Source organism: Vipera ursinii (genome assembly GCF_947247035.1).
Source record: "Vipera ursinii genome assembly, chromosome: 2".
NCBI classification, from domain to species: domain Eukaryota; kingdom Metazoa; phylum Chordata; class Lepidosauria; order Squamata; family Viperidae; genus Vipera; species Vipera ursinii.
Window position 1 is genome coordinate 81,422,205 of NC_139513.1, and position 144,179 is coordinate 81,566,383.

The following is a 144,179-nucleotide window of genomic DNA, read 5'->3' on the forward strand; positions in this document are numbered from 1 at the left end:
TGTAGCTGGGAAGACAATGGCACAGAAAATCTGACTTGCCTATTTCCTAACAAATACAGATATTTTTTCCTTGAAATTGCCTATTTTCTTTATGTATTTTCTTTGAAATAGAGATAAGAAAGCACATATTCTTCTTTGATTAGGTGATTTATAAACAAGTAATGAGCAGGTAGGAGCAGCTCAGGAAAGCATGGATCTGCCCTATTTTTGTCTTTCCAAGCCTCGACTCCTGCCTGGATATGAATGTCTGAGAATTAATTTCGTACAGAATTTTCTAAATTAAAGATGCTTCCAGGCTAGGCTTTGTACCCCCCCTCCCCATGTGTTTGTGTGAGTGTGTGTGTGTGTGTGTGTGTGTGTGTGTGTATGAGTGTGCAATTAGCTTCCATGATTCCTGACATCTTAAGGAAGATCAAAGTGAGACCATCTTCAATTTTTATTCCTTCTATATGTTCCCACTGCTTCTGCTTCTTCTTCTTCTTTTTGGTTACCACATAAAATCTTCTTGGAAGAAAATTTATTTTGATTAGTCCAACTGGAAACTGTCCATCTGGGAAAAAAACCCCACACTTTGAAAAATGCATACAGTTTTATTCACTGCTTTGGAACAGATTGCCAGCATATGTTTTTACACCCTTCTCTTTGGAGATAATAACTATGAGATTGCACCAAACACATTTGATTATTATTTTGTGCCAAAAGTGAATGTGGGAAAGAAAAGCCTTCAGCTGTTGTGAAGGAAGAAGAGGCTTGCATAAGGATTAGAGATAAACGGAGAGCGCGTCTTTGGGCTACATTCTCTGCTAGTCTCATCACATGTTTGAACCCAGCAGATCTGTTCTCCATTCTCTTCATAAGATTGATGTGGCTTCCGATCCTTAATCAGAAGCATTTGTACTATGCACTGTCAAAGTTGGTGCAGAATTACACAGTGAAAGCATTTAGCTATTTATTATCTGAGTGAAATTCTGTAGGCCAGGGTTTCTCAACCTTAGCAATGTTGAGATGCATGGACTTCAACTCCCAGAATCCCTCAGAGAGCTTGAAATTCCACACAACTCAAAATTACTAAAGTTGATAAACTCTGCTGTATGATTAATGTAATCATGGCTTATTGGTTTCAATTGCTGGAATTCCACAGTTCATTATAAAGTGAGTGTACAGACTAGTTTTGTAGAACTCAGTGCTTTCAAATGCCATTTGTCAATTGTGGGTCAATGTGTTATGTAAATACCACAACAGTGGTATAAATTTTACCACAATAGTGATATAAATTTTAAATCACATTTTTTCCAAGCTATTTTAAAACATCTATTAGGAATTGTTTTCAAATCCAGGTTAATTCCAGAGAAAGAAGAAAGAAAAAATACATGAAAACCAGCTAGATTCCATTTGGGAGTGGGGTGGACCAGGGGTAGGGTCACTTTTCAAATTCCTGTGATAGTTCTATAGTAAAAAAATACATTAAAAATATCCAATTTTTTCTGGGGATTAGACTGAATGTTTTTCCAACACCTCTTATTTCTGCCAAATAGTGAAAAGGAAATACAGAATATGCAAAGTATTTCAGACTGATTGATTGACAGCTCAAGCTCATTCCAAAGCCAATCCTATCTCTCCTGTTTTTTCTAGGTCTTGTTCTATAATGGATGCATTTTGGCATGCAGATTGATTTTGTTACTGCTGCTATTTGCATTATATATTGCTTTCAGGAAGAGGTTTGGGGGGCAGATTATAATTACCCACCACAAATACCAATTTAAAAAATGCAAACAAACAGCAACAGGAAAAAAACCATCAGCAGAAACAATAGAACATCTCTGTTTCTTAGCCGAGGGAGCCAGCATTATCTGAAAACTTTTCCGTGGTCGTGTGGCCAGCATGACTATGTGCCAAGGTGCACGGAACACTGTTGTTACCTTCCCACTGAAGTGGTACCTATTTATCTACTTGCATTTACATGCTTTAGAACTGCTAGGTTGGCAGGAGCTGGGCCAAGGATGGGAGCTCACCCTGTCGCATGGTACTTGAGTCTCAAACTGCTAACCTTCCAATTGATAAGCCCTCTCGTCCAAAAAAGCAGCCCAAATGCCTGGTCAGTGGTAGGATGAAGGGTTTGCAGGGAACAGTGGGAGAGCTCTTTCTCTCACCACCTGGGCAGCCTGTTAGTTAGCCATGAGTTGAAGCAGAAGGGAGTAATCAACAAGAGCTGAGAGCAAGCGGTGACACTGGCAAGAAGCCAATAGCACCCAGAAGTAGCCCATTGAGATCTCAAAAAGGATATAGGAGTAGGAGACATGGCACTTGTCTTGCCGTACAAACAGGAGAAAATATGGCCACAAGATAATCTCCTGGATAGCAGAAACAGTAGAAAACCTGTCACACATTAATTTGGGATGGGCTCAGGGACAAAATGCTAGAAGAATCTAGCTTTCATTTCTTGTAATTGCCACATGGTAAATAAATAAAATTAATTCTAATATCAGGGGTTGTTTTTTTTAGATAGGTGTATTGTTCTTTTAAGGGACGCGGTGGCTCAGTGGGTTAGGACACTGAGCTTGTCGATCAGAAGATTGGCAGTTTGGCGGGTCGAATCCCGAGTGCTGCGTAACAGAGTGAGCACCTGTTACTCGTCCCAGCTTCTGCCAACCTAGCAGTTCGAAAGCATGTAAAAATTCAAGTAGAAAAATAGGGACCACTACGGTGGGAAGGTAACAGCGTTCCGTGCACCTTTGGCGTCTAGTCATGCCGGCCACATGACCACAGAGACGTCCTCGGACAAGCACTGGCTCTTTCGCTTTGTAACGGACATGAGCACTGGCCCCTAGAGTCGGAAACGATTAGCACGCATGTGCGGGGAAACCTTTACCTTTACCTTTATTGTTCTTTTAAAAAATCTGCTAAAGATGGATTTTAAAACTGTATTTCAAAAGAGCTCTACGTTTGTGTCTAAAAAGAGCTCATGTAATGCTACTTTCAGTTTTCTGAAGCTTCAGCTAAAAATTACATGGGCAGATGGGTGGAAGTTTGAAACAATCAAGTTTTTATGTTGAGCTCTACTTTACCTTAGTAAAAGCACATAATAGCTAATGCTGATTATTATTTTTATTTCATTACAGGGAATGATGATATTATAGGAAGTATGCAGAGGCAAAAAAGAAACAACCACGTTTCCATTTTAGTGTTGTTTTAGTAGTGCAAGAAAATAGCAAGTGTAATATAAATAGAGAAATATTATCCTGTTTTATATATTATTTAGCTTAGTTTCTCATGATGAGTGGTGACTGCACTGTCTTCTCCTGTGCTAAAATAATTATTGCCCAGTTAGTTTTTAAACAAACTGAAGAGGGTTTTTGTGATCTTGTTTGTTCTGTTGAAGGAAGGCAACATCTTAGAAAAGTTTTGATACATTTAGTTTGGCAACAAAAGTAATAAAAAATGGAGGTCCTCTTGTCACTGGTAGGTCCGCAAGAGAAGATGTTTAATTAGTGTGTTTTTTCTCATTTGTATTTCCTTTCCCATAATTAGGACTCTTTCCTCTTTCCATTCCTGTTACTCCTTGCAAATATGCAGCTATGGGTTATGTATTGCCTAGGGTAGATGCCTCATTACTCAAACCAGTACAAAGAAAATTATTTCTCAAAAGAGAAAGTACACATATAGACAATGCATACACACATTTAAAATTGTGATAATTTAAATAGAAGCTCAACACAACTTACCCTAGGGGGGAAAAACCAGGCCAAGATGATCGGTATGTGTGCTCTGTTGTTGTTTAAAGGCTAATTGCAGTTGATGGATGATTTCAAAGGTTCTGTTCTTTCCCCTGGTCTAGGCAATTCTTCAAAACCTTCTTGATCTTGGAATGGACAGCCTTTCAAGTGAGATTCTTTTTCCAATAATGAGTGTCCTTTTCAAAGACAGGGTTGTCCTCTGTAAGGTTGAATCCAGGGAATCACAGTGATATCTATTGACATCTTATACATTCTATTCATCTATAGTAGACAAAAGATGAATAGCCAGTCCTAAAAGATGACTATTAGACCCCATAGCTACAGATCCTGACTAAAGTACCAGTTCTGGCATTGTTTGCCTACCCCACCTTTTAAGGTGTGTGTGTGTGTGTGTGTGTGTGTGTGTACAAAGTTATGCAAGAATGCAAGTAAACCTCATAGTAGAAATATCCAGATAGAGTAGAGTAGAGTAGAGTAGCATATAATAGAATAACAGAGTTGGAAGGAACCTTATAGGTCATCTAGTCCAATCCCCTGCCCAAGCAGGAGTCCCTACACCATTTCTGACAGATGTCAGTCCAGTCTCTTCTTGGAAGCCTCCAGTGATGAAGCACCAACATCTGAAGGCAGTCTGTTCCATTGGTTGATTGTTCTCACTGTCAGAAAATTTCTCCTTACTTCTAGGTTGAATCTTACCTTGATCAGTTTCCATCTGTTATTCCTTGTCTGGCCTTTGGGTGCTTTGGAAAAAGGTTGACCCCCTCCTCTCTGTGACAGCCCCTCAAATATTGGAACACTGCTATCATGTCTCCCCTGGTCCTTCTCTTTACTAGACTAGGCATGCCCAGTTCCTTAAACTGTTTTTCATATGTTTTAGCCTCCAGTCCCCTAATCATTTTGTTGCTCTTATCTGCACTTTTTTAGAGTCTCAACATCTTTTTTATAGTGTGGAGACCAAAACTGGTTGCAGTATTTTAGGTGTGGTCTTACTAGGGCTTTAAGAGTGGTATTAGTACCTCATGTAATCTTGATTGAATCCCGTTGTTAATGCAACTTAGAATTGCATTGGCTTTTTTGGCTGCCTCTGCGCACTGTTGGCTCATATTTAATTGATTGTCCACTAAGACTCCAATATCCCTCTCACAGTTACTGTTATTAAGCCAGGTTTCACCCAATCTATATGTGTACTTTTGGCTTTTCTTGCCTAAGTGTAAGACTTTACTTTTCTCTACATTGAATTTCATTTTGTTAGATAGGGCCCAAAGTTCAAGTCTATCAAGATCCATCTGGATCTTGAGCCTATCATCTAGGGTGTTGGCTATTCGTGCCAGCTTAGTGTCATCAGCAAATTTGATAAGTTGCCTTTCTATTCCCTCATCTAGATTGTTTATGAAGATATTGAAGACTACTGGGCCTAGGACAGAACCTTGTGTGCCCCACTGCTTACTTCCTTCCATGTAGACATAGTACCATTAAGGCTTATTTTGTTGAGTGCAGTTTGTCAGCCAGTTAAGAATGTATTTGATGGTGATGCTGTCTATCCCACCTTTTTATGCTTTCCAAGAAGTAGGTTGTGGTCTACTTTGTTAAATGCCTTGTTCAAGTCTAAGTATACTATGTCCACAGCATTCCCCTGGTCTACTAATTTTGGTTACTTGATCAAAGAATGAAATAAGATTGGTTTGGCATGATCTATTTTTAACAAACCCGTGCTGACTTCTAGTTATAACTTTCTTTGTTTCTAGTTGTTCGCAGATCTGTTTTTTAATCTTTTCCAGTATCTTTCCAGGTATTGATGTTAGGCTGATTGGTCTGTAGTTTCTTGGATCTGTTTTATTCCTTTTTTGAGGATGGGAACCACATCAGCTCTTTTCCAATCTTCTGGTAGTTCCCCAGTGCTCCAGGATTTTTGAAAGACATGGTACAGTGGTTCTGAGATGACATGTGCCAGCTGTTTCAGAATTCTGGGATGTAATCCATCAGGTCCCAGTGATTTATGTTTATCAAGATCAGACAGGTGTTCTTTTACCATTTTCTTTGTTTATTTTAACTTTTATTTCTAGTCTGTCTTTTTCAGTGATGTTTTTGGTGGGTTCGGCTATAATTTCTTTTTGTGTGAAAAATCAGTGTTTTGATAATGAAAGTTCAATCTTTTTATCTGATTTTAAGTGGGCTAGAAAATACATACAGCACAACCACAATGCAATGCAATATTTCACTTGCAGACTAAAATATTGGGGAATATTCAGAGTATTCTTATGTATTTCATGTCCAAACTCAATTACCACCTCCATTGGAGGACCAGAAGTAAAGTTATTCATTCATTTAGAACTGCTAACCTTTTGTGCTCATTCTTTTTCACTGGAGTTTCAGAGACTAGGATAAAACCTACTAATTGGCATTTTCAACCCATTTTGATTGATCTGAACTTAAACAATTCTCCCACACGGAATTCTGTTGATGAATTGTACCTGCCAATTCATGTCTCAGATAATAAAACTATTTGACAAATATTAAGCTTGGTAGATGCTACCCTCCATCCCCTTTCATCTGTCCCAGTGTATTTTCCTTGTATACAATTGTTGCATTGTGGTACTATATGAATAAATGTTGTGTAGTGTTCACTGTATTTATACCACTATCAAATGCCATTCCCTCAGTGTTGAAACTGTGGGTGAAATTGGAGGTGTTTGAAAGATCACTTGTGTTTATGATGTTTGCATGAGCCAAATGCCTAGTGGGAAGCCATATAAACCTGTTCAGCTATTAAAATTAAATGTTTGTTGGTGATTCATTGCTCAGCTGTGTATGTGCATTGAAAATTAAGCAGCTCTGAACAGAATATCTCATTATTTTCCCCTCTGGTCAGGGATGTCAAGGGAGTAAAAAAAAAGTTAAGATGGTGGCTACAGTTGTGCAATCAAAGCATGGTCCTCTTTTTTAAAATCTGCATCACCTCTGCCTGTGGTCAAAAAAGATGAATTGCAGGATAATCACAAATGTCCTGCTTTCTTTCTCCTATTATGTCAAGTGAGGTTGACAGAAAATCTTTGAGAAATTGGCTGTATGAATTCAGGGATGCTGCCTCTAGACTAATTGTGCCACTGCTGGATTGGAGCACACATAAAAAAACAATAATAGAAAAAATATATTAATGGAGAAAAAGGTTGCAGATTGTTTTACGGTCATATGAGCAAATAATAGGACACTCAGGCCCCTTCCCAGGCTTATGTGGCTCCTAGAATGGAAGATGTTCCATCAAGAGTTTACTTCTTCTTACAGATGAAGGCTATCGGCACGTCCTAAAGCCCATTTCTTGAATATCTTTGATTACAAAGTTTGTTGTAATTATACTTTCCTTAACAGCCAAAGGCAATGATATAAACACATGATAAAAAAGCAGTGTGGCTGTCAGCTCTTCAAGGTAATCCAGGTCATGAAATAGGTTCTACAGTGATTACTGGAATTTTATAGCAGTAGCAATAGCACTTAGATTTGTATACCATTCCATAATGCTTTACAGCACTCTCTAAGAGGTTTACATATTGGCCCCAACAATCTGGGCCCTCATTTTAATGACCTGGGAAGGATGGAAGGCTGTGTCAACCTTGAGTCCTCAGGATCAAACTCCTGGCTGGGGGCAGAGTTAGTCTAAAATACTGCATTCTAACCCCTGTGCCATCATGGCTCCTTTATTTTGTTGTTGCAGGCTTTATTTACAGAATTTGGAAAGCCTGACAGAGATTTCCCCTCCTTCCCCATTTAAACCAAGGAGAATCCAGCTGAGGCAATTCTGAGTTTCTTTCTCACGCCTTCTCTCTTTCCAGAACTAAGCTGGTGTTTACGTAAGAATACCTGTAGAATACCTTCTTTAAAGCCATCTCCCTACACTTCTACATTGTGCTGTATACGCTCTACAGAGATTATCACTAGCCACTGGATGGCATTGGAGTACAACACTGGACTAGATGCATCTTCTGTCTGATCCATCGGGACTCTTCTTCTATTCTTATGTGTACCATTATGATTTTACTGAGGGTTGGAAGATGGAAAGACACAAAGAAAACTCCTTAGTGAATAATTTTGATTCACTGCATTGAAAGGTCTCTAAACTGGACTTTATGTTTCAAACATAAACCAGTAAAGGGATGTACAGGGTTATTTCCCCCCCCCAGAAAAACACATGTGATTGTTACAATAACACAAGTTGCACCTGATTTTTATTCCGTTTTTTTTTCTGGTGACAGAAGAATTTGCTTTGGTACCAACTTTGGGATGGAAATGTAATTTATTCAAATAAACGAATTTAAGCATGAACATAAAGCTTGCTTGTGTGGAATCTTCTTGTCATGTATGGACAAAGTTCCTGTAATGGGTTCCTGTAACTGCTTTGATTTCTTCCTTTCTTGCTTTTCTTGCCTTCAAATCGATTTTGACTCCTGGCAATTGCCTAGAGAAGTCCATGCTATTTTCTTGACAGGATGTTTCAGAAGTGGTTTGCCACTGCCTCCTTCCTAGGAATGAGAGACAGTAACTAGACACCCAACTGTGCCTAAGGCAGGACTAAAGCTCCTGGTCTCTCAGTTTCTAACCTGGTGTCTTACCACTACATTAGATTGGCTGTCTTATTTAGGACGGAGTGTTTGGCCTGCAAATCCCCAGATCATGCCTAGACGGCAGCAAAGCAACATAGAGACTTCTAATTCATCCTGATTTTTGCAGTCTGTAATATGTATTACTATCTCATTACTATTCCTGGCTTCCAGATGTTTAGCTGAATGACTGCCATTTAAAAAGTTTCATTCTTGCCTTTCCTCCATGGTTTCTATGAGTATGTGGACAAACCCACAAAGACCCCCCAAGTGGACATAACAAAAGGTGGGTGTATTTCAGCATAACAAAGTGTTTAATTCCATAATAATGTATGATTGACAACCAGGCTATATGGGCTATTGTCTGATTTATTTTGGAGCTTTTATATAGCTGTATGGCATGGTGAGGATGCAAACAGTATCAGGTGAAGGGATACAGCAAGCCGTACATTTTCTCAGTGATACATTCAGAAATAAGATGACTCACAAGTCAAAAAAGCTGTAAATTGCCCCCAAGGCTCCTACATGCATTATTGTCAATATTTGTAGTACAATTTCACATTGTCTCCTTGCACTTAGTCCTTTGGTTTTCAAAGGGTCTTACTCCCAGCAAAGTATATTCAAGTATATACATACCACAATTAGGACTGGCAACTTGGCCGTTAGGCTAAGTGGACAGTAAGTGGAACTATGCTTACAGTCTTACTTTCATTTTATTTCACTTTACAGATCTGCAAAGGTCATCAATGCAAGGACTAATCATAAAGTTACTTTTTCATCACTGTCATACTTGCGAACGGTGGCTAAACAAGACAGTTGCTAACTGAGGACTACCTATGCAGAATTACAGCCTTAGTTAACTTACATTTTCCCAACTGCTCATTTCTTCTGTGATTCTGAGGAATTTAGCAGATCAACGTGTTAGTGTAAGGATAAAAATTCGCCCATCCTTTGGTGCATTGTTTTGTGGAATATAACCCCGGAAAAACTGTGGCATGAACTGAAACTGCACCTTTGCTGTATAGACAGATCTAAATCAAGAAACAATATTGTTCATGAAAACACAGCAGTAAATCCTGCCCTAGGGAATTTCTAACAGCAGAAAATGAGTTCAGGTAGGTGCAAGTAGGTATGGCCTTTCCTTTAGTCACAGGGCAATAGTGGATGAATATTGCAGAATGGAATCTTATATACCTATATGGGGGGGGGCTTCTCAGATAATATGCAAATAGGATTGCACTATAAGTTAGCAGGGAAGGGAACATACAAATATTCAATGTGCCCTTAACTTGCTTTGTAACGTATATGTGGAATATATTTCTGTGAAATAAGGCACGTCTGATAAATGAGCTGGTCCCATAATAGAAAATAACCAAAGGGGTAAAGGTATCATAATATACTATCAAACTGCATCCATTAACTTAACAATTTGGAAGTAGTTATGGATATGCATTCTGTTGCAGATTCGTCGAGCAGAAGTCTCAGTTGCTATTTACACACAGAATCTGAAGACACAGAGAAAATTTTTACACTGTCACTATTTAGAAGCCTCGTGGCTGCCTTTTTACCAATCCCTCACTTAAGGAAAAATGGGGCTTTAATCCTGGGATAAAATAGGAAGATAGAATTCTTGAGGCTAGTTTCATGCTTTTCGTTTCCTGGACCAAGCTTGGCTTTTTCCTTCCATAAGCTGTGCACAGCCGCAGCAATTTCATAGGTCAGGGAGAAAAACTGCCTGTATAGGTTCTTGATATCTCTTTTGAACACCTTGTCTTACTCTTACTCTCACACTTGACATGCAGCATTTCCTTCGTCTTAACTAACCAAGATCTTCCCAAATGACTGAGACAGAGCCTTCTCTCTGCCACAAGAGGTATGAAAACAAAGCTCAACTGTTTTGCTTTTATGCTTTGTATTCTCAGTGGCAGATTTATTTTCCTTTTGCTCTTAGGACAAAACTTTGCAATTGGCACCCTAGAGGGTGCCATTGGCCTTTTTTCTTGTCATCTTCCCTTCCCCCCACTCCTCTCTCTCCCTCCCCCCTTTCTGTTTCTCTAAAAGAACATGTTGGCCGATCTCCTAATGCTATCTGAGAATGACACCTTGATGTTCCGCGTGCTCCCTGCCTTCTGCATGAAATAGATCACTTTGGCTCGACCATCATGGCAGTGTCCTGGTGGCAGGGTTCAGTGTGCAGTTCTCTCCTCTCCCTTGCCATTTCTCAGGAGAAAGTGCAGCAGCAGCAAAGTAAAAGAAACAAGCAGTGACTATTTTGTAGCGCGGAGTGCTTTTGGATCTTTCTTTGAATTCTTCTACTCTACTTAGTCAAGGGTCTTGACTAAACAGCACAATGGGTCTTTCCAGCAACAGGAGAACCTGTATTTTGCTCTGTGACCAATGCATCTGTTCTCTTGCCAACAGTAATCTAAAAGATGGTTAGGAGGAAGTCTAGATGGGAGTTGGCTGGCTGCTTCTACCATGGTTTGAGAAGAGAAAGGGCACTAGGACTGAATGGCTTATATTTTTTTAATTTTAATTTTAATTCCATTTATTCTCCGAAGACTCAGGGCGGCTTACAAGCTTAGCAGTAGCCTTCATTCTATGTATATGCCTGCTTATTAGGGCTTTCACACACACACCCCAAGCGGCATTATTACAAAGTCAGCTTAATTGCCCCCAACAATCTGGGTCCTCAATTTACCTACCTCGGAAGGATGGAAGGCTGAGTCAACCTTGAGCCTGGTGGGATGCGAACCTGCACTAATTGCAGGCAGCTGGTGTTACTTAAGGAGGCATTAGCCCACTGCTCCACAAGGCTCTTATATAAGTCTTCCATGCAAAAATGTCCCCTTGATATGTGCACATAGGAACCACAGCCTGGCCAAACCCACGATTATTTACAAAAACCTTCCTCAACCATGTCCCTTTTAACATGAGATGGCTGGGAATTGAAAGAGTTGAGGTCCAGCACGTCAGAAGCCAATATGCTGGGAAAGAACCTCTAGAACTTCAGACTGGTCTCTTTTACAGCCTGACCTGGAGATGCCAGGACTGAATTTACTGTAAGCCAAGCATTTCTACTCTATCAATAATTCCTTCTCTTACATATTCATATTCCTTATTTCTGAAAATGTCTAGCACAGCAATCCCATTTTTTTTCCTGCTTCTTTTACTCTGTATATGATATAAACTTGAGGGCCTTGAGTTTCAGAACACTTGAACAGCATGGCTAGGCCAGCTCAGGCCCAGTGCCTCACTTCTCCTCATCCCTAAAAGGAATACATCAAAATCTTCCTGTGGAGACGTTATACTGCTGAAGCAGATGTAATATAAGGGCTATTTGGTAAGCTTGACTAAGTTTATGCTGGTATGTTTCCAAGGTACCCACAGCCTGGAGCCTCCTCCATCTGATCTCCTACATAAGCTATGTATGATCAGAAGAAAACAAAGATGGGGGTGGCCCCGATTATTCATTTCTGGCTCAGTTTAAATTAATACCAAATAAATGTTCTCATCTTTAAAGGTTACAGGATAAAAATAGAGGGCAACTGCTGAATCAAGGGCAAGCAGGGAAACACCTGATACGACCTAATCCACGCCAAGATCCTCTGATGTATTAGCTAGATGACACCGTATCACTCAGCAGAGAAGCAAGAGAAAAATGGGCAAGACACAGAGGGCCAGAACTGAGAGGGGAGGGGGAACCTTTTGCACACAGGACTCACTTTACTCTCATTGCCTGGACTCCAGACCACAGAACACATTGCCTGGAATTCTTGAAGTTAACTCCATCTGAGACTATGGACACAAATACTGCAGACCTATTCTATTCCTATGACTGGAGAGGGCAGGATAAGCATGGGACAATCAGGCGGTAAAATCTATCTGAATTATTCTCTTCTCTGTCTTTTCTATTGGCTTGTCCAAATTACTTTGCTCAATGGGAAGAGATCTATTTCCCCAGTCACCCTGCTCCAGTCAGCTACTTCCATCCACACAAGGATGGATGCTTCTACTCTGCAGGATTATGGCAAGGTGCAGCACTGAATAAATTATTGTGCACTCAAACTGGGCTTGCACATCACACAACCACAGACACTGCTTTGTGGCTTAAAGTAATGAAGAAATCCAGTTATAGAGATCAATTGTAACTCTGAAACAGAAACGTGCATGTATATGCATGTCTTACACTTCAAGAAGTCCTTCATTCTGGATGCCGAACAATAAAGGCAATGATGATATGAGGTGTGTTTTTCTTTGCTGCTCAGCAGAGGTAGATCAGAAGTTTCCTAGGGTCATACAGAGGGTGTAAATAGATAAGTGTTACTACCAGACACAGTACTATGCCTTGTAGATGTTGCTACGAGGCACAGTAGTGGGGGATAAGGCAAAGAGGAAACTTGGAAGGGAATTTAGCCTATAGGGTTTGTCTGCTATTTACTCTGATAGGCAGACCTCCTTGGTAGATTGCAAGGATAGGGGCCTGAGCTAGTTGATCCATATAGAATCATCCACTTGACTGGCTTATATATCTTGGTACCTTGGTATGTTTTAGATAATGACTCCTCACTTTTCCTTTCCTAGTGTGGAATGTTATTCTGAATGCAAATCTGTCTCACCTGGTTAGGGATACAACTTCAGCCTTTTTGCCCTGACCTGTATAGGGTCTCAGATAGATACAGGTGAAAATCCAAGTGACCCATGAAGTTGCTGATAGGTGGCTGTGTTAGGGAACAGCTCTGTTGAGCTTCCCTACTCTTGGATATAACCAACTTTGCTGGGATATTGCTCCTGACCCTTGTAGAGGTGGAGCTCTCTTCTCCATCTGCTGTTTTCCAGCCCTTATGCAAGAAGCACCTGGAGGCAGCTTCCTCCAGGTGCTGAAGGAAGAGTTGCCAGAAGGGGCATTATTTTGGGCTTACTAACCAAGAAATGTTTGAATCTCCTGCCCAGAGGGACATCTTGGATAGCATTGCCTCCCAGATATCTGGTAAACTACAAAGCAATGGAAGAGATTGGAAGACCTCTCTCCTAGTGACTGGCAGTACCAGAAGCATTGCTCACTGGGCACTGAGTCCCTGAAATCATGGCAACAGTTCTGAGGTCATTTGGGTACATTCTGGGAACAGGCCTCCATTGCTGCATGTTAACTGGAAACCCATGTGCATCCTTACTGTCACAATCCCAGACTGGCTGGCTTTGGTGGCATTTCCAGAAAGCTTGGAAGTGCTTCCATTTCATATTCCTATGTGGTGTCTTGTAATGAGTACTTGGACTGTAGCTTGAATAGGTCTTTCATCCTCTTGTGATTCAGCTCCAATAGTCAAGAGAACAAAAACATTCTTCTTTCACTTCATTTGGTTTACTATATATAAAGTCAAGCTTTGTATTTGGAGGAAAAGTATGCTATGCAGATGAAGCATCAACAATAACTTGTTGATTTCTTCTGCTTCCCTCAGGATGGTGCAATGGAGGCCAACTGATAATTAGCTCTCTCAAAGTAGAGCTAAAACAATGGCAGTTGCTTCATGGAAGTGAAATGGGGGCTTAAGGTTGGTTTTTCTCTCCTACTGTAACCCTCATTGAAACTACACCAGGTTCTGTCGTGAGCTCTGTGTCCTCCTGTGGGATATTTCTCAAAGGGACAGAAAGCAATCAGATGCTTCTTAATCTCCCCACAAGCAAGGCAGTCATTGTGTCTCCAGTCCAACTGAGAAAGGAGAAAGCAAAATCTGGGAAAGTCAAGCATGTTCCCCAAGAGAGAGAGGGAGGAGGAAGATCCTGTGGAAATGGATGTCCTGCAGGAATAGAAGCTGAAACACACTTATTCTTTGTGTGAGAAATGTTTCTCATAAATAGGCTATTTTCTTCTTCAAAGTCCCCAGGAAGTGGCAAGCTTGGAGAGAAGGTGTTAGGCATCTTTGCAGATGAACTTCCTCCGCCTAAGACGTAATTAGGTTGGCAGGATTATGCATGTATGGACCTGCATAATTTTTTTGGCAACAGTTTTCACAACTGTTTTTTCGATTCACACCTCTTGGCCCATGTTTAAGAGGTACAGGATGCTTCCGATGGGAGGCTACCCCTTTTCAGCCTCAGACTGCCATTCCAGCCTCGTGGACAAATATTGAAGCTGCGGATGCTAGGTGACTTGACCCCAGAGCAATCAGAGTCCACGGATGCCTCTGAATTGGTGGGGGACATGGAAGTGGAGCGCTTCACCGGGGAACATGTTGTCATCTTGGGAGACATCAGGGGGCTTTGGAAAGTGGGAGAACAAGCACCCAGGTTTTTTGGGCTGGTATATGATATCCCACTGGTGTTTGCTGGCAATGTGAAGACCTTGTGGCTATCCACGAATGTGGTTTTTTGAAGTGGCTCTGGATTCTTGTGTGATTCAGAATGAGTGCCCATTATACTTGAGCCATTATGGTTTGTTGATGCAATGAACTGGGAAGCTCCAGTTCTAGCAGGCAGCATGAAGCATTTGTTTCCATTCATCCTCCCTGCTTTTGGTGATTGTAGTGGGCTGGGAGATTTGATGCCTAGCAACCTGGGGCTGTTGTTTGATGATGCACTAGCCTGGGGTTGGGCAGCTGAGACGGGGAGGGAGGCACGTCTGTAGCCATCCATTCCTGTTGGCTTGGGTGATTGAAGTGGGCTTGGAGAAAGAGTACCCCTGTTCATAGGACTTCCACCAGTGGATGACACATTGGGGCAAGGGACAGGGGGGGTGAAGGGCCTGAAGTTTTCTACTCCAGTGAGTTTGGGAGAAGAGCTCTTTCTCCGGGCAGCATTAATGATATTTCTTGCCAACAGCACCTGCATCTGTCGGCTGGACTTCGGGTCAATCTCCTGTCGAAATGGGGACAGAGACCTTTCACTCCAGGATGGAGACATGGGAGGAGGTGGAGTCATAACATGGGCTGCTCGAAAGACTTCAACAAGTCCATCCTCAGATTCTGGAGTTTGGGCTGGGCTCATCCAGCCCTCTATGCTGCTGGACTGTCGCCTTATCAGCTGTGGGGTCCATGTCGGGGAGGCAGGCAGGGATGCTTTTCTTTCCTGCAACAGGAAGAGGAATAAATTTTTAGCATTCTGTTCCTCTAGACCCTTCAGATTGTGCTTACCTGCAGAAGGCAATGTCTGGCTGGGTACCGTAAGAGGAATCAAGGTGCAGAGAACAGCTTGCTCCCTACATTTCCTTTCTGGCTATATCCATTCTTCCTCAGATGACTTATACTTCCCTTACTCCATGAGTTCAGTAGGAAAATATCCTGGTACTACTCTAAGGGCGCTTTTTATCTGGGAATTGTATAATTGGAAAAGATTTGAAAAGACAACACGGAGAGAAGGACTTCCAACTTCCTGCCGGCTTCCCCATTGACTTTGCTTGTGGGAAGCTGGCAGGGAAGGTTGTGAATAGTGATTTTCTGACAGCAGGATTGTGCAAAGGCCATGCGTACAACATCGGGTAGTAGCTACCACTTGTTCAGGGCTGTCATAAGTTCAGACATGATTTAATGTGACCACTTGTATTTTATTTTATTTATTATTTTTTTATCCTGCCCCATCTGCCCTGTAAGGTGACTCTGGGTGGTAGTGCTTTGGAGGGGAGTCTGGGGATGCAGGATAGGGATCACAGCAATGGGGACAGCTAATGTCATGCTGATGCAGTTTTCTGCCAATGGATGATGTTCAACGTAGGAGCCCTTCCTCTCTTTCTACATGTTTCCTCTCACTTGTCCTTTCTCCCTTATATTTGTACACCTTTCACACGCATCTAGAGGGTCTGCAGGCAGGAAAATCTCTTAACTTTGATAAGAGGCACTCATGGAAAATAAAGCCTCTTCACTGGAATCCAGCTAAAAAGAGGCCCATTAAGATTTATGGAAGTGTTAGAAAGCCTAATGGGTAGGGACAATGGTGGCAATAGGACATAGGAATTGTTGTGGCAAGATTTTTCTGGAAGAAAGACCACCTTAGCCCTTCCTCAAGAACTGCCACTTACTCTCCTCCCCTCTGGGAAACAATGTCTCTACTGGAACAAGATTTTAAGAGTTTCTATGGGCACCAGCACAAAGCCACAAAAAAGTTCATCGCCGTTCCAAACTGATCCCTTATCCAGTTAAAATGTACAGTTTCCTGATAGAATTTGTAAGAGGTGTTTGGTGAACAGGCAAAGCTGCATCCTGAATTCAAATCTGGGATTCCTTGCATAAAATTAAATAGAAAACCCTTGCCACTCAATTTATTGATATGGGAACTAACAGAAGGCAGGGATGGTGTTCATTTACTGAAGGAGCTAGGAGTCCCCCGGTGTTGTTGGGCTTGTAGGAACATCTGAGATGTTGAAAAAATATTATAGGCAGATTTGCTAAGGGCTGCTTTGTTGGCATTGTCAGTCACAATGTGGTTGTCCTGGGGGACATATATTTCAAAAGTTTGGGTTTATCAGCAATCCACTTGTCACCAGCTGTACTATCTCTTCTGCAAGGATGCTCCCTTTTTCTCCATGTATTTTTGCTCTTTTCTCGGGATGAATGGGCACAGTTCCAAAGACAGATCTGAGCTGAAATTATCACAGTTTTATTTTCTACGACGCCTCGTGAGATCAAGGTGGGGGATCAAACTGCATTGAAGCATGTTGTCCCTCCACTTTTTTTTTTTAAAAAAAAAAACCAATGCAGAAAATCAGCAGGGGCAGCTCCTGGTGGATAGTAAGGGAGATACCTATAGGATCACTGGTGCTCTCAGATATTGTTCTTTAGGGCATACAGTAGATCTACTTCTGGAATTTAATCTGCCAATCCCTGTAAAGAGTTTCAGGGTTTTTCTGGGGGTTTTCTGCTTTCATGTCAGACTTGTCTGCTGGCCACTGCCTGGACAAGTCCCTACAATATTCTTGGCAATGTTTTTCAGAAGGGCTTTGCTATTGCCTTTGAGTGAGAAAGACTAGCCCAAGGTCACCCAGCTGGCATTGTGCCTAAACCAAAACTAGAATTCACAATCCCCCAGTTTCTAGTCCAGTGTCTTGAAGTGCTACACCAAATTGATTCCATTCTGCAAGAACAGAGCTAAATCGCTAAGTAGCAACATGTAACATGGCTATGAAAACAAGAGGGCCCGTGCAAAAAAACTGAACATAGAAAGCAGGTGGAAGCAAGGAAACGAAGCAGAAGAACCTCTGCAAAACACAGAATGAATAGATAAATCCAGGAGCTTCCACTCATTGCTTGAAATTTCTGAGAAAAGTGAGATTCCTCTATCGACAAAACAAGGTGCTAAGTGGGATAGCAGGATGTAAAAGGGGAAAGGAATCTCAAAACCTGACGTTGAAAACATGCCTCACTCACTCCTATGCTGTGGTTTTCTAGCATTATTTCCTTCCTTTACAGTACCTTTCAACTCACGTTTTAGGACACGTAAGGGAAAAAAAACATGCCAACACAGGAATATATCCTGATGGCTTTCCTGACTTACATGTTTCATTGATTTCCTGCCTTTCTCCCAAATGTGTATCTCATTGCTGAAATAGGCTTGATAATAAAGACCTTAATGCATGTATTAAAGGGAGGGCTTAGCATAACAGCATTTTAGAGAAAGGAGGGGAAGCTGTCAGAAACAGCAGTAATTGAGATCCATTGGTGCATCCAAGCACAGGGGTCTGCAGCTCTCATAAAGAAGAAGAAAAATGTGCAGTACAGCACAACACGAATCCCACTGCTCTGTAGTTGCAATCCAGTTTCTGGCAAAATGACTAGAAGTCTTAGTATCTACATGTGACATGCTGCATTTTTTTAATCATTCTTTCACCCCCACTGACTGCATTCAGGTTAGCATGAGCGGAAGTGCTTCTTGTTATCATTGGGTTAGAGATGTTAAGCCAAGAGCCAGAAGGCATGTTGCTGCAGACATTAATGCACAAAGGTAACTATTCACATACAACTTGTCTGAGAACAATTTATCCAGCTGTATTTGTATTGGAATCCTGAAGTTGAAATTATTTCAGATGAACTGAGGTTTCTCAGTTTGTATGACTAGTTGAACAATTTGGATTGCCTGGGGAATGAATATCTCTTGCATTAACTTCCTTCCTTCCTTCCTTCCTTCCTTCCTTCCTTCCTTCCTTCCTTCCTTCCTTCCTTCCTTCCTTCCTTCCTTCCTTCTTCCCTCCCTCCCTCCCTCCCTCCCTCCCTCCCTCCCTCCCTTCCTTCCTTCCTTCCTTCCTTCCTTCCTTCCTTCCTTCCTTCCTTCCTTCCTTCCTTCCTTCCTTCCTTCCTTCTCTCATTCAGCTGTCCAAATTTTGCAACATCCCTCCTGCTCTTCATAGCTGTCAAATGGCTTCTTGTTAGTGGGAATGCTGACATGGAAATATCAATGGCTTGTTAATTCTTTTGTGCCATGGATTACTGAACTTTAGTCCACTATTTGTACACCCACCCACACATATAGACATGCACACAACCACACCCCAGAAAATAAGCATTAGGGGTGAATGCTGCTGTTTCCCTTGCTTCCAGCATCCTATCGTCTAGGAATCAGGCCTCTCTCTTCTCTGCCTCTCTCTCAACTGCTGCTGCAAGTTTCAGGAGAGAAGAGGAAATTCAGTCCTTCGTTAAATGGAACATCTAGATAGGAAGCACCTGCCTCACTGAAAACATGCCTCGGTCAGCTTTCAGCAAAATATTTCATGTATTTTCAATGTTCAATAGTATGTGAAATTCCTAAGCATTGATTAAACATGTAATATCACCCCATTAAAATCGTTCTTTCCATAGGATGCCTTTGACAGTAATTAAATCGCAGTGAACTATGGGAGTTGTAGTTTAAAACACATGTGGAGGGCTCCCAGTTGAAGAAGACACCCATGTTGTTCTCAGCAGTACTGGCGATGTATATTTTGTGTGCAGTTTTTAAGGCATACCTTGAACTCTATAATGAAAGAAACCAAATGTTGACCAAATTTGATACTACACAGGTAGACTGTGAGAAACCGGTGTCTATCCCTGAGACCCAAGCACAACTATGATGTGATATTTGACACAATGGGCACACTTTGAGTGGATCTATAACAGTTCTTCATGAAATAGTTTTCCATACTCAGACTTAATCTTAATTATACTTGATACTATCCTTAACCTTCCTGTTTATTATGCGTGAAGGTTATACACAAGAACCTGCACTTTGTTCATTTATATTAAACTACGTAGCCTTATAGGATATACCTTTTAAAGAATATTTGAGAATCTGTGACCTTTTGGGTTCTGCTGAACTGCAACTCCCAGAAGCCCCAACGTCAGTAAGTGTAATGAAATATGTTGGATGATCTTGTGGGATTAGGAGGAGAGATGCCGTCTAGGAAACAATCAGAAGAGAGGCCCAAACCTCCAGTGGATTAATGGTCATAGGAAGGAAGGACCTGCATTAATTGTTCAGGAAGTTAAAAGTGGTGGTGGTGAGTTTGTACCTTCAGACTTGCAAGATTCTGTTAATGCAGCCTTATAATAAAGTAGATTTATTTCTTCTGTGTGGTTTACCTGAGAGAACTGATAGTAGTTCAGCAATATTTGCATTCTCCAACCAGTCTGTGATTTGACATATGCTCTAACTCCTCATTTGCCCTTCCATCTTTCTCTGACTCTAGATTGGAAATCTGTCCCTCCTTTCTTCCTTGAAGATGTCTTGCTGACTGAAGCAAAGAAGAACTGGTGCCCATTTCTCCCCAATGCTTGAAGAATGCTTCAGGTGGATGGGCTTCCTCTGCAACCGTCTCCCTACTTTCTCTTCCATGACTTACCTAAAGTAAGCAATTTACCCTGTTGTATCCCTCTCCTTAGTCTTTCATGGTTCTCTCCTTCCCTTGCTGCCTCTTTTGAAGGCAATAGCACTGGTGGGATTATTTAACCTGGCTTTCCTGAGCTTAGGCACCCTCAAGATAAGTGGACTTCAACCGAAATAATTTTCAACAGTGGCCAGGCTGGCTGGGAATTTGGGAAATTGTCAATACATCTGGGCTGAGACTGAAACTGAAACTGTCAAAGTGAGCCAAAGCACTTGAGTTTCCCAAGCATTACTCTAGACCTGTGTTTGTCAGTCTCAGCAGCTTTGCAATGCAAGTATGCTAGCTGGGGAATTCTGTAAATTAAATTCCATACCTATTGAAGCTGCTGAGGTTGGGAAACATTGCTCTAGGCCTACCTTCATGGGCTGAACTGTACTTTCCACATTCCTAGATAACTGTGGGCAAAATCCGTAAGGCACAAGCTTGAGGAAAACTACTGGACTTTATGGCCTGGGGAGGATGGGAACGACAGTCCAACATTTTGGGAGGATTCATAATTGGTATTCAGTTATATTCTAGGCAACCGTCCTACATTCCCTAGATAACTTTTCTCAATTCAACCTTTGTTCCACTACTTAAGTCAATAAGGTCATGAAGAAGATTAAAAAAAAACCTTCCTGGGTAAAGTGTTCACTTTAGAATTGTTTGCCAAGTTTTTTCCCTTTGGTAGAAAGCTTTCATCCAACTTTCTTTAAATTTCAGTGAAGTGGGGAATACAACAAGTTTAATGCTCTCTCATTTTGAAATCTTCTTTAGCTGTGATGGAAAAAACTTCATTTTCTCTTTCCTTTTCTTTCCTTCTCTTTCCTCTCCCCTCCCCTCCTCTCCTCTCCTCTCCTCTCCTCTCCTCTCCTCTCCTCTCCTCTCCTCTCCTTTCCTTTCCTTTCCTTTCCTCAAAGAAATGTCAAGTCATCTAAGTTCTACTCTCCTGGGGTCTGTTTAACCTATCTCTTCTTTGACTTTCAGATTTGAAGAAGAGAAAGTGCAGTTGCCACATTTCAGGCTTTCTTAGTCCTTTGATACTATTTCTCTAATATATGGCATATCAATGTTATTCATATATAGATGGCTTTTATCAGCTCGCCCTGCATTAGCGCTTTACCAAGGCAGATGCTTTTATTGGATTAATGAAGAAAAGGGAGAAAACCTCTTGCTGCTTCTTGATTAGCCAGCAGGTATATGGTATTCAGTCAGGAATGTTTGCAGGAGAGGGTTGAAAAGGTCAAGACAGCAGCCATACCCACACAATCACATCCCGACCCTTTTATGTGTACATTGTGATACACATAAAAAGGACCAGGGCTGCAATAGCACTTAGACTTATATACCACTTCACAGTGCTTTACAGCCCTCTTTAAGTGGTTTACAGAGTCAGCATATCGCCCCCAACAATCTGGTTCCTCATTTTACCGACCTTGGAAGGATGGAAGGCTGAGTCAACCTTGAGCCAGCGAGACTCGAACTGCTGGCAGCCGGGAGTCAGCCTGCAGTATTGCATTCTAACCACTGTGCCACCTCAACTCAGCAATCATATGGTCATGGCTGTATTTTGACTTATTTAACCTCCTTTTGCCCACCCCCTGATAGACCCCCCCCAGGGCTCAGCATAGCTATTTAAATAATATATCAGAACTGAAAGAAACCATTGTCCTGCAACACCTAGCTATTCCACAGCCCTTCCCACAGTAATTCTCCTTCTACCTTTGGAATTATTCCAACTCTGAACATATAGCATGGAAGAGAACAGAAAATGCACTCAATAATATTAGTTTCACATTTGGTACTGCCAACCAGCAGAAGCTTTCTGTCTGATAAGACCCTTCCTTCATTGATCTTGCTTGCTTTACAGGCAGTCCTCAACTTACGACCACAACTGAGCCTCAAATTTCCATTGCTAAGCAGGACAATCGTTAAGTGACTTTTGCCCCATTTTACAACCTGTCTTGTCACTGTCGTTAAGTGAGTCATTGCAGTTGTTAAGTGCATCTGGCTTCCCCATTGACTTTACCTGTCAGAAGTTCATGACAGGTGATCACCTGACCCCGGGACACTGTAAAAATACATGACAGTTACCAAGCGTCTGAATTTTGATCATATTTGATCTTGGAGTTGAAGTATTGTTTGTAAGTGAGAAAATTTCCCGTAAGTCACTTTTCCGGTGCTATTGTAACTTCAAACAGTCACTAAACGAATGGTGCTAAGTCGAGGACTACCTGTATTAGTCTTCTGCTAGAATTTGTCAAGCAGGAGAAAGCAGGAAAGAGGAAAAGCCAGAGGCAGAGAATGAACTAGATTGGGAATCTCTGTAGAAGAAAGAGAGCCAGCGTGGCAGTGGGGCTGAGGTCTTGGACCAGGTTCTCGTCTACCTTCAGCCACAAAAGTGTGATTTTGGGCAGGTCTTCTTTCTTCATGTCAGCCTACCTGACAGGACTGAAGTTATGGAGCAAAAAGGGAGGAAGGACGCAACAGCATATGTTGCTTTGTGCTCCTGACCAAAACGTAGGATAGGAATGTAAGAATGGCTAGTGTGACTGAGTGTTTTGTGTCTAAGCCTTGCGGTTTGCAACTTAATAAATCACGGGAGGAGGCCGATGGCAGAAATGAATTCTCAGTGCTGGATTTGCTTAGAGACAGCTCACTCTGCAGGGTAACCCACCACCTGTTCTGTAGAGTCAGCCTGAAGGTCAACCTGCAGTCAGCTTACTTTAAAGATGACCTTTTTTTTATTGCAAGCAAATGTATAAACGAAGCCTCGCTCCACATAATTGCATAGAAATTTGAAGTTGTATATCCTAAAGAAAGATTGCCCCACTTTGAAAAGATTTCAGGAGCTCACTTTGGACCTGTTGCACTGGTCTACAGACCTGGTCTGAAGATTTCCCACTGTGAGGAAAATGAAGGAAGGGCTGTGATGATGGCTGGAATTAACATTAGTTCCTTACTTAACACAAGGGATCTCTTACTTCTAAATACCAGAGGCATAACTTGATCATGTTGTTCTGTGGTCTATGTATCATCTCAGTGATACTTTTAGTCCCAAATATTCAACATTCAATTCAAATCCATAAAAAAGATTAACGTGGATGTTAAATAAGAGATTAAGTGTGGAAAATGTGAAAATCTTTTTATTTGCCTTCTGTTTCAATCTTTTTTAGGGAACAGCATGATGTTCCTTTTTCCCTTCACTCCACAACAAAAAGGAAAATCAATCCTAATGACCAGAAAAACATGTCAGCATTGAAATCCCTTCCCCCCCAAAAGACCTTAGTATTATCAAGAAATACTGTAGCACTGGGACAGTATAGAAGAAATACTGTACCACAGAGACTATATTTTACACATCCCTGATTTCCGTTAATAGTCACTGGTGCTGAAAAAGGTTCTTCTGTGAGATAACTGCACTGTCAGTGGATTCTGCCAGTATAAAATGTTTGAAACCAATTTATGAAACCTCACTGTAGTTCCCAGAGTCTAAATCATGGTACTTGGCTGTATGTATCTCAGCAGTTTAACTGGTTTGAGGCCCTTTGGGTCAATGATAACAATCTCTGTGTTCTCCTGAATCCCAGTATAAGGAGGATAGAATTGTCATAATATTACTTATTGTAAGCTAATTGCAGAACATCTGCAGCTATTCCCTGATGGCAGAAAAAGGATTTGGGGTGCATGCGAGGAGGGCAGTGTGTGACTTTTGAGGTTTGCAAGCTGGCTTAGTCCAACAAGCACTTCTGTGCATTAAAAGTTGTTATTAAATTAAATGTGTATTAGGATGCTAAGAAATTAAGATGAAGTTTGTGTTCTGGATTATGTTTACGATACATGTATTCACCCAAAGGTATTCAGTTTCCTGCCATCTAAGAGAGACAATAAAATTAGAGAGGAGAAATAAATGAAACACAATGGTAGCAGAGACAGGAACAGGCATCAGCTAGAATTGTCTTTTGGCATCAGCAAAGAACAGAGAAGGTGAGCATGTCATATTGGAGGCTCTTGATGCAGAGAAGACAGAGGAGAAACACCTTTCAGAGCAAAGAATCAAAAAAAAAGGTAAGGCAGAGAAGAAGCCAGAGATTGGATGTTCATAAGAGTTTCTGGGCATGAGAAAAAAGAAAACATTTCTTTTTGCTTCAGTCAAGCTTCAGCTAATAATCTTCTAAGGACTCACTCCTATGCTTTGACTATTTTTACATTTTTTTTGTAGGCTAAATTCACACACTGCTGAACACTCTTTGGAACTTGTATAGCACAAATCCAATCGCACAAGTTCTATTGGGACTGGCTTAGCCGAGATACGCTGGCATTAGGCTAAATTGGTTTTTCCAAAAAAAAAAAAAGCCTGCTCAGTTTTGTTAGTGGAAAATGTAACTTAGCTTATTATGGTTTGAGAGGTGGCACTTTTATGCAAGATTATTTGCGCTCACAACTCATTAAGCTGTCTTCATTTTGCTTTTTTTGCTTTTCTTTGCACACCACCAATCAGAAGCTAATGACGATGTAGGTCTTTTGCCTGAACCCTTGCACACTCTTTAAAATCTATTATTTATAGTAAAAAGAAGGTTTCCACACCTGAGGCTCAATCCCTGCATTCTTGGTGGAGTAAGATGGTCTTGGAGCTTGGAATACTCCTTTAGCTCTTGGAGACAAAATTTTAGAAGAGTAATCAAAAGATCCTTCCGGTGATGTTTCAGCATTTGCTCTGATCTTCTGTAATGGAAACACGTTTCCAGGTAATGGAGCAGAGAGGCCAGGCAATGTTCTGCTTGGGCTGGACTGGGCAGGTGCTTTCAATAGAGGAGAAGGTGCCAAGGATGAAGTAAAGGAAGAAGCCTGTGTCATATAACCCCCTTCAGGGACTACAGGTCTCATGGGCTCTTTGACTGGGGAATGAACAAACAAGGAAGAGTGAAGTTGGTAAGGTTGTTGCTTGGAGATTTCCAACTCTTTTTTGGAGAGCTCGCTTTCTGACAAATTTCTGTTGTAGGAAGATGCAGGAGGACCTTTCGGAGATCTTGATGGACTTTTGAGTGTTGGTTGGAATGCCACAGGGGAGAGATGAGTTTCTGAAGTATACTTCCAGGATGGAGGAAGAGACATAGTAGGTGAAGGTGATCTTGCTATATCTGGATGTGATGGGGCTTCAATGATGTACTTCTGCATTCTTGATTGCCTCTTGGCAAACAGTTCTGCCCCCTTTCCTTTTGCTTCTGAAAGGCTTTGGTTAGAGCTTATTTTAGGTTTAGGCTGTATTTTTGGTGATCTTAAACATGAAGACCATTCTGGTGGAGGATCTCCAAGGGACTGAGTGGGTACATCTAATGATCTACCTTCAGTTAGAAAGTTAGAGGCATCTGCACCCAATGCAAATGATTCATCTTCAGGAAATGCTCCTCCTTGTCCTTTCTGCTTCTTTTTATTATCTGCTGTCTGTACTAAATTCAAAAGATCTGGATTAGGACCCATTTTGGGCTTCTCAACAAAGGTGAACATGGACTTCTTAGCTGTTCTGCGGGCTGCAGATTCCTCTAGAATGCCTGTTTTATCTGGAGACGGCGCTTTGTTCTCTCTGAATTGAGGTCCTGGGCTGCTGTCTTTAGACCTAGCTTCAGATGGAACCAGGATCTTCTGTTCTTGACTAGGATACAGTGCTGAGTAAGCAGGAGGTGACCTGACCCTAGTCACCGGAGGAGGGCTGGAAAATGTTTCTGCATAGGTGGGTGGTGGAAGAATCTCCACCACTGGGCTCTTCTCTGCTGGGGAGAGGATTTTAGTTAGCGACTGAGTGCCAAAAGGTCTTGCAGTTCGGTTCTTCACTGGTTGTGGCTTGGACAAAGTCAGGCGCACTTCACAGTACTGCCTATGATTTTGTGGGCTGATTTCATTAGAACATACATCGGTGGCTTTTCCAGTGTCAGCAGTGGGAAAAATGTTCTCATTTTCAGTGACCAACTCATCCTGTTCCATGCAGGGCAACTCTCCGTTTTCCTTTCTGTCAATAATTGGTTCACTTGGTGTCTTGTTGAGGACATTATTATTCTCCCTATCAATAACAGCTGTGTACAGATCTTTGTCAGGGATGTTGTTGTTTTTCTCACTACCTATGGGTAGATACGGTTCTTTATCGAGAATATTATTTTCCTCATCCATATGCAGAAGATACAGTTCTTTTTCAAGAATGGTATCTTTTTTCTCAATGTTAGGGGTAGCCTCATCCTCAGTCTTAGCTGAGATGTTTTCTATATTGCCCATAATTGGTCCTTGCTCGACAACAGGCACTTTTCCAAACTCAGTGAGAGGTTCATGTATTCCATTGGTTGAAGCTGTCCCTGTATTTTCTTTAAGGTATACACTGAGAGGGATCTGCTGAAATTCTTCCTCTGGAATATCTTTAGAGGATGTTGGGTTTGTTGAATAAAGAATTGTCTCACTCTTTTCCTTATTCCACAGAAGGCCCTGAGCGTTATCTAGAGGATGTTCCACACCCAGTTCCTCCTCATATCTTTCCATGGTGACTTTTTGCCCCCAGCGTCCAAAATTATTGACGCAGAATGAAGTGTTCAGCTCCTTGTTTTGTTTCGGGGTCTGTTTCAGATGTGATTCCTCCCCATGGCTCAGAGTGCAAGGGTGAGTGACAGCTTTGAGGTCGTTCTCCGCAGCTACTCGATCTGGGTTGGTTGGCTTTGGGGCTCCTAAGGTGAATGCATTCACTCGCTGCTTACGTCTGTGAAACAACAGGACCCCTTTGGAATTGGAACTTGGTGGATTTGTCAGCTGAGCAACAATTCTTTGGCTCCTTGCTTTTGCTTCCTTCAGCTCTGTTTCAGACAAGCTTGCACTTCTTGAGAAATCTGGAGAAGAAGAAACATACAGAGTACCAAGTTATACATGGATATGGAATCCCGGAAGTGCATACCCATCACACTTTCCATCTATTTTTAAAAGAAAAAAAAACTCTAATGGGATTAATTCTGTAGTTCCTCCTATCTGTGTGCTGCACTAGACTTATTTGTAATTCATTCAAAACACTGAACCATCTAAGAAGTCAGAAAACAAACCAATGAAATCAGTAGGCAAGAGAACTTACTGTATGTGGAGATGCTGAACCAGAGAAACATAGGTTTAAATCCTAACCCTGCCAGGGTTTGCATATTACGCTGTGACAACTTACTGGTGCTGATGCTACCTTATCATATATGAATTATCTAGTTAGCAGCAAAGCTATCCAGAAGTATTGTTTTGTATCCTTCAAAAACCAACCAGTTACAAGCAAACTGGTAGTGTCCTCATGCACTGTCTTTAAAGGTCCTTCTAGATTGATTCAAGTCCAGATTTCCCCAAATTTGCACCCTTGTGGGCAGTAGGATTTGTAATAGGTTGTTATAATTCCAACACATCTGCAGTGTATTAATTCAGAAAGGTAATTTTAGCTCTGCTGAATATATTACCTAGCCTGACAACAAAATGTTCAGAAACCAACCACAAGCTTGGAGAACAAACCTTCACCTTCATCCCATACCTGAACTACAGGTATTCAGCACTATTACAAAGGTAATTTTAATTCAGGAGGAATTAAAGGTACCTTTAATTCAAAAAGAAAGCAGAGATAGTTGGATTCAGAAGCCTGGTTTCCATGGTCAACCAGAATTTAATGTGGAGTTTTGTCTATCAAGGAGTATGAAGGAAATTAGATCACCCTCAATTTTGTTAACAAGCTTTAGATAGTTTTTCTATGAACTGTGTCTTATTCCAACAGTAGGTTGTTTTATTTCCTATTGTTTATATGGTATTTACTATTTCAGAGAAATGGATTGAGTAAATAGATATACTTGAAGTTAGGTCTTCTATAAATTTAATAAAAACTGATCATATGAACATTTCTCTCTTACACCTCCTACCTAAATATCCATTTATATTTTAGCGTGGTATATTACATACTGAAAGCGTTTACAAATCATAAGGATAATCTAAATAAAAATGCACCGTATCTCTCTGCTCAGTTTATTATATACGAACTAATACTGAATGGGCAATGGCAAACTTCTCTTCATCTATAGACTTGACACTGGAGAGTCCTTCAAATAATGGAGCGAAATAGTCACCCTAATGCTGATGTAGTAATCCTTCCTCAAACAGGTGCTGGGGCTACATATCTCATGACTTTGGATGACAAAGCCTTCTTGGCTAGAGGTAAAGGAAGTTGATGCTCAATACAAGCAGAGGTCACCTAGTTGAAGGGAACTGATGTAGGTTGGAATGGAAACAATATTGCTCTCCTCCACCACCCTTTTAGTAAACAAATGCCAAACTGTTAGTAGAAATAGGGCCAATAGAAATAAAAATGTTGATCAAATAGTTGGGCATATCCCTATCCTTGGGTGAAGATGTGAATTGCTAACAACAGGAAGCAACAGAGTAAATAAGCAATGAGAAAACAATTAAAAAGGGGGCAAGTCGTCTTCTCTCCTCCCTCCCATTTCCACGGGGATTAACTTAAAAACAGGGTACTGCACATGTTTCACAGATTCCTGAAATATTTCATGACATAAATCCTATAAACTGTAATTAGAACCATTATATAAACATATCTTGTAAGACCTGAATAAATTGCCTGAAATAAAATAAAATAAAATAAAACCAAAGTACACTAGTCTTCCTCACTGATGGTGTTTATCACAATCAAAGCAAATTGACAGCAGCGTGGAGCTGAGATATGAATCTATATCAGCGTTTTTTTCAGCCTCAGCAATTTTAAGATGTGTGATCTTGAACTGCCAGAATTCCCCAGCCAACCTGCTGATCTATATCAATCACATCCCTACAGATGGTAAATTATACCGAACTGGAAGAATTTGAAACCTGTATGGCACCTTTTCAGTTTGTCACCTGTACGGCACCTAATTTCATTTTCCACAACAGTTTTTACATGGGCTTTAGTGCTCCTACTCTAATGGAAAGTGTATGCGGTTGCTGTTAAAGGTTTTATAACACATCGCTTTAGAACAGAAAAAAAAATCTAGACTTTCTATTCTTCTCTATACAAGACCTGTTTTTTTTGCAAACCCAATACATAGAAATGTCACAAGAGGAGGTTGCAGCTTTCTTTGTACGAAGTTTTGCTTTGCAATTGTAAATGATTGCATGCAAAAGGAATTCATTGAAAGACTTCAAAGTTTCAAGTTGCAGTTCATTGGGTTTCAAACACCCTGTACAAACACGCTCTAAGCAGGAAGTTGGCCAGCTCTAAACTGTCTCACAGAACTCCCTGAGCAGAGGGCAAACGAAGTACAAAGTGCCTGGTTATCATAAAAAAATAGGAAAATAAACCATTGCCTCTACGTTGCTAGAGGCTCACTTTTAATACAACCGATGCACGGTGCCGATCTAATAATTTTGCTTGAATTTAACACAAGATGGCAGCGCCTGAAAACAAATCTGTAAAGATTGGGGCCTTTTAATGTGGTTTCCTACGCACTGATTGAAAACCAATTAGTCAAGCCACTTCCTAGAATAGAGCCTACTTAGCATGTCATAAAACCATGATGCTTAGGCCATTTGCCTGCCTCCCCTAAGCCACCTGGCCCTAGGGGAAGTGGGAAGTTGACAAGCTTTTCAAAAGATCTGCTCATGGGTCATGGCAAAAGTTGCTATTAGCAAAGGATGTGAAAGGACACTGAATGCCTTTTCTGTGGGTGAGCCATTTCCTTTGAGCCATTTTCCCAAAATGGCCATGATTTAGCACCTCTGGCAAGAGGAAATATCAGAAACAACTAATGGTTATTAAAAAAACTTACCACCAAACTGCTGACATTCTTACTGGGGAAGATGGTCTCTGAAGCACATAGTTCTCTAAGTTCCTCGTTCTGATCTCAGTTTCTCAAATGGATCAGGACCAGATCACCTCTTACTGAAGTTGTTTTTAAAAATCATTATTAAGGACCCAATGAAGGCTCTTTGTACAAATCAAAAGGAGGCATGTTCAGTTACTCTAACTATTCGCCGTACTTAGGAAACCCATGTTGCAACCTGCCTTCAGCAATGATACTTAATTAAATGATTCTGCTTGTGGTTATGATAGTCCTAAACCTGAAGACTTAATAACAAGCCTTCTTAGCCAAACGATACTCCAACCTTTTCCCCACGGCTCCATGTATATGAGTACATCTTATGTTCAGTTTTCTACTTGGACATACTAGAACAATAAGATGAAAGAACCCAACTAAGAAACCATGAAAGATGATTTTAAAAAATCAGTCAGAAAAGATGATAAAAAGGAGAAAAGAACTAAAGAGGTGAGGAAGTAGGTGTGGTAGCAGAAGTAGGGTGAATAAAGAGGAATTCAAAGGCCAGTGAAAAAAAGGAAGCAGAGAAGGATCCTGGGAAGAAATTCAGGTGAGTATCAAATCCCAGCTACTTATAGTTATAAATCATTGATAGCCTGCTGGCACCTTTCCTTCTTTTTCTGTACTGCAGAATAACCAGCAGCTGCAGAGCAAACAGGAAGGAGAGCGCTAGGAGTCAAAACAATTCATCATCATCATCATCACCATCATCATCACCATCATCATCATTATCATTATCATCCTTGTAGCTCTTTCTACTACTGCAGACAGGGCTGGGTTCTACTAAGTTTCCTTACTGAGGAAAAGCTCCTCTTTTTCCAACATTAGAGCTCCAAAAACTGAAAGTGGTTGCCAAGTCCATTATGTTCAGCCTTGGAAATATTTCTGGTCCTTCCTCAAGCCTTTCTGTGGCATCCCACACTCTCACTTTGGCCATGCAAGGTGCGTCTTTCGTAGGGAAAATAAATATGCAGCTATTGAATGCAAACCAAAACAGAATTCCCAGAATTCAATGTTTTTCATATGGACAGCTTGTTCTATTTATTATAAAAGACCAACTTTCATGAAAATATATTTTATTAAATGTCTGTGGAGATTCTCAATAATCCAGGTGAAGAAACTCCAATTGTCTTTTGAAAAGCACATTTAGGATATATTTTAGTAATAAGAACACTCCTCCAAAAGTACTTTTGAGTCTGTCTGTCGCTAAATAGCCTAAAGATATTCTTTCAGTGTGTAAGAAAATAAGCAGGACTTAACTGTACACACCAAGGATATGTATGCATTTTCTCACTACTCTTTTTACAGTTAATGTATGTAAATTAGAGGTACTCATTATGTGTGAAGGGGTTGTAGTGTGGTGGGAAAGCAAAAAATAACAATAATGCAGTTTGACCTGAGGCCATAATAATTGTGAGACATGTATTACTAGGAAGCATCACTGTTTCTACAGATATTAAGATAAGAATCTAAAATTATGGCTTTCCCATCAGAATTATTGCTCTGAAGAATGCTCAGTTACAAAACTCAGTATTAGTTCTATTAAATCTGAGAATTCTTCAATACCATATGGAGGACCACAGATTCCCAATCTCTGCAGGAGGGAAAATATTTATCTGGACTAGAAAACTAAGACAGGAGGTTTAATCCCTTCTTTTCTAACCGTGTACTGAAAGCTGGGGTCTTTCAGCTTAAGGCAGTCTTCTTCCCAACCGTATTACTTATAAATACATTTGACTGATCTGTGAGCAGCAGACTTTCCTATTAGAGTGCTATGTCAGTCTCTGCATGTTCTTAACATGGATATCTGTAAATAAACAGTCAGCAATATTTTATGTTCTAATCATTTCTTCCTAGAATAATTTAATTTAATTTAATAATATTTATATACCGCCCTTCTCCCTGAGGACTCAGGGCGGTTCACAGGGCAGAATAAAATACTAAAATACAAACGTTAAAACAAGATTAAATAATTGCCCATATTAAAACAGTTGGAATCAAATTCTAAAGCACCAAGTTAAAATTAAAACACAAGAATAAAAACCCCACCAATCCCCATCAGGCTAGGCCGGCTTGAACAAACAGAAACGTCTTGAGATCGCGACGAAAGGAGCGAAGATCGGGCGCCATCCGGAGCTCTACCGGTAGCTGATTCCACAGCTCCGGAGCGCCCACAGAGAAGGATCTCCCCCTGGGGACCACCAATCGACATTCTCTGATCGGTGGCACCCTGAGGAGGCCCTCTCTGTGGGAACGCACAGGGCGCAGGGAGCTTGATGCCGGCAGCAGATGTTCCCTAAGGTACTCCGGCCCCATGCCATGAAGGGCTTTAAACACTGTTACCAGTACCTTGAATCTCACCCGGAAGACAACTGGCAACCAATGCAGCTCACGGAGCAGCGGTGTAACGTGGGAGTATCGGGAGACTCCCAACACAACTCTCGCGGCTGCATTCTGTACCAGTTGGAGCTTCCGGGTGGTCCTCAAGGGCAGCCCCATGTAGAGAGCGTTGCAGTAGTCTAGACGAGAGGACATGAGCGCATGAGTGACCGTGCACAAATCATCCCGGCTAAGATAGGGCCGCAACTGGCGCACCAGGCGAACCTGGGCGAAGGCCCCCCTAGTCACAGCTCCTATATGGTCTTCCAGGGTGAGCCGTGAATCTAGGAGGACACCCAAGTTGCGAGCCCTATCTACGGGGGGTAATAGTTCACCCCCCATAGCCAAAGGTGGAACATCCGAATAAACACGGGATGAAGGTATGCAAAGCCACTCAGTCTTGTCGGGGTTGAGCTGGAGTCTGTTCCTCCCCATCCAGACCCGAACCGCCTCCAGGCACCGGGACATCACGTTGAGGGCATCACTGGGGTGGTTTGGGGTCGAAAGGAAAAGTTGGGTATCATCAGCGTACTGATGATACCCAACTCCAAAGCCACGAATGATCTCACCCAGCGGTTTCATGTAGATGTTGAACAGGAGAGGCGAGAGGACCGACCCCTGAGGAACTCCACAAATGAGAGACCTCGCGGTCGACCTCTGTCCTCCTGCCAACACCGACTGCGAACGTCCCCGGAGATAGGAGGAGAACCACTGTAAAACCGTGCCTCCCACTCCCAATCCCCTGAGACGCCGCAGCAAGATACCATGGTCGATGGTATCGAAAGCCGCCGAGAGGTCTAATAGGACTAGAACAGAGGAATATCCCCTGTCCCGAGCCCTCCAGAGATCATTCACCAGCGTGACCAATGCCGTCTCCGTGCTGTGCCCGGGCCTGAAACCCGATTGGTACGGGTCTAGATAATCCGCTTCATCCAGGACCAGAGGGAGCTGATGCGCCACCACACTCTCAACAACCTTCGCAAGAAAGCGAAGGTTGGAGACAGGACGAAAGTTGTTTAATACAGCTGGGTCCAAGGCAGGCTTCTTGAGGAGGGGCCTCACCACCGCCTCTTTCAAGACAGCAGGGAAGCAACCCTCACTCAGAGAAGCCGATATAACTGCCTGGAACCAGCTGCGTGTCCTCTCCCGGGCTGCATAGACCAGCCAGGAAGGGCACGGGTCCAATAAACATGTGGTGGTGCTCAGCCTCCCCATGATCCTGTCCACTTCCTCCGGAGTCACAGAATCAAACTCCTCCCAGATGATATCGACAAGACCGCCAGTGTCCTGATCGTCAGACTCTGCCCAGTCAGAGTCCAGACCGGTCCGAATCCGAGCGATTTTGTCCGACAGATGTTGGTTAAACTCCTCGGCACGACCCTGCAAGGGATCCTCCCTCACCTCCTGATTTAGGAGGGAGCGAGTCACCCTAAACAGGGCGGCCGGGCGATTATCTGCGGACGCGATAAGGGTGGCGAAGTGGTTAGACCTTGCCTCCCTTATCGCAGCGAGATAAGACCTAATATAGGCTCTTAGTCGCAATCGATCGGATTCGGATCGGCTGGACCTCCAACCGCTCTCTAGGCCCCGTCTCCGACGCTTCATCTCCCGAAGCTCCGCAGAGAACCATGGAGCTCGACGGGATCTGCACCGGGTCAGGGGCCGCAGGGGTACAACTCGGTCAAGAGCCTCAGTGGCCGTCCTTTCCCAGGCTTCCACTAAGGCATCTGCCGAGCTGTGAGCAAGGGAGGCAGGTGGGGACCCCAGCGCTGCCTGGAACCTCTGGGGATCCATTAAGCGTCTGGGGCGGTACCATTTAATTGGTTCCAAACACCCACGGCGGGGGGTGGCAAAACGGAAGACCAGCCGCAGGAGATTATGATCGGTCCATGACAGGGGCATAATAATTGGAGAGCCCCCACCAAGATCATCTAACCACCGTCCAGATAAAAAAACTAGGTCAAGGGTGTGGCCTCCCTCATGAGTCGGTCCCGAAATTACTTGCGTCAGGTCCATGGCCGTCATGGAAGCCATGAACTCCCGAGCCAACTCAGATGACCCTCCCAGCGATGGTAGATTGAAGTCCCCCAAAACTATAAGTTTCGGGAACTCAACCACCAGCCCAGAGAGGGCATCGAGCAGCTCAGGCAGGGCTGCTGCTGCGTGACTAGGCGAAAGGTACACCAGCAGCAAGCCCAACTGCGCACCAGGGCCGCATCTCAAAAAGAGAGACTCACACCCGACTATCTGAGGAACAGTGGCCTCCCGCGGACACAAGGTCTCCCTCATAACAACAGCCACACCCCCACCCCTACCCTGAGCCCGAGGCCGGTGCAGCACCCGGAAACCTGGTGGGCAAAGGTCAACCAGAGGAATCCCGCCCTCTGGGCCCAACCAAGTCTCCGTGATGCAAGCCAGGTCCGCCTGCTCACCCTCGACCAGATCACGAACGAGAGGAGCCTTATTAGAGACGGACCTGGCATTCAAATACACCAGCCGGAGCTCAGGGGGCTGCACACCCTCACTCCCGGGACCTTGGGGTAGAGCCAGAGGGTCGGAGTGCCTCACCGCTTGTAAGCAGCGGAGAGGCCTTCCCTGAAATCGATACGGCCCTCTGCTCCTACATCTGCTGCCATTCCCTGATGTCGTGGGAATAGGTAGCCCCACGACCAGCCCTGGAGCCCCGGAGGTGACCGACCCCCGCTCCTCCCCCCTGCGATCTCCATCGGCCCTAGCCAGAACAGCGGTAGTTGGATAGCCCCCCTTATCCAAACAACCAAAAGAACCCTCCCGCCTCCCTAACCCCCTAAAAAATTTTGAAAGAAAAATAATCAGGGGCCTCTTATTAGGTCTACGTCGAAGGCCCCTACCCGTGCCCAGCCAACTCTCAGGGTCCCAATAAATGGGCCCTTCCTCGAGGTTATAATCGGCTGGCAAGGCGGGTCGCACCCAGGAGGGGGGAGCACCCCTGAGGGCGCACAAGTCCGTGGAAGAATATTTAAAGGAAGGCATAAATAGCAGTCCGGATCGCAGGCAGTCCATAGATAATAGTCCATAAGGAGGATCTATTCAGAGAGGGAGTCCCAGGCCTCCGTCCAGCCGCTGCCACTCAGCTGGATAAACCCCCCGGGCAGGCCTGCCACCGTCCTCTCACTACGGCCACAGAGCCAGTTCTCGGGGGGGATGGAAGTCTGGAGCAACCGCACTGGGTATGGCCTGCCCCATAGAGCTCTCACCTCTAGGGGCAGCAGATGTAAATTCGGCCATCCTCTCACAATGGCTAATACCCAGAGTTCTCTGTCCTTTGGGGTATAAGGGGCAATGCGCAATCGATTGTGAAAACAAAAACAAGCCATCATAGTCAATTCTGGTAAAAGCCAAGTCCCCCGTTGTCCCGTCATTCCTAGAGGTTGTAACTGACCACCAGTCCATAGGCCCTCAGTTCCATAATTATTGGGGCCTTCCAGACTGTGGTCAACAAAGATTGGCTCCCCCAGGTCCATTAAATTCCCCGCCGGTCTTCCAAAGTCCTTCAAAATGGCCCAAGTCCACAAGGCTCCGCTGGGCTCCACCGGAATCCACCGGCTAGCCCAGGAACCTTCAGGGCCATCAGAAGCCGTGGGGGTGCCAACCCATCTGGGATATGCAGAACCAACCGGGGGGCTGGCAAACCGGCCATAACGCCATCGCTGAATCATCGAAGCTGCTGCCGCTGGGCCGCTATGGACACCGCCGCCGCCATCACCGTAGCCACCGTAGCCACCGGAACGCCACCAAGGTCGGAAACAATCCGGGGAAAGCCACCGCCTCCGCCGATGAAAAACGGGCCAAAAAGGCCCAGGGGGCAGCGGGACAAACGGTTCGGTGAAAGCAGGCCAGACCACAATAGTCGATGGTAAAGTGGCCCGCAAACGGCCCGGGAACAACGCCGTCGCTGCCGCCGCCGCCGCCGCCGCCATTAGGATATCCCAAAGCGTCGTTGATGCAAGCAAAAAGCAGGCAGAAGGCAGAGGCAGACCGGTTAAAAGGAAAACGATAGAAAAGGCGGGCCAAGCAGCTCGCAAACAGCTCCGTCGCCGCCGCCGCCGCCGCCGCCGCAGCACCGCCGCCGCCAGCCGCCGGGAACTCCAAACGCCGCCGAAGAAGCCAAGACCGCTCGACATAGCCGGAAACTCCCGACGACCAGCTGAGCAGCTGAGCAGCTGAGCAGATAACAAAACCGGCAGCCCTGCGAAACGCTGGTAAAAAAAACCCTAGAATATCACCTCTCTGCTAAGTGACACATGCCAATTTTGTATTATTAAAGCATTTTCTATTTTAAATGGTGAAAAACAATTTGAAATACAACAGAAAATGGCCCAGTGTTCTTTGAGAGCGTTTGGTGTGGTAATTAAGGCGTCAGACTAGAAAATGGGAAACGGTGAATTTTAGTGTCATCTTAGGCGTGAAGCCAATCACTCTTTCGCAGCCCTGAGGAGGAGGAATGTGGTAAACCACATTCAAAAACTGCAGGGACTTGTCCATACAGTCACCAAAAGTCAACACTGACTCAAAAGAACCAAAATAGTAATAATAATAATAAAGAAATAATGGTGTTCTTGCATAGCAAACACATGCAGGACAGTGACAGGGTCATTTTGGCTTTGGCTTAGGTAGTCAAACAGGAATGGAAACACATTATCTTCAAACTCCTGTAAGAAATATAAGAAAAATTGATTGCTTTAGAATGAACACAGGGAATCCCAAACTTCATGCAGCAGCATAGCATTACAAAGGAAACAGTTGACTCCTAACAACAAGGCAGAAATAATATGGACAGTATTAACTGATTGATTGATTTTATAAACAATTTTTCCAGTTAAATTGGGATTAAATGTTTGTGGCATTTCGTGTATTATTTGATTCCAACTCATACCCCTGCTAATTAGCATGGTTAATGATCAGATGGGAGGGTCCTGCAACATCTGGGGAGCCACTGTATTTCTGTGATGAACAATAAACACTTCTTACCATGAGCAAATTTGAAAGGTAGGAGTGGCGCCTCCTGCCCCCTAAAGGATGGGGGCATTCAGCAAAACCCAAGTATATGACAAAGCAAAAGATGAAAATCAACCAAGATTAAAGAGATTTTCTCTATTATATTTTGTTATTTCTTACTTGCTATTGTTATTATTTGCCTACTTCGTATATGTTCATATCACACCAGTCTGAAGCCGAGGATGCTTCAGTACTGAAAGGCAACAAGTAAGTTGCAGGTCAGTTGCACAAACTGATGCCATGACCTCCGCCTAAGCCTTAGCTTCTGGGGTAGAGGAAATGTGGGTCAAGGACACAGATTTCAAGTTGCATTTTCCATCCTAAAGGAGTATCTCCTTGCTTTTCAGATGCTTAAACTAGTAATTGCTTCTATAGCTTTTGGCATGATTTTGATTTCTGCGATCTTGTTATTCTGATAGTAGGTTGGCTTTAGATTCAATTTCAGTTGCCTGTGCAAGAAATTAAAAACAAAAAGAACAGGCTAAAAGTATGTTGAGATGTAAGGTGTTAGTTACCCAGCAACCATGAAAAGAAAAAAAAATATATGAGTTAAATATGTGTGTGGGTGAATTTGGCCTTTGCATTTCTTTTCCCAGAGCCTTTTTATCTATCTCTATCTCTATCATCTCTATCTTTATCAAACTAGAGCAAAATACAAAATGGCCAGGTTTTAGGGGGAATATACAAAATTCACAAAGGAACAATTGTTCAACTCCAGATTCAAAACACCCTCCAATCACTGCATAAAAATAAGCAATAGTGTGAAAAAATAAAGTTACTAAAGCAATTTAACTCCCTTCTTCTTGCCAAAGACATTGCCCTTAACCCAATACTACCAAGTATTCATGGATGTCATTAAACTACATTCCAGAAAATAAAAATCTTTTTTCCAGTCGATAAAGAACAACGATCCATATTATAACCATTCAATATTAAAAGGTTGTCAGACTCTATGTTTTCCCTCCCCTTATCTTAAACTATTTTCTTCCCTATCCCTCACATTAATTAAAAGGATGATCCTGATGCTTCCACTATCAAGCTTGAATGTCACACTCCTATAAATTAATACAGCCAGATTCCCAGTTTAAAATTTAAAACACTCGGTTTTCTTATGTTAGTCCGGAAATTAGCTAATTCCTTTATGACTGTTTTTAACAGCCTTTCTCTCAACAAGTGAGTTTGCTGAAAGATAAGCCCTCAAAGAGGAATAAGAAATAAAGGTGCAATAGAAGACTTCTAGTCTAAAATCAGGATTACACAGAATTAGTCTCCATCTCCTGAAATTCCAATGCAACTAGATGCGAAATTATATTTGCTGAAGGCAATTGATTTTTTCCCCCAAGCATTGTAAGTAGATAGCCTTGGACAAGCCATTCCCTATGAATCATTTACAAGCTAATAACCACATTATAGCCAAAGTAATGTTAAAACAATATAAAATATCTTTATAGTAGCAGTAACAACAAAATCCCCAACACGAAGGCCCAAACAATGTAGTTAAACATTCACGTTCAGAAAGGAAGAAGACAGATATCCCAAAGGCTGCTGACCAACCCAGATGTTACTGCTGTTTGCAACACTCAGAAATATTAGGTCACCTACAAAGGCCTGCCCTGACTTGCACTTTATTGTGGATCTTCATTCCCTGACAACACCAAACTTCCCCCTTGGTTGTCCAATATTATCTCCATCTTGCCCACAGCTCCTGAATATCACACCTTTGGAATTATTACAACTTTATAATAATTATGTCCTGGAGCACGAGGACTATTTTCCCTCTTAAACCAATAGTGAAGTATTTTTTTTTAAAATTCCATTTATATCCCGCCCTTCTCCAAAGACTCAGGGCGGCTTACAAGCTTAGCAGTAGCCTTCATTCTATGTATATGCCTGCTTATTAGGGCTTTCACACCCCTCCCAAGCGGCATTATTACAAAGTCAGCTTAATTGCCCCCAACAACACCATATTTAATTAATTGCCCCCAACAACACCATATCTTCAAGGTGTACAAAATCTAGTGCATTTTGTCATCCATTATCTTAGAAGTAGGATAATGACAACTGTTATGGGTGAGACCAGAGATGCTATTTGAGAAGGTTGAGAAACCCAAGAACACATTCTCCCCTCTAGCCACTAGCCAGTCTCAGCCACAGCCTTTACCCACCCCACCCCCACTTCCTCCCTTTGTTTCTTTTTTTGCTGTTCATTCTCTACGTCATGACCACAAGGACCATAGCATGTCACCGCCTGTCCCCATCCTCCACTTCGTTCTGGAGTTTGCCCAAATTCATGTTCATTGCTTCAATGACACTGTCAACCTATTCTCCAAACCACCTGAAGGCAAGACAAGAAGCAATGGATGGAAACTAATCAAAGAGGAAAGCAACCTAGAACTAAGGAGAAATTTCCTGATAGAACAATTAATCAATGGAACAACCTGCCTCCAGAAGTTGTGAATGCTCCAACACTGGAAGTTTTTAAGAAGAGACTGGACAGCCATTTGTCTGAAATGGTACAGCGCAGGGGTCACTAACCCCCGGTCCATCGACCGGTACCAGGCCACTGCATACCAGCAACCAGTCTGCAGAAAAAAGCAAAGCCTCATCCATGGGATGCAGGCAGCACACAAAACCACACACTCTCTGGTTCATGGAAAAACCTTTCTCCATGGAACTTGTCCCTGGTGCCCAAAAGGTTGGGGACCTCTGGTATAGGGTTTCCTGCCTGAGCAGGGGGTTGGACTAGAAGACCTCCAAGATCCCTTCCAACTCTGTTGTTGTTGTTGTTGTTGTTGTTAGAGAGTAGATTAGCACAATTCCATATTTACAGTATTCTGGAATGGTGTCCCTGTGGTTCTTTAGGCACTTTCATAGGCAAAAACAGTTATTGCCATTTTTGCAGCAACCAGAAAATGCAAGTGATGTTTTTGTTGTTCAGTTACCAGTTCCCATATACTGGTCAGTTTTAATCAGTTCTTCCCCAGCTTCTGGTATTTTCATATGCTTGCTCAGATACTAGTCAGTTTTGGCTATCCCTCTCTAGAGGAACTAGTAAATTGCACAATCGTGGCAGTTTCTCTGCCTCACTCTCTCTGGAGTTCTTTGTACCTGGAATCCTCCCATTGGTTTCCATTTATTTTCACATGTGAGATGCCCACAGGGGGCATAGGAGGAGGGAATGAAAACTCAATCTGGAAAAGTCCAGGCAGGGCATTAAAGTCAAATCTGCTTCATTTTTGTTGTAGTGAACATCCATGGGTGGGATGTTCTCCCCACTGGCTGGAGATATGCTGATGAAAGACAGAAGCAGCAAAGGCAGAGGAGAAATCAGAGACCTAGTCTGCACTCACTTCTTTAAGTTGCGTGCACAGCTCTGGAGACTTAATACAGTTTCTTCAGTGGGAAAGTTCCTTGCAAGAGAAGAGCACTCCAGCTGTACCACTCATTTTGTTTGATATGAGGACAAATGGTTTTTGTTATGTTTTAGGAGGGAGAGGTACAATACTGGAGGGGGGAGTGTGTACACATCCATTGTCACTTTCTTTCCCCCTGCAGAGAGGAGAGGCAAAAAGAAAGTGTGTAGGACGTTCTCGGGAGCTGGCAGGGGTATCTGCCACCCTTGGTTCCACCCACTCGGAGCATGTCTAATGTTAACTTTGATTCATTTCATGTGTTTTTCATTTTCTTGCCTTCTGTGCTGCTTGGACTGTTTCCAGGGTATTTTAAACAGCGGTTCATTCCCCCTGAGTGTACTAGCAAGAGAAAAATGGAAAATGAGAAATGAAATGAAATGGAAGTAAGAAGAAGGCAGAAAATTTCCTGGGAGAAATCTGACTCTGATCTGTAAATCTCATTCCTGACCCTCTTCTGGGAAGACCTTCTACAGCAGAATATAAAATCAAAATACAATATGGCCACACACAAAAATTCAGAGAAGGATTCCCTTTCTCAGCAGATCAAGTGGTTCAAAGTGGAGACAATCAACCGTCACCGTCAATCCAGAGACAGGTTCAGTAAGGATTGAAATATTTAGCTTTGCACAGAATATGATTGATTATCACTCCTTTGGTACTGAATTACAGCATTTGCCATGATATCGCAATGTTTCACAAACAGATACTAGTTCTAATAGGTACCATCCACTCTGAGTTTGATATGGTTTATTTAATCAACTTATACGGCCTCCCATCTTGCAATAGAGGCTCTGATATTTAGGTGCCCTACACCTATAGGAGCAGTTAACTTTTCTTATGCAAATTAATAATAAAAATATTACTTTTTATGCAATTTTCATTTATTTTTTAAATGAGTCTGAGTCACATGGCCTTGCTTTTGCTGTACAAAATTAGCTGGTTTAATGGCTTCCAGGAGAAGAATGGCGAACTGAAGATGGCTCTGCAAAGAATTTCCAATGAACTCAGCAGGCACCAGGGACTCAGTGAGTAGACAGGTTCCTTGGAACCTCTCTGCATAAGGGGAGGATGGGAGATCACCCACAGGTGCTCCAGATTTGAATGCTGAGAGACACAGAGATTAAACATCCTATCATAACTTGCAAGCTGTCTTCTTTCTCCTGCTCCATCTCCTGCTCAGAGATGTGGCAGAGCCTTTTAAATGATGCCAAGTTCACCAACCTTATTTTCTAATCATGTTTGGAAATTACCTATTAGCTATTCTAAAGCTATTAGAGACCTTGGGAATGACTGGTTTGAAAAGTCTTTATTGGGTGAATTTATCTTCAGCTCTGAAAAAAAGAAAACAATAATTACAAGTTTATGAACTCAATGAATTTGAAATAAAGAGCAAAAAGCTAAATAAGATTTTAATCTAAGAAAGTTATAAATGGATTAAGGATCCAAATAAATTTGGAACATTGACTTTTACTACAAGGGTTGGAATTAACTATAAAAAATAAACAACCTCATTGGAAACAGACTTATTTTGGTTATTCTGGCAATTGAATAATAAAAGACAAATGATGATTTTAGAAACTGGACACTAGAGAAGATTAATGAAGGAGAATACAAATTTGATGTCATAATGTTATAACATTACAGAATGATACATAATGTTATAATAAATTATTATTATTATTATTATTATTATTATTATTATTATTATTATTATTATTATTATTATTATTATTATTATTATTATTATTAGGCATTGTTTAAAAAATATGACTTGCCTGTGTCCAAAAAGTCATGGGAACATAGGGTGGAAACAGTTGAAGAGAATGAGAGGGTGAAGATCTTGTGGGACTTCCAAATACAGACAGATCGCCACTTGGAACACAACACACCAGATATCACAGTTGTAGAGAACTGAAGCATACAGCTGATTGATATCACTGTACCAGGAGATGCCAGAGTCGAAGAAAAAACAACTGAAAATAATTACAAAATACTGCGACCTCGCCATCGAAACTGCACGATTATGGATGAAACACGTAACAGTGATACCCATTGTCATCAGGGCACTGGGAACTATGTCCAAAAACTTTACAAAACACATCAAGAAATTTCAACTTCCTGCAATAACTCCAGCAAAGCTACAAAAAACTGCGCTACTCGGAACATCTTACATTTTAAGGAGATACCTGGTTGATACCTACTGTAGGATGCTGGCAGCAGCCCGTGTCAACCATTAATGCCAGTCAATTTGAGTGTTCAGTTGACTGAGTTTCATGTTTTATGAATAAAAGTTTTATAATAATAATAATAGCCTTGGGTGCAATCCCAAAACAACTGGAGCACCACTTGAACACCGTTGGCATTGACAAATTCGCCATTACTCAATTACAAAAGGTGGCCTTACTAGGAACTGCTTCCATCCTGCAACGGCATCTGTAATACCATCAAACATCCACATCTGCCTATCCCTTTGTCGATAGACAAAAATACCAAATCCAGTCTGAACATCTGGCTCACTGTATGATTAATAATAATAATAATAATAATAATAATAATAATAATAATAATAATAATATTCACATGATCTTGATTCGATCCCTCTATTAATGCAGCCTGTGTTTGCTTTTTTGGCAGCTGTAACACACTGCTGGCTCATATTTAAGTAATTTGTCCACTAACAACTCTGAGATCCTCTCACAGTTACTACTATTGAGCAAAGAACCACCTATTCTGTACTTGTGCATTTGGTTTTTCTTGCCTAAATGTAGAACCTTGCTTTTTTCACCATTGAATTTCATTTTATTAGATAGTGCCCAATGTTCAAGTCTGTCAAGATCCTTCTGTATTTTAAGCCTGTCTTCTGGAGTGTTGGCTATTCCTGCCAGCTTGGTGTCGTCTGCAAATTTGATGAGTCCCCCATTTATTCCCTCACTCAAATAATTGAATATTAAAATATTAAAGGAGAACTTTGAAGAATGGAGTCAGAAGTTAGTAACCAGACTATTTACATCATCAGTAATGATTTAATTATTGGATCTACAAAATAGGCTTGTTAAAACCCTGAAGAGATGTGTAATGGGATAAAGAATAATTGAAGAGAAATCCAATGGATTTATGGAACACCCTCCCTTCCAAGGTCTGAGAGGCCCCAACACTTCTATCCTTCCGCAGAGCACTTAAAAGCTTCCCTCAGGCATTAAGGTGGGATGAGAATATAGATGGCATCAGGGAAGTGGTGCCAGTTTGTTTTTATCCCTGTTGATTTGTATTGTTTTACTGGCTCTTTTACTGCCCAGAATTGTTTTAGATGGGTGGCTGTACAAATGTCTTAAATGTATAATTAAATTTACCTCTTAATCATTAAAAGGGTATCAAGAAGAGAATGCAGTAGAGATTGCCTGAAAAATGATGACATCTGTCCCAAGAAACTTGTCATTGATGAAAAACATAGGGTATGAAAGATGAGGATTCAAATGCAAGGAAAAAGGGAGAATTAAGAAAGCCATTCTAGACCCTATCGAATGGAAGGACTAGAACAGTTTGGGGTTTATTAGTTTGATTTCCAAGAGCAAATCTGCAGAGATATTTCAAAGGGCTAGAGTGTAATAATTAGGAATATTCATAACACAAAATGAACCTAACAAGGATGTGAATGTGTTGTTGAGAGTATAAAACTTTTCATATTGTTTTCATATGATTTTGTGAATTTACTGAATAAGATGCCAAAGCCAAGTGGTCTTGAATAACATGCCTCTTGCTTAACAACCCTATGATGGAGGGGCATGGAACTTGGTGAGCCTTGGTGGAGCAGTGGGCTGATGCTTCCTTAAGTAACACCAGCTGCCTGCAATTAGTGCAGGTTTGAGTCCCACCAGGCTCAAGGTTGACTCAGCCTTCCATCCTTCCAAAGTAGGTAAAATGAGGACCCAGATTGTTGGGGGCAATAAGCTGACTTTGTAATAATGCTGCTTGGGGGGGCGGGGGCGAAAGCCCTAATAAGCAGGCATATACATAGAATGAAGGCTATTGCTAAGCACATTGATTTGTGCTTAGATTGTAAGCCGCCCTGAGTCTTCAGAGAAGGGCAGGATATAAATGGGATTAAAAAAAAACTAGCTGTCTAAAATGAGAAATTCTTCTGTGGCTGCTTTCCAAAGGCTTTTCCTGTTAGAATCGTCTTCCTCTTGTCCTTATTTCACCTGCACTACAGACTAGAGAATGGCTGCTTTGTGGCTGGGAGATCGGTCCACATTAAGGACTGCAAATACATTGTCCTTTCTCACTGACCATCATGGCTGTCCTTTTAGATTCCACTGAGGAAGACCATTATCAGGAGAATTTGAAGTCCATATGAAACCTACAAGCTTTAACACCCCTTCACAATAATTAAGACTCAAAACATTGTGAAGTGTGATCATTTACTATTTGATGCCTCTATGACATCAATATAATGTAATTCAGCTATTCCTGCCAATCTTTCCCTTCAGATCTGTTAATTCATATTATCTTCCTTTCCCCCACTTAGCATTACAATGAAGTTGGCATTCAAGGCCCTTCCCGATCATGATTTTACTGTGTAATTGTCCTTCCTAATTTACAGTAGGTCCAAAGAACATTTTTTCATTTCTAATTCTAATTCTTCCATTTTTCCCCCTCCCAACCAAAAATACTTTGAGGAGGAAAAGAATGAGAGGTCCGATGCCTTTTGACAGGAGACACTAGGAATTGTCTGCCAGAAAGCATTTTTACTTGGAAATATTTTTATTAAGAAAAAGTAGCAGGTTTCCTGTCCCCCCCCAAAGGCCTTCCAGAGAAAGCAACAACTTGTTCCTTGCAAAAGAGCCAAATTATTACGTGGCTTTTTATGCTCTTTCAATAGGAAGGGTTATTTCAGTGAGTCCCTCTAAGCTATTGGCAGCTTTGAAGTCAAGGACAAAGTGACAATTTCCTTTGTCTATTTATTAATTCATTTTTAATTGTACTTTAATGACACAAAGAAAAGAAAGCTATGAGTTATTAAGTCTTTTTGCAACTTAACTGCATGAACCAAAACTATGTATTAGGTGCTGAATAATTTCTAAAACGAACTAAGAGGAAAGGTGTAAATAAAACTCAGTTATTTGATCTAAATGAAGTCTACCCAAGTGCTCAAGAAAAGTCACATCTCTGCATCTAGGAGCTGTTTATACAGACCAAGATCAAACTGTGTGGCTCTAGTCCAGAGGATGCTGAATTCCCTCCTGGGTCCCACTGCACCTTTTTATGTTATTACAGTTCTGTCATTCCCACATATTTCTGAAAATGTACTATTGTATTTTCATACATGTGATATTCCAATATTGCTCTTTCAATATATCACTAAAGAATACAAGCAATGAATTTTTCCAGACAGGAAGGTGGTGCAGAAAGTGGTGAGGATGGCGAAAAAGATTATGGGTAGTTCACTTCCTTCTATCCAGGACATTTAGCATATAAGCGATGCTTGAGCAAGGTCCGCAGTATCGTCTGACATGCTACACATCCTCTTCATGACCTGTTTTCCTTGTTACCTTCTGGGAGGAGGCTTCATGGTACCCAAAGCAGACCATCCAGATTCAGTTGCAGTTTTGTTCCATATAGTATCAACCTTGTGAACTCTCAAGCTTCCTCTTTCCGCTATGCTATATGCTATATACATATACATATATATGTTTGTTTGTGTGTGTGTATTTCTTTTGAGAGAAGGCAACAGAATTTACTGTGTGCCCACAGTAAAAAATGACAATAAGTCTTGTCTTGTCTTCTCTTCTCTTCTTTTCTCACCTCACCTCACCTCACCTCACTTAAGAACTTCCCACATGTGGCAGATAACATGAAGGCAAACACTTGAAGTCACTTAGTAGCTTTTTCTTAATGCATTGGGCAATTATTCAAACTGGAAATAAGCCTCCTTTTGTTGCACTGCATTAGCTCATGCAACTGGCATTTAATAATTAAAAAATCCAATTCAATTATTATGAATCACATTGATAGCAATGTATCATATATTGAGGCCTAAATCATAGAATTAATCACTGCCCAATGCCCAACATGAAATATAAAAAAATAAAATAAAATAAAATAAATGAATAAGAAACATAAACGTATACATTGTAAAACTGGGGATTTCCAAATATTCCAAATATGGAAGAAATGAGTCAGTAATGTTTCAGTGTTGGTAAGGTTGAAATGTCTTTACTTGGGGAACAGGAAGACTTTGCGATGGTTCGCTTACTATAGTTAACATCCTCCTCCCTTGCTTTGTATGCTTTTTTATAGTAATTGTGATTGCTTTTATGCATTTATTGTGTTTTTTTTAATTAAGTGTTGTATGCCAGCCAGACTCATTTGATGTGAGATGGGCTATACAAATAGGGTGAGGAAAATAAATAAAAATAATTTGTTGCTGCAGTCTAGTAGCTGGAGCAGCTTCCCCCAGCCTGGCATTCTCACAATATATGGTGAGACTCCAGAATTCAACAGTCCAGTCAGTACGCTAAGCATTATAGTCCCATAACATCTGGAGGGCAACAAGCTGGGCAAGGCTGAGCATAGCAAATTTCTACAGTGCTTTGACATTCAACTTGGCAAGTGTTTTAATAGGAAATCACAACAGTTGAAATTATTATTGTTTTTACCTTATTGGTCAACTTGCTGGTAATTCTTATTATTTCACCATACATTTTCACATTAGCTCTTTCAGCAATAAGTTATGGGAGAGATAAAGGATTTGGTGATGGGGAAACATGGGGGGACGGGGACCTGGAAATCCTATTTCTAACAAGAATACAACCACACTTGAGTTGTATTATTTTTTTCATCCTAAGAGATTTCTTGAGTAAAACCCCAAGTGTGGGAGTATCAGCTCCCAATGAAAACTATTTACTGTTTCCTTTTAGTTCTTTTCCTGATTAAAAATCATCCAGTCTTTGTGGCGCTTTCCCATATGCAGAAGATAACAAGGAATATTTTTTTTTGTCCCAGAGGAGAAAACGGAAAATGGAAGCAATTCAATGCACAGGGCTATTGATGTGTTGTTCAAAAGGCAGATGAAGATCAGGAAACCCAAAAAATTGAACAGCGTTCCCTTGTTCCTCATTCCTCATTCCCTCTGCTCTTTTGTCCTACATGGCCACTTTACAGAAAATGTACCTGAGAATAACAATATTTATTTATTAATCAAAGTTACATAGCTGCCCATTTTACTGAAAGTGACTCTTGTCAGTGTATAAAAGCATAAAAGCAAAAGATACAAATCATAGGAGAGAGAGAATAAAAATGGCTACCTCAGCAATGGAGCCATCTGAGCACCTTCGGTTCCCTGGAAATCCCAGCCTGATAACATAACCAGATCTTGATGGCTTTCCAGAATAACTAAAGGATGAGCTAATCTAATTTCAAGGGGAAGAATATTCCACAAGGCAAGTACCTTGGCAGAAAAGGCACATTTGTTGGAACCCATCAAATGAAGATCTCTAGTGATGGCACCTACGGCATGCCTGCTTTGCCAGATCTAATGGTGTGGGTTGATGTAACTGGAGAGTTACATCTTTGAAGGTTGTGTCTTAAGGTACAGATTCCACAAGCAACCTGGTTCCCATCTGTATTGCAAGATATGTATAAAATAAGCTATAAATACATAAACATTTGGGCGATGCCGGAAAAAACATGGGTATTATTTGTTGCTGATTTTCCAAGGCCATGGTTAGAGAAAGACAGAAAGAAGACAATGAAAGGGAAGACAACTTGTCACTCCATTTTATCTTTTTGAAGCAGGAGAAAAAAACCACAAAGCACAACAAGAGGAGGACATTCCCAGGAGAGGACCGCATTATGTTGGTTTTCTACAGGGTAGTCATTTCCCGCATGTCTTCACTGGATACATTTTATGGAACAGAAGCAGACTATTGAATCCAGCATAGTAGAGTAGCTTCTTCTGGAAGCATTAACATTTTGTGGCAAATTAGAAATTCAGTTGAAACAAATGATGATTGGCTGCACTTAACTGGGTAGCTTGCTTCAATTATGGTCTCTTTTTTGCAACTAAATTACATCTGGATAGTACGACAAAAGAGAGGGAGCTTCAAAGTTCTACTCCATAATAACTGAATGATTTATAGTAACAAATAAATAGATATTTATACATTCCATCAGAAATTCATTTTTACCAAAGAACTTTTCCAAATTAGTTTGTCCCTAGAGATGCTCTTACAAAAGTCAGTAGACATAGTATATGCTTACTGGATAATTAGAGGAAAGCCAAAAGGCTGTTCAGTGCTGAATGTTGCTCCTTAAATCAACATCTCCCCACCAATTCGTTTATAAATATTGAAATTTCATCATACAAGACATAAAAACAAACATGGATAACATAAACTAAATGAGAAGATCCATGCACCTGAGATTCAGTGATGCAATGCATATAATGTTGCACCGTATCAGATAAACCTACTTTTTATCACCACCAAAAGCCTTTAGAAATATCAGGGGCTCTCTAACATCATTCAGGCTATACTGTACTTTCTTTTGCCATGTAGTGCCAACAGTGATTGGAAATGATTCATAGGGTTTCAGGAAGGATTTTTCCCCCAGCTTGATGTGGTGAAACAAACAAAACAAAAAAACCCCACCTTGGGGAACTTCTGCAAAGCATTTATCTACTATTGAGCCACAGTATGCCTTTTTCTTTTGCATCTCTTCTTAGAAAGAGATTTGTCATTGAAGAGAACCAGCTCCCAAACATTTCAGTGACTAATGACTCTAGAATAGATCCAATCCAAGACTGTTTTTTCAAAGCAACCCAGTTTTACAGTAAACAGAGCCCAAATACTTGTAGTCAGTGCTTTTTTGTGAAAGAAAAAGGTGCCGGAACTCAGACATGTCATACAACCTGCCTTGCCTACCCTACAAGGTTCCATCCAAAAAAGGTGCCGGAACTCCGTTCTGAGTGTTCTATGACACTTATATAGCTATTGCTATATAAAATATTGCATATTTTCTGTTGATTTATTTAAATGTTCATAGCTTTTAAAGAAGACAAATCCCTTCTCTTTTATAATTTAATGAATACATACATTTGGTATTTAAATAAGCACCTAATAAAAGTCCATTGAGTTTTACCTATTATTCTGTGTGATACAAAAGTACGTCCAGTATCATATACTCATTAAGGTAATTAGGACCATCATTTTAAAAATAAACAGAGGCTGTGAAATTGGGGGAAAACAATGACAAGTATAGATTGGGATATGAACTGATGCTTACTGGACAGAGATTTCGGGAATGTTCTGAGCATTTTCTTCTGTTTTCTGGCTGTGATCATGAGCTATGAATTGCAATAGAAGTACTATTTCATTGGTTTTTGAGAAATCTCTGCATAAATCACAGGTCTGACCATTCTATTTAAGATGATTGGAGTCATTATACTGGCATTGTCTTCTTGAAACTGATGAGGTCTAAATGGATAAAAGTAGATAAATTCTAATATAAATCTACAGTGATTCAGAAAGTTTATGCCAACATGGTCAGACTTCATGTATCCTTCAGAGCAAAGTTTGTCCATCAACAATCACCTCCAGTCCTTGGACATTAAAAAATAACAGTGAAGAGTATTCTTGAATGCCTGATTTTCCTGTTGGATTAGATAGACTGGAAGAAGCTCTGCCAAGGTGAGAACCATGTCTGTTATGGAGATCTCTGCAGGGATAAGCCTTTGGTGGCTGATGTTTCCACTCAACATTAAGCACCCAATGGATATGGGATAGCAGCTTGAATATTGCCTTGAATCCTCTGGACCCAGATGTGTTCCTTACTCAAGAAGCTCCAGGATTGATCCTTCAGGCTGGCAGACTTTACAATTTGTGCAATATATAACTCTTTATTCACCCCACCTTTAATTTAGGAATGCTTTCTAAATAAATAACATCAAAATATCAACTACCTAAAATATGGTCTCCCCACATTAATTATTGAAACTTACTTCTCTAAAAAGTTGTTTGCTAATTATTTTTTAAAGTGTACCAAGCAACAGACAGAGCTAGGAACTTTTCCTCCCACAATATGCAAAAATAATAATCCCAAAAGGCAAAGGAATGAAAAACTTGAAGACAAAAATCTGATGGTGACAATAAGCCTGTGATGCTCAACTCACACTGCTGGCCTTTTTGGAGATCTTCAGGATCATAGTAGATGGGAGGATTGCTCAGTTAATCGGGAATGGCACCTAGGCTGCTAAGGACTTTAACAGTGCAAATTATAATCATACAATGATAAATTCAAAGGCAATGAGATACAAACTATTCTGTTTATTCTGAAATGTTTATAGTTTCAGTTTTATTTTACTTGGCTGCAGCACTAACAAAAATGTTTCTTCATCTGACCAGAGAGACTGACCTTGGCTTAATTAGGGCCAATGCAGGCCTGGGTTCCATCCTCCAGCCAGTGGTTCATCTGTTTCAAGTGTTTGTCTTCTTAAAATGCAAAGAATGTTCACTGTAGAATGCTGGAATTGTTAAGAACCAAACCACAGGGGCCAAAAGATTGGGAATGTTATGCCTTGAAAGATAAACTGTTCTAAAAACACACCCGACATTTTTTCCTCCTATTTGTCCAAAGTGACTTGGCAAATTATGCTCTTACCAGAACCATTTTCTCTTGACATTATTCTTAGAAAAACTTATAACTTGATACTATTTTTTTTCTTTTTTATATAACATCTGTCTCAGAACTTTCCTCATAACCATATGTGAGACACAGTAGGGTCTGCCTATGCAAGTTTCTGGAATAAATTAGGAGGAACTGAACTCAACACTTATTTAAAAAGGCTCAATATATTATGGGAGTCCTTCTGGATAGCTTTGAAAGACTCTTTCATTGGACATTGAATTGTTTCTTACTCAGCCTAGTTACCATTCTTTGAAATCTATACAACCTCATTTGACGTGGAGAGACCTGGCTCATAGAATCATCAACTCAGACACAGCTGAATGGATATCATCATCACCATGATTGTCATCATCATCATCATCATCATCATCATCATCATCATCATAACCTCACTTAGGTTGAGCAAGTTTTGAAAGTGCACATATATGACCAAATACACAAGCACACTTTTATAGGATTGTGCACTTTGATCTTCATCCAGGTTGATGCATTGATGAACATATCATTGACCTGATATAATTAGCTATCTTGGTTTAATAAGAGTACACATGCACATCAACCATTCTTATCAACTTGAACGAAGGTGGATATTCTTTTCCAGTTCCACAAAGTCTTTAAAGGAGAACTGTGATGGAAGTTCAAAATGAACTGCTTCCTCAAACATGTACCCAGCCTTATTGTTGACATAGTGAAGTTCAGAGATCTTTGCAACTTGCTGCCAAGAAAGATTGTTCCCAAACCATGTCATACCATGTAATACTGCATTGTGTGTAGTGATAGAGATACATAGATATATAAATATGGGCAGAGCTTTTTTTCTCATAGAACGCTCAGAACGGAGTTCCGGCACCTTTTTTGGATGGAACCCTGTAGGGTAGGCAAGGTGGGTTGTATGACAAGTGTGAGTTCCGGCACCTTTTTCTTTTACAAAAAAAGCACTGAATATGGGAGAGGATATATGAATATTTCTGAAATAAAACCTTTCAGGAATGGAAAGTACACATTCCTGGTCATGTTATTAGGCCAGCAATATATGTCCTTGCATATTGTGAATTGGTAGGTGGCTTTATTTGAGGAAGACTTTTCAGGGGTAACCCTACTACTACTACCCAGCTATGATATTTACCTTCTTTGCTGAATTTCAGACCTTTTTTTAATGCCAGGCATTTAACTTGTTCCCAAGATTCATTTCCTTATTATATCATTTCTCCTACAGCTGCTTTTCCCCCTCCACTTTTAGTATTTGTTGCTTCTAATACTTTAGACTCTTTTTTTTGCTCTATTAAATTGCCTTGATTTTTATGTATTTCTATTTATATACATCAGCTACACAGCAGAATAATTTTCAAGCTGAACAAATGAATATCCCCTTATTTACACCCATCTAAAACTCCTATGACTTTTTAATAGTTTATCTGTAACAAGTTGGAAACAATTTATATGGGCTTGCATCTCTTCCATTTTAATTTCCCTCCTTCAGATTTACTTCTGATTCACTGAATAGTATGTAATTCAGGTGTTCAACAGGAGAAAGAAAGGGAAAGGAATCAACAAAGGAAGATGGTATGTGGTGCAAACAGAATCCATTCATTTTTGGAAAATAAATGAGGGGGTGGAGATTTTGTAGTAACAAAATGTGATTCACACATCTTTCATTTACATAGTTTGGCTCATCAACTTTTAGATGATGTCCAGAACCATACTGTTATCACTTCCACTCTGCTGACACAGTGTTGACTCAGAATAGGATCAGAACCTCTAAGCTAGCCTTCTATTGAAAGTGCCCCCCTCCCCAATTTACACCTATCAACTTAGTATCATTAGCCATCTAATCAGTCTGATGGGGATATATACAGTAGGTAGACCTCCAAAACATCCGATGAGGCTAGGAAATTTGGTAGGATAGTTTTAAGTTTAATATTAATAGTTTAATATCCCTGTCCTCTGGAGCTCATTTTTCAGCACCATAAATAGAATGGGAAAATGCTGAGAAAATTGCCTATGCAGGAATCTCCATTTTAGTACATTGCTTATTGCCTTCTTAATCCTGAGTTGCTTCTCTTTGTTCATGCAAACGGAGAATGGTAGAGAATTGTCTCTTTGTTTTCCTGTGGACTGCACAGCACCGTTTCATGCTACCAAATGCACCAGAGTGTTTCCATTCACTACTCACCTGGAAGATAGTAACCTAAATTTAAGAAGTGTTTTCTTTAGTTCTTTCCTCCTGTACCTTGTCTGTTAAAGGTATAATTATGTTGGCAGGCCTGGGAAATTAGTTGTTTCCTCATGTGTTTCCTACCAGGAAAATGGCTTTCTGCTGTCTTCCTTCTCTGAAGCTCAAAGCAAGATTTTTATTTTTATTGTTTTGTTATAAGGATGAATTCCTAATAGCTTCTTCTCCAAGGACTTTGCTGAAAGATTGGTTAATGATTTCTCCTCCCAGTGTCACAGGCGCTACCATGCCACCACTCCAGAAGTAGTGAAGGGCTGCAGATTGTAAGTTTGGCTAGACTAAAGAAAAGAAGAAATAGGGGTGACCTGATAGCAGTATTCCAGTGTTTGAGGGGCTGCCACAAAGAAGAGGGGGTCAGTTTATTTTTCCAAAGCACCAGAGGGCAGGACAAGAAATAATAGTTGGAAACTGATCAAAGAGAGAAGCAACCTGGAATTAAGGAGAAACTTCCTGACAGTGAAGACAATTAACCACTGGAACAGCTTGCCTCCAGAAATCATTGGCGCTCCATCACTGGAGGTTTTTAAGAAGAGGCTAGGCAGTCACTTGTCTGAGATGGTATAGGCTCTCCTGCTTGAGCAGGGGGCTGGACTAGAAGACCTCCAAGGTCCCTTCCAGCTTCTATTCTATTCTAGATTCTTCCATGAGCTCTTCTACTTTGACAAGTTTGATCATACCTTTTCTTAGACATCTGACCTATAATGAGTCTTCAGGGAAGAGGTCAAATGTCCAAATCACCAAACTTCACGCAATGGTACAGGATAATGCTGCAGCCCTGATTCCTCAGATCTGCTGCTTTGTGGATTTGCTTCAGTGTTCCATCTGTTCAACATTCTGTTGGGTATGAATATGTCTCCTCTCTCTCTCTCTTTAGAAATTTAGAAATTAGTGCTACTACTGGCTCTTTAATATTAACCATCTCCCTTGGGTGTGGTATCAGCTTCTTTGCCAATGCAAGTGATATCTTGGGTTTGATTGGTTCCATCCATTCTCTCGGATTATTTCTGTGTCAGGGTTTTTGGCACCTTATTGCATATGCTCTTCAAGAAAGACCTGGAACTCAACTTATTTTGCCAATAGAGAGAATATGGGGATGATAGATATAGATAGACAGACCAGACAGACAAATAGACAGACAGATGGATATATAGATGGATAGATATATAGATCTTCACATTACCACAGGGAGGAAGGAAATAGATTTCTACAATGTAAAAAATATATTTCAGGGTTGAAATGAGGGGTCCTTGGTGCTCTCTGAGCTTGGTTGTTTTCTTGCAGACATTTCATTACTCAAACTAGGTAACACCATTAGTACTACTAGCACTGATTCTAGATTCCACAAATTCACAGATAATGGCGACCTCTGTGGTGTGAATGGACACTATTAATACACCCTTTGGTCAAGTCAGATTAAATAAAGGAGAATGCATTGCTCAGGTTGCAGAAGAGGCATCTGATCAAAAATCTGCCATTGCTCATATAATGGTAGGCAGATACCGGTAGGAGCCTCATCCAAAAATGAGTGATAAAGAGAGAGCTCTATCATCTCTTTTGTATTCCCATTAAGAAGGGGGATGTTTTGCCTGTAAATCCACAGATAGGACAACAAATAACTGCATGTTACAGAAAAGTATGACAGGGCACACAAAAGAGAGCTGCTATAAAATGTGTCTGGAGGGTTGTATTGAAGCTGGGGTTAAGCAAGGTTAAGAAAGCTGCTTCTCTGTCTGCAAAGAAGGAAATTTGTGAGGTACCTGGGAAAACTAGCAGCACTTATTCATACAATCTGTTACAGGAAGAAAGATAGAATAACTGAAGGTCAATGAGCATTTTGTATGGGGCTTTGTAGTATATCTTTTGAATTAGATACTATATTTCATACTACAAGACCAGGAAATAGGACAATGATCAGAGACAGGAAGCAGATTAAGGTTCAAAATGTCCAAGTCTCTCAAAGTGTTTTCACTGCCAATCATGTCATAAAGACGCCTTGTATCCTTATCTAAACTTGCTGTTGCTTGTACACTTCCTAAACCTACAAAAGTTGTTAAATTTCAACTTCTCTAGTCCTAGTGAGAATGTCCATTGGAAAGAGAGGCCAGAACTTCAAATTCAGCTACGGATATACTTGGAAGGCAATAGACTGTGCACCCTTGTGTAAGCAGTTCAATATGCACTGAACTGGGAGAAACACCCACCCAACCCCCCCAAAAACCTGGAATCTTTCTATTTAGTTCCACACTGACTAGCCAGCAATTCAGAATTGTGTTAAATCACTCTGAAAAATCTTCATGGCACACATAAATGTGCGCACACTTTTACATACTTCTTTTTTTAAAAAAAATACGGTAGAAAACCGAAAGAAAATGAGCTATGTACACAGTGCATTGTCAGATTATACATCTAGGGCTCATTCAATAAAATGAGTGCTTGTTCACAGTTTCCCAAAATGTAATGAAACCGCTAAGAGCTAGCGGTTGCCTGTTTATAAACTTTATCACTTGACAAGTTTCCTGGATCTCCAAATGTCACAGCCACGGCTCCAGTCACATCCTGCAACATAGAGCTTAGCACTTTCTTTCTTACTTGTCAAAGTCAAGTACTTTGTGACAAGGACATTGGCTCCTTTTTCCAGAAGCTGAGTGGAAAAAGAAGGGATAACGTTGTAGAATTCAAATCATTCAAGGGTGCATGTGTCTAATGATTTATGTTTTTACTCAGCTCAAGGTGATCTTAGCTGGTTTTGTTTTAATGTAATTCTTTAATGTAAATCTCAATAAGAGATTCTCAGTCATACGGGCAGCCATACAGATTGGATAAATAAATACAGTGACTGAAAAGGACATTACAGTTAATCTTATATATACTATAGATCAGGGGTGTCTAACTCGCAACGTCATGTGATGTATCATGACGTATCATGACTTTCTTTGCCATTGCCCGCAATAGATGGGTGCAGTTTTACTATGATGGATCCGGCCTGCTGGCTGGCAGCTTGTCACCCCTGCTATATAGATAGTTCTCACTTAATGACAGTTGAGCCTGGAATTTTGGCCATAAATCATTGTTATGGTATTTAAAGCCCTACATGGCAGGGGGCCGGAGTACCTTAGGGAACACCTGCTGCCGGCGTCAACTTCCCTTCGCCCTGTGCGTTCCCACAGAGAGGGACTCCTCAGGGTGCCACCGGTCAGAGAATGTAGATTGGTGGCCCCCAGGGGGAGATCTTTCTCTGTGGGCGCCCCGGAGCTATGGAACCAGTTACCGGTTGAGCTCCGGACGGCGCCGGATCTTCGCTCCTTTCGCCGCGATCTGAAAACATACCTGTTCGAACAAGCCGGCCTGGCCTGAGGGTGGGATTGTTGGGGTTTTTATTATCATTTTATTGGGGGTTTTATTAATGTATTTATTGTTTTTTATGGGCATGTATTTAATAACTTTTTAATTTTTGTAACTTTATGTTTTATTCTTGCCCTGTACACCGCCCTGAGTCCTTCGGGAAAAGGGCGGTATAGAAATATTAATAAATTAAAATTAAATTAAATTAAATTGTGGTTGTTAAGTGGCTCACCATATGATTAGATTAGGTTTTACAACCATCTTTCTGTGATCATGAAGTGAGTCAGCATGGTCATTAAGTGGATTACAAACCATGTGATCTGCTTAATGACCATGCTGACTCACTTCATGATGACATAAAAATGCTTGTAAAATCTAGTCTAATCACATGACCATGATTTGCAATATTTTTTCCCAATTTCTGGTGTTTCTGAGCATTTTCTTTTGCCCCGAACTGGAAACTGGCAAAACATCAGAAAGCAACAAAAAACATTGCAAATCATGTGACTACGGAATGCTGCAACCAGTTATAAATGTGATGCAGTTGTCAAGCAATGGAAATGAGGTCATGTGACCATGAGGGCTGGGTGCAGAAGCAATAACGCAGACATGTCAAATTTGCGATGTCACATGACATCGTGCAACGTATCGGGACAGTTTTGCCATTGCCAGCAATGGGGCGGGTGTGGCTTCTGGATGAAGCGTCCAGCCCGTGAGCCGGGAGTTTGACACCCCTGACTTAGACGATGGAGTATAACTTTGAGTCTATCATAATTTTGACTGGTCATTAAGTGAGTATTGCCTGTACAACAAGATCTTCCAAACTAATACGAGTTATTATTCCAAAACAATAAACTTTAGCTCTGATTTTTGTTAATGTACCTTCCATCAGACAATTCAAACTTAAGCACCCACCAACCCAGTGGTATTGAGTATGTGCTGAAGATGAGAGGGTTAGTAACCCAACACCTGTCAAACTGTTGTCCTGGACTATCTAGATTATGCTGCACCTACATTAAAGAAATAAAAGAAATGTTTTACAATGTTTAAAAACATGTCAGATAGATGTTGGAAATGTAAACACAATCAGGTACTTACTACTATGTTTGGTGGACATGTGCCAAAGCAAAGAGTTATTGGGAAAAAATACATAGCTGGCTTAAAAAAGATGTTGGGGAAAAACATGTAGATTTTAAACCTGAACTTTTTAAATTAGGTATAATGCCAGAAAAGACTGATAAACAAAACATATATTTTATTTTACATGTAATAATAGCAGCAAGAATTATATTCGCACAATATTGGAAAAATTAAGAAATACCATCAGATGAAGAAATAATGAAAAAAATACTAGAATGTGCAGAGATGGACAGACTGACTTTGAGGTTGAAAGAAAAAGAAGAAACAGAATATTATCAAACTTGGGACTTATCAGTGGCTAGAGAAAAGAATAAAGGATTAGGAATTCAATCTGTATTAGTGAATGTAAAACTCAGACAACACATTTGTTGAACAAGTACTATTGAATGTATGAAAAAAATCAATAAAAATCTTATAAAAAAAGAAAAGAATGCATTGAGCAATCGCAATAACCACAAGAAAGCTCTACCTTAAATATTTTTGAGCTCTACAAGAAAACCCAATTTTACTACCAAGTCATCTATACTAATATTTATTATGTAATGACATAGCTATCTGTATACAGTACCTGAACTAGCTTGAAATAGTTCTGAAGTATTTCCTAATTAATATTGTTGACATGCTCAGGCTACAATTTTAGAGAGTCTTGGAGGAAACAGTTTATCTTGAATTTTTCATCAGGTTTCAGGGCAGGATGGATATTGTACTGAGACAGGGTCTCAACTGGAACTGGAATGGGGATAGTGCAACTGTCCTGCTGCTTCTTGATCTCTCAACAGCTTTTTATATCATTGATCATGATACACTTTTGGTTCGCCCATGAGGACTAGTAACAGGCAGCTCTATGAGTTAGCATGCTTCAGGTCTCAACCATTGAACAATGTCATCTAATAGGATTCAAAAATCAGGCCTTGCTGACTGGAATGGCTATCCTTCCAGAGAACTGTATTGCCCTTGCCCTTACCTTACTTAAACAAGCTCTCAAAACCTAGGAATGCTAGCTTGGGTTATAGGTTATAGGTCCCTCATGGGAATGTTGTTATATCAGAGAAAGTTTATTTTGCTTTCTAGATGTTAATTATTTTTCTTTGCTGTATATTTGTTTCAATTTGTTCTTAATATGGTATATCAACCAGATTTATCACGAAACTTGGTGTCTATACAAAATCTACATATTTACCCATCTAACTGCCTTTCATCCATCCATCCATCCATCCATCCATCCACCCATTTCTTTTCAACATAAAGTATGCCAGAAAAATGTAATAATTAATCACATAGGTATGGATAAATTCAAAAAAACAGAATAGAAAACAGCTGCTTTTCATGTCTAATTTGATGTGTACTTCAAATAACCCTTTTGAAGAATAACTTATTCTAGTGGTGCTCAGTTGGGGATAACTGAAATCCAGTAAACAGTGTGATTGTATAAAGAATCCTTTAGAAACAAACAAGATGAGGAAGCCAGCCAACAACCTCTCTCTCTATAAGATTACTTGAGGATTCAAATAATGTCAAAAAGTGTTTCCATTTAATTGAACAAACCCTTCAGATAAGCAAAGTTACATAACATTACTGATCCTATAGGTGATTTTTGTGTCCATGAAATACATAACTTATGTGTCAGTAGGCTTATCCTCATATTTCCCTCGCTGCGGAACAAATATGTCCTATGAATGAAAACATAAAATATTTTTCTAAATGCTGTATCTTCCTAACCTTGCTTGTATCTTTCTAACCTTGTTTTCATCTCATTTTCACCCCTTAAGGCAGCTTAAAATTGTTTTGGGCTGGTTTATATTTGAAATAGCATTTTCCTTCGTATTTTGACACATTTTCCCCCTGTAAATACAGTGTAAGCAAGTTACATTGATTATGTAGTTAATGACAAGGTCACAGATCTTGGGATCTGTCCAGCTGCTAGAAACCATATTAAGCTGCTGATATTTTCTGTATAATTAGGCAGAATGGGTGAGCTCCAGTTCCATTGACTGAACAATGCCATCTGTTAAGATACAGGAAGCACATATTTTCTGTTGTGGTGCCTGCCCCCCTGGAACAGCTTCTATCCAGAAAACATTATGGATCCCAACCTAAAGATCCAGGTTGTTTCTCCAGGTCTTAGGTTAGGATGGTGTCAAGCCATCCTAAAGTCTTATTTTATACATAAGCTGGAATGTTTTTACTCGGTGTACATGTCTCTCTTCCTTTTAAATGTTCTTGCCTTTTTTAATATTGTACACCACTTGTGGAGTTGGCCAGCCTGGTAAAACAGACAAACAAACAAACAAACAAATCAGTCTGATCTAATCTTACCCCAGTCATTCAGCCCCTATCATCCTATCTTGATGTGACTTTCAGAAGAATATCTCCAAGACTGGTGAACTGCACTTTAATGTGATTGCCTGGATCTGCCCAGAGTATACTGCTTACTTGGTCAAAGCTCTACTGATCCCTAAGAGAAGTTATCTCTTAAAGCGCCATCCCCCAAAGAAGCAGTTATCTAATGACAAACAAGCAGTGGGGAAAATGTATTACATTTAACTTCCAATTCTCTGGAAATAATACTTTTCCTGTCTAAGTACAAAAACATTTTTTCTTTGATCTGCAACATGGTTTTTGAATAAGAGATTATCATATCTTGAACTATCATACCAAAGCTAAGCAAGTTTATTTTGAACTCAGATTCTGTCAAAAGACCACAATCTTGAATGATTGCATGAATTAGTTACTGTTGGGAAATATTTTTTTTTACCCAGCATTAGATCAAGCTTAATGTATTTGGTACTTTAAACATTAGCAAATGTATTCTGGCTTCAGATTTTGTGGATTATGTGCACCTGAACAGACTCAGGTATTTAATGAATTTAGTCCATAAAAGTTTTGCAAGACTAAATGTGTTAATTTTGAATGTTTCACAATCCTGTTTTTTTCTGCATTGAATTAATGCAGTAACCCTAATGGAAATCTCAAAAATATCATTCCCTGAAAAAATCATTTTCACTAAAACCACAGATCCAGCTTTTATTACATTATATTGAACTAGGATTTTACCCAATGATTTTTAAGCACTGCAATTTAAACATTATTGTCTGAAATATAATTTTGAAACCATATATTTTTAAAGGATTGTCTTGTTTCTGTATCTATTGATAAATATTAGTTGAGCAAAACATATTTGTTATTGAACCTGGCAGCTGAACTTCAAGTCAGGACAAATGCTTGTTCTAGATGGGGTTGGATGTACAGACTTGAGATCCTTCTGGATTCAGCACTGAAGCTATATAGCCATCTAACATTAATGGCAAGGAGTGTCTTTTATCAGCTAATGGCCCAATTGCACACCCTTACTGTGAAAGCTAATCTTCACACAGATAAGATAATCAACCTGATACTATTTCAGGCTATTATCAAAACAAGGATCAAATGAAAACTGTATCATCCACTCAAAACAAAACTGGTTTTAACTCTGTAAGATGAGCAGCAGAAAGAGACATAAGAAGTTTGAACAATGGTTATATAATACAGTCACTGGAATTTTTGGTAATGGTGTCTTAATGTAATGTAATGTAATGTAATGTAATGTAATGTAATGTAATGTAATGTAATGCAATGTAATGTAATGTAATGTCATAACATAACATAACATAACATAAATGTTTTTTTGTTTTGTTTTTATACTTTGTACTTAGCTCTGGGAAGTGGGGGGGAGGGGGGGAGGGGTAGGGAGGGATGGGTACGGGAGGGGGAGGGGGGATTGTTAAAAATAAAATGTATGTTAAAACTTTTCAATAAAAAAAACATAACATAACATAACATAACATAACATAACATAACATAACATAACATAACATAACATAACATAAATATTTTACTATGTGCCTGTCTAGTCTATTAAAAAAAAAGCCTAATCCCTTCCTGAAGAAAAGAGACTTCAGTAATTCACCTGCTAACAATCTCAGGGTTAAATTATATTGCATTTATTGTGGCAGTCCTTGAAGATGGCAATTGACTCAAAATGAGTCAACAAATATAGTGAGTGAAACCTCACTATGATGATCTTACAGAACGCCCATGCTGAAAAACTTCATGAGTTGCCAATTGCTTTATGAACCAAATCCTATTGCTACCAGTCATGGGGAAAGCCTTACATGACGTAGGACACAATACTAATAGAAACACCTATTTCTACCTTATTTTTAGAACATTGGTGGGGCTGGTTTTGTGGTCCTAATGCAGGTACACTTGACATCAATGATTAATTGTGTTTTCTCTGTGTGAGGCTCTATACTGGGGAACAGACTGCCTCTGGAGCTGAGGCAAGCCCACTCCATAGCACAGTTTAGAAGAGGTTCAGAAGAGCTTTCCCTTGTTTTAATGGTTATGACATTCATTATTAAAAGGTATTGTTTAAATTGTGTTTAAAAGCTTGTTTTAACATTATGCTTGCTATTTTATTATATTTCTGTAAATTTGCTTGAGTTGTTAAGGAGGCAAGTGCCACCCAAGTATGTTAAATTAAATAAAGAAATGAAAATGACATATTTTGAAATATATATTTCAAAACTTGGATATCTCAGATGCCAAATCTATTAACAATTTCCTGGTTATTTAGCCTATAAATCAATGCATGCCACAGTTTAATGTTACCTTTACTAATTATTAAGTTCAGTTATGTAATATGTTGTTCCAGATCAACTTCCAGATGCAGTAAAATATTAATAACCATGAACCAAAGGTTGAATATCTGACAATGTTGAGAGCTACTGTGCAATGTTGGGGGTGGGGGAAATCCTTAAACATTGTTAAAATCTCATAAAGGAAACTCATAAGTTTTCAGTGATTTTTGCCTATAACCTCTTTCAAAATCTAATGAGAAAGAAATTGAAATCATACTAACCTGACAACCTCAAAGGTTTACATGATTTTAACTTTCTTTGTTGAAATTGTGCCAGCTCTCACACGAGAATCCTGAAACACTGAGAATTGATGCCTTTGTGAGATTTCAAGTTTTTTTCTGGTTCTTTAAAAACACTATATAATTATGAGGATCTTTAGGCACTTAGGAGTCTTGCAGAGGTGTCTAGAAGCCTACAGGTGCCATATGAGTAATCTCTGATGTAAATCATCACCTCTAGCCCTTGGAACCCAAAGCCACTGGTGAAAGACAAAAGCTAAGGGCCATAGATGGAGATGTACAGACATAAGAGAACTGTTTCCTAAAGAGTGCATCCTTCATTTTACTTAGAGTTACCAAACCAGTTTGTTTTCAACATGGTCATGCTGCCTTTGTTCTGAGAAATACCTGGTAATGCATATTTATTGACTGTTAATTACATTTATATTTCTGCAGGATTTCATAGTGGTATACAGTACATAGGGCTTTTTATTGACTATGTTAAACTGTTATCCATCCATCTTTGGGCTGGCTGGTATATTGATATGAAATTGTCAATCACTATCCTAGCTCTAATGCTTCTGTTCCTACCAACAGCTGGTCAACTGACATCTCTCCATGATAAGGGAGACAAAGCTTAGGAGATTTTACATACCTAGAAGCTGTTCTTGGGCAGTGTCAGCATAAGAGGAAAAACATTACTTTGATAATTGGCGTTACTGACATAACAGCCTGTCATCAGTGACAGATCAAATGATGTCAAATTAATGGAGACAAGATAGGGAAAAGCTTGTTGTCTAAGAACACTTATGCTGTGGTTAGGGGCATACAAAATAGGGATAGATTACAGCCATAGTCTTACCTTACTGTCCCAATTTTACCTTAATAATTATCCCATGAAGTAGATTCAGAAAAGGATAGGGATTAGTCTAAATACAACTGGTGAATGTCTCTGGCTGAGGAAGATTTGAACCTGAATACCTCAGTTCTAACCAAGCCCAGCACATAACCATAAGAAATCATAACTATAATATGTATCTACATTTTTTTTAAAAAAGTTTCCTTCAATCCTTTTTTGGACTTTCCAGTTGCTCCCAGGGTGAAATCAAATGGAGCGCTGAAATGGAGTTTAATGGAGAAATAAGCATGCTTCCCTATGTCTTGTATTTTGACTCCTTTATCTTCATTCCACATACTGTGAGATTGAGAAGAAAGAAAAAGTGGAGCTGGCAAAAATAAGTAGATCATTAATTGAGATCTTTGATAAGAGGTGCCTAGAAGACAATTCTTGACAAGACTGTTGTCCAAATTCCATTCCAGTAACATGATTGTATCTGGTGTGAGTTGCTACTTTATTCAGACTAGCTCTATTGCGTTAGAATGCTATCCAGTATGATTGAATGAGCTTATGGCAGAATTTCTACACCTTAACAGGAAAAAAAGGTGGATTCGGGTGGATTGAAACAGCTACGTAACCATGTTGTAGGTGAGACCCATGCTTCTTGTCTTCTGGCATGCTTGCAAGGAGTTCATCAATCCCCTAACCCTAAGCCTTCAAAGGAATGTATTTAAATGACTTGATATAAAACAGGGGTGTCAAACTCAATTTCATTGGGGGCCGCATCAGCATTGCGGTTGCCCTCAGGGGGCCGGGTGGGTATGGCCAGGGTGGGCGTGGCCTACTGGGTGGGTGTGGCTAGAGTGCGTATGGCTTACTGGGTGGGCGTGGCCAGCTCTACATCGTTTGCATCAAGGGTGCCTGTGGGGGCCTGGGCAGGAGTGGGACAGATCTGAGGGTCCCTGGCAGAAGGAGGGTCTCTGGGCCAGGGCCAAGGCACTGGGGGCCGTTCCCTGTTTCCAGGATGGCTTCGCGGGCCACATGAAACCACTTTGCGGGCCGGATCCGGCCCCCGGGCCTTGTGTTTGACATGTCTGATATAAAATAACAACACCTTCTAAAACTTGAGAAGGAGAGCATGACATTTTCTTTGAAATGCTTTGGGCTCTGACAATAAGAAATGAAAAGTGGGGGGCAGGGAATGGTGAGTGGAGGGTTGGCAAAACAACCCACTGTTTCTTTGCCTTAGCAACAGTTGAATAGTTGCTATCTCTCTCTCTCTCTCTCTCTATAACGAGGCAAGGGATACATTTTGCTATGTTCTACTTTTATTCAGATACATTTGATTTTTCTTTTGCATCCAGAGATCCAAATCTTGCACATTATAGAGTTTGACAATGGGCATATGAAGCTTGTTTCCACCGAGATGAACGCCCATTGTCTGACTTTTAAAGAAATATATGATTTGATTGATTGGTTTAAATTCATCTTAATTTTGCACAGTTCAAGTTGATATTGTGTATATAATGCTCCTTTTTCCCATTTCCCCACAATAACAACCCTAAGAGGACGGTTGGGCGGAGAGAGAGGGGGAGAGGGAGAGGGAAAGAGAGAGTGGCGGGGAGAGAGAGAAAAAAACCTGGCCCAAATGGCATAGTTTGCTTGTTAGGAGAGACTGGGTTCAATAAATTAAATAACTTTGATAAATTTACATAATTCCAAAATATTAGCTGTTTTGCTACTTTGCTTTTATTCTCAGTTGCAGGAAGCTATAGAGCAAGGAAGAAGAACTTGACCAAAATATGCAAGAACTGTTACTTAGGCAAAAAGGACTGAAATATTTTTAAGTCCAGAGCAACAAGATAGCATTTGGAAGTGACTCAGGCACACACCTCCCTAATTCACAAGAGTATAAGAAGTGTGTGTGGGGAGGTACAGCACAATTGGGCTTGCAAGATTCTATTATTATAGCCCATCTCAGTACAAATAGTTTTGGTCTTCCTGGTGGTTACTTGGTCTGCTTTATTAGTAGGCTGACAGAAGCAGAACAATGAGTATTAGGAATAAAAAGCATATTTTTCCTGATAATACATGATCCTTTTGCTTTTTGAGAAACAGCCATTCCTTTGGGAAGTTCAACAAATACCCAAGAACTATGAAGATGTGTAAAAAAAATTACAATCATATAATGCAACAGGGGTAAATGAAACACCTTCCATCACCAAGAAAGGAAAAGATTGCATCTCTGTGGAACATTGGAATGAAATTGATCACTAGGGCTGGTAAGAGAGTGTTCTTGTCAGTTGGCAAGGCCAATGTTAATAGAGTAGAAAGAAAGAAAGTCTCTATCTCCATTCTTTTGTTATTTCCTAGTGGTATTCTGTCCCATAATCTCACATCTCCAGAAGCCAGAGAGGATGACATGATTATTGTAATGTTTCCTATTGCATAAATGCTTTAGCACAGTGTTTCTCAGCCTTAGCAACTTTAAGATGGGCAGACTTCAGTTCCCAGGATTCCCCAGCCAGCTTTGTGGAATTCTGGGAATTGAAGTCCACCTATCTTAAAGGTGCCAAGGTTGAGAAACACCACTTTAGCTGAAAGGTGTGGCTGCTTTAAGATTTGCTATGACTTTAATAAATGGATTCCTTAACACAATCACACTTTTTTTTCAAACTAGCACAGAAGCCTAACATTTCGGTGTAGACCTCTCTTTCTTTTGATATTTGTTGGCATTTTTGGTAATTCTAAAGTATTAAACTGCAACCAGTACATCTTAGTAACAGAAAAAGTAAAACTGGGTGAACGGTTTGTCTCTTCTGGGAAAAAGTATCCAATCACTGGCTTAGTCTGACTGCATTTCCATGGAGAGGAATGTCAGTTTCTATCACCTTACAAAACAAGACATTATCTTAGCCTGAACAGATATGAATCATAAAAACCATTCTTTAAAAGGTTGGATGAAAGTACAGTATTGTAGGACTGCAGATGATGTCATCAGCTAGTAAACCCCAGACATACAGACAAGAAAACTAGACAACCATTTAAGATCCCAAAGGTCCTTTTTCAAAAGGCAACTGGAATTTCTTAAAGATCTTTGGGACAACCATGACCTGGATGATTGAGAATCTCCATAGACATCCATTTAAGTGTGACTATGCTTTACATTCTCTTATCACACAGCTTTTCCTTTGTAATGAGAGATGTTATCTTTACGGATTTAATGAGAGACAACTACAGCCACCAATCCATAATTGGTGGATTCCCTTACTTCATTTCCCCTCCCTCCCTCTGATGTCACCTGCCAGTGGAAAAGTATCCACCAATGGGTTTTCTTCACATGGAGAAATTGGGTAAGGGTTGAAAGATGCCTGACATAAAGGGTTTAGTTATTTTTCAAGAGGTCTAGCAAGTCACAGGCCAAGAGAAGGGGGTTGTGAGGAACATCAGGAGCACGCCTTCCTCCCACTTCACACCATTTCTATCCCTCCTGCTATGTTGGTTGGACTAGCAGGAATGGGCAGGGGCACAAGGTGAAATAGTGATCAGTAATAAGAAAACTCCATCCTAAAGGAATGCTGCAACAGGTGTTGGTAGAGAGAGAGTGATCATGGCTAGCAACTCTCAGATGTAGGCTGTGGACTAGGCAAAATGGGAGTGCTGCTGTCCTCCACCCCAAAGTAATAAAAAGAATAACTATCCAACTAGTAACTATTGTCAGCAGAAGTGGCAGAAAATCTATAATGCACCAATTGTGACAGAAGCATCATCATCATCATCATCACGATGCTGGAAAAACCCTGTTCTCTTTCCTGGTTTAAATCGGAACTTCCGAGTAGCACACTTTTAGGGGGGCGCTATTGAGGGAAGTTGGAAAGCACCACTTTTAAACTGGGCCATCTTAAAATGACTTTAAGCAGCCTCTGAAGAGACAAAGGCAGGGTCCTCAGATTATGTGATATAAAGCTGCTTCTCAGAGCTAGGCTTATGCCATGTTCAGGGGACATGAATATGGACATGACCAAGAGTCCAGCTACTTGATCATCAGTGGTTACATAAGTGTGCCGGCTCCTAAGGTTTCAAGTTGCTCAGAATCAATAACTTTGTCCCAAAACGTTTTGTTCCAAGGAAGCAATGCATTTTTTTTCTTCAAGCACAGTTTCTTTCATCAAAATGTTACAATGTAAAGAAATTAACTGTTAAAATAATGTTAAAAAGGGAGGGTTTCATTCCCTCTTTTGGAAAATTCATTTCAGAACGAATTACACAGAATGGTGGTGAGTTCTCCTTCTACTGAAAGTCTTGAAGAGCAGACCAGACAGCCGTCAGTCAGAGAGATGCTTTAAACTGGATCCCTACACTAAGCAGGGTGTTGGAACTTGAGAGACAAAATAGCCCCTTCGAATGCTAGGACTCTATGAAATTTGATGCTGTGGAAGACATTATCTCTGGAAGAGCATTCCCCACAGCCTGCCATTTGATGCTATACAGAGAATAGAAACTTTTTCTTTTAAAAGGACATGAATAAAACAAACATGTGTTTTTTTTAAAAATTGCACCTCTTCTTTTTGTCTGTGATTAAAAGGCAGGTCCTCTCCTTGTGACTGATGTTACTAGGAGAACAAATGCAAAGTGTCTACCTGATAGTGTTCACCAGGGGTCTTCAAACTTGGCCCTTTTATGACTTGTGGACTTCAACTCCCAGAATTCCTCAGCCAGCGTGCTTGGCTGAGGAATTCTGGGAGTTGAAGTCCACAAGTCATAAAAGGGCCAAGTTTTGAAGACCCCTGGTGAACACACACACACACACACACACACACACACGCAAGAGTAAAATTTTCAAATGTTCAGCTTTAAATCGTCCTCACCCCCACCCCAAGACCGGATGGCACTCTCCCCAAAATGGTTCTCTTATGCTTGTGGAAGGACTGGAGACTTCCACATTCAGCACCTCCCAGGTCATATTGCATTCACTCACCATGACCTAAGTGTAGCCATAAAATGCAGCTTGGAGTCCTTGTAAAATCACATTCATAGCTCAGATTATGAGGCTTCTTTGTGTTTAGTAATTAACACACTTCTCAGGACTTGCTGAGTTGGTACCATGATGAAAAAAATGCTTTGGAGGCTCTTCTGCTTTTGCTAATATTTTCAAAACAATATTCTCACAATAGTCCCATAGAAACCAGAGGATTTTGCACTCTGGAGAATTGGCAGACAAATGGACTGAAGAAGATGTAAAAAAAATTGATGGTACTCTTATGTTTATATCAGACTGAAGACCCTACTTTTATACATTTTCATCCTGGTGCCTGGAGTAAGTACATAAATCCTAGTATTTCAGTTATGGCATGATGATGGATGCCTTTATCACTTGCCCTGCCCCTGTGGATACTTATGTCACAAATGTTGGATGCTAGGAGGCCCAGTAAAGTTAGCAATTGGCAAGCTTAAAGCAGACAGTAGTGATTCTGACTGGTTTACTTTCTCTATGGTTAGTTTGTGTACTGAATAATGGTTGATTGAAAGTGCTGTTTGGGAGCTCTGGACAAAACTGTGCTGAATATATTGTTATTAAATTGTCGAAGGAAGAATGGGAAAAATTAGTGTTGAATTTCAAGTGCATCAGCAATTACATTTGCAAATAAAGTGGATGATGGTACATTGCAAAACTTTGTGTTTCCTGCCTTAAAATGGCAGGAAATCAGGCAGGTGATGTGGGTCAATTGTCCCATTGATATTTCATGGTGTGATTTAAAATTCTACTGCAAAGCAGTAGAAAATGATTTGGAGACTATATACCGTCCTGTTCTAGGATCACAGGGCCCTTTCCCTTGCCACTGTGAATAGGTGACCCCACCCCCATCAGTTCTATTCCAATTTCAGAGCTACTATAGTTTCTCAAAGTAGACCCAATCAAACCCGCTCATTCTATCTTCCACTGGAACATTCACATCTCAGTGCTGAAAAAAACAGGCCAGAACTGGCTACTGCTTGCTATTCATCTAAACAAACTTTGTGACCCCCGTTTGTCTCAAATGCTATTTGAAGGTTCTGTGGGGTTTTTCTTTTTGGTGAGAGAATAAATCTGTTTTCATTGGCTCGTCACCTTAGAACTACTTTTATCATGCTTGGAAGTTGGCACAAAGAAGCACTCAATGCTCACTACTACCACTAACTAGATTTGGGGAAAGGACAGAAATGGAAGCAGTTCACAAGACTGAAAAACATATCCACCAGGAACGTTCTCCTTTTTGCTAAATCTTTCTACTGATTTTGTACTGGGACAAATGGCCTTTTAGGTACCATTTCCTTGTGCTGTCAAGAATCCTACCAAGCTATCAAACTTTTAAATAGGCCTTTCTCCAAACTGTAGTCATTCTGCTGGATTTTGTGAAGTTTGCCTTCTTTTGACTTAATTTAGTCAATAGTCTCACAACAGTGTTCACATTCCTAAATGGCAGCAGAGCAAAAGTGCCTCAGAAACCTATAAAAAGCTACAGTGGTGCTTCAAAGATCATCATATTGTAGCTAGTTTCTATTGAAAATCAAATCCAACAGTCACTTTAAACTGATACACAAAAGCTAGAAAAACCCTACAGCTCTTTAAAACCTTTGCAGACTGCAGCCTCTTTTGTGTTTATTTTAGGAGCAAATATTCAATGCTTCAATGTTGTGGTCCAGATGGATCTAATTATTTACATATTCTTCTTGTTAGCTCCCAAATGCAGCACACAGTCTAGAATAGGAATAGGAAATTGTCGTGCTCCAGACGTTGCTGCACTACAACTCCCAGCGTCCATCACTATTGCTCATAACAACTGGGCAATTGAAAATTGTGTTTGAATTTCTGAACACTGGTTCCAGAAGGTTCTGATTGGCTCTGACTCTGGCTAATCGCAGTGGCTTTTCTGGGTAAATTCTATGTTGTCAAAGCTACATCAGGAAATTCAAGCAGCCCTTTTTGTGGAGGAGTTCATGTTTGGTATAAAAATCCTCATAAGAAATTAAGTTGTTGTTGTTGTTGTTGTTGTTGTTGTTGTTATTATTATTATTATTATTATTATTATTATTATTATTATTATTATTTCAAATGGGCAAATGGTGGCAGAGAGTTTGAAGACTAAAGAATTGTCCTTGGATGCTTCCTATGAGTTTCTTAATGAAACAACCAATGAGACTTTCCCAATCTTTTCTAGCAGTACCCAGCAATGCGACTGCCTTGAGTATATTTCTGGGCCTGGACAGGACATCAGGCTGCTGCCCTTGGAAATGCCAGAGGGAAGAAGACCCTTGGATGGGACTTCCAGTTCTGTGAGCATCTTAGAAGTGTTCTTTGACATAAAGGGGTTCCTTTCTGGATGGACAAGCAGAGCTTTTTGGCACAGAAGGTGATGATGAAAGTCTGGCTGAGAAGCAAATAGCAGTTTAATGGCTGGAACAGGACAAATAACTAAAGGAGGGGGGATGTCAACAAACCACTGCCTACAAAGATTATACCCGCATTTCTCACATTCATATTAGTAATACCCCTAGGCTAAAACAGGTGGTTGTGCGTAGCAAGGACACATGTCGGGAAGAGGTCAAAATAGTCTTCCTTTTAGATATTTATTTTCTGGTCAAGACTGAGTTAAATAATATGATAGTGTTCCAATATTCAAATGGATCTGGGCATCACAGAATACTTTGGTCAAGTGAATCTAGCATAGATGGGTATTGATTCATCAGTTTGTTGACTTACATTTCCTACATATGCTCCTGTCTTTCTCTGCCTGCTAGCTTTCAAGAGTGAAGTGAACTAAAAGGGCAAAAGTAACCCTGAATGACAAGCTGAAGGAGAGGATGAGCAAGGGCTGCAAATGGTAACTTGTATGGCCAGTAATCTTATTTGCAAGGCAAGAGATTTTGATGGAATTGGAAGATGGCACACAAAGGAGACCAAATGCTGCAAATCTCCCTGTTTTCCCCGGACGTTGTGGAGCGGAGGCACCTACATCAATGACATCGAGCTGTGATGGTTCCTTCTCCACAAATTGCCTTCACCAGTGAATGTCACAGCCCGACTTCTGTGCTCTACCACGCAGGCTGCCTGGGAACCAGGATATAGTTGATTCCTAAAGAGGGTGCATCAGGTTCCACAGAGGGTCGTGCACCAAGTGGGTTTCTCTCTACGTAGGGGAACTTGCCGCAGTCCGGGAAAGTCCACTCGGTCCACGTTTCTCCGGCACCTTACAAATCCGAGGTAGACCTGACAGTCCGAGTTGGACGTGCCCCGCAGTGGGGTCGCAGGGGAGGTTTCCCTTCCCTGCGGGGCTCCTTTGGGATGCCCCACTGAAAACCCACGCAGGCCACCCGCGAGAAGAGACTCGCGTTTTCCGCGTCTTCCGAAGAAAAACCCAGCCGCCGCCGCCGCGGCGTTTGGGTTCGATCGCCACCGGAGGCGAGCGGCTTTTCCCTTGTGCTACCCCTGGCCAAGAATAATCCGGGGGGGGGGGGAGAAACCGCAAGGAAAAGCGGCCAGGCTCGGCCTTCCAGTTCCTGGCGATCCGTTCCCTCCTGTCTCCCTGGAAGGGCGGGGGCAGGCGAAGGGGCGGACGCCAATATCCCGAGCCGACAGGTTCCCGCGCCAACAAACTTCGCTTAGCTGCCTTGGCCCGCCGACAAATGGCAGCAGCCAACCCGCCGAGGCTGGGAGAGAGGAAGGGTTCGGCTGGGGAAAAGAAAAAAAAAATAAAATAAAAGGACACGCCGCAGAGCCAGCGGCTGTCGGGGCAACAGGTAGCCCTGACTCGCCTCTGGATTTTTAGCCCGGCGCCTCCCACCCACCCCTCCGGCCCGTCTATTGCCCCACAAGCGCCCCACCGGGACCCGTCCCCCCCACTTCCTTTCCTCTTACCGTGTCTCCCCTTCCACGGGGGGGTGGGTGGGCTTCTCTCCTTGATCTCAAGCCCCGGGCTCCGATCCTCCCCTCTCTCTCTGTCTCTCTCTGTGTGTGTGTGTGTGTGTGTGGGTCTCGTCAAGCGAGCTGCCACCTCTCTCCAGCCTCTCTGCCGCCGGGCTTTGCACGGCAGCGCGCTTTCTTCTGCCTGCTCCCGGCTGCTCCAAAAGCGGATCGGGTGTCCGGCTTTACTCAGCAACTGGCCGCGTCTGTCAAATCGGAGCCGAGGGACCCGGGCGCGGAGGTGGGGGGGGGAGGGAAGCGGGGGGGTAGGCTTGAGAGAGAGAGAGAGAGCAACCCCCAGCTTGGTGCGCCTGGACGCCCCCGGGGCGAGCCAGTTGGGAGCTCGGCTTCGCCTCAGCCGCCCTAGCGGTGAGAGCAAGAGGCAAAAGCGGGACGAGCTCGGCTGACTCACCGAAGCTGCCTGCGCTTTTTTTCTCCTCCCGCTTCCTCTCCCCCCTCCCACCCCCACGGCTTCTTTCTTTCTTTCTTTTAAAGTCGCTTCTTTCCTTTGACTCATCGGGCTCGCCGTCGACGGATTGCTTTCCCAGCCCAGAGTCATGCCGGCGGGCAAAATCCCACTTCTGCGAAATGGGATCCGAAGGGGAGCCACCACCCCTCCCCCCCCCGCTCGGCCAGCAGTTGTTGGTGGGGGCGGCCAGGCTGTCCACGCGCGAGCGCGATACCCCCCCCCCCGCACCACCCCGGCGGAGGCTCGACGGAGTAGGCGCCGTTTGCCTTTGGCAAGGAAAGCGATAAACGCGCCTCTGCTCTTTAAGAAAGCAACGCGCACGCCTCTCCTTTCTCGCCCGGCCGCGCCAATGTTTTTTCTTTCTTTTTTTTTTTTTACCCGGCGATCGGAGTTTTCACAGATCGCAAATCGTCCCTCTTTCGATCGGCACCGCGCTTGGGTGTCGCTGAGAAAGTTCACGCCGTGGGTTTGGGCTGATAAAAACCGCTTTCACACGTTTCAGAGGAATCTTAAGCGATTTGGACTATTCCTTGTGCCATGCAGGAAACGTAGAATCTTTTTTCACGGGTTGTATTTGCTGACGTTTACTAAGAATTATCTACAACAATTCTTGAAGAGATTTAAACTTTTAGTTTTAATTTTTTATTAGTTGGGAAAACTACACGCAAACACACCCATTTTCCGTCCTCATTTTAAAGCCTGGCGTCTTGCATTGCTTTATGGATCATACAGCAGTTGTCCAGGTATATTAGTTTGGTATTTTCAATTTTGATATTTTTATAAGTGATGAGAGATTATAAAAATCATGTCCAAGGCAATTCTGGAGCTGTTTCTTTTTTCAAACACTCAAAACAGCTCCACAATAATAGTTTTTAATTTTAATTTAAACTTCCCTTAACTTAGAGTACCTCTAGGTAGGAGAGCAAAATACCAGCCATTGCATCTTAAAAGACACACCTTCTAGGAAAGTTACTTCTCTCTCTCACAGTCTTCTTCTCTTTATGTTTCCACATTTATCACCAAGCTCTTGATACCTGATTTATTCTCAAGTATTTATCATATTCTTTGTCCTTAAGAAAAATCCTGCAGCTTCCTTATGCACTATCATCAAGAGGATATGCTATTCAGATAACAGTTCTCCAAAATGCTAGGCTACCAGCACCCCTATATTCCTCAGCTAGCACAATTCATTGGCTGTTACATACATTGGGCTCTAATTTCCTGAATTGATCCAGTGGCGGTCATGGAGCTCTTTTAACTTGTCTCTCTTACCCATCTAAAATATTTCCAAATTAGTCTGGTCCTATTTCAAAACCTAAAAAAGGGACGCAGTGGCTCAGTGGGTTAGGGTCGGCAGTTTGGCGGGTCGAATCCCAAGTGCCGCGTAACAGAGTGAGCGCCTGTTACTCCGTCCCAGCTTCTGCCAACCTAGCAGTTCAAAAGCACATAAAAATGCAAGTAGAAAAATAGGGACCACTACGGTGGGGAGGTAACAGCGTTCCGTGCGCCTTTGGCGTCTAGTCATGCCGGCCACATGACCACGGAGACATCCTCGGACAAGCGCTGGCTCTTCGGCTTTGAAACGGAGATGAGCACCGGCCCCTAGAGTCGGAAACGACTAGCATGCATGTGCGGGGGAACCTTTACCTTTACCTTTATTTCAAAACCTAAGAGATCTCCAATTACAGGTCATTTTTGAGAGTTATACTGTATCTGTGTTTACCATTAATGAAGTTGACTGTTCAAAGTTATTCTACAGGGTATTGCTTCACATGCCTCTGATTTCTCCATCTCTCCTTGCTCTGCTTTTTGGGTTTCACTTGATTTTTAAAAGATTTGGGACGAGTTGTATTTAACTTGGAAAACAGATCACTGCTTTAGAAAGTCTGCCAACCTGCACTCTTAGCCCAGAATCCTGGAGGAGATTTCCCTGCTTCTCTTACTGATAGTCCAAATGATCAAAACATAAAACATATGCACAGTGACTAGAAAAATGTTTTTTTTTCTTTTGTTTTTGAAAAGCCATAACTCAAGGGGGAGAAATTCAGGGCAGCAGCTGAAAAGAATTTTTTTTCATATAATGCATGACTCTATAATAATATATTTGAATTTCCAGCTGGACAGTTTTAAAAGGGAATTAACAAACGCATAAACGTTAAGGTTATATACTGTATTATACCAATAGCACTTAATGAGGACAGCAGGCAAAGAAGAAGGAAATGGAAGGGAAAAATGGAATAAAAATAATCACAGCATTACCAAGAGCTTTAAAATGATCTTACCAGCTGGGGAAGTCCATTAATCGGTGACTGGTTTAAAGTCCATCCACAACAATGTACTTATTCAAGAGAGAGGATGGGACCATAGCTATTAGAGAGGTGGAATATCCATTTTCCTTGCTAAAGATTTTCATGCTACCTTTGGGGTATTAGGACCCTGCCTTACCTTCAGTATCTTTCCTTACATCACTTAGTATCACTTGCTAGGAACACAATTGGGACTATGCAATTGGTATTGATCTTGCTGATGGGCTGTAGTAAGGCCCATGAAAACATAATGCTGAACTAGGTTGGCTTTTGGCTTTATTTAGAGTTTTTGTACTGGTTGTGTTCTAATATACTTTTGTTATATTGCTACAAAAATGTGTGCATGCGTGTGTGGGTGGGGTGGGTGGGTGTTGTACCTATGGCTATATTTATAGGCCAGAATGTAGTCTTTTCTTAGAATTAAATGCTCCTGTCTCCTATAGTTCCATGGTTTATTTGGGCAAGTAGCTTATTTTCTAAATCTTTGTGCTCTAGAAGTAAATCAAAGAAAGGGGGGGAAAGTCATCCAACATAAGAATAGATAATTACATTTTAATATAAATCCCATGCCAGGTCTAATTTGTAAAGTAATAAGGTGCCCAGGTGGCTTTGACTTAACTTTGAAGATCAAATTACACAGGCAAATAAATATTATATAATTAATTTATCAAGTCACAGGAAGATCCAAGGACAGAACAAATATTCATGATAATTTAGAACCCCTTTCAAATTTTTGCATTCTAAAAACAAGATTGGTGACTCTTTATGAGCAGAAATATGCCTCATACACAACACAACCATTGAAAATAGCAACCTGAGTCTTATGTTAGTCATCCTCTTAATACGAAGGAACTTTCACCAAACCTTTGTTGAGAGGTCAACATGTTTGTTTATTTTTCACCCACCTCCCTTAAAGACAAATGTCCAGCTTTCTGCCTACAATCCATACCACAGATATAGCTGTACCCAAGATATAGCTACACACAATATGGTAACATCTAGGATCACAAGTTGTAAGCAACCCATATTTTATGGAGAAAGTGTAAGAATTTGCCTTGAGTTGCTGGCACAAAATAGCAATCTTGGAATCACTTTACATTCAACTATATTTCAGTTTTTTGAACTGGATAATAGCAAAAGCCACTCAGTGTCCTTTTTTTGTCACCTCACACTTTTCTACATTTCATTTCCTTCTGAACTTCCTAATCACCTTTACCTCTAGGTAATACTGGAAAATGATTCATGTATTTGATATTGTGGATTTCAGTCCATAAAAAACATAAATTTACTTGGGTTAGAAATAGAGTTAAAGCTCATACAGGAAACCTTAACTATGGAGTTTATGATACTCAGCAGATCTCACAATTTGCTACTGTGTTGTTTCCCTGTAACACTAGCATCTCTTTCTGATACAGAAAGTCCTCAACTTATGACCACAATCAAGACCCAAATTTCCAGTGCTAAGCAAGACAGTTGTTAAGTGAGCTTTGCCACACTTTACAACTTTTCTTGCCACAGTTATTAAATGAATCACTGCAGTTGTTAGGTTAGTAACGCGGCTGTCAAGTGAATCTGGCTTCCCCATTGGTCAGAAGGTCACAAAAGGGGATGACGTGACTCCAGGACGCTGCAACTGTCATAGGTTGCCAGTTGCCAAGCATTCAAATTTTGATCATGTGACCATAGGTATGCTTCAACAGTTGTGTGGGAAACAGTCATAAGTCACTTTTTTTCAGTGCTGCTGTAACCTTGAACGGTCACTAAATGGTTGTAAGTCAAGGACTACCTGTGTTGTGTTAGGGCCACATCTGATATATTGTTGACCAGATGGAATTCAACTAGAACAGGGGTAGGCAATCTTAGCTGTTTTATGACTCATGGACTTCAACTCCCAGAATTCCTGAGCCAGCATGGTTGCCTGCCCCTGAACTAGGAGCTGCAGCTTGTCTGGTCCTTCCTTCTCTCCCTCTCTAATACACACATATGCAAATTCGCAAAGCAAGTCACCAGTCTGTATTTTCAGCCATATTAAAGAAGTCACTTCCAATAAATCCTGTGTGGGTTTTGTTTTTTTTAGAAAATTGTGATTGTTATTTAACCTGGTAAAGTCCAAGCCAACTAATACTTGCCTTATCCCCAAGAACGCAGAGTCCTTTTGATTTGAAACTGCATTGAAAGTGGCAAGAACTTACGACTTGAGTGGCAAAAGTTTCACAATGACTAGTTAATGCTAGATAACGATACTGAAGGAGATCAGCTTCATATTTGTTTGCCAAACCATCTTTGCAGCCCGGGTTCAAGAAAGTCTCATTGACTTCAATGGAACTGAGGGCCACCTTTGTTTTTCCCAGCACCTGCATGGAAGAATGCATGGAAGCGGGGGGGGGGGGGAGACTCTGTATCCTAGACCTTGCTTCTTTAGGCTGCACTTTTACTGATTATTGATTGGCAAATGTTTATCTTATCTCTCTTCTTACAGGTGGAGCAGGATTAAAAAGTGAGATCATACTTACTCGCTTTCCGAGATTCTTCAGCAGGAGAAAGCAGAACTCGTTTCACTTTCACCACTTTCCAGTCTTGACTTTGATCATCTCTGTTGCTAATCCCAGGATCCATCGCATCAGAAACAGGCCAGGGAGAGTCTCCTCGTCTCTCATTGGACACCAGCCTGCTGTCATTGCTTTTGTGGGGGAGGACATTCCCATTGGCTCTCCAAGTTTCCTTCTGGAGATTTTTTCCAGCTGACTCTTTCCTTACTTGCTCTCCATGGCTACTATCTTTTCCTGTTCCTTGCAGCCTTGCCAAATAGCTTTTGCTTTCTGCAGGGTCAACCTTAGATTTCTTAATAATGTGAGGATTTGGGTCAACTCTCCCGGAGCCTGCAAAGTTGGGCTGAGGTTGGAGGCAAGGTGGTTGTAAGGTCGTTTTTAGCATTCTGCCTCTTATTGGATAATATTCAGTGCTTGGTAAATCTGTTCTTCCTCAGAAGAAAATTCTTTGCAATTTTCAATTCTTCTTGGATATTGCCTGGGAAGGCATAAAAGCAAATTATATCCTTCAGTCCAATAAGCCTTTCACAAGCCTGACCACAAAGCTCTTAAGTGCAGGGACAGAATAAGATGGCACCAAGAACACATGATGCATTTTTAAAAGGAATTTGGGATTTAAGTGATGGAAAACAGACATATTTCTCTTTAATTCCTTTGCAGCATTCAAATTGTTCAGATGAACAAAAGAAAGTTTCTGATAGAACTTTCCTTGTCATGTTTAGGTACAGGGTAGTTTCCAAATAAATGCATTTTAGAATAAACAAATAGCTTTTTTAATGGTGTTTAATACACAAACACACAAAAGATGTGTCTACATTATTTTACATAGCTACTCAACCTATGAATTTGAAGTAATATCTTCATATATGAGCAGATGATTTTGCATTAAGGAAAATGCTGCCAATTTTCCTTTTTCACATCCATTCCTGCCCCCATAGCCCTAAAGAACAATAAGGCTTAAATTAATCATGGTTGATTGTTCTCAATGAGACTAAAACCTAACTAAAATAAAATAATCAATCCATTCAAATGGTTGAAATCAGCATCAACTTTTTAGTAGCAGAAACCACCCATATTTCTACTTGCGACTTATGAAATTTGTATATCCTGTACTGTATATGCCCTGTACTGTAGTGTTTTCCATCTTCCCAATGGAAGCTATTTCAGTAAAGCTAAAGCATGACTAACTTAGTCTCAGTCTAAACCATTACATTACATTTACAAATATAAATATATACACACATTTATTTCACAATTGCTGATTAGAAAAGAAAGGATTTGAAGATTTGATATCTCAAGATTTGTCATATTTATAGAAGTGTAGAATATTATTTTCTAATGTTACTATAATCAGCTAGGTTAACACTTTCTCAGCGGTAGCATCTGATTCTTTAGCTTGTTACATCCCAACTACTTCAAAATTTAGTGTAGAATAACAGTGAAGCATACACGAGTTGTCAATTTTTCCACTGAGGACTGAGGTGAGGGAGGAGCAACCTCTCCTATCCATATGCCTGAAGCAGTATGGATTATATTCTTCTGTCTATGGTATTTTGCTTAATGGGACAGGAAGAACTCTGGCTCTTTTACTGTGTCCACTAAAAGACAAAAGTGAAGAACATTCAAGATGTTCATATTCATGTTATGTTTTAACTAAAGCCTCCTCAATCTTTTTGCAGAATAGCTACACTATACATGTAGTAAGTGCTGTGTAGACTTGCATGCACATGTCAAGTTTGTGCAGAATGATATCATCTTTTCAATAAGTATGGCACCAAACTATATTGTGGGAGTTGTCAAGTTCCTGGAGGTCAGTGTTTCTCAACCTTGGCAACATTAAGATGTGTCAGTTTTCACAATTCTCTAGCCAGAATGAAGTCCACATATCTTAAAGTTGCCAAGATTGACTTTTTTTAGACTGCAGAGCAAGCCGGCCTTTTTCAATCGGGTACCTTCTGTTCTATTAATTTGGTGAAGAGCAATTCTGATATCTTTAGATATTGTAAGATATAACAAGTAATGGATGTAGTAAGAAAGATAAAGGGAGCATAGAACAGGATTCAAATCAGTCTCTGCAGTAATGCAGTGGTAACATTTTTTTACTGCAAATTGGGGAAATAATGGTTAATTTTGCTTCTCCAAGACTTGTGGCATTTTTTTTTCTAAGAAGAAAAAAAATTGATAAAACACTCAAAGGACCTCTACTGATGACTCAAGTTGAGTGCTAAATTCCATACATTCTAGATTGGCAGCCTTAATCTCACTTAACTGAGAGCTCCTTCTGTTTCTTTGACAATTCACATCACTTAGCTAGTATTCAAAGAAGTTTAGGTGCCAGGGAAAAATAAATGGAGCTGATTTGATAAAATGTGCAAAGTCTCTCTAGCAGCAGATTAAAAAAATAGACAAAGCTAATAAAGCCAGTGCTGCAAAAAGGAAAAGTTAATGAGTACAATCCTAGATATCTTCTGAAAGCTACTTTGATTTACCTTGGCCATGTCATGTGTGCTAATTCATTGGAGAAGGCAATGATGCTGGGAATGGTTACTGGATCACGAAGAAGGGGTAAGCAAAGAACACAATAGCTTGATAACCTCAAATCTGATACATCTAACAACTGAAAGAAGCTGTGCTTGACAGGCTAGCATGGAGTGGCAAAGAGTCGGACACGATTAAATGGTTAAAACAACCACAATCTTCTGAAAGAATGTTATACAAATTAAGTTGGGTTTTTAATAGTGTGGATAGAAATCACGTGGCAACCTTATGTAACGTATGCATGGAAAAAAATAGGACAGGGTAGTGCTGTCATAACAACCTGTAATTTATTAATAATTTTAGCTAACTTTTCGCTAATGGACAATTTTTTTGGAGCATATTTGACCTCTGACCTTTTGAATAACCAGCAATTTTTTTTATCAATTTCATTGTAAAACCTTGCACTGGTAAATCCATTTTTGTTTTTGAAGTTTATTTTTAAATATATTTACAGAATACCCCTAGCTTTTTGCTTTCAAATGTGTAAAAAAGATTATTTTTCAAGAAGCTGCTTGTTTTAAAATGTCATCTGCTCAGGGTGACCAGTGCTCAGAACAAATATTGAAAAAAGAAAAAATACTAGGAAAAAATGTTGATCTGTGACACGGACAATATTCAAATATGGCAGACCCAAATAGTCAACTGTGTATGAACTGCACTGAGTATGAAGCTTTTTATCAATCAATCAATCAATCAATCAATCAATCAATCAATCAATCAGAATAGAGCTGGAAAGGCCCTTGGAGGTCTTCTAATCCAACGACCTGGTCAAGCAGGAGACCCTATACCAGGGGTGTCAAACTGCCGGCCTGTGGGCTGGTTGTATCATATGGAGGTCGTGCCCACCCCAGTTCCGGCAATGCAAAAAAAGTCACAATACATCACGACACGTCACGTGACGTGGTGAGTTTGACACCCATGCCCTATACCATGGTACCTATACCCTTACGGAAGACCTCAGCACATTTTTTTTTTTTTTTTTATTGAAAAGTTTTACAATACAATTTTCCATTAAAAACCCCCATCCCCCTCCACCCTCCCCTCCCTACCTCCCCCCTACCTCTTCCCTCCCCCCTTCCCTCCCCCCTTCCCCCCTCCCTCTTCCCTCCCCTCCCTCCCCCCCACCCCCCTCCCCCCCCCCGGACTTCCCAGAGCTAAATACAAGGTATATATATATAAAAGCAATCATAAGCAACCATATACTAACAACCATAAATTCTAAAAACCATCACTCTCTAACTTATATAAGAACAAACAAAACTTAACATTATTAAATATATATAAAAAAAAATAGGAAAAGAAAAGAAAAAACACGAAAGAAGACTTATTCGAATGCTAGATAAAACTTCTTAACCCTATACTTATTCTGGATAAACTCAATCCACTTTCTCCATTCCATAATATAACGTTCTTGCGAGTGATCTTTCAAATAAGCCGATATCTTCGCCATCTCTGCCAGGTCGGAAACCTTTAAAGTCCATTCTTCTATAGTCGGCAGCTCCTCTTTCTTCCTCAGCACATTGTGTGTATGTGTGTTTGTGCCTTTGAGGTTCTGACTCATGGAGACTTCTTGGACAAGTCCTCAGAGTTTTCATGGCAAGATTTTTTTTCAGAAGTAGTTACTTACTTCCTAGGGCTGAGAGTGTGTGACTGGCCCAAGGTCACCAAGCTCGCTTTATTCCTAAAGTGGGACTGGAACACATGTTCCCCTGGTTTCTAGAGTGAAGCCTTAACCATGATGCCAAACTGGTTGTTGCCAGCATATCATGGCTCCATGGGAAATGATTTATGCATTACCTGGGCTGACCATCCAATGGGAGACAACTTGTGGAATATAACATTTTTGAAGTTACATACTGAATTATAAATACCTTGAAAATGCTACAATATGGGCAATTTTAATTTTGAATTTTAATTATTTTACTCTTAAATTATTTTAATTAAAATAAATAATTATTTTAATTATTTTACTATATTTATTGTAATATTTATATATAGCTTTTCTGTTTTATGTCTTTTTGTTCACCACCTAGAATTGCTCTATGAGGGAGATGGGCAGTTTCTAAATTAGATGGATAGACCAGACATGTCAAACACAAGGCCCGGGGGCCGGATTTGGCCCACGAAGTGTTTTCATGCGGCCCGCAAAGCCATCTTGGAAACAGTGAGGGAATGGCCCCCACTGCCTTGGCCCTGGCCCAGAGACCCTCCTTCTGCCAGAGACCCTCAGATCTGTCCCACTCCTGCCCAGGCCCCCATAGGCACCCTTGATGCGAATGTTGTAGAGCTGGCCACGCCCACCCAGTAGGCCATATGCACTCTAGCCACGCCCACCCAGTTGGCCACGCCCACCCTGGCCATACCCACCCGGCCCCCTGAGGGCAACCGCAATGCTGATGCGGCCCTCAATGAAATTGAGTTTGACACCCCTGTGATAGACAGACAGACAGACAGACAGACAGACAGACAGACAGACAGACAGACAGATAGATAGATAGATAGATAGATAGATAGATAGATAGATCTCAAATAGGTTTTTGTGAAGTCCTATTTGCAATATAAGTTGTGTTAAATGCAAACACATGTTTGGAGATGGGACACATTAGTTCGCCTACTAAGATCACCTTGTCACCAAATAAATTATTAATCAAATAAATGTTCCATCTTTCCTCTTTGCTGTTAAATGATCCCACGGTGATCACATATTTGTGCCATCATTTTAAAACCCAGCACAAACCACAGTGATTAATCAATGTAAACATAAACAAACCAAAGCTGCTTTATAACTATTCCAGCTCTGTTGCCTGGGCCCAATGCTTAATTCAAGGCCTCTCTGTCTTCCAGTTTTCCATTTGAAATTTGAGCAAACATCACACAGATGTTTGCCCAGCAGGGATTTCTTCATCTGATTTAAAGCCTGCAGGAAATCTGTTAGTGTTGAGGGGGTTCCATTTTTCATTTTCAAGCAGCAGGCTAGGCATCTTGATCTATTCATAAATGCTCGCCCTAGCTTCTGTAATAGTGTTGTTCTATAGCCCAGAAAGTCTTCTGAAGCATTAGATTTCCTTCCCAGACTGCGCATCTGCAATAACAAAGAGCAATTGCAGATCTGTAATCATGTCCCCACCTGTACCTAACCGTGGCACCCTGGAACACTCTTTTCCTGCCGTGTCTGCATGACATTGCTTTCATCTTGTTCCCAGCCCATGAATAAAATAGGCTTAAGCTATTCCTAGCTGCAGCAGCAGCATTGAACTAGCATTTTTCTCTTTATTCCCTTTATCCCATCCAAGTGCAATCTTAAGATAAGTACATTTTCTTAGGCTTTGTCACCCATTGCTCTGGAAAGAAATCAGGTGACTGGCAGTGACTGAGAATGGACATGCTTGGAGGATGGATGGGGATGGACAGAGAGGACAGTGCAGTTCATGCCAAGAAAGTTTCCTGTCAACCCAGCTGTGCTGATCTTCTCACTTTGAGAAGCAGAACTGGTTTGAAATGGAGAAGTGGATGGGCTCCCCCAAAATCATTCATCTAAGTTGCACGTCCATAATGGGAGGAGAAGGGGGAGGAAGACAATTGGCTGATCTCTCATTTTTCTCCACAAAGGCATTCACAGAATAAACCCAATGCTAAAGGCAATTTATGCCTCATGAGCTTGCTTGATCATTGAGATTCAATTAGGAATCTGCTTCTTTGGTTTTCTTTCTTTCACTTAATGAAAAGCAGGGCATCCAGCCACCTCACACCCTGCATGATTATGTTGCAAGGAGAAAAATGATGCCCAGAATACAGTATTGCTGTGCATGTATCCGTGTCATGCATGTGCACTGCTGAGTGATACATAGGACATAAAGCTGCTATCATATGTCAACTGTGTGAATAGTGTCATCCATTCCTCTGTACTATTTATTTATTTATTATACTGATATTCCAACATTCCCCAAAGGAGATCAAAATATAACCTTCAATTTATTCCGGCAATAATAACCTGGTGGTCAATAATAAGACAGCGACCAGCTTAAAGGCCTCAATGACTCGATTCGACTTGTGAATCTGCAACTTATTTTTTGTTATTGTTGGTGTACAGTCTGGGAAGGAAGTCTAATGCTTCAGAAGACTTTCTGGGCTATAGAATAGCACAATTACAGAAGGTAGGATGACCGTTCAACTCGTCCCAGGCCAACATTTGAAGCGTTCCCTCACTGGTTCCAGACTAATTACTGCACCTGAAAATCCTGATTAAAGTCAGATTTGGCAATACACGTGGAGCTGCATTTGCTTTGGCTTCTGCAATAGCATGTCTCCTTTAAAAAAGTTCTGTAGGCAAAAGTCTAAACTCTAAAGCATGACCTCTGGACTGATGGGTCCCCAGCTCTCTGCTAATAGTTTGGCATGAAATAGGCAATTCCTTAGGTCAGTGTATGCCAAGGAACTTTAAGAGCTTGTCATAGTGGTCTATAAACTGGCTGCCGTGGGCTAGATTAATATGACCATTTAGTAGAAGCAGTGCTTTTTTTGTAAAAAAAAAAAGTGCTGGAACTCACACACGTCATACAACCCACCTTGCCTACCCTACAAGGTTCCATCCAAAAAAGGTGCCGGAACTCCATTCTGAGCGTTCTGTGACAAAAAAAAGCCCTGTGTAGAAGGCAAATGGTCTTTTTTTGATTCTGGCAAATGAAAATGTTATTTAGAATCTGGTATTTTGCTTTGTGCTATGCTAATTTCCCATCTAGAAATGCATAGCAAGGAGTAAGGCAAGGAACCAAAGCAAGTATCTGGGGAGTACAGAGGTGCTTGCAAGAGCTGAACTGTCTAATTCTAGATTAAAAGAACTGCAATAAGGATCTCGGAGGCACTTCCTCTGTAGAGAATTGTAGGACAATTTCATAAGTCCTTCTCTAATCTCCTGAGTAGCAGTAGGATATATACAATATGCTGTACCATATTGATGTTGCATTATATTCGGGCCAAGTATGAATAGAACCTCTTCCAAAAGGACTAACGGAAGATAACTTCTCACTTCCTACACATTTATTCCTTGACAGGCACCAAATGGGGAGAGAAAGAGCTGTTAAAAAGTTTCTTGTCTAGATATCTCCCTCAGATGGGGAAAGTGAGAGCTCCAGTAGAGTGTTCATCCATAAATATTGAAACCCGTAAAGGAGCGGCTAGAATCCCAGAATGGACTCTAGATTAAGGATACTAGTCCTCTCTGTGCTTTGCGGCCAAATCTTGTGGGGAAAAAATGCCATTAAAAAAAGCAACTTTCTATTATGGCTACTTATGTAGAGGTGTCTAAGAGGCAGTAGTTAGGGAGCTGCTCCTGGAGAAAAAGTATTAAGTGTACAAGCAGATGTCACAGTACTCCAGGAGCAACTTTCTTGCACTCCATAATACCATGTCTCTCTTCCGACTGTCTGGAGGAAGAAGCAGAGCATTGATGCTTGTTAAAGCTGCAGATTATCCCACAAACAGAGTCAGGAGTTTAGGAAGGCACCTCTTACAGTAGGAACAGCTGTCCTAATTTTGCCTTCCCCAGAATACAGAGAACACATGCTGAAGTCTGAAATTTATCTCAAGCCTATCTTTTAAACATAACAGCGCAGTGAGTGCATTTTTTTTTAAAAAAAATAGTGAACGTCATATAATTTTCTGCAGCAGCAATTTTTCCAGGTGGAAGATTATCCCAACCTTTATGGTAGCACGAAGAACAATTCCTTAAAAATGCAGTCATGTACAGAAGTACCTGGAAGTGGGAGAAACAGCAATGCTTCCTCTAAAGCCCATCACAAGGAAGAAGGTGTGGATCTGTTCTCCATAACTCCTGAGGCTAGGACAAGAACCAGTGGGTGGAAGCCGTACAGAGAGAAATCCAAACTTGAAATAAAGAGGAGTGTCCTGACCTTCAGAGCTATTAAGCACTAAAACAGCTTGTTTCCGGGAGTTGCGTATGTTTTCAAACCAAGGTTGGGCAACCATGTGTCTGGGATAGCCCAAAGGCTCCTGCTCTGGGCAGCTCTGGATTCAGCTAGATCTCTAAGCTGCCTTCCAACTCTATGATTCTAGGACATTCTCCATTTATTTTATTTATTTATATTCATTTTATTTAATTAATTAATTTATCGGAATAAGAGAGTTGGAAGGGAACTTGGAGGTTTTTTAGTCTAAGCCCCTGATCAGGCAGGAAACCCTCTGCCATTTCAGACAAATGGCTGTCCAGTCTCTTCGTAAAAACTTCCAGTATTGGAGCATTCATAGCTTCTGGAGGCAGGTTGTTCCACTGGTTAATTATTCTGTCAGGAAATTTCTCCTTAGTTCTAGGTTGCTTCTCTCTTTGGTTTGTTTCTATCCATTGCTTCTTGTCTTGCCTTTAGGTGCTTTGGAGAATAACTCAACTCCCTCTTCTTTGTGGCAACCCCTTAATGTTGGAACACTGCTATCATGTCAGCCGTAGTCCTTCTCTTCATTAAACTACTAGACATATCCAATTCCAGCAACCGTTCTTTATATGTTTTAGCCTAATCATCTTTGTTGCTCTTCTTTGCACCCTTTCTAGAGTTTCAACATGTTTTTTACTTTGTGGTGACCAAAACTGGATGCAGTATTCCATGTGTGGCCTTACCAAGGCATTATAAAGTGGCATTAACACTTCATGTGATCTGCATTGGCTTTTTTGGCAGCTGTAACACACTGCTGGCTCATATCTAATCAAGGAGAGACGCAACCTGGAATTAAGGAGAAACTTCCTAACAGTGAGGACAATTAACTAGTGGAACAGCTTGCCCTCAGAAATTGTGGCTGCTCCATCACTGGAGATTTTTAAGAAGAGACTGGACAGTCAGTTGTCTGAAATGGTATAGGTTCTCCTGCAGGGAGCTGGACTAAACAGGGCTTTTCAACCTTTTCACCGATTGTACCACTTTTAGGATATGGCAATATTCAAGTACCACCTAGCAAGGTGACAAAAACCTGATGATCCCCCCCCCCAAAAAAAACCTGTTCAAAGTTGCAATTGCACTGAAATGACTTATGACCATTTTTCACACTTATGACCATTGCAGCATGCCCAGGATCATGTAATTTATATTTGGATGCTTGGCAACTGATTCATATTTATGATGGTCACAGTGTTTCAGGGTCATGTGATCCCCTCTTTGCAACCTTTTGACAAGCAAAGTCAATGGCAGGGCTGCTGGTAGCCAAGTGCTCCCCCCTTCCTCCTTCCCTGCCTCCCTCTTTCTCATTCCCACCTCTTTCTGAAGGAAAAATTTGAAAAAACCCCCCATATTTTCTCTCTTCCATATATTTATTAAACAAGGAAAAGCCTTCAGAGACAGAAAAGACAAGCTGCTGAGTGAACTATCTTAAAAAGGTGCATTCCCCTTTAAGAATTAGCTACTGGCTAGAAAGGAAAGTAAGCAGCTGGCACTTAAGGAAGGAAAAAAATGTAGCAAGTACTGGCTGCTGGCTAAGGCAGTTTCCCCAAATGGCTCCATTCATAAGTAAAGGAATGCTACAGGCAAAATCCATTCAGGAGAAAAATATTTCAAAATCCCTTTCAGCAAAACTTACAGCTAACTGAAGCAGAGACATAGAAGCTAACACGAGACATCAGCCATCAGCCAAACAGAAATTGGCAAACACTCCTTAAGAACACAAAGCCCACATTGCACAAATCCTAGAACTTCAAAGTCACAAAAGCACATAAGAATCCTTCCACTCTCCATCTCCCTACCTCCCTGCCTCACCTCCAGCCAATGCTGCCTTTCTTCATTGCTGCCTTTCTTCATTCCTTGTGAAGGCTGACCCTTCCCCCATTGTGTTTCTTGCCTGTTTGTTGCTGCCAGCACAAGTGGCTGCCACAGAAGTTGTAGATCGGCTCATGGCCGGCCTGCTTGATCTCCTCTCCTCTCCCCCCACCCTCCTCCTTCTTTCCCTTTGGTGCAGCTACAGCTGACTCCACTTCCTCCCAAGGCTGCTTCTTTTCTCTCTCTCTCTCTCCCTCTCCCACCCAAACTGCCTCCTTTTATAGCCTCTCCTGTCTCTGCCCCTCCTCTTCCTCCTCCTTTCTGATCTAGGTAAGCCGGAAGTAAGCCTGGGACCGTTGCCTCGCCCCAGCCACTCTGCAGCTCCGGAGGACTCTCTCACAGTAAGTCCTGCCCTGTGCTGGCTTGTTTCCTCCCCCACTACACTTGGCTGGGCCGCATACCACCTGCTATGTGGTAATGTACCACAGGTAGTATGCATACCACTGGTTGAAAATCCCTGGACTAGAAGACCTCCAAGGTCCCTTTCAGTTCTATTCTGATTGATATTTAAGTGATAGTCCATTAGCACTTCAACATTATTCTCGCAGTTACTAACTGTTGAGCCAGGTACCATTTATTTGATTACGACAGCTGCCAATCTCAGCCAAATGACTCAACCAAGTGAATACAGTTTTCTAGAGAATGGGTGGATCGTGGCTGAGAGGCTTTTCTACTGATAAGCCAGGTTCTTGAATAATGCGTCAGAATATTTTCTACAGGCAAATGCCTGATCCAATTATTAATAAGACTGTAATATGTCAGCATTACAAACAATGAAAGACAATGACTGGAAAAAAAGAACAGTTGCCAAGCTTATTGCATCTTCTAATAATGTCAGCATATTAAAATAATATTAAAAAGTTATTTTCAGTAATTATCCACCAGTCAGTGTTTATAAAAAAGCTCCTATGGGAGACAGTTTTCTGAACACTATCCATTACAGGTGTGGATAGTAGAGTCCCAAACTCCGACAAATATTATTAAAAATATTGGAAATGCTTGGGTATTTAAAAAAATGTTCCTATGGGAGACAGTCTTCTGAATACTATCCATTACAGGTGTGGATAGTAGAGTCCCAAACTCCGACAAATCTTATTAAAAATATTGGAAATGCTTGGATATTAAAAAAAAACCTATCAGAAATGGTCTACATAGCTCTTCTCCCAAACTGAGCAGAATTCAACATGGCAAGGAAGATAGCTGATTATGCTTTCTCATAATCTTTAGTCTTGAGTTCATACGCCAAAGTAATCCCTGTCATCTCGTCGCATGTGTAGAAGTGGATTGACTCCTATTTGCAAAGGAAGGGAGCTGGGACTGGCAATATAGGAAGCCTTGGGTTACATTCCAGTTATTATTATTATTGATGTTGTTGTTGGTTGCATGGCATGAGGGCTCAGTTTCCTCCCTCCATGGAACTAAGAACACCCACAGGAAAATCTCCCCCCACCCAAAGACTTGATTGTTGATGAAGGCTTAAGAAAAGTAGAAGTGGAAATGAAAAAGGTGACATTTGATTGCTTTTGTAAGTGCCAGGGGTCACTTCAAAAGACAGAGTCATTTCAGCCATCAGGTCAGTGAAAGGCAGCCAATGTGAAGTGATAGAAGAACTGATGCCTCCAAGATGCCTTTCCAGGTGTAGCTCTGAATAAGATCTGGAGGGCAGCCAGAGTTGACTGGCTTCTTTGCGCCTGATGTTTTCCATCTGTTGTAGCATAACAGCAGTTCCTCCATTGAGCCTTGCTAGAAATTCCTGACTTTCTGGTAAGACCTCCCTTACATCAAATTTCCCTTTGAAAGAAATAAAGTATAAAAAGTTTCTACAATATGGCTTTGGTGACAACTCTTAGGTAGAGGTAGTAAAAGTGTCAGCAGCATCCAGAAAACTGCTTTATTCATTTCCTCAAGAACTTTCAGGAACTGCTTGGTAGTTTTTGTCCTGGGCTACTAAGATTTGATGGGATAAACACACTTCATTGGAAAAGAAGAAACGCATCACTGAAAAAAGAGAATTAAAGAGGGTGCAGATAGATATAGAGAGACAAAAGTATGTGTAACATGCCTATGCCAATTTATTGGTATAAATACAAATTCAGGAATAATTAAAATAGAAATACTATACAGTACACCTTTAAATTACTATTGTTGCCAGTTCCCAAAAATCTGGTACCTTCAGTATTTCTGATTTGGCAAACATAAACATCTGATAAATTGCTATATTATTGTTATTATTTTCCTAAGTTCTACCATTGCTGAAAGGACCTACAATTGTCCTCTCTGCGACCCTTGAGGAGAATTGAGGTCAATCCCAGGCAATCAGCCTTCAGCTGATCAAATAAGGAAGACCCATGTCAGAATGCTGCTGTCAAGTTTCCGAGGTATGGGCTTTTCAAGTGACTCTGAGGCATTGTTTACCTTAAAAGTCCTTTATTAGCCTAATACACCGGCAAATGCTTGCTCAAAGGAAGCTGGAATCTGAAATCTCTGCCCCCTTGCACAATATATTAAATAAAATTCTCCACCTTTCTATTTTTGTCATTAATCACATTCTCCAGTTAATTTAAAGAATTAGTTTCTCTTCCCTTAGACAACCGGCCAAGTTCTTATCTTCTGTAATTTCAGATGGCCTTGAGGTACAATCCTCCTCCTCCCTCCTCCCAGCCTTAACCCTATCTCTTAAAGCAATACACAAGTTTAACATATGAAATAGCTGCTTCTTCATCAATTGTCAAGCAAAAACATTGGATGTTAGCATCTGCCTCTCCAACCCTACTCTTGCCTTGCCACTATTTTGATCGTATGGGAGAAAAGATTTTGAAAAAAAACCATCCTGACGTTTGGGGCAAGAACATCTGGCCTCTAGAGAAGCTTAGAGGGAGAGACCCAAGGAGACTGGATTTCCTGCACTGGGAACTGACCTGGTTCACACCTGGCTGAGCTTCAACTCCTGCAAATGGCAAACTTAGAAGCTCGGCCTCTTGAACTGTGCTGCTAAATTGAAAGAAAATTGCCTCAGAGGGGTGGGGTGTCAATATTATCTCTGCATAGGTGTCCTCTGGTCAGGAGCCAAAGGTAATTTATGATTTCTTCACTTATGAACTTGTAACGCTATGAACAATCTGAGAAAATTAATGCTTGCTCCAAAGTGCTGCAGATCCTCTAACAATGAAAGACCCATCATGCCATCTCTGCCCCAAAGAGGGAAGAGAAAAATGGAATAGAGACCCACTTCTCAAGCATTGGAGAGAGAGGAAGCTTGTTCACAGGGCTGTGGTAATCAGTCTAGCAATTCCTGAAGTTCAAAAAGAGGGAGAAGAGATAAAAGTTTTCTGTGACAATAAAATAGAGCTCAACATTAAAATCCACCAGGGGTTCAACTACACTGCTGGCTACAATCAGCCCAGCTGCTGACATCATGGGTACAGGAAGTTCCAAAGTAGCTTTCAAACTATTGCAATATTGTGTGGAAGAATTTAAAGTATGAGAGTGAAGGTTCGTTCTCTGGGCTTGTGGGTTGGTTTCCGAAGGTTTCGTTACCAGGCTAGGTAATATCTTCAGTGGAGTTTAGGGGATGTCTGTCAGTGTTCTGTTTATAAAGGCTTCAGGTGTGGGTGTGTCAAGTGAGGGTCTTGTGATGGGTCATGTATGAGTCATCTGTGAGGATTGAGATGAGTCTGTGACTCATTGATGACTCATACCTGACCCATCACAAGACCCTCACTTGACACACCCATACCTGAACCCCATATAAATAGAACTGACATCCCCCAAACTCTGCTGAAGATGTTACCTAGCCTGGTAATGAAACTTCAGAAACTAATCCACAAACTCTGAGAACAAACCTTTACCCTCATCTTGTACCGGAACTACAGATATTTGCCACTATTGCAAATTTAAGGTATGCCTATTGTCCATGTGCTTCTTACTGATGGGCAAAGGCAAAGGCCCCATTTTGCTTTCCATTGTACTTTGTCTTTCAACCAGACCTGAACTGGGCTGCTCTTAAAATAGAGGGAAGCTCCAAATATAACCCTGCCGTCTAACAGCTCTCCTGATGTTCAGCTGTTGTCTCTCAAGGAGGATACTTGGCCATCTTCATGCCTGAAAGGACTCTACAGTCTACAGCAGAAGTCTCCAACCTTGGCAACTTTAAGACTTGTGGACTTCAGCTCCCAGAATTCCCCAGCTTCATGGCTGGTTGGGGAAATCAGGGAGTTGAAAACCTCAAGTCTTAAAGTTGCCAAGGTTGGAGACCCCTGGTATACAGGATGTAGTATTGTGGGACAGAGATGACTATATTCTGTTTTGCTGAAGAGTAAAGTAGCAAGAATAAATTCACATATGGAGTAGTCTTAAAAGCATACTGATTATGGTTTCATTTGCCAAGTTTTAATCCTAAACCTTTCAGATGAGGAGCAGGCTTCAAGGAGTTGTAGTTTGTACTGCAAGCCATTTTTCCCCCTCTCTGGGAAAAGAGACACAAGTCCCTTGATCTGAAGAAACTCACTCTGCTTTTCTTCTTTGTAAAAACTATGAGAGGAAGTAAACTCATTCCAAGAAAATGGAAAAATGAATGAGCTATTTCTACCACGTTTATGTACTTGTAGTAATAGTATTGTGGTTATTAGTTAGCTCATATGTGCCAAGTTACCTTGTTCCCACTAAACTGTGGGCCTAAGAAATTAAAAAGATGAAAGTGATTCTAGTTTTCTTAATCAGATCCAGAACTAAGACTGAGTCAATTATATTTTTGATTGAATCTTCCACTTCCTCTACACAGTTTGTGGTCTATACCAGAAACAGTACATAGACAATTCTATATCTGATCCTTCTATCCCAGCTAAAATCTTTCAATATTTCCCAATCACAAAGAAACTGGAATTCTGGTGGACTGTGATGGCAAGATAGATTTAATGAGCTATTGGCTGTTTCACCCTAATTCTTCCCAGTCACCCATTATTAAACTTCAGTTAACACAGAGTGTCTCTGCCACATGGAGATTTGTACTGAGTATAAAGGAGTAGGTTTAGTTGTCCCAAACCAATATGGTGAGCATTGTAAATGGAACCCACTGGGGTTGAAATATAATTTGCTAAATAACCCAAAATAGATAGCTGCTCAAAAGATTTTAAATACTTAAACATAAAGATATTTCCAATTGATTTTTTTTCTACAAGTGGATATTTATTCCATTTTATTTATTGTTAGTGGAAAGGACCAAAAAAACCCAAGTACAGTTAATGTGAACCACTGAAAATGAAAAGTTGTGGGAAGTATGTATATAACTGCTGATATTACTTTAGTTCACCTGCTTTTTGTTAGTTGTTACGCTTCTCCGAGTCTCATAAATATCATTAAGTATATGCACATATACACACTCACATATACACTGGATATGGATTCATGCCCTACAGTTACTATTTTGGAAAAAAAGAAGGTTCCAGATGTAATTCCAAAATCTAGTATCTTTCCAATCACACTGTCTCCAATTTGTTTATTGCTTTTGCTCAGCCCCAGCTCGGCAACAGAGGAGATGAGGGGTGCCGGCAATAGCTGCAGGGGGATGGGGCAAAGGGTGCGCCATAAAAGGAAGTTGAGGGGACTGTGATGGTGTCTGGCTTGTGTTGCATTAGCCCTAAATGCCCTGGATTTCATTAAGCTCTCATGCTTATCCAGTAATGTGATCTGAGGAAGTATTCAGTGTTGCTTTTAAAACTTGGGAAAAGAGGGACCAGAGCAGCAGAGATTGTTTAAAAATGAAATATCGCTTTTCTTCTCTACACACGCTCTTCTTGCCTCGCTCCAGGTGTCTTTCCAAACTGAGAACACTCTAGTCCACTTTCTACTTGTCTACCCCATTTCTTTTTACTTTTCGACATACGTTTATCATTACTGTAATTTCTCATAAGATCAGAAAATGCATTGGAAAGGAAAGGTCTCTGGAACACAACACAAAGGAAACTCTGGGTAAGAGACTAAGATAGCTAGATTGATTCAATTCCATTTACAGCCTCCAGCACCTTGCCAAACATGTGGTCTTCACACCCACTTCCAGAACGGACAGGCTCACTGAGCCCAACCCTTGATTGGCTTTTTACCAATGGGTGGTTAGCCAGAGAGTGGGAGAAAAATTCACATCCATCAGAGAAGTCATGACACGGAGATCTACAGGCCATAACTTTTTTAAAAAAAAAATCAAAACATTAATCTCCCTACCTTGCAAACTCCCTACCTTGCAAACTATATCAGCCTACCCAAATTTGGTGCATTCCAGAGGCATCGGACTCTTGCTACCATGCTCTACAAGCAAATTACCAGATCTGCTTTCTCTCTCTGGACATGCAGCTTTTCCAAGATGAGGAAGTTGGAAATTTGGAACAAGTCAGTTTGAAATAGGCTTTATTGTTATAAAGAATATGTTTAGTGTTTAAGAAACAGAATATACGTAAACACATAAACTCAAACTTTAACAACGCCATTGTAACAATGGGAATCATAGACCAAATGCCAAATAGGGAGGCAATTAATTGATGGAAATTAAATCCAATTCATCTGCAGAGCACCAGGTTGAGGAAGCCCAAAGACAATATGAAGAGACCTTGACATTTGCTTGCCTGTTTTTACTGGTCACCATGAACAAGTCTAAACATACAAGCTTAGCATTATCTTCAAAGCAATTACAGTAACTATATTCTGAAGATAATGCAAAACCTGGATGGCTTAAGGAACTTTATGGCTTGGTATTTCTATCTTATGATGGACTGGCTACAGCCCAAGTCTAATAGGCCTTACATATATTTAGAATGGAAATAGGATAGTGTGACAGGCATTAATGGGGCCACAGAGTAGCATGACCTCTGTAGCTGTCCATAAGGAATATAAGCCTTGAAACAAAGATCTCATCCAGTACTATTACATTTCAAAGAACCATGCTGGTTTTAAAATAATTACACATTGTTTTCTCTGACAAACAGATGGGGAGGTTGTGCCATTGGTGATGACTGATATGAAATATTTATGCCTTCAGAAAAGAAAGCTTGGGAAATGCTTGAACATGTTCTTCACTTTGGGGAAAAACAGGAAAAGCTCATTGTAGTTTGTCCAGGGCATTTAATCTCTAGAAATATTTCTGAAGAGGGTAGTGGATATCACTGTACAAATGTTTATTGAATGGATAGGTGAGATTTTGACATTTTGGTGAAGTCCTTACTGCGCCCATGTGACTCAACTCTTTGCATTGGGTAGAGTAAATGTAGGATAATCAATATCTGGATCACTAAATCAACAAAGATTATCATTGCCCATATCAATCTTGCTGATGGATGGACTATGGAATTGAACAAGCTAGTTCTTTTGATGGACAACAATGCAAGGATGAAATTTCCCTTAGAATATACACAATCCTATTGATTATACCAGTCCTAACAAAATCCATTAACATAGTATTCTGAAATATTATCAACCTGCATTAAAGTTGGAAACACCATAGTATGATGTTATTGCTCTCTTTTTAAAAGGCAAGTTCTATGATTGTGTGCATGTGTATAGTACTTTTGTTACAAAGTGCTACAGGACTCACTCTTTCTGTGTCATTCTTCATTAGAGGGAGCTGGAATTTTGGTGAAATTTCATCAACTCTATTTCTTGTTTTCAACTAATCCTGAAATACTACTGGATGTGCTGGACAGATGCTTGGAACTGGTATAGTCTGGGTAAGAACAAATTAATTGAATTTTAATCCAGACATGGGTATAGTTGGTGTTTCATTTGTCAAAATAATGAGATAATAATAATAATAATAATAATAATAATAATAATAATAATAATAATAATAATAATAATAAAGGTGGAAGGGACCTTGGAGGTCATCTAGTCCAACCCCCTGCTCAGGCAGGAAACCTTATACCATTTCAGGCAAATGGCTGTCCAGTCTCTTCTTAAAAACCTCCAGTGTTGGAGCATTCACCACCTCTGGAGGCAGGTTGTTCCACTGGTTAATTGTTCTAACTGTCAGGAAGTTTCTCCTTAGTTCTAGGTTGCTTCTCTCCTTGACTAGTTTCCATCCGTTGCTTCTTGTCCTGCTTTCAGGTGCTTTGGAGAATAGCTTGACTCCCTCTTCTTTGTGGTAGCCCCTGAGATATTGGAACACTGCTATCATGTCACCCCTCACCCTTCTCTTCATTAGACTACACATACCCAATTCCAGCAACCGTTCCCTATATGTTTTAGCCTCCAGCCCCCAAATCATATTTGTTGCTCTTCTCTGTACCCTTTCTAGAGTCTCGACATCTTTTTTACATCATGGTGACCAAAACTGGATGCAGTATTCCAGGTGTGGCCTTACCAAAGCATTGTAAAGAGATGGTGAGATGGTGTCTCATCTGTCCTAAATTAAAATACAATTGCTCCCAAATAATTTCACAGCATTTCTGAAACCATTCTTGGCTTTCAGCACCCAGCTAACATCTATAGCACAAATCAGATTTGCTCAGCCTCAGATGGTTTATCTGTGTTCTTTCAGTTTGGGTAAAATTACCTTTATCATTGTTACCCATATCTTAGGGATTTCTGTTATTATGGTTGGTCACACAGTGAGCTAGATGTTTAGACTGGATTTGGCATTTTTGTCCATTTTTAAGGACCTGGGATGGTCAGATGTTGTTTTTTAAAATAATACTAAAGGTATTGTATCAGGATGTACATTGTTCCAATTATTATGGCTGGTCACACATCAACCAGATATTTAGACTAGATTTGTTGCACTATGGACACAGGACAAACTTGAGATATTTGTTTAGATATTATAATTTATGTGTCTGACTTTGAACATTCTCTCAACTCAATCTACTTCACAAAAATATTGGGCCAATGCAGTTACAGTTAAATTATTGGATTTAGACCTAGGATTCCAAGTCAAATTCCCCTTTAACCAATAGTTGCAGTAGAATAAAATACATGTAGCTCAGAGCTGAACTGTGGAGTTCTTGGTATTATTCTCCGAGCTTGGCTGTTTGCTTGTGGATGTTTCATTACCCAACTAGATAACATCATCAGTGCAAGTGAATTTGGAGTTTGCTGCCTTCCATTTTTAGTGAGGGTGTGGTCTCCTTGAATGAAGTAGGCACATAGAGAGAAGTAACATTTATATACCATTCAAAAATAACAATTAAAAAAAACATAGGAAGGAAAGAAAAAGACTAAGACACACAGGTCTCTAGCAGCTAATACTCAAATAAGCAGAGATCAACCCCAGACAAACAGGCAGAAAACAAATATCTAATGAAGGAACCGTCAAGAAGGACTGATCTTTTCCCCTTCCCCCCCAAAAAAAAAAATCTGTCAGGGCAAGATACTATAACTTGCACTGAAGATGTTACCTAGTTGAGGATTGAAATGTCTGGAGGCAAATAACCAGGCTCAGATATTACTAAGAAATCTATAATCAAAAATGTATTATATGTCTTTTGTCAATTATTTTCTCTCAGCCCAGCTGAACATGCAGAGCTGAAGTGATCTATCATACAGACACATGCAAGAAGCATTGTGGACTCCATTCTGAGGTACATTGGGCAGAAAATGGAATGAAGAAATTATTAATTAAATTTTGTACATGCTCATTTCTTTCTTATAAAAATGTGATAGAGATACGTAGAATAAATAACATATTAAAATAGAACTGGGGGAGAGGTTGTGCCTTTGAGTCAATGTTGGTTCCTGGTGGCTGTCTGGACTAGCCATGTTTAAATAAATATAATTATCTCTGGAGAGGAAATGAGAGGCAATTCCAGCTCTGTCAGTTCTGTTAAAAACTGGATCGAGTGAAACAATGATAGCCTTTAAGGAAAAATGAGAAGACCAGAGAAAGAGAAAGATAGATCAAAAGGACTAGATGGTTTTCACACCGTTCAAATAATAGAACTCATTTATTTGATCTAAACGTATTTGTTTCCAGTAGTGACTAGACATCTTTCAATTCTTCCACAGCCCCACATTCATGATAGCATTTCAAAGGCATAATTTTTGTCGAATATGGAGCTGGAAAGAATTAAATTAGTTGGATTAATGCATGGTTTATCAGAAAAACCCTGGAGAATTTGTATTATGAATGAATGAATGAATGAATGAATGAATGAATGAATGAATGAATGATCTTAGAATTGGAGATATTTCTCTTTGGAATCATCGGTACCATTGTATTTTTTTATTAATATGATTATGAAAGAAAGTGAAACCAAACAACCACAAACACAATTCCAGAAAATGCTACCTTTTAGAGTTTCTGGCATGGTAGTTTTAACCTTTCTTTGTGCTATTCCCATCCCTAGATTTTTTTTTACTTTATCTTTTTTTTTTAATCCAGTTCTTTTCTGCCAACAGTTACTGCAGTTTGCTGACATGTCAGGCATGTCAAAGGACTCTGCTGGTTTAACAGTGACCAGAAAAGGCCTTTTATGAGGATGACACATATCAGCACCTTCAAGTGCCCCAAAAGGGGAAGGGATGCTTCCAGGCCATTCCGAAAAAACTGAGAACCCTTTAAACCATCTTGAGTTTGGAAAAAAAGGAGGAGGAGGAGGAGGAGGAGGAGGAGGAGGAGGAGGAGGAGATTAAGAAGAGTGGTGAAGTTGGGTTGATATTCTGCATCCATTTTTCACAGAGAATGCCTCCAATTAATTGACTAGTACTTACTTTTGCCCTTTGTAGAATGATTTATAATACAACCCTACCAGTGATAATAACTATATGCAAAATTAGTGAGCCCAATGGGCCATACTAGTTCCTTTCAACCATTTATTTTCAATTAAATGTAGTAAAACGAATGTTGTGCATGGTGGCAGAAAGCTGGATTCTGGCCTGCATCTCAGACTAAAAATGGTCCTCTTCTTTTCTCTTGTTTAAAGATGAAACACACTTTGTGCATGAGCGTGCGCGTGCACGAACACTTAGATGATATTTCATCGGGTAAACAGATTCCAGAGAACTGTGCCGAGCGGTTCCTGCCAACCAATGTGATATTCCCCAATTTTATTCCATAGCTTTCACCTAATGGGAGGCATATTTTAAAGTATGAATAGGTGGATGTTGATGTATATGTATCTCAATGATGCAAATCTTTGACAGGAAACCTTTTTGCTCCCAAAGAAGAGGCGAGAGGATCCTGAACTAAGGAAAACCTTAGGGATCTCAAAGTCCTGCTGAAAAGGAGGTACAATCCAGGTGAGAGAGGCAAGGGAAAGGAAATAATATGTCTAATGCTGCCGATGAAACCGTGTCTACGAAGAAGGCATCCCCGACCCTTGTCCAATAGTATGATTCTGAGATAGAGATAGAGAAATACAGTTCTCCATCTTCTCCCTCCCATACCTTTGTGAAGCACACCAAATATCGGTCTGCCATTTAAATATCTGTCTGCAGTTTCCCCCCCCCCACCCCCAGGTCAAGTTCCAGCTTTCTGCCCTAAGTAAAGTTTGCCCTCTAGTTTCTGCTCTGCTCTCTTACCTGCAGCAGTAAAATGATGCTTCCTGGGCTGCTGCTATGCCTGCAAGCAGAAACGTCCCTTCTCCATCCACCTCCGTCGGAATCTCAGAGCAACTGGGTCTCTTTTCTTCTTTCTCCGCTCCCTCCTAGTTACTCGAGCTGGAGCAGAGGAAGGAAGAGTGGGGAGGGGGGGAGGTGAGAGGAGAGGAGAGGGAGGAGAAGGGCCGAGCTGAAACTTTAATAGCACAGAGGCCCTTTTCTTTTGCAGCATATGGTATATTTCGCCCATACTGAAGACATTAGGCATCTATATTTTGAAAGGGCTTACTTCAAAAGTGTACATGCAGCCCATGCTTAGCATTTTGAAAACACACTCTGGGAAGGGTTAGGATCTCTGGCAAAGCCAAATAGAGAAAAAGAAACTGGCCAGCCTTGAGATGCTTTGAACGCTCAACAGGAACGTTTTCTTCTTTTGAATTCCAGGACTGCATGTGTTCAATTTTATACACAAGCCTTGGTGGATGATCCATGTTAACAAGTTTCCTTATTGCTCATTTGGCCCAGAATCTCAGCTCCAGATGCTTCCCTACAAGGACTGGTTCTCACTATAGATTTCTGGTTCTAAGAAGGGGGTCCATGGTGAGACTCTTTTTCCCCACTCCCACATCATTAAGTCCATGGAGTTTACTGTGTTCCAATATCCAGAACTGTGGGAGGGTTTGTGTCAAATCCTGGCCCAAACAGACACAATGCAGTGGCAAAGATAAGAAATGGGAACATCTGGCAATAATTTAAATATATAAATATTTGCCTTGAACTCCTTCAAAGTCTTACCCTTTACTCCTGCTCTGAGCAAAGAAACTATTTGTAAGAGTCTAACAATGTCCACCATATCCAATTCCTAAACAGCTCTTTTTTTAAGCAACAGATTCTTAAGGGTCTTTCCGTACTATTGCTAGCCATTCATCCCTGAGTTAGCAGAAGCATAACATTTGCTCTCATGCTCCATGGCTGATTCCCACCATGCCTTGGTTCTCGGTCACTGCCAATCACCCGATTTCCCTCTGTAATAATATTTGACCAAGATTTTAGGCACATTAAGGGTGCTCTTGAATGGTGTCAGAAAATGGGGAAAATACTATACTATTGTAATACCAGTAAAGCTAATAACCAGTTAAGCCTCTTTCACTCATCAGCTAGGACAAGAGGAAAGCAATGTCATAGGAACAAGGCAGGAAAAACATGTCTCCAAGGCATGTTTTCTGCAGAGGTTAGGTTCAATAGGGATCAAACTTAAATACCAATATTGTAACAGCTATGCATATGCATCTCTAATGCAATGCATACATATTTCCTTGGTCCTTTATTTCAGCTTTGCGTGCATTTGTGCCTTTGAGTCATTGTTGACTCCAGGCAACTGCCTGGACTAGTCCCTGCAGTTTTCTTAGCAAGATTTTGGTTCCAATATCCGAGACAAAAGTTGCTGGTCTTTGGAAGACAGGTGTAATCCAGGTGTAGAATGTAGACCATCAGGAAAAAATCAACCAAAACAAATGTTCTAAGCTGCAAAATAATGTCCTATGTTAGCAACAACCCAAGCTGTTCAGCCCATTGTAGAGTTAGGAAGGACCATTCAGGTTATTGACTACAGCACCCCAGTGAATGCAGGTATCCAACGAAAGGCATTCCAGACAGCGGGCTGATGAGCTTTCTCTGAAACGCATTCTGCAAAGTGGACCCCCATCATTTCTGGGTAATTGGATCCACCACCATCAAATTGCCTTTACTGTTTACAGTTCAACAATTTATCAATTCTACATATGGGAAATATTAAGGGATAGGATCAAACTACATGTTGCATGAATTACACAGGATGCAACAACAAGCCCTGTATTTGTTTGTTTAAACTTTTAATAAATATCAGGACTATATTGCAAATGGATGCTATTGCAAAGGGGGACACACAGACACCCATACCCTTCTTAAACAATCATATAGAGTGGTTGGAATTTTAGGAATGAAATTCCTGCAGTAAGGAAGCCTTAAACCTTTGCTCTGCAGGCCTCCTCTTGAGAGCTTAAAAAAATGAGGATCAGCTGCATAGTACATATTAAACAGAACTTGTAGTCAGTCCTGAGTCTCAAATTTGTATGGTAAAGGATGAATCCACAGCTGACAATTCAAAACATATGGGCACTAAATCATTCAAAAAAAAAAGAGAATTCAGCCACAAGCAAATAATTCAAATGACAGGCAAAACGTATTGGTATTAAAGAGCAGCTTAATCACAAGATACACCTGGACAGTGTGGTTTTGGTAAAGACTTGATTTCCTTTTAAGAATAGGAAAACTTGTATGAATGATTGGGGCATTAGACTTGGACCAAGTTCAAATTCAGTCTTAATTATGGAAGCTCACTGGGAGACTCTAGGTCAGTTCCTTTCCCATAGCCCAAGCTATCTTAGACAGTTGTTGAGAAAAATGGCAGAAAACAGTATATATCATCTTGAGCTCCTGAAGGATGTAACTCTAACAGACTTAATAAAAATGCACACAGAGATTGTCAAGTGAGGAGTTAATGTATTTCAGTTTCACTTAACAATGGACATCTGCCCGTGTTTCTCACAATTGCATACATATTAAAGATGTAATGGTGATTTAAATGTCTCCCCTGTGCTTATGCACTTCCAAATCTACTTTATCCGCCACTAGTATCAAGAAATCCCAGAAGCTATCCATCGGTTTGCTAATGTGTCTGCCAAGATGAGGGGGGAAAGCAAGCTCACAAACCGGACAGGTTAAAACAAAAACAGCCCCTCGTTATCCTCACTACTGAAAATAAATTAAAGTGAATACCTAAATGTTAAGGGTTTTCCTCCTGTGCCTTTAACAGGTTAAATCAAATTATATGTTCCTTATAACTCTACTTCCCTGCCAAGGAAAACCTCTGCAAAAGGCAGCTGAACTGGCTTATTCAAAAAGCTGGTAACTACCATGAAATTTGCTGACTCATTTTCGGAAGGCTTTGCTTGGTGCCAACCTTGATTGACCGTGCCATTATGAATTTTGTGAGCTGCCCAGAGTTTGGTACAAGATGGGTGGCACTCAATCAATAAACAAATCAATTAACCAACAACCTTTTGGATTTTATTCTTCAACCCAAACAAAGTAGTGGACCAGAAAGTGATGGTCTTCAGCTACTCTTCATTAACAATGGACTCTGTTATGTTTGCACTTAGTTCCCATTTGAAGTAATACATATTTGTCTGAAGTGACAGTGGTGGTTGGGAGCTATGGAGCCAGCCAAGTGCTACTTTTCTGTTGCGTTTTAAAGAGCTGTGAATTAATAGCATGTGGGCAAGATGCTATGGCAGTGTTGCCTTTATGGGAAGGGGAGCAGAAAAGCTAGGCCTTGCATTACCGTAATTTGAATGCAAACAGGAGCCAGGAGCTAAAAGAGAGGAGGACACAAGAGTTTCTGCTATTGGGAGATCAGCTCATCCACATGCTTTCTCAAGTTTGAGTTTATTAGAAGAAAAACAATTTTAAATACTCAGCAGCAGGAGCTAGAAATAAATAAACTCAATGTCAAACCATTGAGCTGAAAGGTAATTCTACACTAGCATTTCCATTTCCTAAACATTCCCCTCCAAAGCAATCTTGGAATAGGGTTAGTTTGCCAGCATTTCCTCCCTGGAGATTACTCAGTAATCCCAACACAGGGCTGTGCCCCCTATCTGTCTTTGCCTTGCCCACTTGGCAACCATGTAAAGCTAAACAATGTTAGGGAGCAAAAATGTGTGTGTTGATGCCAGTGTGCTCAAATCTGAAGTGAAAGTGCTCAAAGGGACTTCAAAATATTGAAATGTCCATGTCCATGTTCCCTATTTTTACCAGTGAGACATTCCTGTGTTCTATCCAGGACAAACAGACTCTCTCCATGAATAGAAATCTGATATTAAAAAAGTACACACCTGTGCACAAAACAATATTCAAAACCTCCAGAGGAAGTACTGAATATATACTTCAAGTTTCTGTATGAGCATTTATTCTACAATTTCTCCACCCAACTCATCCCCAGAATTTTAAAGAGAATCCAGATGTCATTATTAGCTGTACTATCACACGTGATTGGTACCACTGGAAACCATCAGTGAAATACTCTTGCTCCTAATACGAAAGCAAAAACAACAACAACAACTAGAGACCAGGACATGTTATAATCCATTAAGAAATTCATTTAGCTTTCTTCTACTTTGAAGTGAACTGAACCAGGGTAGACATGATTACAAAATAAATCTACTGTGAAAGTGCAATCAGCAACAAAAATGGTTGAAATTGCCAAAGTGTGAATCACCTGCATTTTGGTGTCATTTGATCACATTTATTACACTCCCAGTCATCCCATAGCCATGTTTAGATACCTCAGGGTAATACTTCAGGCATATAATAAGGTGAGTTGGGAGGGGAACCTATAAAAACTTACATGTAATAAATATTTTATCACATAATGCTTTGCTATTAATATTTTTTTAAAACTTTCAGTCCACTAGTGTCTTTAACATGTTGACGTTTCTGAATGATTTAGGAGGTAAGTGCCAGTTAAATTCCTAAATAATTGCTATTGCTTAGAACTGCAATTCCCAGTGATATTTCCAAGCAGACACATATAGCAGGTTTGTCATGAGCCAACACAGATTGTTTGGGGAAAAAATCCTGTAGATCTTTTTCTGATAATTTTTCCAGAAAGTCCCTTCCAAACAGTGTTTGTCGTTCACTAGTCAGTGTAGCAGAGGAGCAGAATTTTATAGGACATATACAGTGGTGGGATTCAGCTGGTCCGCACCATTTCGGCAGAACTGCTAGCTAATTTTTTGTTGCCCAAGCCCAGAATGCACTTCTGGAAGCAGCATCCACACAGAGAACTGGTTGTTCACATATTTGAATCCCACCACTGGACATATATTCATGGTCATTGACTAATTGCGGACCAAACAGAGAGAAAATTCATTCTAAAGTGATTGTCAAGAACAACTGCATCACTAGCCAAAAGCTACTCATATAACAATGGTGCATATGGCTAGAAACACCACTTTCACCATGGAGGCTACTCCGAGGCAATGTTTAAAGTAGCTGATGTCTGTAAATGTGATTATCATCCAACACAGATGCTTGCTTTGTCTCTGCATGTCTGTCTTCTGATGAATGTTAATAGCGCTCCACTGGATGCAAGGCAGCACTTCAGATACCCTCCAAATGTTTTGAGTGCTAATGATCAGTGTTCCTACATTTGGCTCCTGGTTCTAATGTGGTTTACATATTAAAAAAAGAGCTGGGTGGTCTCTTGTACAAGTTGTATTCATACATATTGTGCCGTGATCATGCAATTTGGAAAGATGGGTTCCCTTTGATTACAAGCGCTTTAATCTTGAAGCTTAAACATTGCTGCAGGCCCGGAATGAAGTTAGATTGACAAGGTGAAAGTGGGAGATTCCTGGCATCACCATCATTAGAGAATGTGTTGCAAGATAAAATTAAAAAGCAGCAATGTGACATGATTTTCTAAAAAAAAAAGTTATAGAACTTGAAGGCACAGCTTTTTAGTTGTCCAATGCATTTTGTTAAAAGGAATTATATCTGATAGAAACAATATTGTTACTAGGCTACCAGTAGTAAGATATGTCTGAAGGTACATGATAGAATGCATTTCATAAAATGAAGCAAGAATACAACAGAACAAACAATGCTGCAGTTAAAGCTTAGGTATGCCAACCACTTACATACATTTTTAATATGTTAAAATTGTTCACAATAAAGATGTGACTTCCTGGTATTCTTTCTTTCTTATAGCTTGCTTTAGCAGATGATTTGTTCCAGGGAAGCTGACCCAATTAGCACAAAGAAACACATAATACACGCGTACATTGAAAGAAATCTGTTTCATTTCTGTACCTTTCCGTCATGTATTGACAGCCAGATAAATGCAGTTTATTTATATTTAATCTCTCATAAGCAATGCTTCTCACAAAGAGATTTAGCCTGCTGTGATATTTTTCTTCTTGCTGACTCTGAACGTGTAAGCCAAGTCTTTGCAATAGAAATACTAACAAGTTCTTAAGCATTAGCAGATCCTAAATAAGCCAATTTGTAAAACTCTTGAGCCTTTGGGGGGGGAATCACTGTCAGGCAAAGGCCTTGTTCAGTGTATGTATTAGATGCTGCTGCTACTACTACAAAGAGTTGTTGGTCTACATTTTAGACTCCTTCTCCTGCTGCTGCTCCGGTCTCACCCACACTTCAAGATGCTCCAGTTGTCTAGTTGTCTAGTTGGCCTTGCATATGGAACCAAGTACCTTCTGCAGAAAACCAGTACAGGCAGTGATGGGATTCAGCCAGTTTGCCCCACTTCGGCAGAACCGGTAGCAAATTTTTTGTTGCCCAGGCCCAAAATGGACTTCCAGAAGCAGCATCCACAGAGAACCGGTTGTTCCTCAGCTTATGACCACAAATGAGAATAAAGTTGTTGTTACTGACTGAGACATTTGCTAAGGGAGTTTTGCCCCCTGCTCTACCAGCTTTCTTACCACACTTGTTAAGTGAATCACTGCAGTTGTTGAGTTAGTTCTTGGCTGTGAATTGAATCTGGCTTCTCCATTGACTTTGCTTGTCAGAAGGTCACAAAAGGTGACCACGTGACCCCGGGACACTGCAACCGTCATAAATATGAGTCAGTTGCCAAGAGTCTGAATGTTAATCTGACCATGGAGATACCGCAACAGTTGTGTGAAAAGTAATCATAAAATACTTTTTTTCAGTGTTATTGTAACTTTGAATGGGCCCTCAATGAACCGTTGTAAGTCGAGAACTATCTGTAATGACTTTCAGTGCAGCAGCTTTTGCACTGATGGCTGCAAATTCATTGTGATATTGCATTAGCTTCCAATAGGTTTCCAAGTGTAACTTTGAGTATATGGTCCCATAAGGCTCACAGCCCTACCCTACTGAGGTTTGTAAGTTAAAACTAGCACTTTAACTTATACTTGGAAACCTATTTATTTGAGTGCAGGGTTACAGGTTTCTCAGGCTGGAAAATGAAAGGGATTGGGCGCTGAAAGCCCTTTTTCCTGTTGCTGCTCCAACCCTGAGAAATAGGTTGACATGCAGCCCCAGGATGCAGATAGTCCTCACTTTTAAAGTTACCTTTTAAAAAGCAAGGGGAAATGGCTTTTTGAACTGCCGCTTGGAGACTAACACGCTGTCCAATCAGCAGGTGGCTGTTTTAAATTTTGCCTATTTTGTTTATAGTTGTGATATTTGTTTCATTGTTTTTATCATTTGATTTTTGAACCTCTAGATTGCTATAACTGGAACAATAGAGAAATAATGGAAACAAACAGGTATGCTATTGAGCAGCAGTCTTCAAACTTGGCCCTTTTATGACTTGTGGACTTCAACTCCCAGAATTCCTCAGCCAGCATACCTGGCTGAGGAATTCTGGGAGTTGAAGTCTACAAGTCATAAAAGGGCCAAGTTTGAAGAGCCCTGCTATTGAACCATTTCAACCTTCCTTCCAAGATGACCTGACTCTATGTGTCACTGCTGCCAATGTGCTAAGACCATCAGCTCAATCATCAATCAGGATAAAGCTGGAAGGGACCTTGGAGGTCTTCTAGTCCAACCCTCTGCTGAAGCAGGAGAGCCTATACCAGGGATGTCAAATTTGCAATGTCATATGGCATGTTGTGACGTATCGCTACTTTTTTTCCATGGCTGGCAATGGGGTGGGCGCGGTTTCGCTATGATGCATCTGGCCCCTGGGCCAGCAGTTTGACCCCCCTGCCGTATACCATTTCAGAGTGGTGGCTGTCCAGTCTTTTCTTAAAAACCTCCAGTGATGAAGCACCTACAACTTCTGAAGGCAAGCTGTTCCACTGGTCGATTGTCCTCACTGTTACGAAGTCTCTCCTTAATTCCAGGCTGCTTCTCTCCTTGATTAGTTTCCAACCATCCTGTCTTGCCTTCTGGTGCTTTGCAAAAAGGCAACCCCTCAAATACTGGAATACTGCTATTATGTCACCCCCAGTCCTTTTGTCTCCAGGCCCTTAATCAGCTTAGTTGCTCTTCTTTGCACTTTTTCCAAAGTTTTTCCAAATATTTTTCCAAAGCTCCTTCCCTACATTACCTGGGTTGTCTTGGTAATGTATGTTGTTCACAATATTTTCTCCAGATAAGAAAATCATCATCCCGAGGGCGCATCCATCTGTATTTGCATTTATTCCCTTACATCTAGCTTCTTTTATTAATGATGCAAAGCAGGAAGAAAAACATTTAAATATTGCAGATTTGAAAATGGATAAGATAATACAAATTTCAGAATATGCATATATACAGGCACACATTCATTAAATGATCCAAAAAAAAGTGGCGTTCATTTTTCTTTCTTTCTGGATAGTCTGGTTCTCATAAACGGTACTCAATTTAGGAATATGGAATTGACAGACATAAGGCCCTGGTTTATATCTACAAGAATATCAAGTTTGGAGAAGGTTGGAAATTTGGCCAAAGCTTGAGGTTTTAAAAAGTGACACAGGGTCAGGAAGTCTGGTTAGTGACCAGATTTGGAAAAGAGAAAGAAATATTTACTTACATTGAGCCCATTTACATTTATGTTCTGTTTAAACATTCAATGGTTTTCAGGCAAATGACACTATAAAAGCCAAAATGTAACAATGTTGGTAGGTTGTGTGTTTGTGGTTTGCTGTTTCAACTACCACACTCCACCATGTGAATTTGGAAAAAAGTCTGATTCTTAATTTTTTGCACAGCTGAGAAAAACAGGCCCAGCACAGCTGCAGCTCAACATGAACCACAAAATTAACCCCTTTGGGCAAGTGCAGGAGCACCAGTGGGTCACTACTCTTAGTCTTTCTAATCAGTTTCTGACTAGAGTCCTTTTAAAAAAAAATCCTGGAGAGTAAAGTACCTGCCCCTTCCTTAGTCTCTGGCCTCTTGCGTGCAATCCCAACTGTGTGTAATTTATGTTCTGCCTGATTTTTTTTCCCACTCATCACTTCCTGAACTCCCCTTCAGTGTCCCATGTGTTTAAAGGTAAAGGTAAAGGTTACCCCGCACATGCGTGCTAGTCGTTTCCGACTCTAGGGGCCAGTGCTCAACTCTGTTTCAAAGCTGAAGAGCCAGCGCTTGTCCGAGGACGTGTCCGTGGTCATGTGGCTGACATGACTAGACGCCAAAGGCGCACAGAACGCTGTTACTTTCCCACCGTAGTGGTCTCTATTTTTCTACTTGCATTTTTATGTGCTTTCGAACTGCTAGGTTGGCAGAAGCTGGGATGAGTAACAGGCGCTCACTCTGCTACGCGGCACTCGGGATTCAACCGGCCAAACTGCCGACCTTCTACTGTAAAAATATGAATAGTTTATGGCACAAAATGGAATCTAAATAGGTGTAGTGGAATGATTTCATAGGATGAAAAGGCAGATATCCCAGCCCTCTTTTCCTAGAAATCCACTGACCATCATCTTGCCTTACGGTCACTGCTTCACATTACAATTATTATAGCCACCACCTATAGAAATAGCAATAGCACTTAGACTTATCTACTGCCTCATAGTGTTTTATAGCCCTCTTTAAGCGGTTTACAGAGTCAGCGTATTGACCCTAACAATCTGAGTCCTCATTTTACTGACCTCGGAAGGATAGAAGGCTAAGTCAACCTTGAGCCAGTCAAGATTGAACTCCTGGCAGTGGGCAGAGTTAGCCTGCAATACAGCTTTCTAACCACTGTGCCACCAGGGTTCCTATCTTCCACCTATTTTCCAAGGTGAAAACAGATAGCATCCTGTTTTCTAATCCTGGGGTCTGATATAGTTAGGGATCCCATGGTCTGTGCACTTTCATGGAGGAGGAAGAGGAAGAGGTAAACTCTATAGTGACATTTTTTGACACTATAGCATGAGGTACGTGATTTCTGTAAAATCAAACTTATTTTTTTTAAAAAAAGGAAAAGTGAGAGCATAAAAATTCCTGCTTAACTTTAAATAACCACTGACAGTTGTCAATCAGTGCTGGAAGCATTGAAGATATAAGGCTGATAAAATCACAGCATGTCAAAAGAATCTCTGATTAAAAAAATAAGAGCACAAAACTGAAATAGCTACATACCTTGTAAAATAAAAACAATCATGGAATATATCCAGCTCAAACTTAGTACAGTTGCTGTTACATGGAAGTAAATGGATGATTGCAGCAAATATTTTCCACTTGCTTACCTTGGATTTTTCAGATTGCAGTAGATTTCAACTTTTACTTTCGAGTTGGGGAACAATGCTCTCAGCTCCTTTCCCTAACTTCTCCCTTGGTGTTGAAAGGTAACAGCTTTTCATTCGATAGAGTGGGAGAGGGTGGGAGATCTCCTGTTGTTACATACTAAGGTAAAGATCCTTACTTTACACAGGGTTCATCCACAATCCTCCTTGTCCCTGCTTTGACCCAGTCCAGTTGCTGATTGTTAAAGTCCTTTCCTTACACCAGAGCCTCCTTCTTTGGCCACATGCTGTTGAAACAATGTCATCCGACAGAGAACTGATATTTTCTACCAGAAATATGCATTAAAACATCCTATGCTTGCATTCTATGTCATGTGAAAGGAAGACCCTGATGGAGATTAGTGGTCTGCAGGGTTCTGATTGGCTCATTGCAGAATTGTCTTCTCATACAGCCCTGGGGTGCTGTACTTTTGTGGCTATTTCTTTTCTAGCTGCCTAGAGAACAGTATAGTTACTGGTGTAGCTGTATTTCCCCACCACCACCACCACCACAGACCACTCCACTTTGGTTTAAATACTTGGTTGCTTCCTTCTAGAAGGTCATTTTTATGAGGTCCATAGGAATGTTGACCTTATGAAGCAAGTCTTCCAGGAAGCTGATGATTCCCATGTGAACAAAAGGGAGTCTGTAGTTCTCTGCCATTCAATTGCAAAGGCAGACTCTCTGAAATCCCAAATGAAAACAATAAAGTTCTTTTAGAGAGAAAATTGCTGATCAACCTTATTTATCATTGTGGCTTTATTTTCTTGATCTGTTCGTGCTCCTGAGATTTTCTGTCTCCTGTGCCAAAAACATGGCTTACTTTTGGATCATTAGGGAGAGAAAGGTGGGTGAATGAACCATTAATGACCAGGTTTAAGTCCATGTTGCATTCTCTCATTGCATTTGTGGAAACTGAGAGTATTGATGATTGGCTTTGCTTAAGTATTCTTCCTATATTATCTAGGAATTTTGGAACTGAACCCCAAGCTAATTACTAATCTGGCAATTAGGGAAAGCAATTGTTTCTGCAGTCCACAGTCTACAACAGGGGCATTAAACTTGCCATTTCACGTGGCATGTCACGATGTATCATGACTTTTTCCCCATTGCCAGAGCAGGGGTGGGCACAGTTTCTCATGACGCATTCGGCCTGCGGGCCAGCAGTTTGACACCCCTGGTCTATAAGATATGTTAAGATAATAATCTGTGGGAACTTTTCTATATTTATATTTATAAAATAATGCCTTTTATTAAAAGAAGGAAGGTTCCATAATCATGAAACAATATATTGAGCTCATTACAATTTCCCTTTGTACTTCATAAACACAATAAATTAGAAGTTAAGCACTTTACAATACACTATAAATACTTAGCTGAGCTTCGGATATTATTATGGATTTAGAAGTTAACACTCCACCCAATTTGTATTGATGTTTGAACTGGTGGAGTGGGTAGGAATATCCCTAGGCAAAAACTGAAGAAATACAGTTACCTTATCATTTCATAAAGATGCACTGGATATTATTCTTAATACATGCATACAAATCATCAAGAAGACATAATATATAGATATGAAACAGTTGACTTTTTTACCTGCACAATTACTATTGCAAATTGAAAATTTGTTTCTTGATCATTCACATTCTGTGCTAAGCTATTATTAGTTGTATTTAGATTTCACACCAAGCCATAAACCACAATGGTTGTATTCATACGTTGTATTAAGTGAAAACCAGAAAAACACATTATTGTTTAGTGCGATGTATCAAACCAGATTTTTATAAAATAATTTGTGGCTGAGTATGTATGAACCAGAGGGACGCAGTGGCTCAGTGGGTTAGGATGCTGAGCTTGTCGATCAGAAGGTCGGCAGTTTGGTGGGTCAAATCCCGAGTGCCGCGTAACAGAGTAAGCACCTGTTACTCATCCCAGCTTCTGCCAACCTAGCAGTTTGAAAACACGTAAAAATGCAAGTAGAAAAATAGGGACCACTACGGTGGGAAGGTAACAGTGTTCCGTGCGCCTTTGGCATCTAGTCATGCCAGCCACATGACCACAGAGACGTCCTCGGACAAGCGCTGGCTCTTCGGCTTTGAAATGGAGATGAGCACCGGCCCCTAGAGTCAGAAACGACTAGCATGCATGTGCGGGGGAACCTTTACCTTTACCTTATGTGTGAACCAGACCACTATGACTCATTCAACAGCCATAAATAAAACAAAGTATGGAGATGTATGAAGCCAATGATGTGGTATAGAATGAAAAAAAGAGAAAAGGCATTTGGTCTAATTCTGTACATCTTTCAGTCTTTTGAAATACAGCAGGTGAAAATAGAGAATGGTGCTACCATGCAGCTATAAAAATCCAAAAGGTCACTAGGTGGGCAGCTGTATCTTAACCATACAGCTGTTTCTGTATAACTATTTCCATATCTTTCTGCTATGGTCTACAGCAGAAGTGTCCAACATTGACAACTTTAAAGCTTCTGAACTTCAGTTCCCACATGAATTCTGGGAGTTGAAGTCCATAATTCTTAAGGTTGCCAAGATTGGATGACTCTGCTCTAGAGCTGCCTGGACATTTGTAGTTTTGATCTAGTAATCCTATTATGACAATTTCTTAATTTGTTTTTTTCCCATTCCATTGTAAATTTCATTTTGGTTTGTAACACACATCAAACTTAAACAGTAAAGGCATTGGTTTTGGGTTTTGCCTAGCCATAGTGATTTGCAAATTATGGCTTATGATTTAACACTATACATGAACTAGGCCACAATGAGCTGTGCCACAGATTAAAACAAAGCTTGCCTTAAAGTAATTGTGAACTGGGATATTTATTCAACTGAGTGTTTGAATCATACAGGTCCTAAGTAAAAATGTATTTTATAGGTGAATCCAGCCAGTTAGGGTTTATTTGGCGATTCTGGATAAGTGTTAGCAAATTATATGAACACAGTCAGCACTGATTTGTTAGAAATTTGATTCACTGTTATACTGATTTAGATCACCACATATTGATGTCTGGTAAGGAAAAAGGCAAACTAAAGTATTTCCTTTTAAAAACATGTAAGTGCTGAAGTCACCCTCTCCCTCCCTTCTCCCCCCTCTCTTTCTCTCTTCCCTTCCCTCCCCCCCCCTGTCTGGAATTCCTGATCAGGTCCCACACCTGTTTCCAAGGTTGCCAGGAAGATTAAAAGGCATTTAATGGCCTTGTTTGCTCACCACAAAGATGGTAGTTAACCATAGAAAATGTGTGCAGATACCTGTTGGCACTTCCCTGTAATTAAACAACAATTTAACATGTTATTTGAATGCAGGGAAGACACACACAATGTTTCTAGCCTTGGCTAACCAGATAATATAAACATGGTTTGTGATTATTTCCACATTTTACCCAGTTAATTCAGCCTGGAATAAGTTTAGGTCCTACTTTAAGACAAGTTAAACACTAAACTCTGTTATAGGTACCCATTGTGGGAAACAGCTAATGGGCACATCATGATAGGCTCATACCAAAACAACCTCCTTTGTGGCTTAGGCAAAACTAACAAATGTACAATGGAAATGTGGACAATTATATTATGTGCAACCATGACCTAATGTAAGTGTGATATCTCCAGAGTAGTATCATAACAAATTAGGGTGTCAAAAGGAAAGTCAATATGTTGTCTGGACAAATGCTAAAGTTCAAGTTTGGAAATAAATAAATGATGCTGATTGATGAGGTTGCTAATCTAGCATCCTCTTTCTCAGAGCTGTCAGCAAGCTAGCAAGCTATGAAGCTCCCTCTTCATAGGCATGCTGTTGCTGATCCTCGAGCACATATCACAACTGTTTTTCTGAATGTATAAAATTCTCTTTTCAAGTCATGGAATCAGATAGGCATCCCCACATTTTCTGGCCATGAACACCCTATAAAATATGTACTGTATAGTGTGAAGAGGTGCTTCTTAATCCCAACTATGATGGTTCGTGGAATAATCCAATACACTTGCATTATGAGATACAAAACATGGCTACATCCAATAATCATATAGTCCTGTTGTGTTCCTTCCACTCTGCTGAGCTAAAGAGTTCCAGGTTTGAACATGGTTCCTCCGTTCCTGCAATCATTTTTCATTCTCCTGATCTGCCTATTTTTCAGCTGCAAAGTCGTGTCTTAAATCTTAAGAGCTTGAATATTTCAAATATGGTCACTCTTGACATTTTTTATAAGTGCAGTTGCATTTTAAATCTTTCCCCTCGTGACTCCTAACACTGATTCCATCTTTTTAATAGCTGCTGTCCTCTGAACTGTTATTTTTATTAAGCAATCTGCCACAATTACTAAATCTCATTCCTAGTCAATCAATATAAGCTGAGACCACACAGGGTGCATATGAAAATAGACGAGATTTCTTCCCAGCCCGCCCTGCATTACTGTAGGCTTAAATCAAAATGCAGCTTTCATTTTTCACACAAACTAGAAAGATCTTTTTGGAACTCCTTGCAATCCATGTTTTAATTTTTATCATCCAGATTAATTTGGTGTCATTTGCACATTTCGCCATGGTTCTTACCTCAAAATCATCTTGAAAAATTTAATCCTGTTTCTGAATGAAAAGAAAAGAAAGGAGGGTGGCAAGAAAGAAGGAAGGAAAAGAAGGAAGAAACTCATGTCCCAGAAATTGTCTACCTCCTCTAGCTCTGTCTCCTTCCTTGTAATACAGAAGTGGCTTATTAATTCAGAATTATTAAACTAAACATATTAACTAAATTATTGTTTAGTTGCAGGGAAGAGCCAACATATATCAACAAACATTTTATAAAGTACCATCCCTGAAGTGGGCAAACAGGGTCACTGATGTCATTAAACACAACACGTGTGAGAATCAGGGTTCCTACATTCAATGAGACTTTCTAGCAATTAAAGAAGGAGAACTATTATAAATATGGGACTAAAAAGTTTCATTTAGCATTTGAATAAGTAGTGGATTTTTATGATGTATGATTAGTTATTTGTTACTTTATTAATATTATGACTATGGAGAGTTAAAGTCCGATAGAACTTAATGTTTTATTTTTGTTGTTAGCATATTTTAAATAATAATAATAATTTTATTTGTATACCGCCCTTCTCCCAAAGGACTCAGGGCGGTGAACAGGGCAAACATATAAAAATACAAAGATACAAAAGTTAAAAAAGAATTAAACACAATGCCCAAGCTAAAACAATAAATAGATATATTAAAAACAACAATAAAATCCCAACCCATCCCCCATCAGGCCAGGCCGGCTTGTTCGAACAAGTGAGTTTTCAGATCGCGTCGGAAGGAGCGAAGGTCGGGCGCCATCCGGAGCTCGACCGGCAACCGATTCCATAAATCGGTTTAGTTTATGTTTGAATTATTATACCCTGTATTATTATTATTATTTATTTATTTATTTATTTATTTAATTTGTATACTGCCCTTCTCCCGAAGGACTCAGGGCGGTGAACAGGGCAATACATATTAAAAAACAAGATACAAAAAATAAAAGTGATTAAACAACAGTGCCCATGAATAAATTAATACATATTAAAAAGTTAAAACCGAATTATAAAACCCAACCCCATCACATCAGGCCAGGCCAGCTTGTTCAAAAAGATAGGTTTTAAGATCGCGCCGGAAGGAGCGGAGGTCAGGCGCCATCCGGAGCTCGGCCAGAAGATGGTTCCATAAATCCGGCGCGCCCACAGAGAACGCCCTCCCCCTGGGGGCCACCAGTCGGCATTCTTTGACCGGTGGCACCCTGAGGAGGCCCTCTCTGTGGGAGCGTACTGGGCGGAGGGAAGTTGATGCCGGCGGCAGGTGCTCCCCAAGGTATTCCGGACCCATGCCATGTAGGGCTTTGTAGGTCATTACTAACACCTTGAATCTCACCCGGAAGACAACTGGAAGCCAATGCAGCTCGTGGAGCAGAGGTGTAACATGGGAGTGTCGGGAAACTCCCAACACAACTCTCGCGGCTGCATTCTGTACCAGTTGGAGCCTCCGAGTGGTCTTCAAGGGTAGCCCCATGTAGAGAGCATTGCAGTAGTCCAGACGAGAGGTCACGAGTGCATGGGAAGTCGGGGAGGGGGGAAGGGAGGGGAGGGGAGGGTTGGGGAGAGGGGAGGGGGAGGAGGGAGTTTATTGTATTTAAAAATGTATTGTAAAACTTTTTAATAAAAAAAGGAGAACTATTAACAAAAGAAGTAACTTTTGAGGGGTCCTCGGTGCTCTCTGAGTTTGGTTGTTTCCTTGCAGATGTTTCATCATGCACGGATGATATAACCTGATTTGGGTAATGAAATGTCTGCAAGAAAACAGCCAAGCTCAAAGAGCACCAAGGACCCCTCATTTCAACCTTGTGCTATAAATACTCTCCTCCATCAAAGTAGCTTCTATAGTTCTAACTCCTGACTTTGTAAGTCTTCAGGTATCAGCCCTTTCTTGCCCTCTCAGTTGTAGGGAGATAAAAACAATCTCACTTGAGCTATCAGAATCATGCTTTATGTTTTTCAAAAGGAAAAAAGGAGAATATATAAACCTTCCCTTTTACATTTAAAGTGTTTCATTCAAAACAATCAGATGAAGAAAATGAAAATTTGAGCTTCTAACATTGCAGGCAGCACCTTAAAAGAACCTCCAATAGAAATACAAACAAGTTTTTTTAAAAAAAAATTAAGGAAAGCACCAGCCAATGCTGCTTTGTGCATATTTAGAGCAATCTGGATGGACAGAGGTTTTTTGTTGCATAAAACAAGCAATGAGTGGGTCCTATAGACAAAATGATCACCAGAGACAATAAATTAATCTTAGGTTGAACTTCATGGCCAGACTGCCCAGCATGAGTACAAGCCACCAGCCATTTCTTGAAAGCAGAAACACATGTTGTCAACCTCTGTTCACATAGTCCACTAGGAAGGTCAACCTCCTTCTCCTATCATTTCCTGCTATGTGACAAAAGTAATGTTTTCCAACGATACTCCAGCTGGCTACTGTGCACTGTGGCAGGAAAACTGCTTCTCTTCCAGTCACTAGCGACTGCCTTCCACTGGCATTTCATGGATTAGTGAAACACTGAACTTTTTAAAATTGCAGCAGCAGCAGCACAGCAAAAATATCCTACCCTATCCTATCCCTACCGTACCCTATCCTATCCTACCCTACCCTACCCTACCCTACCCTATCCTATCCTATCCTACCCTATCCTTTATTTTATTCAAGGATTAAATTTAATTATTTTAATTGTTCTTAACTTTTGTAATTTGTATTGTTATTTTAAATACCTTGTGAACCGCCCTGAGTCCTACGGGAGAAGGGCGGTATATAAGTCCAATAAACATAAATATCCTATCCTACCCTACCCTACCCTACCCTACCCTACCCTACCCTACCCTACCCTACCCTATCCTATCCTATCCTATCCTATCCTATCCCATCCTATACTATACTATTCTACCCTATCCTACCCTACCCTACCCTACCCTATTCCTATCCTATCCTATCCTATCCTACCCTATTCCTATCCTATCCTATCCTATCCTACCCTACCCTATCCTATCCTATCCTATCCTATCCCATCCTATACTATACTATACTATACTATTCTACCCTATCCTATCCTACCCTACCCTATCCTATCCTACCCTATCCTACCCTATCCTATCCTATACTATTCTACCCTATCCTATCCCATCCCATCCTATACTATACTATACTATACTATTCTACCCTATCCTACCCTATCCTACCCTATCCTACCCTATCCTATCCTACCCTATCCTATCCTATCCTATCCTATCCTATCCTATCCCATCCTATCCTATCCTATCCTATCCTATCCTACCCTATCCTATCCTACCCTACCCTACCCTACCCTACCCTATCCTACCCTACCCTACCCTACCCTACCCTACCCTATCCTATCCTATCCTATCCCATCCTATACTATACTATACTATACTATACTATACTATACTATCCTACCCTATCCTACCCTATCCTATCCTACCCTATCCTACCCTATCCTACTCTATCCTACTCTATCCTATCCTATCCTATCCTATCCTATCCTATCCCATCCTATCCTATCCCATCCTATCCTATCCCCTTTGAAACTGGCCAGCATTCTGCCCATTTCTCTTTTTAGGCCAATTGACAAGAATAATATTAAAATATTCCTTGACCACACAGCTTTATCGATCCAGGACATGATGACCTTCCTTTCTGTTCGCATTCAGTACTCGGCAGAATTGTTGGAAAGCAACCTGTAACCAAATATGCCAGAGAATGCTTAGATGATTGGTGTGCTAGAAGGGCACTGCAGGTTTACTGCAATTAAAATTTATTACTAGTGTTTAAAGCTACACTGAACAGAAAAAAGCCTAGACAAGGCTGAAAGTAATTCAGTCTCCCTTCCTTCCTTCCTTCCTTCCTTCCTTCCTTCCTTCCTTCCTTCCTTCCTTCCTTCCTTCCTTCCTTCCTCCCTCCCTTTCTTCCTCCCTCCCTCCCTCCCTTCCCTTCCGCCCTCTCCCCTCCCTGTCAATGATAAAGGTGGGGGTGCTCATAAAAAAGGCTACTGAGGAAGCCACCTGCTCTTCATGGCTCATCCATGGAAAGGAAAGCAATTGGGGCTTGCATGTGTAGGAAGAGCAAAGAAATAAGTTAATCCCCAATCAGAGGCCATGGAAAATGTAATCTAGACAGAACTACACCCCACTGTGATGGTCAAAGCAGAGGAAGCAATTGAAATCCAGGAAAGAATTTCTCACATTGGTTTCATTTTCAGATATTGGACACATGAGAGTCAAGCAGCACAAAACTAATGAGCGGGAAAACTGTCTAACATACCCACAAATAAATTAAACTTAGTGCAATTCTTAACTATTCTTTTGTCTCTGGAGAACAGAGAGCTTTGGAAGAACTGTTACCTCTATACCAACTTCTTACCTAGAAGATCCTTCTTCCTGCAAATGCCTTGCAAGGAAAACTGGTGTACATATTCAAGACGCAGGTCAAACTGTTAATATTTGAATTGGAAGCCACCAGGGAATAGCACAGTTCTAAGTTAGTCAATTTTTTTTTTAAAAAAAGTCCTGGAATAAGGCAATGAAGAATGGTTATTGTGCCTACCGAATCACCAGAAGCTGAACTTGACTTGAAGAAACCTTTGCCACTATTGCATATACAATTATGACTCGCCTTCTACATTTTAGATCATTGTCCAACACCTTGCAAAAATTTTGTGACTTATCAGGTCCTCAGATTCTCAGCATTTGGTTTTCTTATACTGTTGGAAGTTTCTCCTTGCCCATTTCCAGGATTTAAACAAAGAACATGGAAAACTACACAACTAGGCTGGGTCCTCCTGTAAATGACATGCTAGAGGTCGAGGCTCTGCAACTGATTTATATTACAAAAAGGCAGGGAATAGATGGCTATTAAGATAAACTTCCTAACCATAAGCACACATGGCAAAGGGTGTAATTGTCTAGGAAAGCTGTCAGCAGGATTTCCTTCTTTGCAGATCTCAGAGGTGAGTACTGATAGATGTGGCCTTAGTTACAGCAGAAAGTGCCTGGCTGAATCAGGGTAGACTAAAAGCCTTTTCAAAGCCACTTGTGAATTTACTTCACCTTATCTCTACACTCCAACCCTTGGCTTTGGCTGCATTAGTGGAAGTCTGCAGAACTGGCAGGAAAAGCCCAGACAGCCAAGTTTAGACAGGGAACGGTGGGAATTTGGACAGAATGTGAGGAAATGGTAGGGTGTATGCTTACTGATCAGCTGATTGGGGAAACCAGGGGCAAAAGAGAAGTTTTTATATGGACACCCACCCCATTAGCAGCATTTTGGCTGCTACAGTGTGAACTTGATTAAAAGGCCTTATCTTTCAGACCATTTTATGTTTGCCTTGAAGAAAAATGGTCTGTCAGATGAAACTATCTGATAAACTATCCTTTGGCATTGTGAGGAACATACTCAGCCAGCTGCCTGAACACATCAGAGACCACATATTTCTAGAATGAGCTTCTTTGATCTGACCCTGGAAAATATAATGATAATGATAATGTTGGAAGAGACCTTAGAGGTCTTCTAGTCCAACCCTCTGCTCAGGCAAGAAACCCTATACTAGTGATGGTGAACCTTTTAGAGACCGAGTGCCCAAACTGCAACCCCAAACCCACTTATGTATCATTGAGTGCTGATGGGCATGGGCCTTTGGGTGGGCATGGCCCTTTGGGTGGGCATGGCCCATTGGGTGGGCGTGGCTGCAGTGGTAACAGCAGACTGGGTGGGACTAAAAAGTTCAATCAATCAATTCCAACTTTGCAAGAACTTTTTTTTTCCTGCGAGAAGTTGAAATTGATTGAACCTCTTTTTTTGCACATGGCAGCAGAGGCCTAAAGCAAAAAGGTTTTATAAAACCCAGCTGAAGACCTAGGACTGGGACGATGGCATGCATGCCCACAGAGAGGGCTCTGTGTACCACTTGTGGCACCCGTGCCATAGGTTCGCCACCACGGCCCTATACCATTTCAGACAAATGGCTGTCCAGTCTCTTCTTAAAAACTTCCAGTGTTGGAGCATTCACAACTTCTGGAGGCAGGTTGTTCCACTGATAAATTGTTCTAACTCAGGATATTTCTCCTTAATTCCAGGTAGCTTCTCTCCTTGATTAGTTTCCATCCATTGCTTCTTGTCTTGCCTTCATGTGCTTTGGATAATAGCTTGATTCTGTCTTGTTTATGGCAACCCCTGATGTTCTTCATAATAAATAAATCTGCAAGAATTTGCCCTTTTAAGATTGAAATTAGATTTGGTCCTATATGAATAATCTGTTGAAACCAATAGAAGTTTGATTTATTTTAATGGATCCACTTTCCAATTCCAGAGTGTTGATAATCTCCTTTTTAGTTGGGATTTATATTTATTTTTTATATTTATATTTATATAAATATAAATATACTGCTAAGTTTGTAAAGCCGCCCTGAGTCTTCGGAGAAGGGCGGGATATAAATGGAATTAAAATAAATAAATAAATAAATAAATATATGGGGAGAGGGAGAGAGCCCCAAGAAAGTGAGCTGGATCAAGGTTGCTTTCCTGTTCATTTGACTGTTGCTGTGATTAAGGAGAGCTTGTTCTTCAGAGTCCAGAATCTGTTGCCAAGTTTTCTTAGCTATGAGATGTGATGAGGCCTATGAGGGGAAAAGAGAATCATGCATGGGAATATACTGGATGAAAAAAAGAAAACATTATTACGGACTTGTGCATTCAAAAGACTGGTATAGCAGCATATTGTCTAGCAGAGTAAATTTAGCACCCTGAAAGAGACTAGAACATATTTAAAAAGTGGATTTGTACGTATGCATGTGGGTATGCATATGTGTGAAAGTGAAGAGGAGCTAAAGAGTCTCTTGATCAGGGTGAAAGAGGAGACTGCAAAAGTTGAAACTCAACATTAAAAAAAAACTAAGATCATGGCATCCAGTCCCATCACTTCCTGGCAAATAGCAGGGCAAGAAATGGAAGCAGTGACAGATTTTATTTTCTCAGGCTTCAAGACTACTGCAAATGGTGAGCCATGAAATTAAAAGATTCCTGCTCCTTAGGAGGAAAGCTATGGCAAACCTAAATAGTATATTAAAGAGTAGAGCTATGGTTTGCGCAGTAGTAATGTATGGCGGTGAGAACTGGATCATAAGGAAGGCTGAGCACTGAAGAATTGATGCTTTCAAATTATGGTGATGGAGAAGACTCTCAAGAGTCCCTTTGACTGCAAGGAGATCAAATCAGTCAACCCTGAAGGAAATCTACCCTGACTGTCCTTTGGAAGGACAGATACTGAAGCTGAAGCTCAAATACTTTGGCCACCTAATGAGAAGAGAGGACTCATTGGAAAAGAACCTGATGTTGGAAAAGACTGGAGGCAAAAGGAGACAGGGATTGCAGAGGATAAGAAGGTTAGATAGTGCCATCAACACATGGAACATGAATCTGGGCAAACTCTGGGAGACATTGGAGGACAGGGGGGGAGGCTGATGTGCTATGGTCCATGGGGTTGCAAAGAGTTGGACATGACCTAGCGACTGAACAACATGTGTGTATGCATATTTAATTTAATTTAATTTAATAACATTTATATACCGCCCTTCTCCCTGAGGACTCAGGGCGGTTCACAGGGCAGAATAAAATAGGAAATACAAACATTAAAAAACAGATTAAACAATTGCCCTAGTTAAAAACAATATAAATACAACGCTAAAAACCCCCAGAAAAATTAAAAAAACGAAAGATAAAACAACCCCAACACTCCCCCTCAGCCTAGGCCGGCTTGTACAAACAAAAATGTCTTGAGATCGCGGCGAAAGGAGCGAAGATCGGGCGCCGTCCGGAGCTCTACCGGTAGCTGATTCCACAGCTCCGGAGCGCCCACAGAGAAGGATCTCCCCCTGGGGGCCACCAATCGACATTCTCTGATCGGTGGCACCCTGAGGAGGCCCTCTCTGTGGGAACGCACAGGGCGCAGGGAGCTTGATGCCGGCAGCAGATGTTCCCTGAGGTACTCCGGCCCCATGCCATGGAGTGCTTTGAATACCGTTACCAGTACCTTGAATCTCACCCGAAAGACAACTGGCAACCAATGCAGCTCACGGAGCAGAGGTGTAACGTGGGAGTATCGGGAGACTCCCAACACCACTCTCGCGGCTGCATTCTGTACCAGTTGGAGCTTCCGAGTGGTCCTCAAGGGCAGCCCCATGTAGAGAGCGTTGCAGTAGTCCAGACGAGAGGACACGAGCGCATGAGTGACCGTGCATAGATCATCCCGGCTAAGATAGGGCCGCAACTGACGCACCAGGCGAACCTGTGCAAAGGCCCCCCTAGTCACGGCTCCTATATGATCTTCCAAGGTGAGCCGTGAATCTAGGAGGACCCCCAAGTTGCGAGCCCTATCTACGGGGGGTAATAATTCACCCCCCATAGCTAGAGGTGGAATGTCCGAATAAACCCGGGATGAAGGTATGCAAAGCCACTCAGTCTTGTCGGGGTTGAGCTGGAGTCTGTTCCTCCCCATCCAGACCCGAACCGCCTCCAGGCAACGGGACATCACGTCGAGGGCATCACTGGGGTGGTTTGGGGTCGAAAAGAAAAGTTGGGTATCATCAGCGTACTGATGATACCCAACTCCAAAGCCACGAATGATCTCACCCAGCGGCTTCATGTAGATGTTGAACAGGAGAGGCGAGAGGACCGACCCCTGAGGAACTCCACAAATGAGAGACCTCGCGGTCGACCTCTGCCCCCCTGCCAACACCGACTGCGAACGTCCCAAGAGATAGGAGGAGAACCACCGTAAAACTGTGCCTCCCACTCCCAATCCCCTGAGACGCCGCAGCAAGATACCATGGTCGATGGTATCGAAAGCCGCCGAGAGGTCTAATAGGACTAGGACAGAGGAATACCCCCTGTCCCGAGCCCTCCAGAGATCATTCACCAGCGCGACCAATGCCGTCTCCGTGCTGTGCCCGGGCCTGAAACCCGATTGGTACGGGTCTAGATAATCCGCTTCATCCAGGACCAGAGGGAGCTGATGCGCCACCACACTCTCAACAACCTTCGCAAGAAAGCGAAGGTTGGAGACAGGACGAAAGTTGTTCAATACAGCCGGGTCCAGGGCAGGCTTCTTGAGGAGAGGCCTCACCACCGCCTCCTTCAAGACGGCGGGGAAGATACCCTCACTCAAAGAAGCCGATATAACTGCCTGGAACCAGCTGCGTGTCCTCTCCCGGGCTGCATAAACCAGCCAGGAAGGGCACGGGTCCAATAAACATGTGGTGGTGCTCAGCCTCCCCATGATCCTGTCCACTTCCTCCGGAGTCACAGAATCAAACTCCTCCCAGATGATATCGACAAGACCACCCGTGTCCTGATCGTCAGACTCTGCCCAGTCAGAGTCCAAACCGGTCCGAATCCGAGCGATTTTGTCCGACAGATGTTGGTTAAACTCCTCGGCACGTCCCTGCAAGGGATCCTCCCTCACCTCCTGATTTAGGAGGGAGCGAGTCACCCTAAACAGGGCAGCCGGGCGATTATCTGCGGACGCAATAAGGGTGGCGAAGTGGTTGGACCTCGCCTCCCTAATTGCAGCGAGATAAGACCTAATATAGGCTCTTAGTCGCAATCGGTCGGGTTCGGATCGGCTGGACCTCCAACCGCTCTCTAGGCCCCGTCTCCGACGCTTCATCTCCCGGAGCTCCGCAGAAAACCATGGAGCCCGGCGGGATCTGCACCGGGTCAGGGGCCGCAAGGGTACAACTCGGTCAAGGGCCTCAGTGGCCGTCCTTTCCCAACAAGCGGCAGGGCTTTTTTTCTCATAGAACGCTCAGAACGGAGTTCCGGCACCTTTTTTGGATGGAACCTTGTAGGGTAGGCAAGGCGGGTTGTATGACATGTGTGAGTTCCGGCACCTTTTTCTTTTACAAAAAAAGCACGGACAAGCGGTATACAGTATTGCAGGATTTCTATTATGTGGGCATATCTAAGAAATGGCTATAATTGGCATTAAAAAACCTCTAACAATGGATTTATTGGGGGAAAAGTTCTTGGTGGTTGGGTTTTATATTTTAATGTCTACTATGGGTGAGACTCAATGATCAGAATTTGTATCACCATGAAGCAATTCCTGAACAACTGTGACCCAGCATAGTGCACCACTCTTCTATGATATGAGCCAGCAGTGTGCTGTAGCTGCCAAAAAAGCCAACACAATTCTAGGCTGCATTAACAGAGGGGTAGAATCAAAATCATGTGAAGTGTTAGTACCACTTTATAATGCCTTGGTAAGGCCACACTTGCATCCAGTTTTGATTACCACAATGTAAAAAAGATATTGAGACTCCAGAAAGAGTACAGAGAAGAGCAAGAAGGATGATTAGGGGACCTGGGGCTAAAAACATATAAGGAACAGTTGGGTAAGTCTAGTTTAATGAAGAGAAGGATGAGGAGTGACATGATAGCAGTGTTCCAATATCTCAGGGGCTGCCACAAAGAAGAGGGAGTCAAGCTATTCTCCAAAGCACCTGAAAGCAGGACAAGAAGCAATGGATGGAAACTAATCAAGGAGAGAAGCAACTTAGAACTAAAGAGAAATTTCCTGACAGATAGAACAATTAATCAGTGGAACAACCTGCCTCCAGAAGTTGTGAATGCTCTGTTCTATTATAAGCTGATTATAGAAGTCTAATGTATCTGGTTAGTTTACATTGATTGTAGAATAAGCAAATTCCAAGTCAAACTCCATTCAGCTCCAGAGTTCTGTCTTTGCTTGTTCTTTTTTTTTTTTTTGCCTTGCAGCCTCTCTGACGCAGATCATGGCTTTTCGTACCCTGGTTAAACCAGCTCAGCTTCCCTTGGGCAGAGGCAGAAAGAAAGCTTTTTTGTTCACTTCAACACATAGGCCTAAGACACTGAATACATTGCCCTCCCCAACACCATTTTTTAATTGAAGCCCCCTGTCTATGTGCAGTCTGGGCTTACACTGATGTCCCACCATTTGCCCCAACATTAACCTCCTGTTTTTATAAATGATTGGCTTCCTCCATTCAGCAAGCACATTGGAGTGAAGGAAGCGCATTAATCTCTGTGTCAGAAAAAAATGTTTTGCAATGTGTGCACAGTTCTAGGGGGAAGGGAAGAACTTGTAGAATAGGCTTTGAAACCGAGGATGTTTGGACTAGGATTATAAAGGTGGCCATTGGATATGACAACCATAAAAATACAACTATATGTTTATGATTGATGGCCAACTTAAAACATATAGATGCAATCATGAGGAGGGTGTGGAAGGGGTGATGAGGACCCTTCCCTCCCAGTTCATTCTCCATGTCTCAGATGTCCCTTCTGATGCTACTATTTGCTCAGCAAAATAAAGCATCTGGGGAGTTTATGATGAGAATAAAAGGAGAAACAGTAGGACATTAATGGCTTGGGGTGTTGGATTTGGAGGATTTAAGGCAGCATGGGAATACCTATTGGAATATAAGACTATAATGGACTGTCTGTATGAATTGGTCAATGAAAGCAAACTGGAAGGGAGAGGAATATTTTTTTGTGTACGCTGAAGTTAAGAATAAAGGGCTTGTCCTGATCCCAGACGCAGATAGGAAACCAGAGCAGATATTTAAGGTGAAATGGCATATTGTCAGAGTGTCAAGAGAGTTTAATGATTGGGGTGGCAGGGTTGTGGATTAAGACCAAAATACAATGGCGATCTGAAAAGACTTCTACAGTGCTTCAGAACATAATGGATTCCTTAACATTCTAATGTTTCCAAAAATCACACTGGCAATCCTTGTTTCAGATCCAGGAAATTCAGAGTATTTGTCTTTATATGGCAATAGTAACTTATGCCCTATGTTCATTCATAGACCATGCAGCCCTATCAAATAAATCAGAAGATCAGCCTCTTTATCTGATACTTTGGCATCACTTATATTGAGGAATAGAAATCATGGGTGGAACATGCAATTGTGATAAGCTGAGGCCTGAGACCCATATGTTGTTGTTAGTTGCGAAGTCATGTCCGACCCATCGCGACCCTATGGACAACGTTCCTCCAGGCTTTCCTGTCCTCTACCATCTTCTGGAGTCCATTTAAGCTCATGCCTACTGCTTCAGTGACTCCATCCAGCCACCTCATTCTCTGTCGTCCCCTTCTTCTATTGCCCTCAATCTTTCCCAGCATTAGGCTCTTCTCCAGTGAGTCCTTCTTTCTCATTAGGTGGCCAAAGTATTTGAGTTTTAGCTTCAGGATCTGGCCTTCTAAAGAGGTTGATCTCCTCTAGGACTGACCGGTTTGATCGCCTTGCAGTCCAAGGGACTCGCAGGAGTCTTCTCCAGCACCATAGTTCAAAGGCTTCAATTCTTTGGCGCTCAGCCTTTCTTATGGTCCAGCTTTCACTGCCATACATTGCAACTGGGAAGACCATAGCCTTGACTATACACACTTTTGTTGACAGGGTGATGTCTCTGTTTTTAGTCTGCTGTCTAGATTTGCCATGGCTTTCCTCCCGAGGAGCAAGCGTCTTTTAATTTCTTGGCTGCAGTCCCCATCTGCAGTGATCTTGGAGCCCAGGAAAATAAAATCTGTCACTACCTCCATTTCTTCCCCATCTATTTGCCAGGAATTGAGAGGGCCTGATGCCATGATCTTGGTTTTCTTAATGTTTAGTTTCAACCCAAGTTTTGCACTCTCCTTCTTCACTCGCAAGAAGAGGCTCTTTAGTTCCTCTTCACTTTCTGCCATTAGAGTGGTATCATCTGCATACCTTAGGTTGTTGATGTTTCTTCCGGCAATCTTAATTCCAACTTTTGATTCATCTAGCCCTGCCTTTCTCATGATGTGCTCTGCATATAAGTTAAATAGGCAAGGCAACAGTATACAGCCTTGCCGGACTCCTTTCCCAATTTTGAACCAATCAGTGGTTCCGTGTCCAGTTCTCACTGTTGCTTTTTGGCCGGCATATAGGTTTCTCAAGAGACAAATAGATGGTCTGGTATGCCCATCTCTTTGAGGACTTGCCACAGTTTGTTATGATCCACACAATCAAAGGCTTTAGCATAGTCAATGAAGCAGAAGTAGATGTTTTTCTGGAACTCTCTAGCTTTCTCCATGATACAGCGTATGTTAGCAATTTGATCTCTAGTTCCTCTGCCTCTTCGAAATCCTGCCTGTACTTCTGGTAGTTCTCGATCCACATACTGCTGGAGTCTAGCTTGTAGGATTTTAAGCATAACTTTACTAGCATGAGAAATGAGTGCAATGGTGCGATAGTTTGAACATTCTTTGGCACTGCCTTTCTTTGGAATTGGAATGTAAACAGCTTTTCTAATCCTGTGGCCACTGTTGAGTTTTCCAAATTTGCTGGCAAATTGAGTGCAGCACTTTTACTGCATCGTCTTTTAAGATTTTGAATAGCTCAGCTGGCATACTGTCACCTCCACTAGCTTTGTTGTTTCTCAGCTTTTCTAAGGCCCACTTCACTTCACATTCTAGGATGTCTGGCTCTAGGTCGTCACTGACCTCATTGTGATTATCAGGGACGTTAAGCTCATTCTTGTATAGTTCTTCTGTGTAATTTTGCCACCTCTTCTTAATCTCTTCTGCCTCTGTTAGGTCCCTGCCATTTTGGTCCTTTATCATGCCCATTTTTGCATGAAACGTTCCTTTCATCTCTCCAATTTTCTTGAAAAGATCTCTGGTCCTCCCTATTCTATTGTTTTCTTCTATTTCTTTGCATTGTTCATTTAAGAAGGCATTCTTATCTCTTCTAGCTATTCTTTGGAATTCTGCATTTAATTGGGCATATCTTTCTTTTTCTCCCTTGCCTTTCGCTTCCCTCCTTCCCTATTTGCAAAGCTTCCTCAGACAGCCATTTTGCTTTCTTGCATTTCTTTTTCTTTGGGATGGTTTTGGTTGCTACTTCTTGTACAATCTTGCGAACCTCCATCCATAGTTCTTCAGGCACTCTGTCTATCAGATCTAATTCCTTAAATCTATTTGTCACCTCTACTGTATATTGAACAGGGATATGATTTAATTCATACCTGACTGGCCTAGCGCTTTTCCCTACTTTCTTTAATTTAAGCCTAAACTTTGCAACAAGAAGCTCATGGTCTGAGCCACAGTCAGCTCCTGGTCTTGTTTTTACTGACTGTATAGAGCTTCTCCATCTTTGGCTGCAGAGCACATAGTCAATCTGATTTCTGTGTTGACCGTCTGGTGATGTCCATGTGTAAAGCCGTCTCTTGGGTTGTTGGAAAAGAGTGTTTGCTATGATCATCGTATTCTCTTGACAAAATTCTATCAGCCTGTGCCCTACTTCATTTTGTACTGCAAGGCCAAACTTGCCTGTTATTCCAGTTATCTTTTGGCTTCCTACTTTAGCATTCCAATCCCCCATGATGATAAGGACATCATTTTTGGGTGTTAGTTCTATAAGGTGCTGTAGGGCTTCATAGAACCGGTCAATTTCATCTTCTTCAGCACCGGTGGTTGGGGCATAGACTTGGACTACTGTGATATTGAATGGTTTGCCTTGGATTCGAACTGAGATCATTCTGTCATTTTGAGGATTGTATCCCAGTATTGCTTTTCCTACTTTTTTATTTACTATGAAGGCTACTCCATTTCTTCTGAGGGATTCTTGCCCGCAGTAGTATACCTGATGGTCATCTGAATTAAATTTACCCATTCCTGTCCATTTTAGTTCGCTGATACCTAAGATGTCGATGTTTAGTCTTGTCATCTCTTGTTTGACCACGTCCAGCTTTCCTTGATTCATGGATCTTACATTCCAGGTTCCTATGGAGAAAAAATCTTTACAGCATCGGACTTTCCTTTCAACACCAGACATATCCACAGCTGAGCGTCCTTTCGGCTTTGGCCCAGTCGCTTCATTCTTTCTGGCGCTACTAGTACTAGCCCTCTGCTCTTCCCCAGTAGCATATTGGACGCCTTCCGACCTGAGGGGCTCTTCTTCCAGCGTCATATCGTTTTGCCTTTTGGTACTGTCCATAGGGTTTTCATGGCAAAGATACTGGAGTGGTTTGCCATTTCCTTCTCCAGTGGATCATGTTTTGTCAGAACTCTCTGCTATGACATTTCCGTCTTGGGTGGCCCTGCACGGCATAGCTCATAGCTTCATTGAATTACGCAAGCCCCTTCGCCACGACAAGGCAGTAATCCATGAAGGGGGAGACCCATATATATACTCTAAAATATTGGGTGTTATCTCCTGAAAGTTCTCTCCAAAACTTGCTATTAAAATTTAATAAAATGGAGAAATACTGAACATGTTGACACCAATCGTATCAACTGTATTTAATTAATAATTGTAATTAACTTAAAATTAAGAATTAATTTTCTCATTTTTGGAAAATGTATTATTTCAAGGCCACATGAAGCTTTTGGCCCATAAACACTACAGACCTTTGGTTTAGAAGATCAATAGAATATTTGAGATTCAATAGCAATCAAGAAACTGGATAGTTGAAAAAAATATTTGAGTGAAGAAGTAAGTTGGTCTTTGGATCTGTTACGTGAAAACATCATAAATGAAAACTACAGAAGTATTGCATGCTTATGCTAATTTACACCTTCCTGAAACAGCATTGAATATCAGTGAATAATTTCTACTTGACCCAGTGGACAAAATTGGCACCTCTTTCTTTCTTTTGAGATATCTGAATTTGACCTGTCTTGTACAGTACCAAATATCATTAGATTATTTTTTTTCCTGCTACTACAGAAGGACACATTAATTTACAATACATGGAAATTGACTGCCATGGAAAGGACAAGGAGTATGGTAACTTATAGAGTGATGAATTATATTGGATCTGGAAAGTGATGGTGGACTTTTAGAGATCTCAGACCTTAGGAACTTTATCCTACAAGTACCCATTTACAAAAATTACTTTCATGATTATGCTAAACGCGTCACCAGGAGAATGTTTTGTAAGACAGCATACTTCAAGAAGGGAAACATTTATTGTTAGTAGGAAAACAGAAGTCTTTGCTTTGCTTCATTATTATTTATTTTATACTTTCCTCCACCCATTACTACACAATTAAGTCTGGGGAGTCTATGGAAAATTAATAATTCTGTGAGCTTCCTGCAGAATTAAAACTCTGACTTTTCATTTGAGAAGAAAGAGACAACCTGATTGCTTCTGCGTTAGTTAAGAATGCTTATCTAATTTTTTTGTTCTAGAAAGATGAATGTCAATTGTATGAGGCTTGAATGAAAAGTAATGCCTTTTATGTTATAAGTCACCAATACATGGTATTACTGATGTGCTGGAAACAGTAATATTTTTCTTTAGCATCTGTTTTTCATTTCACTTGGTGGGAAGTTGCTCTGGGCAAGGGATGGGGTTGCTATTGTTGATGAAACAGAGGCCTGATGAGTACTCATCAGTATGCTATAAACAATGTGCTATACTTGAATTTTTGACTGAAATTTATTGCTGAATACAGTTTGTTTATGGTACATGATACATTAATAAGAATACATATGATACATTAATAAGAATACTGTGTGTCTCTGCACAAAAAAAGAATAAAGATGGTAAATAAATAAACTGATTTGTGTGATCAAGAATGAAGTAGATGGCTTATGACAGCAACTAACAAGTTTCACACAAGGCTGATGATTTGTTTAAAGACAATCCGTGTATCTTTCCAAGAGAAATTGCTGTCAAGCCTGACATACCAGAAGAATGTGTGGATCACATTTTTAAAGTTATTTAATATTATAAGTTTGTCCAAAATAGTTTTTTTGCGTGCTGCCAACAGATATGAAAGCTTCAAGGGTTGAAATATGCTAGCAATTTTCTCATGCTACAAGAATGATGGTAAGGAATTTCTTCATAATAGTGTGACAGCCACTGAAACATAAGCTCATCATTGTGACCCAAAAATGAAGCATCAGTCCATGCAATATTATCAAAAAATCTTTATCTATAGTTAGAAAAATGTAAAAATCCAAGGTTGGGAGGAAAATGTAATGGTTTCAGTTTTTTGAGGTGTGGATACTGTTTTTCATATGGATTTCTTTGAACCCAGCATTACTATCAACTCAAAGTACTACATTGCTAAACTCAAAAGTGTTCCTTTACAATTATTTGTGTGACCTACTTAAACAGTTCTAAGTAGCTTATAATAGTGTAGTAAAATATATATAATAGCCTATTATTAAATACATATATTTAAACAAAGTCTTTAAAAGTATAATGTGGATTCGAAGATCACTTCCCCCAAAGCTTTTTGTATTTTGCTTTCCATTTCTTTGGGCACAAAAAACTGATTTTGGATTGATTTTGGAACATGTGTGAGTTTTAGTTTTTAGTTTTAGGAAGAAAGATAGGAGGAAAAATGCGGAAATGCCCAGCACTAGGTTAAATTAAAAGCCCAAATGAAGTGCCTTTCTCCCTTGAAATGAACAGTGCAATTTTTTGAACTGACATAAAGAAGTCAGAAATGTTATTTGAATTTTTTTAAAAAATTCATAATGCAACCCTAAGCAGGAGGGCGATATAAAAGTCTTGCCTAAAAGAATTGATGACCAATAACAAGAAACAGCTGGAAACCTGCTCCCAACATTCCTCCTCCTCAATTGCCCTGGGGGTCATTTCACATTTTTTTAAAAAAAATCCTGATGGCTGAGAAATTAGAGGCTTGTGTTCCACTTGAGGTCTGACTCCTTAATGGGAGGCCTGAAGCTGCTTGCAGTGAAATAGGAGGGACTATTACAAGTGCCAGCCTAGGGGTTCCAGTCAGTGGTGGGATTCAAATATGTGAACAACCGGTTCTCTGTGTGGATGCCACTTCCGGAAGTCCATTCTGGGCCTGGGCAACAAAAAATTAGCTACCGGATTTGTCAAACTGGTGTGAACTGGCTGAATCCCACCACTGGTTCCAGTCAAGTTTGAACATTTGGAGGAATAAAGGAAGAAAAAAACTCTTTCTGTCACCAAATAGAATACGTAAGCAGCTGCAGAGCAAAACCTCGGAGACTACCCAAGTTTCCTTTTACTGAGAAAACATATGGCATTTGAACACATATGCTGCCCATGTGTTCGTGCAAAGATGTGATATGTCCTAAGCTGTTCATGTAATATATATATATATATATATTTAGTATATATATATATATATATATATATATATATATATATATATATATATATATATATATATATATATTTAGTAACTGCAATTTGGCTCAAAGCAGTCCCATAGGTGATGCTTTCAAAGCAAAAAGAATGCAGAGTTTCATTTTCCCGTTACGCTGAGTGGCAGTACAAATGAGAATTTATTCTTGACCATAATTCTCTGGAACACTAGTATTTAAGTACTGCATTTTGAGACGTTCAGCATAATGCCCTGTTTACTGTGTGTAATTTAAGCCTGGCAGCATGTAAGAGTTCTTACCCATTTTAACAGGAAATACTGTTGGAAGGATAGTTCATAAATTGTTATGCATGCAGATGGATGGGAGTGCTTCTATTTGGACTATGAGGATCCAGCTGCAAAAATCTGCATGGCAGCTGCATGGCAGCAGAGGGATACTAAGGCAGAGGTAGATGGGAGGGAGTTGAAGATCCTTGCACATGTGCCCATTGCTTAGAATAGGAATTCCAGGAAAATTGTAGGACATTTTACACTTGCAGAATGTCATTCTCCTACACAATTATTCAAGATGTAGGAGCTTTCCAAGGTGATTGACAACGGACAGTCACAATGCTATATAATTCACTTCCTTAGCAGCCAGCACTTAATGACATATTTCTGAAAATGCAGGGATGCAGTTATACAGAAAAAAACAAATAATAATAATAAATAAACCTTTATTGTCAAAGTACAACATGTATACATTGAGATTAGCTGAGCCTCCCCCCGTGCTCCCTCCCCCCAACACACAGTGACAACAAACCCTCCATCCTACCACACCATGTGAACCAACTACACCACACACCGGCCTCCCAAGTCAATTCTGCATAAGTTCACAGAGATTATATCCCATTCAAAAGCCTAATAGCCCATGGATAAAAGCTGTTTTTCAGCCTGTTGTTGCGGCTGGCTATACTCCTATATCTCCTACCCAATGGTAGGAGAGTAAAGAGATACCGTCCAGGGTGTGAGTCATCCCTGAGAATTTTCCTCACTCTTCCAAGGCAACGAGCCCTGGCGATGTCATCCAGTGGTGTCGGGACAGCCCATGATGTTTTGTGCTGTGCTCACTACCCTCTGTAATACTTTCCTGTCCATGGCTGTCAGACCAGCATACCAAACCACAATACCATACGAGAGGACGCTCTCTATAGTAGACCGGTAAAAGAGGGTCATTAGCCGTTGTTCTACCCTGTTCTTCCGCAAGACCCTAAGAAAGTGAAGCCTCTGTTGGGCCTTTCTAGCCACCTGGGTTGTGTTAACTTTCCAGGTCAGATCTTCACAGAGGTAGACTCCCAGAAATTTAAAGGAGTAAACTCTCTCCACACAGTCCTCCCCGATGTAAAGTGGGGCAGGTTCCTCCTTTTTCTCCAGAAGTCTAACACCATCTCTTTTGTCTTGCCGATGTTTAGGTGCAAGTTGTTGTTACTACACCATATGGATAGTTTTTGTACCTCCACCCTGTATGCTGTCTCATCCCCACCTCTAATAAGACCCACCACAGTTGTATCATCTGTGAACTTGATTATCGCAGTGGATGGGTCGGATGATACACAATCATATGTGTATAAAGAGTACAGGTAGGGGCTAAGCACACAGCCCTGTGGCGTGCCGGTGCAAAACTTCAGGGAGGTGGACAAAGCAGACCCGACCCTCACTGTTTGTAACCGGTCCCTAAGAAAGTCTTGAATCCAATCGCAGATGGCGGGGGAGAATTTCAAGTCAGTCAGCTTCTCGATGAGAATGCTCGGCAAAATGGTATTGAAAGCCGAGCTGTAGTCAACAAAAAGCATCCTGACATAACTTCCAGGTTTCTTGAGATGACTTGCTACAGAGTGTAAAGCATCGTCTGTTGACCTATTTCCCCCTGTAGGCAAATTGATGTTTATCAAAGTCCAGTGGGAGGCATGTCCTAAGATGTTGGAGAACCAATCTTTTGAAGCATTTCATGATTACAGACATTAATGCAATAGGTCTGTAGTCATTCAGGCACTCAACTGCAGTTTTCTTGGGGACTGGGACAATGGTAGCTGCTTTCAAGCACGATGGTACACATGCCGTTTGCAAGGAGATGTTGAAAATCCTTGTCAGGAGCCCTGCTAATTGGTCGGCACAATTCCTCACCACTATCCCCAGCACCCCATCTGGGCCTGCGGCTTTGCTGGGATTCACAGCCTTCAATACAGTTCTCACTTGGTGTTCACACAGGGTGAGTGGCTGAGAGTCAGAAGGCTGGCCAGCAGAGGCTACGGGGTCTGGTCTTTTAACCTCGTAGTGGGCGAAGAAGATATTCAGCTCCTCAGCCAACGAGGCATCGGTGTTTACCATGCTCCTCGTACCGCCCTTATAGTTGGTTTATAACAGCTGAGAAAAAAAGCAAGCCAGAACTAATCAAAGATGGGAATTCCACGATTAAAACATAAATTAAGATGCCTAAGATTAAACAATCTTCTCTTTGCACTGAAAAAAAATGTATTGCTTTACAGCCACTATCTCATTTTCACCACTTCAGAAATATAATCCGTTCTCATGGCTTTTTCTGCAAGACAGTTGATAGTTGATTTTCCAAAAAGAAAGGCACTCTAATATTTTGTCCTGTACATGACTGCAATTGGAGGCTTAGTAGTTTGAAGCACAGTCATTCCATCTCTTGATCCAGACAAATAATGTTAACAATAACAACTCAGATAAAAAGAGACATAAAAGGAGGGAAATGGATGAAGCATCGTTTTTATTTTCATGCCAGGATTAACTAGGATTCAGTTCTAGCACAAAGTCACTGGGAGCAGACAGTTACCTGCACAAAAACTATATAGTATGCATAATTTATAAAAAAAAGAGATTGTTTTTCTAAGCCATTCAGGTTTATTTTGAACCAGAAGGGCGGAACCTATTACTCAGTTGGTCATTAGAAAAGTTGCTACTAGAGAAAAAAAGCACCAAGAGATGTTTTCTCAGTGCTGTCAGTGGAAATAAACAGTATATTTTGTCTTGATGAGATGAAAAGAGATTTTAACTGGCTGAAACAGAAAACAAAAGCAAATAATTATAATTTGCCTTTCACTTCTGTTATGTATGCAGGCACCTGCATAGCAACAGCCACCAGGGGGCGTTGGCCTGAACAGTTTTGGCGGGAAACCCAGTTTCGGCAGGAAACCTAGGGCCAACCCCATTGGCTGTCCGCTTACCTGGCTAGGTATTTAAGGAGGCCAGGTAACCCTCATTCCCCAGTTCGCTACCCCCCTCCAATAAAGAGCTGAACTCACACACCGGCTGGCGTCTCTTCCTTGCGTCGGACCCACTACACAATAACTTCCACCTCACTTTTCAGCCATGTATAATGGTTTAGTTTGGAATCACTTGCTTACGGGAACTTGCTTATATATTTATTTTACAGATTTGGACTGAAAAAAATTCAAATGACTAAGGAAGCAAAGATAGTAGTAAAAATGCTATTGCCTCTTAGTCATCTGAATTTTTTCAGTCCAAATCTGTTAGTCTTAATATAAGTAAAAGTCTAGGGATGCCATAAAATTATTTGTTTTATTGTGAGTCCAGTCTGAACTGCTATTTGATGGGAATGTCCTTAGATTTTTATGAAGTGTTTTTCTAGCAGGGCATGCATGTCTTTTAAGACTATGGGATAAACACTATTCATTGAAACAGAAACTAAAGGCTAACACTTTCTTCAAGCTGTTTCCAACAGCTCCAGTTCTCATTTTGAGAAACATGGCTTTAGAGAACAGTAAGCCCCATTTCCCATTCCATTGGGAAGTATTGCATCCCACCTCACAGTTTATTGTTGTGGCAGGAGGAAGAAGTACTGTATTAGCTGTGTTTGCTGCCTTGAGTTATTTATAAAACAATAATGGTGGGGTAAAAATTAATTAATTAATTAGTAAAATATCAGCAGTGGCATAACCGTAGTTTCTTGCCGTTACTTCTGGTGTCTTTCGGTTTCTCTGAAAAGATTAAACTGGACAGGAAGAGCCATGGCATAGTGATCTTCACCCTCATTCATTCGGCCAGATTTCTGGAGTTTCCAAGGAACCTATGCAAAAACCCTGAGCAGTGCACTATTGTAGGTTCCTCATGCTAGAAAAAGCATCATCTGTTCAAATTTCTGTTTCTTGTCCAAAATGCATGAGTTTGTTTAATCTTAGGGAGGGCCTTTCCACAGTTATGACAAATGGACCAGCCACCACCATCTGTCAAAAAGCAGCAGGAATGTTTCCAAGCTGATTTGATCACTGAAACAACACTTATTATCTCAGTTTTCCCCTCCTCTGTGATGTCGGGGGTGGGGGTGGGGGGGAGGTAGAACTGGGAACAGTTGCTGTTCTGTGAAATGAAAAAGAATATCATTATTGCTGACATTTTAGCCATGCTGGATGAAGCATCCAGCACCAGATAATTCAAGGGATCTGCTTAACCATAACACTCCCTTAAATAATATATATATATTAGCTGCCAGGAATACAGGGACTTCTCCTTTGATAATCCACTTGAATGGGGCTTAGGTTCATCCCAGTGGGTTCTGGATCCTGCTTTAACTGAATTTAGCTCTTCTCATGAAACAGGACTCATTGTGTTATTCCAAATGAGATTTTGTTTCAGACTTGTTTTTGGAGAACGTTTAAAGGCCTTTTTATTGAAATCTACAATTGAAGTGAGAAGAAGAAATGGCTAAGAATTTTTTGTGGTAGCAAAAGAATTTGCTCATATTCAGGCAATATTTCTAGTAGGTGAATGTGATGTCTGCAAAATGGTATGCAAACTTCAAAGATATGTAATCAGCAAGATGGGTGAAGAAAGATAAAATTAGATCATGTAGAAGGACAAAAATACCTGATCTATTAAAAGAGCAAAAGAGCAGCTACATTTTTGCTTTTTATCCTGATTTTTAACATAGATATGTGAGAGCTCTGTATTATGGACATGTTGAGAAAGCTTTATCCACTAAATCTCTCATATTACTTTTGAATGAAGGAGGCAACTCATCGCTTTGATGTTCAGTTGACATATTGTAGACATGAAGGAAGGTTGGCATAAAGCAGCAACATCTCCTGCTTCATCCCATTCCCCTGCTCATACTTAGCAATCTGTCAGCTGGGTTACAAACACAGGTTTAGTTCTGATTCAAAAAGAGCTTGACTGACACATGCTCCCTCCATAGTTTTCCGGCATCCTTTACCAGGACCATTAACGTATAGTAAATTTCTTCTGCTTCATAGCAATTTCTTTTCTTCTTGTCCCTTCTCTACTTCTGCTGAGGTAGTTAGTTAACTTGCCAAGTGCTAAGCCTTGGTCTTTACTACCTCATCCAGAGTTTTTCCTTCTCCTTTAAATTTGCAATGGCAGATAGAGGGTTAAAGCCCTATTCCCCACCCTGACAGTCATTAAAGCCAACTAACTTGGCTATGGACCATACTTGGTCCTCTCAGTTCAATGTATCCCTATTAACTGGGTGATACCTGGTAGCAGCTGCATTAGGAGACAGGGATGCATAGAAATGCCTTCAGAGTATTTTACACCATCATAAAATCCCAGGAGGGTTGTACTCTCAAGAAAACACAACTATTTCTATAGCAACCCAAAGAGCTTCCTTTGGTTGCCTAGCAATAACCTCACTAGCACACTGCAGTACTTACTATAAAGAAAGAGCTAGGCCCAGCCCCCAAATATCACATTTTCCCTTCTAACAGCTCCCTTTTAATGCTGGAAAATTGGTCCATCAGTTTATAGCAGGACACAGACATTCATTATTTATCTGCACCAATAGGATGTATATATATAAATAAACTTCTGTACTTTCTCTGCAGGTTGCTTTTTTATTTACGGTATATCAATTTTAAATAGCCTTTCTCTACGCTTAAAATGTAGCTGCTACAATTCTTCTTCCACTTGCATAGGGCTCAGTCATGCTTACTTCTCATACATGAACACATGTGATTCATGTGCACATTGAACTTCATTCATGCACACTCACTTACCAAGGTCACTCTTGGTATTTCTGAAAGGCTTTGCAGATAGCCTCTACAGTGGAACAAGACTTCTTATTCCTTGCTGCTATGAGCTGTGGTAATTATACAACCTGTAGTATAACAGCCATAAGAGGAATGTAAGGTAGCTCACCAAGTATGGCCCATTGCATTCTCTATCCAATTTAAAGTTCTTATGAAAAGAGTACAAAATAATGTAAAGACATGCAACTGCTCATGCACTTGGCTCTACATGTGGGACAGAGAATGATGTTTCTTAACTATCCATTGGTTATCCCCTGCTGTCTCTGGTTCATTGTCCAGCCTTGGTGCCTCACCATTTGTGCCCATGGAAGTAAATATGTAGCACCACATTGAGCAGATGTGCTTTGAATGCTCTTTACCCTTTACCCTCCATTCAGTGGCAAAGACAGAAAGTGCTAAACCTTTCCTACTATCTAGCACAGGGGTCTGGCTGAGGAATTCTATGAGTTGAAGTCCACAGGTCATAAAAGAGCCAAGTTTGAAGACCCGTGATCTAGCAGAATACTGGATTCTTTACAGTCCAAGTTAGGAAGCGCTACTTTATACAATCTGGACATAATTCCATGTCCCTGAAGATGGCAAAGCCCAGAATAGTTCACAGTTGAAATGATAATTTGATCATATACCATGCTGAGACATCACTTTCTTAACCACATCTGCTTCAAAAAGAAATCCATGATTGGATTCATACAATTTGCTATGCCATGATGGGTACGTTCATGCTAAGCCCAAACCAAGGAAACCACATTATGACCCTGTTTGCATGATATGTGACTTCCAGTATTCTTCTAAATGGTAGGAAAGGTTTAGCACTTTCTGTATCTTTGCCACTGAGTGGAGGGTAAAAACTTGCTAGCTAAGAGGTATGCTCCCATGCAATAAAATCAAATAACAAAAACCTTCAAGAACGATAATAGAAATTGGACTCTGAGACCTTCTCTGCCAATCTAAAAGATATTACTAACTTTAAGAACTAAAGAATTAGCTATCTCTATATAACTCTAGATTAGAATTGCTATCTAAGAGAAGATATTAAAGAAGTAGTAGAAAAATTCAGAAGGATTTCGGTAGAAGACAATAATATATGATCTTTACCACTAAAATTATATGAATAAAGGATGTGGAACAAGTGACCAATAAAAGCCTCATCTGGAAATACTCTGGATCTAAGTTCTGAAGGTTTCTCTTCTAAAAAAATTGTTTTGGGATCTGGGGTTTCATAACAAATCAGATATGTAAGTTAACTTCATTTCTGCAAGTCACTCATGCACGTTGTTCAAAATATTTCTTTCAACGTTCTAAAGTCATGATATTTAATAATACGCTTAGAGGCATGGCTTATTAAGCTTTTGGAAGTTGCAAATAAGCTACATGCATTCTTGATGAATTATGAAAGATTTGAAAACAACCCCCCCCAAATATAAGAAACAGTCCAGAGCTTTTCACTACAGTAAAAAAAAAATAGACTAACTGTCCATTATTAGACTGTGCAAATAACAACAAAGGATTCACAGAGAAGTGAGGGGAGCACTGGCAAGAGAATGACTCTGGTCAGCAAGATAAGCACGATGAACAGTTATCTAACTGTGGTCAGCAGCTTTATCTTTGTATTGTATATATGGCAAGAACAGTGCTTTGCACAGAGGGATTTCAAAAAGAACAAAGAATTGGCTTTGGCATTATAATGGATAGATCTTATGCTGCAGGATCACAAAGGTAGCCCTGAATATTAAGGCATGTGAACAAAATGCTTGCATGTAATTTATAAACAATTAAATTTGGAAGCAGCACAGAGATTCTGGGGAAGCTGTGGACCTTCTAAATCCAGAGATCAGATGGAGATTATTACACGATTGTTGAATAGATATGGCTACCTAAACAGTGTGGAAAGGATTTCAAATTGTGGAATTTTCTCTCTGCTGGTAAGTCTTCTCTACTACTGGGTTTCAGATCTGTACAAGATATATTGGGCACTGAGTTAAAGAAGATGAAATACAAAGAACGTGCTGTTTTCATGCATGTAGTCTCGAATTTTCTCCTAAAAAAGGTCCCTGACCTCTTGAGGAATTGGAAAGCAATTGCCATAAATTATACAGAGCATCAATCTGACAATGTGCTACCAAATGCTTTCTGAGTTTTTTGCTGCCATTGACTGACAGGCCTCTAAAAACTTAAGAAGCAGAAGAAAGATTTCCTGAAGAGTGAATCGAAAAACCACAAACAGCATATCGAACTGGCCAGTTGACAATTCCCACATGATGCAGGAGGAAAGCAAACACAGGTTGACTCAAAATGCATTTGTGAATGCTCGGCAAAGAAGAAACCTGATCAGAAAAGCCATAGAGGGAAGCATTCTCAGGGGAAATATTCTGTTGCTGTTCCTACTGAGCTCAGACTGGGCCAGACAGCAAGTAGTTCAGTCTGTTTACAGAAAAACTTAAGTATACCAAAAATACATCCCCCCATTTCCTGTTCATTGTAGAAAGCCAAATGTTGAGCGAGACAGAGGAACACAACTTCTCTATAAATCAAACAAATGAACTTCCAAATTGTTATTTAGTAACACAGAGTTTGTCAGATCTGAGAACCGGAGGGTGGCAAGTTTCCCGACTGAATTCCCCACTACACAAGTTTAATTTACATGTTGTGGATTTGTATCGGCTATTCTACCACCTCAGAGTACACGTTATGGAGTAATAATCAGCCCATAACAGGTTTTGGAAAGTGTCAGAGGCAGACATCTGTAATTCATGTAGATAAAATGTTGAATTAATCCTGGTTGAAATCCTCATTCATTTAACAGATTCCATATTCAGTGGCAGGGATGTCTGAATAGATTCAGAGTAGCTAGAAAGAGATTTTTATATTTTATCTTTTAACAAACTTCATATTTTCACTGAAACTGTGCTCACTGAAGAAAGAAGTTAATACTATAACAAGCTTTTCTCTAAATCAGAAAATACAAAATGTAGCCATGAGTCTATCGTTAACTTTTGCACAAATCCCCATTTTTTTAATGTATATTTTATTAATTTTTTACAGTAACAAGCTTAGTATTCAATAAGCAGCACGTTTTCTAGGTTTATATGTTTAACACTGATAGTAATACCATTTCCATTGCTACCCTTTATTCTGTTTTTCTAACCATTTATAAAAAATTTCCCATGTTTGAAAGTATTCTGAGTCTTGCTTCCCCTTCATTTTCAGTGTGAGCCTATCCATTTCTGCACAGTCCAAAATTTTCTTAATTATGTCTTCTTCAGATGGTATTTCTTCATTTTTCCGGTATTGAGAAAATATAATTCTCATTGCTGTTAATATATGTAGTATTAAGTATACACATTTCTTATCATATTTTTTTAATATTATGCCTAAAAGAAATAATTCCAGTTTATAGTCTACATGTGTTCCTATCAACCTTTCTAGCCACCTATGTATTTTTGACTAATAGTTCTTTGCTTTAGGGCATGTCCACCAAAGATGATAATACATGCCTGGATTTTGTCTGCATTTCCAACAATTGCTAGACACATCTTCAAACATTTTTGCTAATCTTGCAGGTGGTAAGTACCATCTATAGAATATTTTATATAAATTTTATTTGTAAGTGGCTGCCCTCATTGTTTTGTAATTTCTTTCCCATAGGTTTTGCCATTTTTTTTAATTCTACATTGTGCTCAAAGTTTTTTACCCAAGTTATCACTGTTTCTTTAACTTGGTCATCTTTCATCTTTAAATTTAACAGAAAGCTGTACAGTTTCTTAATCAGTTTGTCACCTGATGACAATAGTATCTGGTCTAACATTGTCTGGTCTTTGTACAAACCACATATTTTTGCATCTTTCTCATATCTCATTTGTATTTGCAGGTGTGGCCACCATGATAGCTCAATGCCCTGTTCTTCCAATTTTTGTTTAGTTTGTAGTGTCCCATCAGCATTCAAAATATCTTCATAAATCACAAGTTTCTCATAATTAATTAAGTTTGAGTGTATAAATGCCTCCATTGTTGAGATCCATCCTGGTGTTTTCATGTAAGTTCTTGATTTTACCTTTTTCCATGTCAAAAGCAGTGCATTTCTTAGATGGTGGTTTTGAAAGCATTTGTGAAAGCATTGTTCTTTCCATTGTTCCATTAGTTTCACTTTTGACCATGCCGACACTTTGTAGCCACTAAATATGTTCTTTAAGGAAACCTCTTGCCTTGGAGTTCTGTTTTTACCGGTCTCATCTATCGGAATCATGACACAATTATATTTAGGGTTTATTCTCCTAGTTGTTCTAGTTTATCTCTGTTTTTTCCCTTTAGCCCTTTCTTTGTGATTTATGGTTTCTGTTTCTTCCACTTCTCTTTGTTTGGCCACTCCTTCAAATGCTGTCTCTACCTGTTTTCTAAATTCCCCTTCTGGTTGAAGTTATGCATTTCCTTCTTTGAGAAAAGCTCTGTATCTGTCATAAAATTCCCTTGCTTTGAAGATAGAATCCAATCTGTATCTTTTTGTATCCCAATTGATTAGTTTCCCTTCCAACATCAGCCATCTAAAGGTCACTCCTGTGCGCTCACACAGAGAGGGTCTCCGCAGGGTGCCGTTGGCCAGACAATGTCGGCTGGCGACCCCCAGGGGGAGGGCCTTCTCTGTTGGGGCACCTGCCCTTTGGAATCAGCTCCCCCGAGAACTTCGGATGGCCCCAGATCTCTGGTCCTTTCGTCGCGACCTAAAGACTTACCTTTTCCAACTGGCAGACCTAGACTGAAGACGGGGGTTTTAATTTTGTTTTAATTTTTATTGGTTTTTATTGGGGCTTTGTAAATTTAATCTCTTTTAATATTTGTATTTATTGTTTTATTGTTATTTTATTGTTGTTAGCCGCCCTGAGTCCTTCGGGAGATAGGGCGGCATATAAGTCCCATAATTAAATTAAATTAAATTAAATTAATTAGTTTTTTGGTTATAAATTGATATTCTCTTCATGAGTCCCTTATGTTCTTGGGTATCTGCTTCAGCACTGCAATT

The 144,179-nt window shown here is 40.8% G+C and overlaps 1 protein-coding gene across 1 annotated transcript; it reads right to left on the bottom strand.

Annotated features, from left to right (window-relative positions):
* Positions 1–12,437: 12,437 nt before the first annotated feature.
* SYNPO (synaptopodin) lies at positions 12,438–73,087 on the bottom strand. Its single transcript, XM_083351301.1, has 3 exons — positions 72,866–73,087; positions 24,738–27,016; positions 12,438–15,391 (listed from the first exon to the last, which is right to left on the bottom strand). The coding sequence occupies exons 2-3, from the start codon at positions 26,673–26,675 to the stop codon at positions 14,375–14,377; spliced, it is 2,955 nt and encodes a 984-aa protein (XP_083207427.1). The 5' UTR covers positions 26,676–27,016; positions 72,866–73,087; the 3' UTR covers positions 12,438–14,374.
* Between the last annotated feature and the right edge of the window lie 71,092 nt (positions 73,088–144,179).

Excerpts from the sequence above, each read along its gene's own strand:
- SYNPO (XM_083351301.1), bottom strand. The coding sequence starts at position 26,675 with ATGGAAAGATATGAGGAGGAACTGGGTGTGGAACATCCTCTAGATAAC. Across the intron at positions 15,392-24,737 it reads ATGCAGGGATTGAGCCTCAG|GAAAGAAAAGCATCCCTGCC; the intron begins GTGTGGAAACCT and ends TTCCTGTTGCAG.